A 144,179-nucleotide genomic window follows, 5' to 3' on the forward strand; every position below is an offset into this window, starting at 1 on the left:
ATGAAGAGATTTCTAAACTCAAAATTTGTTTAGAAGAGAAAAATATGATTATTGTACTCTGCAATTCCAACTGGCTGAAAAAGAAAAACTTCATGAAAAGTTAGAATGTGAAATTGTTGGTCTAAGAAAAGAGATTGAGAAAACAAAAGCTCTTAATCTTAAATTTGTTAAAGGATCTGAAACTCTGGATGAGATTATCAATGTGCAGTGTTCTCCACTAATCAAGACAGGTCTGGGATATAATGAAGAAGCATCTCAAGTATCCACCTCCAAAAGTTATCTTGATGCAGCAAGGAGGAGCCAGAAAAAGCCTAATAGAAATCATCAGGTAAATCAGGGATAGTTTACCTCAAGAATGAACAAAGACTATCAGGTAAATCGGGGACAATCTACTTTAAGGACAAATAGAAGCTACAACTAGCCTTAGGTAAAATATTCTCAATTTGTCTCAAGAATGGATGTCAATAGAAACTACAATCATTTAGCTAGTAGGTTTGATAATCACAGGAGTTTCTTCAATGGCCAATGTTTCTCTTGCCATAACTTTGGCCACAAAGCAGCTCAATGTGTTTCCTATAAGACAATCATGACTAGAGAAGCTCAAAAACAAAGGAGCATGATTGGGATCGTGAAAAGAACCTACAATAGCTTTTCTACTCTTGAAAATGAAATAGAATGCTCTATTTGTAACAACTTCAGTCATGAAGATTCTGAATGCAGGAGCAGGTTTCGATAGACAACTCAGAAGGAGCAAGCCTCAAGTGTCAAAACATGGAGAATGAAGGAACCACAACCAGAGAGATGTGGTATGGCTTTATATGTAGAAGGGCAAGAAAATCAATGGTACATTGACAGTGGCTGTTCGAAACACATGATGGGTGATAAGGAAAAGCTCCAGTCATATAGTGCCTTAGAGAAGGAGAAGAAGGTCCCTTTTGGAAATGACACCCCTGCGCTCATAAAAGGTAAAGGTTCTGTTCAGTTGAAAGAAAAGGTCAAAGCTAGAAATGTTATGTATGTTGATGGGTTAAAGCATAATTTGTTGAGTGTCAGTCAGATGTGTGATCAAGGAATAGAGGTAATATTTCGATCAAATGGATGTAGTGTTCGTGATCTTGATACAGGAAAAACAGTGATCAAAGGCATAAGGACTCCAAATAATTTATACATATTAAAAGAACGAAAACATCAATGCTATCTAAGCTAGAATGAGTAACACTGGTTATGGCACAGAAAATTGGGGCATCTTAGCTTCTCACAGATAAGGAAAGCATGTAAATACCAGGTAGTTCGTGGTCTTCTAGACATCAGAATTCCAGACAATACAATTTGCAAATCATGTCAGTTTGGTAAGCAAACCAGAACTAACTTCCCTGAGAAGGAAGGATCAGCTAGCAGGCCACTTGAACTTGTCCATACTGATGTATGTGGCCCATCTAGGTAGAGGTGGGGAGTTTACCTCGAATGAATTTTTTGATTTTTGTGAAGAACATGGAATAAGAAGGGAATTCTCTACAGCTAAGACTCCTCAGCAAAATGGAGTGGTGGAAAGGATGAACATAATGGTTCAACAAATGGCTCGTGCTATGCTTGATGAGTCTGGAACTCCTGCAACCTTCTGGGGTGAAGTCACATTTGCTGCAGTTGTTGTTCTCAACAACAAAAATATTCGGGTGAACAACAATCAAACTCCTCATGAGCTCTGGTATGGTGAGACCCCTTCGGTAAAACATTTCAAAATTTTTGGAAGCAAATGCTATATTAAAAATAATGATGAAAATCTTGGCAAGTTTGAACCTAGAGCAGATGAAGGCATTTTCCTTGGTTATTCTCCTCATAGCAAAGCATACAAATGTTACAATAAAAGGCTTGGAAGAATTGTCGACGACATTGATGTAGTGGTGGATGAAAAAGAAAACACTCCCAAGCAGGTAAGGTTTGAAGACTTTGAAGATGATGAGGACTATCCATCAACATCAAATCAGATTCATAATGAAGAAGAAACCCATGAGGCACCAGAGGAACAGATAAGGATAGAAGAAAAGATTCCATCCAGGTATGTTCAAAAGAATCATCCAGAATCTCAAATTTTGGGGCAAAAGGAGGCAGGCATACAAACAAGAAGAACAATTACAGAAGCTTCAAGCTATTTGGCATTACTTTCCTCCACTGAACCACAAAATGTAAGAGAGGCATGCAAAGATGAATGCTGAGTCAAGGCAATGGATGAAGAACTTGAACAGATTGAAAGGAATAACACTTGGGAATTGGTTCCTAGACCAAAAGATAAGAATGTCATAGGGACAAAGTGGATTTTCAAAAATAAACTAAATGAAAATGGAGATGTGGTTAGAAACAAGGCAAGACTTGTTTGTAAAGGATATGTGCAACAAGAGGGCATAGACTTTGAAGAAACCTTTGCACCAGTTGCTAGACTTGAGGCTATAAGAATGTTTCTTGCACTCTCTAGCTTTCAAAAGTTCAAAGTATTTCAGATGGACATAAAATCTTCTTTTTTTAATGGAGACTTGAATGAAGAGGTGTACATTGAACAACCAGATGGGTTCATCCTTGGAAATGATCCAAATCTTGTATGCAAGCTCAAAAAGGCTCTCTATGGTCTTAAACAGTCTCCTATGGCATGGTATTATCAGTTGGATAAATATCTTCATCAACAAGGTTTTATAAAAGGATCAACTGCCAGTAATCTATATATAAAGGTTGATAATGAAAAGTTGCTAATACTTGTTGTGTATGTAGATGATATCATCTTTGGTAGCAATGAAGAAGACATGAGTCAAAAGTTTGCCTTGGTGATGCAAAAGGAGTTTGAAATGTCCATGCTTGGTGAGCTCACATATTTCCTTGGTTTGCAAGTCCAACAAAACAAAGACGGTATTTTTCTATCACAAACCAAGTATCTCAAGTAGATCTTGAAGAAATATGGGATGGAGGATTTGAAACCAGTATGTACCCATATGGTGACATGATGTAGCCTCAGCGCAAATGATGAGTCGGTAGTAGTACATCAACCAACCTATAGATCCATGATTGGAAGTCTACTTTATTTGACAGGTACCCGACCAGACATCATGCATGCAGTGGGAATTGTTGGAAGATTTCAGGCAAATCCAAAGGAAACTCATCTTCAAGCAGTTAAGAGAATCTTCAAGTACCTTCAAGGAACTCAAAACTATGGCCTATGGTATGCCAGAGATACAGATCTCACACTTTATGCTTATACAGATGTAGATTGGGCCGGAAGTGTGGACGACAGAAAAAGCACTAGTGGTGGTGCATTCTTCATGGGTTCCAGATTAGTATCTTGGTTCAGCAAGAAACATAGTTCAATAGCATTATCCATAGCTGAAGCAGAGTATGTGGCTGCTGCATCCTGTTACACACAACTTCTTTGGATGATGCAAACATTGCAAGACATGCAAATCACTTGTACTCCACCTATCTCCATCTTCTGTGATAATACAAGTGCAATTAGTATTTCAAAGAACCCAGTCATGCACTCAAAAACCAAGCATTTACCAATCAAATATCATTTTCTTCGGGAAGAAGAGCTTGAACAAAAGATCAAGTTGGAGTATGTTCCATCTAAGGAACAAGTTGCTGATATACTCACCAAACCGCTGCCTAGGGAGACCTTTGAATACCTCAGGCAAAAGCTGGGGGTAGTTGATGTATCATCTTGCTGTTGAATCTTGTCTGTTTTAGAGATTGCTGGTTGTACGCGTGTTTCATATGGGGTATACGCGTACATTCGCTAGTTTATGGATTGGTCAAAGACCAAATGGCACAGGTTCAGGGGGAGCATATATTCTTCTAATAATGCATTGTTGGCATTATTGTAGAAGATCTTGGAGGAGCATGTACAGAAGGAGTACATGGATGCTGATCTGAATATTGCTGCTAATGTTTTGTCTCTATGTCTTATATTTCTTTTGTCAAGGTCATGTAGCAGCCTATGTCCGCGATGAATGATGTAATGTACTTGGTTGTCATATGTAAATTTCTGATGTAACCCCACTTGGTTGGGTGATGAATGTATGTATAGAATCTTTTTGTGATAGGAAGGTCATTTGGTGTATGGTGGTTTATGGTTCTTCTTGAAGAAAATTTCTTTTGTAGATCTGGTCTACAGTCAGGGGGAGCACTATCAGCACAGCAAAATAGAGTTTTTCAGCATGTTCTCAGGGGGAGCATAACCCTTTGCCCTTGATGACAAAGGGGGAGAATGACTTTGATGATCTTGGGGTTGCCATCAAGTCCAAAGCGGGAGATTGTTGGCATTATGACTCAGGTTTGGCGCTATGGCACAGGTGTTGTCCTTGATGGCAACTCGCTCAAGTGGCAAATCTCTGTTCAGGCTCTCAAAATAATAGAAAATGTGATACCCGTAGGTGAGCCTAACAAAAGCTACGGACCCGCAGGTGCCGTGCACAAGAAGTGTGGGCATACCTGCAGGTTCTCCGAACAAAAAGTGTGGACGTCAAATTCACTCACTTTCATGCAGAGAAGCACGCGCACGTGGGAATTTTTATGATTGGTCCATGATATCTAGTCCAACATGTGTGATCCTATGGTTTTGGTCCGTGATATTGCATCTAAAATATTGAACCCCGGTTTTTGGGTCCCTTGTATTGGCTTTCTCTGGTTTTGATCCATGGTTTGAGTAAGGGCTTGCCTATAAAAAGGAAAGGAGATCAATTGACTAAGCACTTTTTATGTGTTGAATATCTTAAGAGGAACAAGATCTGAAATAATTATAATCGGTTGGCGAGTTAGAGTTGAACCTGAGCATGAGAAGACAGATCAATTGAGGGGTCGTGATCTCTTTGGCGCATGATCAGATCTGTGGATCTGACAGTCTGTGGCACATTGGAGGACTGATAATTTGGCTCTATTCAGAGGTCCGCAGGCGATCCAGAGCGCAGGTGTGGTGGTACGCAGCTCAGTGACAAGAGCAGGTGCGAAGGTACGTAGTCCAGTAGAAGGCGTAGGTGCGGAGGTGCGCAGTCCAGCAGAAGCCGCAGGTGTGGAGGAACGCAGACCAGCAGAAGCCACAGGTGTGGAGGTGCGCAGTTCAGCAGAAGCCGCAGCTGCGGAGGTGCGCAGTCCAGTAGACGGATCATGTGCGGAGATCCGCAGTGCAGTAAACGAAGTAGGTGCGGAGGTGCACAGTTCAACAGACAGATTAGGTGGGGAGGTACACTGTCAAGGAGACAGAGCAGGTGCGGAGCTACGCAGGGTAGACAAAGAAGAACTGCGGATATTCGTAGGTTTCTATTGGTGAAGTTGCGGACTTTTCTTGAAATAATTGTTGGCTGCCTTTTGTCTATTACTGCAGAGTTCTGGGTTTAGATTACTGGTTTTGCTTATCTGGTTACTGCATTCTGAGAGGTTATCGGTTGATTCATTAGTTGATTGTAAAAGGAGATTGGTTGATTCACATGTAATTAATGATTATTTGATGTTCATGGATCCAGTCTGAAAATTAATGAAATGTGGTTGTTGGAAGAAAAGAAGTAGGTCAGCACCTACGTACTAGTATCTCAGCTAGTACAAGAGCTAAGGGGGTTGTAGCTCCCTTCCAGGAGACACTGGAAAATGAGAGAGGGTTGTAGCTCTCTGCAGGTTGCATCCTGAATACTGGTAAAGGACTGCACCAGTACAGAATCATTGTAAAAATATGTTTCTAATTGAAAGAAGATAGAGACATATTGCAGCAGGTGGTTTTCACCCACATTTGGTTTCCACCTTATATCTGGTGTTCTTTGGTGTGACTATCTGTTTTTCTTGTTCTTGTTCATTATTATATAGTACTGACATACAAATTAATGATCAACATCTGAAGAATAAATTAAAGTATAAATCTGGAAGGTATAGTGAAAAGAATTTGATAATACTGATTCACCCCCCCCTCTCAGTATTATTTCCAACAGATGCTTCAGGAAATGGAATTGGTGTTGTTTTAATGCAAGATGAAAGACCCATTACTTTTGAAAGTTGTCCAATCAAGGGAAAGTATTTACACAAAGTTATTTATAAGAAGGAAATGTTGGCAATACTACATGCACTTAAGAAATGGCGACCCTACCTAATGGGAAGACACTTCAAGGTAAAAACGGATCATGATAGCCTTAAATACTTTTTAGAACAAAGATTATCCTTTGAAGAGAAACAAAAATGGGTCACAAAGATGTTGGGTTATGACTTTGAAATCATCTACAAAAAAGGGAAGCAAAACGTTGTGGTAGATGCACTCTCAAGAAAGGATGAGGATGTGGAAGCATTGTTGTGTGCCATTTCTATTATCCAACCAAATTGGATTAACGAAGCAAGGTAGGAATGGAAGAATGACGAAGAAGTGTGGGCACGTATTTGAAAGTCACAACAAGATTCCAGTACATCTGATACATTTAGCTGGAAAAATGATTCGTTATGGTACAAAGATCGCTTATACCTATGTAAAAATTCCCAACTCAAACAAAAGATTCTTATGGAATTGCACACTTCTCCCTTAGGAGGGCACTCAGGATTTTTAAAAACTTACCATAGGGTTAAGAAGGAATTTTTTTGGGATGGCCTTAAATCAGATATTCAAAAGTTTGTGGCGGAATGTTTGGTTTGCCAACAAAATAAAGTTGAAACAATTAAGACCCCAAGCCTATTACAACCTTTATGCATTCCAAGCCAACGTTGTGAGGAGGTTTCAATGGATTTTATCACAAGTTTACCCAAGTTTGAAGGAAAGAGTGTCATCATGGTGGTAGTTGATAGACTTACCAAGTATGCACACTTTTGTGCATTATCACTTCCATTTAAAGCCAGTACAGTTTCTACTGCATTTATGGAAACAATTCAAAAGCTACATGGAAACCCAAAGATTATTATAAGTGACATAGATCCCATTTTCACTGGAAATTTTTGGACAGAATTATTTGCTTCTCTTGGTACCTAGTTAGCTCATAGCTCATCTTATCATCCTCAATCTGATGGGCAAACTGAGATAGTAAACAAATGTTTGGAAGGATATCTTCATTGCTTTGTATATGATAAATAGACACAATGGGTCAAATGGTTGCCTCTGGCTGAATGGTGGTATAATACTTCCTTCCATACTACAACAAAACTAACCCCATTTATGGCACTTTATGGATATTAGCCACCATCCATCACATCATATTTAAGAGAAAATTCTAAGGTTCAAGCAGTGGAACATCACATCGAGCATCAACAACAAGTTCTCCAACTCTTAAAGGATAACCTCGTGTTGGCGCAGAATAGAATGAAACAACAGGCAGATCAACATTGCAATGAAAGAAGTTTTGATGTAGGTGATTGGGTATTCCTACAGCTACAACCATATAAACAAATGTCCCTCAAGAAAGTTAAGAAGGATAATAAATTATCACCAAAGTATTATGGTCCGTACAAGGTGTTGCAAAAGATTGGTACTATGGCATACAAATTGGAGCTTCCTGCAGCTTCTTGAGTGCACCCAGTTTTCCATGTTTCATGTTTAAAGAAGGTTATAGGTGACAAGCTCCCAGTTCAAACAATATTGCCAGAAATTGACAAGGAAGGAAAAATTATATTGGAACCAGAAGCAGTCACAGAAACAAGAACTCGACAGCTACGAAATCGATCAATTTCAGAGTATCTCATCAAGTGGAAGAACTTATCTGCTGAAGATTCCACATGGGAGGATGAGAATTTTGTACAGAAGCATCCAGAACCACTCAAGCATTGAGGACAACACTTTTTTGAAGGACAGGGGCATGTTAGGTCCCTATAATACTAGTGATTGCCCCATTACTATTGTAGTTGTATCCCTTATTAATATTGTTGTGCCCCTATTTTCCCCATATTGTTATTATTGTGCCCCATAGAATCCCTCTATTGTTATTTTTGTGCCTTTATATTATTATTGTTAGGTCGGCTTGGTTATATTGTGACCCCTTAGACTCCTATACATAGAAAGGATGTTTTTTCATTTGAATCATCGAAGAATTGTTCATTTGTGTAATGTAAAGGAGGTTGCCCCATCGAAGAGGATTATTTCTAAGGCGTTGATCTATCTTTTCTATCTTTTGTGAGCTGGTTTCCTAACAGAAGCTCTAGCTAAACTAGAGGAAGTATGTCGAGACAATATTGCATAGGTTTAACATGTAGGATAGTAAACCGGTGAAGGTTCCTATTCCTGTAGGTGTAAAGTTATTTGTTGAACAGTGTCCCAAGACACAAGAAGAGGAAGAGGACATGTCCCATGTTCCATATGCAAGTGCAGTCGGTAGCTTGATGTATGTGATGGTCTGTACTAGACCAGACATTGCACATGCAGTGCTAGTATTGAGCAGGTTTATGTCAAAACCAGGGAAGGAGCACTGGATAGCAGTGAAGCGGGTTTTCAGGTATTTGCATGGCACTAGTGATTATGGTTTGTGCTACCAAGGAAGACCAGGTTTGGATAGAGTGTTGGATATTCATGGCTTTGTTGATGCAAACTGGGCAAGAGATCTGGATCAAAGAAGATCTAAAAGTGGGTATGTGTTTAACCTATTTGGAGGTGCAATCAGTTGGATGAGTAAGAAACAATCTGTAGTGGCACTATCAACTACAAAGGCAGAATACAAGGTAGCCACTCATGCAAGCAAGGAAGCAGTTTGGTTTCAGAGATTGTGTTCAAGTATGGGGTTAGTACAGGGAGCTATAAGGATAGACTATGACAGCCAAAGTGCAATTTTCTTGGCAAAGAACCCTGTATATCATTCAAAGACAAAGAACATTGATGTTCAGTATCACTTTGTGAGGGATATGATAGAAGACAAAAAGGGGTTGCTAGTAAAGGTGGACACTTTGAAGAATACTGCAGATGCATTGACAAACTCTGTGTACTCTGAGAAGTTCTCTTGGTGTAGAGAAACAATGGGCATTGCAGGGCTGGATAAATGACTAAGCTCTCTTGTGGCCCCATGTGGAAAGAAAACAACAAGTGGGAGAATGTTGGGTTGTGTTATATTCTTTCCATGACTAGCCCACGTAATTAATCGAGGGGTTAGAGGGGGGCGGAGCACCCCCTTTGTTGCGCCGATTGTGTGGCGGGGGGGGGGGGGGGGGGGTCACAAGGGGTTTGAGGGGTGCAAGTAACCCCACTCTATGGGGTCCAGGGAAGGGCCCTAAATTTTTTTGTTTTTGGACCCTATATTATGTTGGGTGGACCTACTTATGGTTTTGTGCATGATTTTTCACACATGGTTTTGGACGCGATGGTTTTCGGTCCGTGGTTTTGGATGTGATGGTTTTTAGTCCATGGTATTGGATGCTTCGGCATGTATAAATATGTATTGTAACATTGAAAGGAACATAATGAAAAATCAAGCTGGTAGTCCTGGTTTTGGGATCCAGGGGAAAATCTTTGTGTATATGTGTTTTCTGTGTTATGCTCTAGCATTGTTTATTTTTTGTGTTTTAGAATTCGTATGCAGGTAATTTCTGTACAAGGTTAAAACCTACAATGCCAAGGAAGTAATGCATGAGACCCATGTATTTCATCTCGAATTCTCTTGCAAGGTCCTCCTTACAAAACAAGATCAACTGATCATCACTAGTTAATATGAAATCATCAACATAAAGTGCAATGATCTACAGCTTACCTTTCACCACGATGTGGTACAGGTTCACATCCACCTCACTCTTTGTGAAGCCCAACCCGGTGAAGTAGTTGTCTATCTTGGTGTACCAAGCATGAGGTTCTTGATTCAGACCGTATAACACTCTCTTGAGTCGACACACATGAGACTCACGATTGAAGGTCTCAAAAGCTTTCGACTACTCTATGTACACCTCTTCCTCAATCTGGCCATTGAGGAATGCAATCTACACATCCATCTAATGGATCTTCCAACCCATCTGTGCTGATAGTGCCAACATAGATCTGATAGATGAGTACCTTGTGACAAGAGCAAAAGTCTCATCATAGTCAATCCCCTCGACCTGTGAAAATCCACGGGCAACAAATCTTGCCTTATGCTTCTCCACACTACCATCAAAAGCTTGCTTTACCTTGCAAAGCCAACGGGAACTCACAACTGACTTGTTCTCCAGTCTCAGAACCACGTCCCAAATGCTGTTACGAACTATGGAGTCATACTCCTCCACCATAGCATCAAGCCAAATTGGCTGCTACACTGCTTTCTCAAAGGAAGATGGCTCGGTCTCAACACATTCCCCAGCAAGGGCCATGTATCCAGTGTACCTCTCAGGTGACCTCCTCTATCTGCACTGAGAATATGGTGCTCCCACATTCTCTCTCGCATCCTCCAACAATTTGTCAGCTTCTCTTATGTGCTTTTATCCATCTCTGGAAGACTCTACTTGCGTGGATGTCTCCAATCTTGGAACCTCTACATGTGGCTGCTCTACATCAGTTTGAGGCTCCTCCTCCTTAGGAACCAAAAGTTCCTCCACAAATTGTAGTTGGAGCTCCCTCTCAAGGGAAGCTCGCATGGCCTTCTGTTCATCAAACTTGAGATCTCTGCGAACCACTGTCCTCTGATTGGTAGGCAAGTACACCCGATAGTTGTGAGGTGTATCAGTGTACCCCACAAGTATCCCCAACTCTGCTGTTAGCTCAAGCTTCTTCTGTGCATCCTTTATCACATGGAAATATACCGATGAGCCAAAGATCCTGAAGTGACCCACGTTTGGTCTCTTACCGGAAAAATCTTCCTCTGTGTCTTTATCCCAAGTATGCGATGCGGGCTTCTATTATACAAATAGACTATTGTGTTGCATGCCTTAGCCCACAAGTGAAGTGGTAGGCCTTGGTCATGGAGCATTGCCCGTGCTGCCCCTACAATAGTTTTGTTCTTCCTCTCAGCCACCCCATTTTGCTGTGGGTTATGAGGTGCCGTCAACTCTCGTTTAATTCCTTCCGCTACATAGAAGTCCTTAAAATCTTGAGAGACATATTCTCCACCGTTTTCACTTCTCAAGGCCTTGATCTTCTTCCCTGACTCTTTCTCGACCAAAGCTTTGAACTCACCAAACTTTGTGAAGGTTTGGTCCTTCTTCTACATGAAATAAATCCAACATTTACAAGAATAGTCATCAATGAAAATCACATAATACCTTTTCTTCATTGTGGATGCCATCGAGAATGGTCCACACAAATCAATATGAACTTGCTCTAAGATAGCCTCTGCTCGATTGTCTCATTCATGAAAGGAATACTTGGTGTACTTTCCCAAGGTACAACCTTTGCATGTGTCAACTTGCTCAAATTTAACTTTGGAAAGTCCTGTAGATATTTATTGCATTATCTTCAAAGCCCCATGATGCAAATGGCCCAACCGCCTGTGCCACAACTCGCAAATGTCTTGGCTTTGCACCAATTCTGCTTTCGTACTCAATGTTGCACAATCATCTACCTCTAGTTTATAGAGATTCTTCACCCAAATCCCTATCCTATTGTTCTGACCCTTGTCTATGTGTAGAAGGAATGCCTTTCCTTTACCGAAGACAACATCGTAGCCTTTGTCCTCCAACATCGTGACCGATACCAAGTTCTTCTTCAGTCCAGGCACATACATCACATTTTTCAAGGTGAGAGGAGCTCCATGCTCCCTCTAAAAAGCAACTGTGCCCACTCCTGAAACACTATACCTTCCATTGTCACCCATATCTATGTGCATCTTGAGGTCTTTCTCCTCCAAGGCACTGAATACATTTTTATCACCGATCATGTTGAATGAGGTTCCACTGTCAAGATACCAGACACAACCCATCATCAATGACACCATGCATGTGATGATGGTAAAGTCCATTTCGAACTAAGAGACTAATGCCTCACCTTCCAATCCTTCCAAGGATCCCTTCTTGGACTTCTTCGATGGGCAATTAGTCGCATAATGTCCCATCTTGTGATAATTAAAGCATCTTACTTTAGACATGTCACCCTTCTTCCCTACATGAGAAGAATTCGATTTGAAATGGGAATCCTTCCCCTTCCCTTTCCTTGCCTTACATTCTAAGGCCAAATTTTCTTCATCATCATTCTTGGATGAAGAACCATCTCGTGTGCTCCTCCTGATCTCCTCCTGCATAAGATCCAACCATAGTCGTTCCCAATATGGTAGTTTCTCCCTTCCATTCACAGAGTCCTGGTAGCTATTCCAACTCTTTGGAAGGCCAAGGAGAGCAAGGCTCACCATATCATCATCGAAAATATTTATTCCCACACTGCCAAACTCATCTCTGCAGGTGTTGAGCTTGTTCAGATATGTGGAAATGGTATCGCCCTTCTCCATCTTGATTCTTCAAAGCTTATCCTTGAGCGCCAATTTCCTCTGGTCGTTACTATTCTGGTAGAGGTCCTTCAATGTCTTCCACATTGAAAATGGAGTATCCTCCCCATGGAGACTTGAGACAATATGGTCTCAAACTCCCTCAAGGATGATCTGTCTCGCCTTCACCACACACTTCTTCCACTTAGCCAACTCTTGTGCTTTAGTTGAAGCTGGCTTTGGGATTTCTTGATCAATGAATTCCTTCAAGCCATTGTCTTCTAATACAACCTCCATTCTATCTTTCCATGCTATGTAATTTGAGCTACCTTCCAAGGCATACTCGAGTCTCAAGCCATAGAATGCCATTGTCCAACCTTGAATTATGATATGAATTCAATTTACTGCAACCCCGAACTTCAAGCTTTGAATTCTCTTCTCAGTATATTGTTCACAGCTCCGATACCATGTAGAAAATCTGACATAGGTTAACCCAATAATGCAATATAAATCAAAGAAGAATACTATAACCCACTTCTACTATCAATTTGTGGAAGCTTAAAGATCGAGCTGAACAATATAACCAGAAGAAGAAGAATCAATGGCACAATACACATGAAAATAATTTGGGGAAAGCCTTAGCTAAAAACTCCACACTATTCTATTATCATACATGGTGGAAATACATAGGAATTATGCAAAGCCTTAGCTCTCACAGTTAGCCATCTCTCAGTACCATCCTCAAAGATGCTCACAGGAAATCTTGGCTTCTCTCCAACCTTCCTCTCTGGCCTCCAAGCTCCTATTTCCTTGCGTTGTTACTTGTGGATGATATTCCTTTTACCAAGTGGATGATCAAGCCTTCAAAAATGCGGAATCCTCAAGGATGAATCCTTGACTGCATGCATGAGTTTTCTCCATGAGAAAATATATGCAACTAATAGTACATTGTCCTTGAACATTAATCTCAACTGAGTCTTTCTCAAAATAGACATGCATGAGTTTCTGATGAGGGAATCTTCAGTTAACTAGAGTAGCACTAGTTGAGTGCATTAACACAACAACTGACTGTTAACTCACTATTAGTTCCTCAAACAGTTTGGAACTAATTTAATTAGACTTAACTCAGTAAATTGAGTTAACTAATTACAACTCAAATATAACTCAATCTTATCTCCTTAATTTAAGGGATAACTCTTGTATGACTTCAGAAAGACTTCTAACTTGAATTTCTCCAACTAATTAATTTAAAATAAATTAATTAATTATTTCCATGTAGCTGTTAAGACAAAATTCGATTTTAATTCATAACTTAATTCAAGGACAAATTAAATTGGAATATTCTTGTTGCCATATTTCAACATCCCTCTCAACCAGGGATGAGTTACAAGTTTCTCTTTACTCAAAAACTTGCTCAAGTTCCTTTATTCATAGAAACCTCTCAGAGCTCCCTTTTACCCAAGAACTCTATCATCGGTACATTATAGGGTCTTCTAGTTGACTAATGATCTGAGACTTTGATGTCATCAATTTATTCACATGTAGGGTTCAGCCATCCATCACTTTCCTACGTCATTCCTTCTTTCTTGGAAAGTATCCCCCTTGGCTTTACATATGGGGCTTCCTTCATAGGGCCATTTATCTTCACCTTTCCTTCAATGGTGATTTCTCTAGATCACGAGGTACATAGTTGTGACATCCTTCACAACTCTTCTTACCATGGCCCTGCACACATACCCATATTTTTTCCAAGAGGTCAGATACCAAAAACAAATCACATATTACATTTTGGTGATGGCCTTTTCCAGTGAAATCCTTTTGTAGATATCAACATCCTGTATACATGTTGACATATCTCCCAAGGATATTTTTTGTCAAGAGTCTTCATCTTTTCAGAATTCCATCAAAGTCTTCACATCTTTCAGTGAGATTTCCTGGTCAAATATTCCTAATCTTTTGGATGTTGATTGCCTTCATCATGGTTGCATACTTCACGATCTATTCCATCCTCGCATCTTCCATCCTTAGGAGCTTTCAATCAAAGTTCTTCAATTGTAGTCAACCACCTCATACTTCATATGAGGACATATTATGTTGATTTCATCTAGTGTGACTTGTGGCTTTCTACATCTTTTCAGAGGAGGAGATCATTTTCCTTTTGATCATGCTTGATCCATGTTACCTACAACCATATGACATGACATTACAATATTAAACAAATACAAGAATACATACCTCATTTTGACTTTGCTACATATAGCAACTTCCTTGATTGAAAAGATCTTTAATCCCTTGAACTGCTTCATTTCTCACATCATTAGATCATCATCTCATGAATCCCAACAGTTGGATTTCCTGATGAGATACTTTCTGCCTTTCCAAACTAGAAGATCCTCTGTTGAGGTTCCTATCAGAGGATCTTCAGTATCTTGTATATCCCATCTGGCAGTTGTTTCCTTTGACCTGGATGCGTTCTTCTTTTTCCTTTAATGTCCAATGAGATTCTCAAGAGCTATCTCATGGTGATATCAAGAGCTCTTGATTCTAATGTTTTCATGATGCCACAATGCATCTTCTTACCATGGTCATATCTACAAGGACTTATGATATGATCCTTATTGAGAGGGATACCATCTCATTCATAATGGAGATTTATTATTCCCTCTTTCCCTGGTCCTTTTTCTTCTATCCCTCAGGCGATATGAATTCCTCTCCATAATCTTTCCATAGTGATGTTCTGTCTTGTCAACCTTTCCTTTGCACATAGTTGAGTCTTTTTAACTTACCTTTCTCTATCTAGCATAGAGACCACAAATTGTTGACTGAGGTAACCTTCTTATTCATGTAAATTTGTTACTTTGCTTATCAATATCAATATCAATGATGATTATTTTCTCATCATTTTTCCCAGATCTCATAATTGAGATCTCATGAATATATTTCTTCATTCTTTGATAACTTCTTTACTACATTTCAGATAGTGTATCCTCTAGCATTTCATGTATCCTTCTTATGTCTCCTTTCTTACTTTATAGGAAAGAGAGAACCTTAAGAGTTCTCATGAATCCAAAGGATACCTTGATCTACTGACTTCTTTAAGGATTATGGTAATCCTTATTATTCCTTGCAAGACCCTTGATGACCCATCCAATATATAGGTCTTCTTGCAATCATGAAGTCATAAAACCAAACTTGAGTATAAAATGAAAAAGGTACTTGATTGAGAAGATGAAATATTCACCTTGATCAAGTTGGCAGAGTTGGAGTAGACATATTGGTGCTTCCTTTAACTAAGATCCTTGATATGTAGATTGCCTTCTTTGCCTTCGAGCTATCTTGATTTATGTAATTGGGCTACATAAGGAACCTTGTAGCATGTAACATTGACTTGAGTACAGTTTATACAAATTATGACTGAAGTGTAGTGAGGCCCATTCTTGAACATTATGTTGTAGATGATCTGCTTCTTTGAGTAGCAATCTAAGTTGTCAAAACGGTTCTCTTTATTGAAAGAATCCAATGACTAGTATGTTGAGATCATGCCATTGTGAGATGATTGAGATCACTATGGATAAAAACTGTGGGAGTCACCAAAGTTGTTGCTATGCATCTTGAGATCTGACTACTTCATCCTCTAATTGTTGTCTTTCAAACCCCTTGTTGTTGTAGACTTGATGATGTAGGCTGCCTCTTAGATCTTGGTCTTGTTCTTTGAGTGTAGATCCTGATTCCTTTAGCTAGTTTGATGTCTTGTAGAAAACTTGACTTTTGACTGTCTCTTTTCAGCCCTTCCTTTGACTTCTAAACCTTCCCTCTAATACCATGTTGAAGAATCTAGGGAAAACATAAATTAGGGAGATTCTTCTTAACATGATAACAATTTGTGAAGTTCTTTTGCCATTTTATATTAGCTTGATCTTCATTTTATTATTAGTGTGTGTTTTCTTCATCAAACTGCTATAAAAAAAAAAGAGACAAGAACACAAAATATTTGGCTTTTTGCTAGGGCCAGAACCTCTCCCTCTTGGAGAGGAAAATTTGCACAAAATTATTCTTATAGAGATTTCAATTGATGAATACCAATACCATGACCCTTGATAGACTATACAACTCCAAGACCAAGACATCAATCCTCTTCCTCGAACACCGTTGAGATCATCATGATTGATGCTGCTATACTTATGTTACCGCTGCACCTTCACTTGCTACTCCTTCACTTGAGATAATCATTGATGTGCCTCTATTAAGATCACCATTGATGTAGCATTAAGACCTTTACATAAGATCCAACGATATCATTTACTTTATTACTGAGACAACTGAGATATGAGAGTTATATCGAGATCAAAATCATGATCCTATAACTATCATATTCATGCTAGGATCAAGAACATATCACAAAGATCCTTCCTTCTCACAAATTGATTATGACTGAGATTACAATGATCACCAAGTATACGACTGAGACATAAGTCATTATATGTTGCGTCTATCTGGAATGTTAATATCATCACAATTGTGACTGTGAGTATGTCGAGAGGATATATTATCTTATTGTGGGATCATCACGATCCTCTATACTGAAATTGAGATCATAATAATTATGCCGAGGTTACTTCTCCATCTTATTATTTTGAGACTCTGATAGCTATTACCATCACCAAAATTTTCTTCAACAAGGTTAGGCTGAAACATGATTGCGATGGTACATATATACATGTAGAGACTATATCACTTCTTCCACAAGTATGCCGAGTTTGTAGTAAAACCGAGATACATATATATGGATTGATTGAGATAGGTCACTGAGATAATTACCTATCATCGAGACCACAAAGAGGGCTTCATAGTCATCAAGACTATGACTTACTATCCATCTGAAACTTTGTCTTCTTGCACCTAATATCCAATTGAGGTGCGGTCAAACCCTTCACTGAAAATGCCTACGGACTTTCTCCTCCATAAATGCGAAATTTCAGAGGAAAAGTGAAATGTTCTTGTCCTTTTTGTGCTGACCCTAGATGGGTATTTATAGTGGTTTGTGCCATGTATTAGAGCCGATGTGAATTCATGAACTGACACGTCATTTTAACCAAGCCAACATGACTTCCATTTATAAATTTAATTTGATATTGAAGCCGGCATGCTGAGTGTTGTATTGATTTGCTTGCAGACTTCTTGAGCATGCCAATGTAGGATTGTTCTTGGTCTTGGAGGGCTGCTTCAACTTAAATACATTTTACATAGGTTCTTAAAGAGATTATTTACACATGACATGACTCTTTGAAATAATAATAAAATCCTAAAGACTTCAAGAAGAAGTCTTTTGACCTATGACACTTCTTTCTCATGAAACCCATGTAGCAAGATATACAAAAATAATGTATTCTCTTTATTACATCATTTACAAAGATCATGTAATTATGAAGACCAAACCTAGTTACACTTTCTTCAACACTCAGTCATAGTAGAGATCCTTTACTTCTTCATTCTTAAGTTTCTTTGACTTAGGCTCTTTCACTTCGTCAGTAATGCGGGCTTCTTCCCTATTGCTCTTGTCCTTACTACATTTAGGAAAATCTCTTCTACAGTTCCCAAGTTCTTGACATCCATAGCATATTACTTTATGCATGTTCTTCTTTTTCTTTTGAGGACTGAACTTTCCAAATTTTCCTTTTCTTCTTGTCATAGCAACATATGCTTGATTCTCCTCATTTGGTCCAACATCAATCTTTGCCTTTAGTCTGGTTTTTTCGATCTTACAGGGTGACCGTTGATATTGAAATGGAGTAATCTCTTTCTTCCCATATAAACTTGAAGTGAAATTACCCCATTCTTCTGGTAGTGAATTTAGTACCACCGTGGTCATCCCTCTATCAAACATAACTTCTCCTAGTTCTTGTAGTTGATCTCGAATTTCTGATATCCTCATGAAGTATGAGGCTATTCCATCTCCCTTGGATATCTTCAATTTGTAGAGTTATTTACTTAATGAGATTACCCCTCCTGTAGTACTTACAGAAAAAAAAACTCTATGAATTTGTCATATATATCTTTTACAGTCTCCAACTTTGATACATATGGGATTAGAGAGTCTTCTATAGATTCTATAAGAATAGTTTTGGATCTCACTTCTCCTTTCATGTATCTAACCTGTGCTTCAATATCTTCCTTTTGAGGCTAGGTTACTGATCCCTTGATATGATCCATGACCTCATTCTCAATAAGATTCAAGTCTTTCCTTTTCTTCCATGCAAGGTAATTTACAACCCCAACCAATTTATTGCTTTCCTTGCAAAAAGACATTTTGATATTATCAGATATAGTCGTAGACTTACTTGAGTGATTGTTGCTTTCTTCCTCCTTAATCTCGATGTTAACAAAGGATCTTATTCTTCAGTGATTGATGAGAAAGAGCTTGATTCATGATCCTTCTTGAATTTTCTAGTCTTCTTTCTTTCTTGAAGAGATTCCACTCCTTTCATGATGTGATGATTTATTATGAAGTGATTCTAGGGTTTCAGTCTTTCTTTCCTACTTCCTTCTTGAAGATAATTTCAAGACTCTTTCTTGGAGTATTATTTGATCTAGGGTTTCAGATTGATGAAGATCTTGCTTAATATTCTTTGAATTGCTTTGATAATTCTATAAAGTTTGACTCTTGTGTGTCTACTTTCTTTGACTTCCCTTTCTTGTCTTCAACACCTAAGCTCCGATACCATGTTGAGAAATATAGGGCATTCAAAGTTAACAATTTCTCTACTTGATAATTGCTTGTGATATAATTTTACTTCTTCGCTTATGATCTTTTCTTCGTTAGCTTATTAATGTGTTCTCTTCATCAATACAATTACTAGTATGCATAGTAAAGAGAAGTTACATAGTATATAGGCTTCTCATCCAGGGCCAAAACCTCTCACCTCTTGAGAGGAAAACCCAATCAAAATTCTTCTTCTAGATCTTCAATTGATAAGTACCAAGACCATGACACAGACCCTTGACTCTAGTGTCCTCTCAAGAACCTTGTCACTAACCTTGATGCTCTTGCCTCTTCCTTTCCTCGCCTTTCTTCTTGATCTTGAACTTCTCACCTTGACTTCTACTAGAGAAACTCAGTCTCTATCCTTCTTACTACTCCTCCATGTCTTCCGCTAGAGAATATTGGTCTATAGGTCTATGCTTCAGCTTCCCATCCTTCTCTTGCTACCCCAGAAGAAACCTCTCCTTTGCTTGCCCAAAAGAAACTTCGTTGTCCTAGGAGAAGCTTTGTTACCCTAACTTCACATTGTCTAGGAAAACATCTATTGTCCCAGAAGAAACCCTAACTTCACATTACCCAGAAGTTTATTCGTACTTTTGTTTTCCTCCTCCATCGCACTTCTACTTCTTCCCTTTCTTCACACTTCTTGCAACTCGTGTTACTTGTCATAGGTGTGTCTTTAAATGTAGCCGAGTTGGGTTATTTATACACTTATTCATATGACCTTTAGGCTGACATGATTGCTGGAGTTAGGCTGACTTCATCTAGAGAGTTCTTCCATATTTGTAGGCCGACTTGAAGAGGATAGATGATAAGTTCTTGGAGGATACTTTACATAGAAAAGATAGATATTTTATAAAGTGTAACATGACTTCATTTACATGACAATGACTCTAGTATTTTATGACTAGATGACAAATAAATCCTAAAGACTCTCAATGGGAGTCTTGACTCAAAAACAAAATCCCTTGCTCATAAAACCCATGAAGCAAGTCAATATAATAATTCTATTTTTCTTATTTACAACTCATTACATAAAATCATAATTACATGTAATTATGAAGACTAAACCTAGTTACATTTTTCAACACAACACACTAGTGCAAAGATCCTAGAAACCACTAAAACATTTATATCCATACATAGGAGAAGTGTTGGAAGTTGCATCTAGAGCTAAATCCAAATTACAAGAAGAAAGATAATAAGAATAAGAATCTCATGGCCACTAATTCGAGCAACCAAGTTGAAAGCAGCTCGGACATGTATGAGAAGATCGTTTGTACATCAGTGCAAAAGAAGGTGAATTTGAGTAGCCTTCAGGAGCAGGAAGAGAAAGAAATTACCAAACTCTTCCATATAAAGATATAGGTCAAGAAGACAAAGATTGATGCTTTGTTTGACTCAGGATCGCAAACAAATGTATGTGTAGTCGTGTTTGGGAGTCCATACATGTACATACATGATGGAATATTCATGAGGAGAGCCAAACCGTATCGACTCATCAAGGATGGAAAATCATTCATCATCAACATGCACAAAGGCAAGTCGAAAATCTCATTGGTAAGTGCCAACCAAGCTAAGAAATTGATCAGTTCCAACAAGAATTATGTTTTATTATTTTTTAGAGAAAGTCAGTCCAAAGAGGAGTCAATAAGAGGTAATGCAACCCTGGAGGGGTGTACTAAGAAACATAAACAATAATTAGAGGATTTTTTATAGGCATACAAGTATGTGTTCTAAGATCCTAAAGGGTTACCACCTAAGATAAAAGTGGAGCATGTGATCTAGTTATTACCAGACTCCCCATTTCCAAATATTGGGTTGTACAGGCAGTTTGTTATAGAAGCGAGGTGAAGAAACAGTTGCAACAACTATTGGAATACGGTTTCATTCGACCAAGTACATCACCATCTAGGTCACCCATCATCATTGTGATAAATAAGGATGGGACTTGGTAGATGTGTACAGATTACAGGGCATTCAACAAAATCTTGCTCAAGAACAGATACCCCCTACCCAGTATAGATGATTTGTTGGATTAGTTGCAGCAAGAAAAATACTTCACCAAGTTGGACTTGAAGTCTAGATATCATCAGGTTTGAGTCAAAGAAGAAGATATCGGGTAGATCACCTTCAAAACCAGGCAAGGTTTGTATGTGTTATGAAACCAGCTCACAAAAGGATAGAAAAGATAGATCAATGCCTTAGAATTCAGCCTCTTCGAGGGGGTAACCTCCTTTACATTACATAAATGAACAATTCTTGGATGATTCAAATGACAAAACCTTCTTTCTATATATAGGACTCTAAGGAGCCACAATATAACCCAACCGACCTAACAATAATAATATAAAGCCACAAAAATAACAATAGAGGGATTCTATGGGGCATAGTAATAATAATATGGGGACAATAGGGGCACAACAATATTAATAAGGGATACAACTACAATAGTAATGGAGTAATCACAAGTATTATAGGGACCTAACATGCCTCTCTCCTTCAAAAAAATTGTTGTCTTCAACGCTTGAGTAGTTCTGGATGGTTCTGTATAAAATTCTCATCCTCCCATGTGGAATCTTCAGTGGATAAGTTCTTCCACTTGATGAGATACTCCGAAATTGATCAATTTCGTAGCTGTCAAGTTCTTGTTTCTGTGACTACTTCCAGTTCCAATATAATTTTTCCTTCCTCGTCAAGTTTTGGCAATATTGTTTGAACTGGGAGCTTGTCGCCTATAACCTTCTTTAAACATGAAACATGGAAAATTGGGTGCACTCGAGAAACTGCAGGAAGCTCCAATTTGTGCCATAATACCAATATTTTGCAACACCTTGTATGGACCATAATACTTTGGTGATAATTTATTATCCTTCCTAGCTTGCTTAAGGGACATTTGTTTATATGGTTGTAGTCGTAGGAATACCCAATCACCTACATCAAAACTTCTTTCACTTCGATGTTGATCTGCATGTTGTTTCATTCTATTCTGTGCCAACACGAGGTTATCCTTTAAGAGTTGGAGGAATTGTTGTTGATGTTCGATGTGATGTTCCACTGCTTGAATCTTAGAATTTTCTCTTAAATATGATGCAATGGATGGTGGCTGATATCCATAAAGTGCCATAAATGGGGTCATTTTTGTTACTGTATGGAAGAAAGTGTTATACCACCATTTAGCCATAGGCAACCATTTGATCTATTGTGTCTGTTTATCAGATACAAAGCAACGAAGATATCCTTCCAAACATTTGTTTACTATCTCAGTTTTCCCATCAAATTGAGGATGATAAGATGAGCTATGAGCTAACTGAGTACCAAGACAAGAAAATAATTCTGTCCAAAAACTTCCAGTGAAAATGGGATCTCTGTCACTCACAATACTCCTTGGGTTTCCATGTAGCTTTTGAATTGTTTTCGTAAATGCAGTAGAAACTGTACTGGTTTTAAATGGATGTGATAATGCACAAAAGTGTGCATACTTGGTAAGTCTATCAACTACCACCATGATGACACTCTTTCCCTCAGACTTAGGTGAACCTGTGATAAAATCCATTGAAACCTCCTCCCAACGTTGGCTTGGAATGGATAAAGGTTGTAATAGACCTCGGGTCTTAATTGTTTCAACTTTATTTTGTTGGCAAACCAAACATTCCACCACAAACTTTTGAATATCCGATTTAAGGCCATCCCAAAAAAATTCCTTCTTGACCCTGTGGTAAGTTTTTAAAAATCCTGAGTGCCCTCCTAAGGGAGAAGTGTGCAATTCCATTAAGAATCTTTTGTTTGAGTTGGGAATTCTTACAGAGGTATAAGCGATCTTTGTACCATAACGAATCATTTTTCCAGCTAAATGTATCAAATAAACTGGAATCTTGTTGTAACTTTCGAATAAGTGCCCACACTTCTTCATCATTCTTCTATTCCTCCCTTGCTTCGTTTATCCAATCTGGTTGGATAATAGAAATGGTGCACAACAATGCTTCCACATCCTCATCCTTTCTTGAGAGTGCATCTGCCACCACATTTTGCTTCCCTTTTTTGTAGATGATTTCAAAGTCATAACCCAACATTTTTGTGACCCACTTTTGCTGCTCTTCAGAGGATAATCTTTGTTCTAAAAAGTATTTAAGGCTATCATGATCCATTTTTACCTTGAAGTGTCTTCCCATTAGGTAGGGTCACCATTTCTTAAGTGCATGTAGTGTTGCCAACATTTCCTTCTCATAAATAGCTTTGTGTAAAAACTTTCCCTTGATTGGATGACTTTCAAAAGCAATGGGTCTTTCATCTTGCATTAAAATAGCACCAATTCCATTTCCTGAAGCATCACATTCCACAATAAAGGTTTTTGTGAAGTCAGGTGTAGCTAAGACCGATGCTTGGCACATTGCCTCTTTAAGATGTTTGAAGGCCTTTGTTGCTTCTAGAGTCCATGAAAATGCATCTTTCTTCAATAATGTTGTTAGAGGTGCTGCTATTCTCCCATAATTCTTAACAAACTTGCGATAATACCCTGTCAACCCGAGAAATACTCACAGATGCTTTATGGATGTGGGGATTTTCCATTCCTTAATGGCTTTAATTTTGCTAGGGCCTACCTTAACTCCTTCATGAGATACAATATGACCCAGATATTCCACCTCCTATACTCCAAAGAAACATTTGGATCTTTTTGCATATAATTGTTTCTCCTCCAATAGTTGTAGCACCCTGTCAACATGTTCAACATGATCCTTCCAAGACTTGCTGTAGATTAGTATATCATCACAAAATACTAACACAAATTTTCTAAGGAAGGGTTTGAAAATGGAATTCATCAAACCTTGAAATGTAGAAGGTGCATTGGTAAGGCCAGAAGGCATGACCAAAAATTCATAATGACCCTCATGAGTTCTAAATGTTGTTTTTGGAATGTCTTTAGTCTTCATTCTGATTTAATGATATCCTGAATGAAGATCCAACTTGGTGAAGTAAATTGATCCACACAATTCATCCAGTAATTCATCAATGACAGGAATGGGAAACTTATCTTTAATAGTGAGCTTGTTGAGCTCCCTATAATTTGGACACATGCGCCATGATCCATCCTTCTTGTGCACCAATACTACTGGAGCAGAGAAAGAACTTTGACTAGGTTGAATTATACCAGCCTCTAGCATTTCTGCAACCATACGTTCAATTTCACTCTTTTGGGCATAGGGATATCTGTACGACCTAATGTTTGGAGGAACACTTCCTGGAATCAAATGAATAGCATGATCATGATCATGAATAGGTGGGAGACCTTTGGGAGTCTTAAATACCTTGGAATGATTGTCGAGGACTTTTTGGAGATCTGGAGAAATAGATGATTCTGGTGTGGAAACATCTAGCGAACATAATTGTGCAATTACACCTCTTTGTTCCTTTTTTATAAGCTTTGTCATACCGTTAGAGCTGATTATCTTTCCCGATTTCCCTTTAATACCCATTAATTCAACTTCCTTTCCTTCCGCAGAAAATTTCATGAAAAATTCTTGAAAATTAAAAGCTATTGTACCCAAGGATTGTAGCCATTGGACTCCTAGTACAACATCAGCACCTCCCATTGGAATGGAAAACATTGGGCTAATCAATACATATTCTCCCATGGATAGCTTGATATTATGGCACTTTCCAGAGCAATTTATCGTTCCTCCATTTGCAACCATCACTTGACACTTTGGTGCTGGATATAGGAAGCAATTCAATTCTTTTGCTATCTTACAATGAATAAAATTGTGGGTACTTCCTGAATCAATCAACACTATTACCTTTTTCTTCTTGATTTGTCATTCTATCTTGATGGTTTGAGGAATGGTAATTCTAGCCAATGCATTACAAGATATGGTCGGATTCATTTCTTCTTTATCTACGCTTTGTTCCTGGAGTATATCCTCTTCTTTTGACCTTTCTTGCTCCTTTTCTTCTTCCTCTTCAAAATCTATGTAGAATAATTTCTTCTCAGCACACTTATGACCTTTAGTGTATTTGCTATCACAACTGTAACAAAGCCCTTTTACTCTTTTTTCTTCCAATTGTTGTGGTGTCAACCTTATAGGTTGTGGAAGACTGGGGGAAACAACACTTCCATATTTATAGTTGTGAGTGGTATGCTTCCTGGTTGACATAATTTTGCTTTCCATTTTTCTTGCTAACCTGAATTCCTTCTCTAATGAATTAGGTTCCCAAAGGCAAACATCATGTTGGATATTATCCTTTAAAGTCCCTATAAACACATCAATCCTATGCTCCTCTGGAATATTTTTTACTGTTATGTTCAATTTTTGGAACTCCTCATTGTGCTCCATTATTGAACCCTTTTGTTTGAGACTTATCAATTGGCTAAAAAAAGTGTTGCTTTTTTTATCCTCATAATGTGCTGTCAATTCTTCCGTAAAAATTGCCCAAGTGATAATTTGTTTACAAGAGCAAAGCCATTGATACCATACAAATTGATTTGGTTCCAAATATAAAGTTGCAATACGTACCTTTTGTGTGTTTTGCACATTATTGAGATCGAAAAATTGCTCCATCTATAATATCCATGTTGCGGGATCCTTGCCATCAAACTTCCTCATATCGATTTTTGGAGTATGGTGGGTCTTCGATCCAACATTAGAGTCTATGAAATCATGATTAACATTTCTTTTGTTCTCATCATGAGTTTCCTTTACTACCCTTTCACCAGTAGTAAGCATTTCTTGTAGAAACTTTGTCAAATCTATCTTCAAATCTTCCATGCCTGTCCTCAAATCTTCCATGCCTGTCTTCAAATCTGTCCTCAAATCTATCTTCAAATCGTCCATCTTAGCTTCCACATCATTCATCTTAGCCTCTATGACTTTCTTTAAACAATCCATCTTAGCTTCTATGCCTTTATTTAAACCATCCATCTTAGCTTCTATATCTTTCTTTAAACCATCCATCTTACATTCTGTTACTTTTTGTGCAAGTGACACTTGTTGCACTTGGTCTCGTAATTTTGATATATCATGTTGCATTTCTTCCTCTTCTTCATGAGTCATGCTAGAGCTTTCAAGTTTCTTACAAGGTGTTGAATTTTCTTTCCTCATGGCATCAATTACCGATAATAATGCTTTACTATGCCCTTTGAATTCCTTCAAACTAATTTTTCAAACCAAGCTTATGCAAAAATTTAAAAAAAACTACACACCTTTTTTCACTTTGTAGGAGCTTGATATTGAATCTGATGTATCTCTGTAATTTCGGATCATCTAGTTCTGAAATTGTGACTTGAGGTAGCCCTCTGTGTCCTCTTTCCAATGCCACCAATCTGATCCAAATTGAATTCTCCAGGGAAGAGTTATGCCAAATCTCCCACATTGACCTGATTATAGACTAGTTCAGTAGAGCGAGCTTGTATGACGTGCCACGAGTCACTGTTTCGACCTTTGGCTCTGAAAAATATATACAAGAAACTACATTCCATCCTCTTTCTGTACCTTCTTACGAAATTTCAATCTGATGCTCAGAGAGAAAGTTATGACTAGTTTCCCTAGATCACCTGTTTGGAATGTAATTTAGGAGTCTGCAAAAAGACCAAATTCCTAGATCATATCTCTGCAAATATAGTGCGAAAATATCTGAAATTTGGAACCGAGGTTCAGTGCGATTTTTTCTCAAATGGGTTTTTTTTAGCTTCTAAAATGTTGTAGAAAAAAAGTTATAGCGAAAATTCCACGATGACCTATTTGGAGTAGCGAAACCCTAGAATCCAAAGCTCTAATCCCAAATGTTATGAAACCAGCTCACAAAAAGATAGAAAAGATAGGTCAACGCCTTAGAATTTAGCCTCTTTGAGTGGGCAACCTCCTTTACATTACATAAATGAACAATTCTTGGATGATTCAAATGACAAAACCTCCTTTCTATATATAGGAGTCTAAGGAGTCACAATATAACCCAACCGACCTAACAATAATAATATAAAGCCACAAAAATAACAATAGAGGGATTCTATGGGGCACAATAATAACAATATGGGGAAAATAGGGGCACAACAATATTAATAAGGGATACAACTACAATAGTGATGGGGTAATCACTACTATTATAGGGACCTAACAGTATGAGTGGTTAGTCATGCCATTTGGCCTATGTAATGCACCAGCGATATTTATGAGATTAATGAATGATGTATTGTGCACTTTTATATATTCATGTGTTATTGTCTATTTGGATGATGTATTGGTATATAGTGCTACCTGGGAGGAGCATATTTCACATTTGACGTAGGTGTTGGAAACATTGAAGAATCACCAGCTACTAGCAAATCTCAAGAAGTGTGAGTTTGCGTAGCAACCTTTGGTGTATATGGGGTGTGTGATTGGTGGAAGAGGGCTGAAGATAGATCCTTCCAAGATGGAAGCCATCATGAAATTACTAATGCTTACTAATGTTTATGAGGTCAGGAGTTTCATTGGGGCAACATCGTACCTGAAGAAATTCATAGCATCATTTTCAGTGGTAGAAACACCTTTCCACTCCATAATAGCAAGTGGTAAGAGTTTCCAATGGGTAAAAGGCTAGCACATGGCTTTCGAGGAGTTAAATAAGAATATCAGTCAAGCACCAGTTCTGACATTACCAAACTTGCAGTGGCCCTTTGAAGTGGAGATAGATGTGTGTGCGTATGCTATGGGAGTTGTCTTAATGCAGGGGGGAAGGTTTGTATGCTACCATTATGAAGTATTTCATGGGGCAGTCCTTAACTACCCTACCTATGATAAGGAGCTCTATGCCACGGTGCAAGATGTGAAGAAGTGGAAGCACTATTTGATGGGAAATGAGACAACAATATGCACAAATCACTGGCCCTTACAGTACTTGTAGGCCCAGAGTAAGCTACAACAAACCAACCATTACAAGTGGATGGGTTTCTTACAACAGTTTCATTTGTTGATCAAGTATAAGAAGGGAAACACAAACACGTTGGTTGACATGCTTTCAAGGCCACCAACATCGAAGATTATAACTTTGGGGACTCTTATGCACATGGAGGCATTCACCCATGATGCATACAAAGAGGCATATTCAGAGGATGAGGACTTCAAGGAGGTGTATCAATAGTTGTAGAGTCAGAGTCATGTGCACGATGGCGATAACACCATTAACTACCATCTCCAGGATTGGTTACTCTACAGGATGGATAAGATATGTGCTCCTAAAGGTGGGTGATTGTAGTTAATTAGAGAGGCTCACACCTCCAAGGTTGCAGGGAAATTTGGTGTAGGGAAGACCATGGCTAACTTGTAGATGTGTGTGTATTGGCCCAAGATGCAAGAGCAGGTAGCGAGGTTCATAAGAGGATGCATGTTTTATTGTACCAACAAGCCTAGTAACATGAAACATGGTCTATATCATCCCTTACATGTACCTACTCATCCTTGGGAAAGCATTTCCATGGACTTTGTGGGAGGTTTACCGACAATAAGGAAGGGATATGACTACCCATTCATGGTAGTTGACAGGTTCAACAAGATGTGTGTTCTGATGCCCTGTAAAAAGACCATCAATGGGCAAGAAGTGACAAACTTGTTCTTTGGATAGGTCTGGGTGCAATTTGGGATGCTAAGGAGCATCATTTCAAACAAGGATACAATATTTCTCAGTGCATTTTGGACTACATTATGGTAGAAGATGGACACAAAGTTGAAGATATCTACAAAATTCCATCCATAAACAGATGGGAAAACAGAAATAGTCAACAAGACTTTGGTGCAAATTCTAACGGGATACAACCAGAATCATCTGAAGACCTGGGATGAAAATATGGTATATATACAACATTCTCACAATAGAGTAATCCACACTTCTACATGAAAGCCCCCATTTAAAACTTTTTTTGGATATTTTTCACCTTCACCATTGGACATTTCCTATGGTCAACAAGGAGGAATGAGGGAAGATCTTACAAGAAATGCTTTGAGGGTTGAAAAATTTATAGAGAAAATTAGACAGATCCATCTATAGGTACAGGAAACACTGCAAAAGTCACAGGAGAGGTATAAGGCTAGGCATGATCAACATAGAACAAAGAAATCGTTCAAGGTGGGAGACAAAATATGGCTACAGTTGAACAAGGAGAGGTTGCAGGGGCTTGGTAAGAAAATAAAGGCTCTAAGGTATGGACCCTTCGAGATATTGAAAAAGGTAGGTGATAATGCTTATCGACTCAGTTTACTACCATATATACACATTCACCCAGTTGTGAATGTATAGAATTTGAAACTCTATGAGCCTTCCATGCTAGACCAGGAAGAGGAACAAGTCCTACCTTTTGTGGAGGATTTGGCACCAGATGCTCAAGCAAATTTGACTAAAGATATAGTTTCACAGAAGAGGTCTAGAACTACAATTTCGCAGAAGAGGTCTAGAACTACAAGACAAGGGCAACATGACCTTTGGTAGATTGGGTTGAAGGGACAACTTCCAAGAAAAGCTAAATGGTACACTAGAGAGAAGGTGGAGGAAAACTTTCCTCACCTCATTCAATAGAAGCTTTTTGGGACCAAAATCATCCCAAATTGGGGAGGTGTGATCTAGACTGGATCATTATATTGTTTGTCATCCATCTCAATGCATTCATAGTGGAAAAAGAAGAGGAATCAACTCATGGGACCATTTTTTCTGGTGGGACCAAGTTTGGAAAAGCAAGCTCTGAAACCTTTTGGGAATGTTTTGAGGCATCAAAGAACATTTTTTTGGGGTAAGACTTTGCCTCTCTAATGTGCAACAATCAGAGTCTGTATGCAAAGGTTATGCCACTCAGAAGTTGACCTTCCTGTTTTCACACCTATAATCTGGGAGTATGTCGCATCAACCCCCATTATTCATGGAAAAGGGGATAGCCATGTGATTGTGATGTAAAAGACTATAGAAGTGTCTATATTGTAACTCTAGCTAAGAGTTGATGTAGTCAAACTTAACCACTAGTAGGATATTAGGTTGTGTTATAATCGGGCCACTGAGAGGAACAGACATTCCATTCTTTCAAAATCATTTATTACATAACTGAGCAAAGATAGCAAGAGGGATATGAGGTAGAGCACACATGGATGATTTGTGCACTGTAGCATCCCAAAGGCCACAGACCTTACTTCTTTGTACTTGTAGGCATATTTCCAGACATAGAAAGAGAACGAAGTGACCTCACCTTCCAATTGGGTTTTCTCCTAAAAGGGTTTTCTAGAGCATATTTTGTATCTCGTGTGTGTGAACTTATTTTGTTGTTCTCTATTTTTCTGCATAATTTCCATTTGCATGCATGCACTAATTACAGTTAAATTTACAGATCTTAAAGTTTAATAAAATTGTAATAGTGTAAAATCTTAGATTTTTAATATAATTATATTGTGATGAACTGTCAAATGGAATATCCACAATAGTTTATGGATCAATAAAAATACTTATCGTTTTTTATTTCGATAAAGTTTACATCACATAAAAATATTTTAACTATGATATCAATTTACACAATTTATATATCTGAAATACTTATTAATTTTCTTTTGGATAAAATTTACCATACACAAAAAGATTTTAAATATAATATCAATTTACATAATTTATATATTTAACATATTAATTTTTAATTGTATGAATTTTACCTCATACAAAAGCATAGTTTTTTGTATTTTTGAATTTTGTCTACACTTTATTTCCTTTTATGATGGATAATATTTTGTATATGTGTATTTTGTTAAAAAGTTTAATTGAGCTAATGTATTCGATATTATTATTTATTTTCAGTAATTAGCTAGTCGACATATATTTTTTCAGGTTTGTTTAATGTAATGTTACGTGACAACATCTCCCTCATATACTGGGATGTAGATCATCTCTCAGTGCAATATTTTATTTTTATATAAATATTACAAGTATATTAATATAAAATAAGTTTGTTTGATGACATGTAAAATTTAAATGTTACTATTTTTGTTTTTATTTTTTCTTTTCATTTTAAACATCTTCTCACTTAACAACTTTTAAATAAAATTACACAATGAATACTCACCATATTTTTTGATAAAAATATAATACATTTAAAATTATTATTTGTTTTCTTTCTTTTTGCATAAACCCAATTTTTTATCTCTCATCAAAGTTTTCTAGTGCAACTACCTATATAACTTTTTTCTGGAAAACTATCTATATAATGTTGTGTTTAATAGTAGTAAAAACTAGCACAACCACATTAATAAATGTGGTTGATAAATGCCGATAGGCCCATATCAAGCACATATATTAATTATCATTAATATTAAGAATTAATGTTATTAATGTTATTATCAATAATATTAATATAAATATAAGAACCATATTAATAATAATTAATATTATATTATTACTATTATATTAAATAATAATAATATATAAATATAATAACAATAATTATATTAATAATCATTTAATAAATAATAATGAAGTAATTATGAAATAAACATTTAATAAAAATCAAACAACAATTTAAATGTGGTTGATATGAAATTCAACTTTAAACACTCCACGAGAACACAGTTATTAAATGCTAGCCTTTTCCAAAACACACCGAGACCAATGAAAAAAGTTGCACCAATTCAAATCAATAGGATAATGATTATGGCCATTCACACTTTTCAACCAATCCCTTCTCGCAATGTCTTGCATTTTTGTATAATGTTGAAAAGAAAAAGGCAGTGAAATTTGCAAACCATCTATTGATTTCACTCTTGATATAGCTGTAAATGTCAAACCCTACCTCTCTCTGTCTTCAATATCCACAATTGCTCATTGCAAGGGAATAATATTAAACTCAAGGGATAAATATTATAAACCCAAGTTATAAAAACCCTAAAATAAACATGGTTGACCATGATTTACCATCATTGATTTTTATATGGCGTAGTCTAACTTATAGATGAAATAGCCTTTTTCACTGGAATTTACCAAAATCTGGCAATACAATTTCAAGATTTTTTGTTGGTTAAAATATAGTTTTGAATGCATAAATGTATTCAACACCCTGGAAAACCCCCAAGGCACTCGAATTATGCAGATTAAACAATTTAAACTCAAGTTTTTAAAAATCAAGCTATCATATTTTGATTAAAATTAACCAGAAAAATGGTCGTGAAAAGAGAGCATTCATCTATAAGTTAGATTATGCCTTTTCATACCGAGACAATGCTTGTCACAATGTGGCATTGGACCATGGTTTACCATGGTTGATTTTCATATTGAGAGAATCTTTGGCACATTGTGACATTGGACCATCGTTGACCATGGATGAGCATGATTGTAAACCCAAGGGATTTATATTAAACCCTATGATTAATATTATAAACCCTATGAATAATATTATATCCTAGGAATATGAACCAAATAAACCCAAGAGATTGATATTATAAATTGAAGGGAATAATAAATCCAAGGGATTAATTCTAAAACCCAAAGGTATTATAAACTCAAGGGAATAATATTGAACCCAAGGGATTAATATTATAAATCCAAGGTATATAAACACTAAAGGGATTGATAATATAAACCAGAGGGAATAATAAACCCAAGGGATCAATACTAAAAATCCAAGGGATTAAAAACCCAACAGATTGATAATATAAACACAAGGGAATAATATTAAACCCAAGGGATAAATATTATAAACCCAAGGAATATAAACCCTAATATAAATATTATAAACCCTCACATAAATGTTTTTCATAATGTGATGTTGGAATATGGTTGAACATGATTGATTTTCATATCGAGACAAATAAAAACTAAAATAAACATGGTTGACCATGATTTACCATCATTGATTTTCATACTAAGACGATGTTTGTCACAATCTGACGTTGAACCATTGTTGACCATGGTTGATTTTCTTATTGCGACAATATTTGGTACATTGTGACATTGGGCCATCGTTGACCATGGATGGTCATAATTATAAACCCAAGGGATTTATAGCAAACCCTAGGATTATAATTATAAACCCTATGAATAATACTATACCCTAGGAGTATGAACCAAATAAACTGAAGGGAATAATAAACCTAACAAATTAATTCTAAAACCCAAAGGTATTATAAACATAGGTAATACTATTAAACCGAATGGATTAATATTATAAATGTAAGGTTTATAAACCCTAAAGAGACTGATATAATAAACCGAAGGCAATAATATATTGAAGGGATTAATACTAAAACCCAAGGGATTAAAAACCCAATGGATTGATAATATACACCCAACAGAATAATATTAAACCCAAAGGATTAATATTATAAATCCAAGGTATATAAACCCTAAGATAAATATTATAAACCAAAGGAATATAAACCCTAAGATAAATATTTGTCACAATGCGACGTTGGAAAATGGTTGACCATGATTGATTTTCATATTGAGACAATGTTTGTCACAATGTGATGATGGAAAATGGTTGACCATCGTTGACCATGGTTGATCTCTATATTGAGTCAATCTTTGTCACAATGCGACATTAGACTAAGGTTGACCATGGATGGCCATGGTCATGACAATGTGGTGTTTGACCAAAAGATAGTCTTTGTCACAATGTGACCATGGTTGACCATGGTTATTAACCATGATTGAACCCAAAGGTATTATAAACCCAAGGGAATAATATTATAAATGCAAAGTATATAAACCCTAAAGGGATTGATATTATAAATCCAATGGAATAACAAAGCCAAGGGATTAATACTAAAAACCCAACAGATTGATAATGTAAACCCAAGAGAATAATATTAAGCCCAAGGGATTAATATTATAAACCCTAAGATAAATATTATAAAACCAAGGGAATAATAAACCCAAGGGATAAATATTATAAACCCAAGGAATATAAACCCTAAGATAAATATTTGTCACAATGCGACATTGGAATATGGTTGACGATGATTGATTTTCATATTGTGACAACGTTTGTCCCAATGAGGCATTGGACAATGGCTAACCATTGTTGACCATGGTTGATCTCCATATTGAGACAATTTGTGTCACAATGCGATGTTGGGCCATGGTTGACCATGGATGACCATGGTTGTGACAATGTGACATTGGACCAAGAGACATTCTTTGTCATAATGTGACCATGGTTGAGACAACATTTGTCACAATGCGACATTGGAACTTGGTTGACCATGGTTGATTTTCATATTGAGAAAATATTTATTGCAATGTGACGTTGGACCATGTTTGACCATGATTATAAACCCAATGGATTTATATTAAACCCAAAGATTAATATTATAAACCCTATGAATAATATTATGCCCTAGAAATATGAAACCTTAGATTAATAAATCTTATAAATTATTATTTTATATTTTTTTTAATGAAAAAAATATTCAAAATATAGTGCAAAATCTTAAAAACAAATGAATAATAGATAATGATTTTTTTTTTTCATATTGAGACAATGCTTGTCACAATGCAACATTGGTTGATTTTCATAATGGGAAAATCTTTATTGCAATGTGACGTTGGACCATGGTTGACCATCATTATAAAACCAAAGATTAATATTATACCCTAGGAATATGAAGCCTTAGATTAATAAACCCTATAAATTATTATTTTATAGTTTTTTTAATGAAAAACAAATTCTGCAAAATCTTAAAAACAAATGAATAATATATAATGTTTTTTTCAAAAATAAATTCATATAAAATAAAATGAAAATAAATAAGAATTTGTAAATTCATAAATTCCTTTACCATAATTTCATTTGAATATATTAAATTTTAAAAATATATATATAACATGTGAAACATTATTGATGGAATTTTAAAGCTATAAATTTACAATTTTCTAATGTATGATATATTTCAAAATTTGATAGTTAAATTAAAAAAAAAAAAACCAATTTTACATTTTTGTTTCATCTATGTTACTTATAATCAATTTACAATATAATGCGTTTTAATTTTTAAAAATAAAATACATTTGAAAACATCAAACATAATTTCTAAATTTCTAAATTTATTAATCATGGAGGAACTTAGCATGGAACTTATTAATATAAAAAATGTACTTCATAAGTAAAATATTTCAATCCCATATTAAGTAAAATATTTCAATGTCAACTAATATGTACAATGAAAAGAAATAAGTTTTCACAGTTAAAACATTTTTATGCATTTCAAAATATGTTATTATTTTATATTTGGGCTATATTTTTCTATCAATTTTATCTTTTTTCAAATTTTTAATTTTATTTTTTTTACAACTTGTAGCCCACATTATTAGATGGTGAGCATAATATTGGAGTAAACAATATGATCTTGGAACATGTTGAGGGAAAACTTAACACCGAAATGGATGAAATTTATTTGCACCATAGTGAAGACATATGAAAATACCTTGTTATATATTTGGTTATATATAAATGAATGTTATAAATAATAAGGAGGAACTTATCATGAAGGAAATGATTAGAATTGGAATAATCTCAAATCCCTAGGAAATTGGTGGGTGGAGAGCCACGTGGCATGAATCTAATTTTTTAAATTTATTAAAAGTATTGGACCATTTTGCTAAATAAAATTTGCTTATGTTTAAATGAATGTTATAAACAATCATGAGGAATTTATTATAATTGGAATAATCTTAACATGGAGGAACTTATTAGAATTGGAATAATCTCAAATTCCCAGGAAATTGGTGGGTATGGAGCCACGTGGCAAGAATCTAATTTTTTTAATTTATTAAATGTAATGGACCATTTTGCTAAATAATTTTTTCTTATATATAAATGAAAGTTATTAATAATAATGAGGAACTTGTTAGAATTGGAATAATCTCAACATGAAGGAACTTATTAGAATTGGAATAATCTCAAATCCCTAGGAAATTGGTAGATGGGGAGCCACATGGCACGAATATTGTAACAACCCTCGTGAAAATTCCATGTAAAAATATATAAATACCACAGATGAAGGGACATATATTCCAAGTTGAATGGTGGGCAGGACATCCTCGAGGTGTTCATTTGGTTGTTTATGGTTAAGGAAATTAGCAAAGGCAATGGATAAGCCATTAAAGAGCAAAAAGGTATTTTGGCGCATCTACTTATGAAAATAATGGAAATTAGGAGAAAAGGAAGATGAAAGGTCACATTTTGCATGTGAGGAGGAAATTGAAGGAAAATAATGGAAAATGAAAAAAATAGAGGCCTCAATAATAAAAATGCTTATGAGGATCAGTGGTCAAGACTTGGTCAGTTTACCTTTAGAGCTCTCTCATTCTTCTCTTTCTCTCTCTCATACTCTTGGAGACTTAGAGTTTTATTGGAGCACTCTTGGTGGGTGTGAAATACTTGGATTCTTGGAACAACAAGGCAAAGGAAGAGTAGGAAAGTGCAAGAAAGCATCAACATCAAAAGCTACATCAGATTTGCTTGCAGCTATTGAGTTGCATGTATGATTTATTCACTAGTTTTGGCATACATGGCACATGCATGTGGTTTCTTGGTTGTGATCTATCATTGGCATGGAGGATTGCCAAGATTGATAGTGGATTGCCTAGCCTTGCCATTTCCTAGATAACCATGGTGATCATGGGTTTACTTTCATTGGTTTGTTTTTGTTGGTTCTCATGTTTTCTTAGCTTAGGTTGAGTTATTAGTCCTGGAAGCCCTGGTTGAACAAATTCTCTAGAAGCCCTATAACAGCCAGGGTTAAGTTACTAGTCCTGGAAGCCATGGTTGAACAAACGCTCTGGAAGCCCTATAACAGCTTGGGTTGAGTTATTAGTTCTGGAAGCCCTGGTTGGATAAAAGATCTGGAAGCCCTTGGTGGGTTGAGTTACTAGTCTTGGAAGCCTTGGTTGGAAAAACGCTCTATAATCCCTGTATAATTTGTGGGTTGAGTTACTAGTTCTGGAAGCCTTGGTTGGACAAATGCTCTGGAAGCCCTGTATAAGTTGTGGGTTGAGTTACTAGTTCTGGAAGCCTTGGTTGGACAAACGCTCTGGAAGCCTTGTATAAGTTATGGGTTGAGTTACTAGTTCTAGAAGCCTTGGTTGGACAAACACCCTGGAAGCCATGGAAGGCTTGGATGGAGACCAATAAGAAGATGGTTTTGGTGATGTTCGACCGTGAGGTGGAATCACTGTTTGATGGGTTGAGGTGGGTGGCCTCTGGAAGCGCTGGATGAGTTTTGATTGATGTGTTCTATGAGATCCAACATTCATGCTTGGAATATGGAATGGGGGTGATTGGATGATATGTTTATTGTATTTATGTTCCTATTATGTTTTTTTATATGCACATTTACCCCGGAGGTTGTTACAAATATAATTTTTTAAATTTATTAAAAGTAATGGACCATTTTGCTAAATAAAATTTGCTTATATATAAATGAATGTTATAAATAATAATGAGGAACTTATTAGAATTGGAATAATCTCAACATGGAGGATATTATTACAATTGGAATAATCTTAAATCCCTAGCAGCCACGTGGCACAAATATAATTTTTAAAATTTATTAAAAGTAATGGACCATTTTGCTAAATAAAATTTGCTTATATATAAATGAATGTTATAAATAATAATGAGGAACTTATTAGAATTGTAATAATGTCAACATGGAGGAACTTATTAGAATTGGAATAATCTCAAATCCCTAGGAAATTGGTGGGTGAGGAGCCACTTGGCAGAAATAAATTTTTTTATTTATTTATGAAAAGTAATGGACCATTTTGCTAAATAAAATTTTCATATATAAATTAATGTTATAAATAATAATGAGGAACTTGTTAGAATTGGAATAATCTCAACATGGAGGAACTTATTAGAATTGGAATAATCTCAAATACCTAGGGAATTGGTGGGTGGGGAGCCACCGTGGTATGAATCTAATTTTTAAAATTTATTAAAAGTAATGGACCATTTTGCTAAATAAAATTTGCTTATATATAAATGAATGTTATAAATAATAATGAGGAACTTATTAGAATTGTAATAATCTCAACATCGAGGAACTTATTAGAATTGGAATATTATCAAATCCCTAGGAAATTGGTGGTTGGGGAGCCATGTGGCACGAATCTAATTTTTTTAAATTTATTAAAAGTAATGGACCATTTTGCTAAATAAAATTTGCTTATATATAAATGAATGTTATAAATAATAATGAAGAACTTGTTAGGATTGGAATGATCTCAACATGGAGGAACTTATTAGAATTGGAATAATCTCAAATCCCTAGGGAATTGGTGGGTGGGGAGCCACATGGCACGAATCTAATTTTTTAAATTTATTAAAAGTAATGGACCATTTTGCTAAATACATTTTTCTTATATATAAATGAATGTTATAAATAATATTTAGGAACTTGTTGGATAGAAACACATTGGCCAAAAATTTCTCTTATGTGATTTCTATAGAAAGGCTTTGCTTAATTCATTATAGATCACAGAAGCTTGAATATAGAAATTGGGAACTTATTATAATTGTAATAATTTGAACATGGAGGAACTTATTAAAATTGGAATAATCTTTATCCCTTGGAAATTGGTGGTGGGCAGCCACATGGCACAATTCTAATTTTTTGAATTTATTAAAAGTAATGGACCATTTTGCTAAATAAATTCTACTTATATATAAATGAATGTTATAAATAATAATGAAGAACTTATTATAATTGGAATAATCTCAACATGGAGGAACTTATTAGAATTGGAATAATCTCAAATCCCTAAGAAATCAGTGACTGAGGAGCCACGTGGCACAAATCTAATTTTTTAAATTTAATAAAAGTAATGGACCATTTTGCTAAATAAACTTTTCTATAAATGAATGTTATAAATAATAATGCGAAACTTATTAGAATTGAAATAATCCCAAATCCCAAAGAAATTGGTGGGTGGGGAGCCATGCTCAAATTTAATTTTTAAATTTATTAAAAGTCAATGCAACCTAACAAACTCTATAATACACTACAACCATTGATAAGCATTAAGAAGAAGCATATGTTGAGCATATTCCCTTGAGAATTAATCTAGGCCCTCGATTAAAAAAAGGTCAACAAACCTCCTTTCATCTAAAGTTCATATATATACGCCTATCGTCTAAATATTCATATAATTTTTTCCTAGTGAAATTATTTTCACTATTTTTTAATTGTGTTGAATATTAGCCCTGAGAGTTAGCTTCTCGTTAATGGGAGGTCACAGGGTCAATTCTCCTTGATTCCCTCCAGGTTAGTCTCTACTAATAAGTTGGGGGTGAGTGATCACTTCAAAGGGATCTGCCCAAATATTTCCTCCAGAAAAAAATAAATTATATTAACTATCAAGCAAAGTCTTTTGGTAGAAATCACATAAGAGAATTTTTTTATTCTTTATCTATATAACTTTGTGTTGAATATATTAATTTTCATTCTTTTATGTCTAGTGTATACAAATTTCTTTTCATTATCAACTATTCCTTTAATTATTAGATATGTAATGATGTGAAAATATTTATAATATTATTTAAAACATATATTATATTATTTTAATTTTTTAATATGTAAAAGAATAAAATTGTAATATTAAAATATTTGGATATAAAAAATATAAAATAATGCCTATTAAAACCAATTTCGAGTTGTTTTAAATGTGATTTTTTGAAAAGTTTTCCTGTTTAATTTCCTATCTAATTTGTCTAGAATTCGATAGGGATTCATTGAAATTACAAGTTTTATGGGTGAAATATGCACAATTGATTTCCTATCTGATTTGTCTAGAATTCTATATGGATTCATTGAAAATACAAGTTTGATGGGTGAAATCTGCACAATTGATTTCCTATCTAATTTGTCTATAATTCGACAGGGATTCATTGAAATTACAAGTTTGATGGGTGAAATCTGCACAATTGAAGTTCCCTTGGGATTCTTTTAGGGTGTTGAATCCATATATGCAATAAAAAAATAGGTTTAAATAACACAAATAAAGATTTCACCACATATGTTTTGGTCTAATTTCGATCATAAATCCACCGGAAACTCCAAAAAGTGCCACTTAAAGACAACTCCAAGTAATTTAAAAAGGGATTTAGCCATCTTCTTACACTGGCACTTAAAAATATTAAAAGTGCAGTTAAACAAATGTTATGGACTATATAAAAAACAAGAGCCAGGTGGTGGCAATGTTATTGCCCTTGTTTTTTTGGACTTTTCCACCACATGGTTTTTGTTTGAAAAATAATATATTTTGTTCCTATTTTTTTTAATTAAAAATAATATATTCTATATATATATATATATATATATATATATATATATATATATATTGTTGTGATAAATATTGAGAGGGTGAACCCCCGATCGGGGTGATATCAACGGCGATCAGTGCAATTAATACGAATCAGGCAAGAGTGGGTGATGAGGCAGAAGACAGTCAGGTAATGATGAAGGAGGACAGAGGGATTATCAGCACAGGTATCATATCGAGAAGGGACAACATTGAGGCAATGAGGGAAGAAACCGATGGAGGTAATGTGGCAGAGCTCGGACGTGGGAATGACCGCACAGGTGAAGTACGAAAGGAGGTGGGAGGTGATGAAATAGGCAGGTGGCAAGGAAAGCGAGTGACGAGAGACGAGGAGAACCGTCAGAGGAGACATCATAAAGGAAGGCGAGATAAACAGAGGAGAACGTTAAACAAAGGTGCCAAGGATCAGCGAAGAGACCGAGCAGTGAAAGCTCTGAGCAGGGTAATAGTAAGGCAGGGAAGGCGGAGAAGACAAGCGGACAACACCGGTAAGAGCTATCGAATGGCGAAAAGGAGGAGAATGAGGAGCGATGAGGGTGAAGACAGTAGAGAATGGAGAAGCCAGGGAAAGAAGGGGAAAGGAATCGAAGAGGGAGAAGCGGCAGAGGAGTATCAGATGATCCAAGATGACACAGAAGAAGAAATAGAAATGTTCGACTCGGACCAGGATAGAAGGGAACAACCGCGCACGAAGATATGGAAGGATGCGGGGTCAGCAAGGGATAAAAGACAAGAGAACAGGGAGCAGGAAAGACAGGAGTAACAAATGGCAAGAGGAGAGAGGGGAATTCGGGAGCACCTCAGGCACGAAGAGTCGGGGAGGAAGGGGAAATTACAGGAGCAGAGGAAGAGCAGGACGGGGACAGGGCATCGAAGCAGAGGAAGAGGAGGACTGACAGGGAGTCAGGCAGAGAATGAACCTACACCAGCAAGAAAATACAGGAAAACATTAAAGAAGAGAATTCAGTTTGCGAAGGAAGCTTACTGTGAGAACACCAATAAAGATATTAGAAGGATAATCCAGCATCTAGAGGGAGAGGCAACCCAGGGGCAATCAAGGTCTGAAATGGAAGACTGGGAATACCTCCTCCCGGATCCAGGGAATACGAGAGGCCGCATGACTCTGTATAAACAGGCCTTGCATGTTTACTGGGTCATGAAAAGGCTGCTGGCAAAGGCGATGGAGCAAGTGGCCATGGAGATGGCAGAACTGTCACAGGGAATCCCAAACTTGAAGAAAGAATTGAAAAACATGCAGGTCACTCTGATAATGCAGGATAAAAAATTGGAGGAGATTCAGCAGCTGATCAAGGAAACCAACTCGGGTATAAATAAGGAAGAGGAGCAGCAGGAAGCCATGGCGGACTAATGCTGGAAGATATGCATACTGTCTGAAGTCTTTTTGTGAAATTGGTTGAATAGTCTAGTTTCTATTCTTAGTTAAGAATGCAAACAAGAGACAGTAGTAATCTTTTCGAATGTATAGTTTACATAGCATGGACAAGAAGAATCAGTATTTTTTGTTTCTGGATGGCTGTAAAAAACTTAAGGTGGCCAACAGACCTGATTTCCCCTCGGGGTGGGTTGAGGCCACCATGAAAATGTAATGGTTTCAATTCTAAGTAATGGAAAAAGAATGGTCCCTCCTTAGTTTACAAAAAAAAAAATTGAGAGGGTGAAGGGGGGTGAATTAGTATTTTAAACAAAGTTCAACTTTTCATTTCTTATTTAGATTTATGTATGCTATTTTCATTTAGTAAACCAGCGTATGTACATGATTGTGATGAATACAAATAATGTATATCTAGTTAACTAATTTTTCATTCATTTCATCATGTGTTCAACTTTAACTGGTGTGTCATTACTTCATTAGCCTTTAATTAAACAGAAACCATAAGCAGTAAGAACAGAATAAATCATCACACATAAGAAACACAAAAACACATGAGGACACTAGGATTTATAGGTGGAAACTCAATGTGGGAGAAAACCATTGTTGTTGTCGTCTCTTCCTTCATCTTTTATTATAAAGGAAAACATCTTACAATCTTGTACTGACGTAGACTCATACCAGTACACAGAAACCCACCTGTAGAAGGCTACAACCTTCTTTCATTCTCTTGCACCCATTGGAATTGAGCTCCAACCCCCTTATCTCATTTATCAGCTCCTACCAGAAGGATGCTCCTACCCCCTATACAAATTCTCCAGCTACTACTTGAAGGAAGCTTCAACTTCCTCAATGAAGGATTCAACCCTCAACACTTCTGTGGACCACGTTTCATAATATTTCATACTGGATCCACCTGACTCAAAACATCAAACTTGTAGGCCACTTTTCATCATTTTTTCAAATTGGACCCACTTCCACCATTTAAGCCTAATATCATATAAAAATTCTGAAACCAATCGTTGTATCAACTCACCAAATCACTGGACTAACTTAATCATCAAATTAATAACTGAATAAAAATAAACCAATGCAACTAGATCAAACCAATCCATATCAGATCATATTACTACACAACCACTCACAGGTATACTAGACTATATATTTTTCATCACATAAATCAGATCCTATCACTACAAACTCTAATTAATCATATGTCAAAAGGTATACACTACTGTTGTGAATCATACCTGCCTATGTTCACGCTTCCCTTGAAGACTACATGCATATAGATCTCAAAACACTGACTAATGAGATTTCTGTCAAGCTGAATCACTAGATCAGACATTGAATATTGAATCACAACAAATACATCAATACTAGCTCAATCACTGATCAATATACCAAGCCTTATTTAACCCAGTCAATACTGTCAAACACAGATTATCATGATAGAGACATCATCGATAAACAACAACAAATGTAACAGAACTGGTCAAACATCATCAACAGTTCATATCGAAAAACCCTAGCATATATATGTGACTTCTACAGAGCACATATGTGTATGTATGCACTTATTATTCTTAACACCTGCGTATAGATTCTACAATTTTGCCGAATGCATACGTAACTACGTAGAGGTAGATCCGCGTATGTACATGATTTCGCAAAGACAAACTAATGTATAGATATGTAATCACTAAGTCATTCCTTCGTTGCAATCACAAAACACACTCCCAAACCTTACTGTCACACATTCATGTCAGAGTATCATTACCTCCACAAATCTATTATTGTTAGTCATAATCATAAAATATCAAGCAAGCATATTCATTAGTCTCTACTATAATTTCAGATCTATCAGATTTGAACCTCCTCCATGCTCCTTGGTGCATACATGTTTCAGATGATATTACACATTAATAACCCATGACTTGCATGCTTAACACTTTGATCTCCATCTCCTTATATAGCCTTAGCCTTAGCCAATACATTAGGCTAATCCCTTAGCAATGTCATTGGTATTCTCTGATGGGATCAATTAACCATTTCCACACTCAATACTATGGGCCAATACCATGGTAAAGACACCTAGCATTCAAAATACCACGGTGTGATTTATGTGTGTGACCTCTCTTCACCATACCTATGTATGTACGTGGTCTTATTTCATAGGACCTGCGTATACTTTCTCAAACTTTATCTTTACCATCCATCTGTCTGAACTGATATTCCTTTGTTCATATCAATTGTAGTATCTGCATGACCTTCATGTTGACATATCTATCAAGTAGGTTTTCATCAAGGACAACACATTAGCCATAATGCCAACAATCTCCCCCTTTGGACTTGATGGAAACCACTTTGTTGTTTGGTCACCATTACCTGTAAAAGAAAGCACACCATGCTTCTCTCCCAAGCCACCAAAATTCTCTCCAAACACCAAACTTTTCTCCCCCTTTGACATGAAGGGAAAAGGGCCGACCAAATATAAATGAAGACTTCTCTCTCCCTTTGTAGAGATGAGCATTGTAGATCTGATCTGTTGAATATGAACATTGTATACTAACCATGTTCCCCCCGAGCATATTCTGAATCTTCTAGAGGATAATGAAGTACATGACTCTATGACTCAACCAAATATGAATTTTCCTATCACCAACGACTCATATTTACATCAATCACCCAACCTAGTGGGAGTTACATGTTTGACCCACAATATTACATAAATGACTTGGTCCCAATATGTCTAAATTTTACAATGATTTACAACATGGGTATTTACATGACCTTTACATCAAGAAAAAAATATGACATTTATAACCAAAACCAAAGACCTCAATAGTGAGGTAGCAAGACCATAATAGTCACCATCAACCATCATACGCCATATAGGATACTGCAATACGAACATATTTATCATCATCATGAAGTGAGATAGGGAAATGTAGCATCAATCTTTATGTCACAAAAACATGCAATGCTTTCAAGCATCACCAAGCTATTGTAGTAGTAGTATATCAATAACCATCCTCTTGACTTCAAGCCTTTTTCTCATATATGAAGTGTTCCACAGTATTTTGTCACACCTCCTGTTCACTTCCTATTCCACATCCTGAAGTGCCAAAATATTGAGAACTGTGTAGTGTACTCAGCATGAAACACATACTGAAACATCCCTAGAGAATGGAAGAAAAACTACCCTGAGTCAATTATGGAGAAAGTTGACTGAAACCCTAAATTTCAGGACCAATGCTCTTTGCTCCACTACTTTCCCGTGCTGATCGAAGATTGCAGTTCTTTGACCTAGCACTGCTAGCACGGGTCTTGATAAGGAATCCCATGTTGAACCTCTTCTGGTAGGTTTTCTCAAAATGGAGGAGAAGCTTCTTATGCTAGAAACTTCGAGAAACAGTGAGCTGGATGTTGTTGGGTACAGATATGGTTGAGCTCTCTCATTTGGAGCCCTTGATCCTAAATTTAAGGGCCTTCCCCTTGATATGTGGACCTTCCTCCCTCTTTTCTAGATCCCTAACTCCCTCTCCCTTCCTATAAATCAAATCCCTTCCATTCCCAAATAGTTGGTCATTGATTGTCTGCATTCCTATGCTGAGATTATGCCTAAATGTTGCCCATCTAACTTGGAGAAGGAGTTCTTGAAGAGTCTTGGATTGGACTTGGACATCCACCAAAAGGATGTCTCCAACATCAAGGCAATGGTTGTATGCTTCCATTTTTTATTCATTAATATATAAATTTTATGTTCACTTTCCATACATGTCTAAACATGTATGCATTTAGCTTGATACTGCTTGACCTATCAAGTAGTTTATGTTTGATAGATACTATGTATGCTCTTGTATCTTGTATTGTCTTTTGATCTCTTTTGCAAGTAGTTAGATGTAAGGAACAAGCAAAGAGTGAGCCTGGAAGCTAAGGGATCAGAACCGTCACTAAAGGATTGAGAAATTAGCATCAGAGCGATGTAGATTTCTCTCTCTCTCTCTCTGCATTTTTAAACATAAGCTAGGAAAGTCTACATTAGTTTGTTCAATTTGTTGCTAGACCCACTCATTGGGCTAGAGAGATTGCCTTTGTCCGCAGAGGGGATTTATCTTCACAACAAAATGGTGACTCTTCTTGGGAAGCTATAACCTCTTCAATCTCTTTTCTTGATTTGGTCTTTTGATCACTTTGATCAACCATTGAATTATTAGTTAGTCTGGGTCTGTATAGGTCTACACATTGAATAATCACTACTTTAGAGTGTTAGGTCTAGACTCTTTGTTGAAATTCCTTTTTTTTTTTCCCAACTTTCTCGCCCAATGTGTTTTTGACCTGAACAGTCGCATTGCCAACGCGTTTTTACTTGAAACAGTTGCACTGAAGCCATTTTCAGCACGTTTTTGGCTACGATAGTTGCGCTGTTCTCATAAATTTGAGAAAAAATAGCTTTTATACCCTAGGATCCAGTGTGTCCTGGCCTCTGGAGGTATTTTATTGTCCTCTGAGTTTGGATTTGCTAGTGTTTTTGTCTGATTGTCTTGTTTAATTAGTAAATTATTCTCTTTGACTTTGAAGTGTTTGAAGTGAGAATTTGATTGAGTTCTAGAGTTCCTAGGTCAATTAGTCACCAATTACTGCTTGTTGTGTCGCTAATATATTGGTTTGTTGATTGATTGAGTCTTCTTTTCTATGGAAATTATTGAAAACATCAGTTTGCATTTGTTTTAGCTTGTCTTTCACAAAGTTGTTTTTCAAGTTTCATTAGATCATTTGCATTTGGAAATCATCTTTGTTTTTAATCAAGCATAGATTTGATTGTTTGATTTTCAAGTTGAAAGGAGTGCATCGTTTATTTGTTCAAAAGGAAAAAGTGAAAGTTATTTTCATTTAGATGCTTTTGAATTAGATTTGGTGTTGCTTTGGTTGATGCATTAGTTGCATTAGAAAAATTGAATCCAAATTTCATTTTTCTTTAGTTGCATTAGATCATTCAAAAATGAAAGAAAAGACATCATTTATATAAGTGCATCTTTGTAAAAGAGAAGATCATTTTGCTTTCAAAAAGTTGCATTTAGGATAGTGAAAAGTGAAGATCATTTTTATTTTTGACCATTACATTTTGGAAAGCGAAAGTGAAAGTTAGTGGAAGGCATGTTGTTTGATGCATTACTGATTAAAATTTCTTCTCTTGATTAGTTTAGCTTTCATCGAAGCGGAAAGTTGTCTTTTTCTCATATAGTTACATCTCCAGGATTCAAATGACATTGTTTTGATCCAAAAATTGAAACATAATTCAAGATAAACATTAAAATTTACTCAATCAACCTAAGGAGAATTTGGAACTTAATGTAAACATTTAGAGGTCTAGGCTAGAGACATGTTCTGACATCTATAAACCTAGTAGCTGTCATTATTTTCCATCATTATATCCCGAGGGTGAAATCTCGTTCCATGTACGGAAGTATATAGGATCGTTCTCCAGTACTATCGGGTATATCAGAGGTGCTCCACATATGGCAAGTATATGGAAATGCTCTCATTGAACGGTTATGCATTAGAAAATGTTAACACAAACTTGTGCTCCCCGTACCATCGAGTATATATTAGGAGACCCCACTAGGTTGTTATCCTATAGCCACAGTAACGAAGTCAGTCGCCTTGTAAACGTGATACGTTGAACACAACATTCAGGGAGATTGGTCACCGTACATTAAGTCCTTGGTTTCGGATAAGGTGTATATTGTGGTTCACGGATACTTGGTAAACCCTCTTGCCTAGATTACCCTTTTTGATTTATTTTTTGTTTTTAAGTTCTAAAATTTATTGCCCATGATAACGTATCTTACCAATGTAGTTCTCCTTGGCCTCATTATTCATTATTAATGGTAAATTTTAATTGAAGCTCAAATTTATTGCCCACGATAACATATCTTACCAATGCAGTTCTCCTTGGCTTCATTATTCCTTATTAATGGACAATTTTAATTGTGGAAAAACTGCCAAGTTCACCTTACATATCCCCTTCACAATCTGACATTGAAGAGGCATCACAAGTAGTCCACCATGAGATTCCAGAGTCACTTGAAGGTCAAGGTTTTGAGCTTGGAATTGTCCCAAGTATTTAACCCCTTGCTTCTCTCTCTCCACCTCAAGAGTCATTGTCATCATCTCAGGAATCTAACCCAGAAAATCCTGAGGTTCCTCAATAGTTTTATTTTTTCCCCCAAATCTGCTTTATGATCCTTTGATAATATCTTTTCAATGCCCGTATAGTCTGTTTGATAATCTCGATATAACTTTATAACTTTCTCCTCATCCATCGCAGATTCCTCCTCGCCAACTATTTCCATCCATGGCATCAGAAGGTGAGATTCCAACTTGTCCTTGAGATCCTCCTCTGGAAGTCTCAACCATTCATACTCTAGGTCTTGGTGATGAATATGAATATCACTTTCCACCTGAAGGATTTCCATATGAGTCTTCTCCTCATATGGGGAGTAGGCCAACTCCACCACCTAGAAGTAGTGAACCATTATTCTCTCCAAGTTATACCTCTCTTGGTCATTTAGTTTCAGGTACTCCAATCACATCTTTGCTTTATCATCATCCGATGTGGTCATTTGGCATTATGTCTACCTCTAGCCCATTCGTTCTGAACATGGCTTCCCAAGTTCCTGTTCAAATTATGGTTTCTTCGGTTCCTGTTTAACCTACAGTCATAGTTGGGATAGTTAATGTCCCTATAGGTTATTCAACTCCTCGTTCGACCTCTACAGTAGTTACATCTCCTCCATTGAGTGGGAAATATGTACCACCCCTTATCCCACCGCATGGATGGCAACCACCTCCTCCATATGTACCACCTATTTCTGGTGGAACCTATGTGAGTGGATCCCAAACTCATGTTATGGAAGCAAGTCAAAGTGTTGGTAGTATTCCTTCTATATTTGGTCAAATTCCTTATTAGTAGCCTCTTTCACCTCAGATACCTTACCAATAGCCATAACCTCCTTATGGTTCATAGTAACCTCCAAATCCACCTTTCAATCAACAAGAAAGATCCCAAAAGCAGTCTAGTCCTAATCCCTCATTTGGGTCATCTGGTCAGTTTCAGTTTGCTTCTAGAACTTATCATTTAGGAGTTGGTAATCCTTTACAACAAGGAACCTATCAATATTAGTAAGGAGCCTATCAAATCCCACAAGGAACCTATCAACAACAGGGACCTTTTGTACAACAAGGACCTTAATGCAACAAGGGTCTTATCAATAACCTTTGCAATAGCAAGGGGAACAATTGTAGCAGCAGGGTCAACCATTGTAGCAACAAGGTCAACCCTTGTATCAAAAGGGTCAACCATTGCAACATCAAGGTCAACCATTGTAGCAGCAAGGTCAACCGTTGTATCAGCAAGTCAACCATTGCATCAACAATCCTATGCTCAATACTCCTCACAGGCTGTCTATCCTCCCCGTGGTTCTCAACGACCTATGTTAGCTCAATATCAAACTTTTTTTGGTTAGAACCCAACTCTATGGAGACAAACTCAACCTTTGTATAGTCAAAATTCCTCCCAGTGGGGGTAGTATCCAAATCCCCATGGTCAAAGTCCACCACTATGGGGGAAAAATTAGTACCAACAAGGTTGGAATCCTCAATCTAGACCTTATTAAAGGCCTTTCATGCCTTTTAACCCTCAATTGTCATTCTTAGTGACTTTGGAGTTATCGGATGTTTCAAAGCTCTGTATTGGCCTTCGGTGCCTACCAAAAGCCTTGGCGATTGTCCAAAATTTGAAGGGAAGTCTGGAGAAGACCCCCAATCTCATGTCATGACCTACCACTTATGGTGTTTGTCTAACTCTTGGATCAACGACTCCATTCGATTGCATCTTTTCTAGCGAACCTTAATGGGTGTTGCCACTAAATGGTACATCGAGTTACCTCGAGGTGCCTTTCAAGATTTCAATAATTTGGCTATGGCATTTCTTACTCACTTCTAGCTACCAGTTCAATATGAAACTGGAACACATATCCTAAATTCTTTGAAACAAAATACTACTACCCACATCTCCGATCACATCTATGAATGGAGACGTTGGCGTCACCTTATTAAGTTCGAAATCCCTGATGAGCTTTTAACCAAATGGTTTACTAAGTCATTCGTTACTAAAATCACCAAAGACATAGCTAAGGGTGGTTGTGTGACCGAAGAATAAGCCATCGCCCATGCTCAGTATCTAGCTTTGGTATATTCACAATCTGGAACACTTTATTATCTCTTACCTGATGCCCCATGAACTTCAACTGATAGGACATGTTTTAAGCCCGCAGAGACACCACCAGTTGATGGTATTATTAGGTTAGTAGATCAAAATTCTAGTAATACTTCTTCTACTTCTACGAAGAATAAATCTACACTAGCTACTGCGCCTTCTCCTCCTTCAAATACTCCCAAAAATCTTGGTAAAAATTCTGAGGTGAATGTTGTCCAATCTACCACAACATACAAAGCCTCGAAAGGAAAAAAGAAGGGTAAAGGTAAGGCTAAATCTGATACCCCAAAACAGGATCCTCCTAAACCATATGCTAATGTTGCATCTAAAAGCAAGCTGAAATATCGTTGTCTTATATGTGATGAAGATCATTATACCAAAGATTTTCCCCACTGTGATGAGGTTATTCGTCTATTAAAAGGAACCCCAGGGGCACCAGCTATGTTGAAAGAACCCTTTCTGTCATAACATACTTCACTGGTAGATCAACCTCAATCCTCTACATCTGCAGGTTCTCAATTTTTTATGAGTGGAATGACACCTATCTCTGTTGCTACTCGACCAAAAGATTATTAAACTCATACCAAACCGGCTGTGGAAAATGATGCCACTAATACACCTTCTACTTCCACTTAGCCCAGTTCTGGTCCTCTTCATATTGAACGACCTAGTAATGATTCCATTATCTGACCACCTCCCAAAGGTGTTCATCGGAAGTCATCATATAATCTGAATGTGTGAGATGCTCAGCATAATAATATTGTAGAAGATTTAGCTCAAGCACCTTTAGCAATGTCATCTTTGGAAGTCCTCCAGACTTGTCCATCACAAAGAAAATAATTACTATCCTCCATAGGAGGGATTGATCCTACAGATTCGAATTTGATTACTTTTGACCTCGAGAACCACATTCCTCGTCTCCTACATCAACTTGCCTTCTTGATACAAGTTATTATCAAGGGGAAGACTATTCATGGGATTGTTATTGATGAAGGTGCTTCTACTTGCATAAAGTCCCTTTCATATTGGAAAGTGATTGTCTCTCCACCTTTCAGCCAGTCCCCTAATACCTTAGAATACTTTGATGGTAGAGGTTCACACCCATATGGTATTCTCAATGACTTCCCACTTTCATTGGAAGGAAAAATCATTAACTTGGAAGTAGAAGTTGTTAATGCCAATCTGAATTACATTCTTCTACTTGGTCATAGCAGGACCCATGCAATGTTTTGCGTGGATTCCACTTTATTTTGTGTGCTATATTTTCCTCATCAAGAGAAAATAGTCACTGTCAATTAACTCTCCTTTTTCCCTTCCAACTCCTCAAATGGTAATGCACCATATGTTGGGAATACCGATATTATTTTTTAGAGTGTTGGGGTGGGTCTTTTCAAAGACTCTTCCCTTATGGGAACTTTTTCCCTTCCACCTCTGAATGTCGCTTCAATTAACATGATCTCGACTTGTCATGATCCTTGGGTCATTCCCCATCCTAATCAGATTGATATTTTTGGTGATGTTATGCCGCTTAGCCCCGTAGAACAAGCATATCAAGCTGTCGTTTCGGCTTCTACGACAAATTTTGAAATTCATGATTGTTTTAGTATGAGTCTAGACGCATATTCGTAATCTACTTGGCTCGGTTCTTGGATTCTCTAGATCCTTTGAATGAAACATTTCCCACTGACAGGAGTGTCACATTAGTTATGTCTATCGAGGAAACTCCATGGAATGATGCCCATCATCATTCTTAATTTCTCCCAAGCCTTAGTGATATTTCTTCTTTTCTAGAAACCCTTGTTCCCAATGTACCATCTCATCCACTTCAGACACCTATTTTGGTTCACGAAGTGTTGTCCGAAAGAAGCATGGGCAACATTTCAACTACAATGCCCATCGACATCTTTGTCAAACCATGGATTGTTGTAAATATCCATATCGGGGTTTCTTGTTCTCCAGATGAGATCAAGATTTTTACTGCCCTCTTCAAATAATTTTGTGATGTCTTCACTTGGTCATACAAAGAGATTCCTAGCATAGATCTAAGTATAGTAGTGCATGATATTCTGACTTATCCGAATGTGAAGCTTGTTCATCAGCACCTTCGTCCCATGCATCGTAAAAAGGCAGCTACCATAAAGGGAGAAGTTGAAAAATTTCTTAAAGTTGGTTTCATTTATCCTATTTTATTGACAGATTGGGTCTCTATAACTAAGAAACAAGGAACTATTCGCATTTGTGTTGACTATCGTGATATCAATGAGGCATGTCCTAAAGATAATTATCTGACTCCCTTTATAGATCAAATCATCAATGAATGTGTCGGGAGCAAGATTTTTTCCTTCATGAACGGTTTTTTTGGATATAACCAGATTAACATTCTTCCCATCGATCAACATAAAACTATTTTCATTTGTCCTTAGGGAACCTTTTGTTACAAAAAACTCCCTTTTGGTCTAAAGAATGTTGCTGCTACCTTCCAACAAGCGATGTTGTATGCCTTTCATAATATTAAGCATATCTTTCAACCTTATCTCAATGACTTACCAACACATTCTGCTAAGCGTCATGACCACCCTAATCACCTTCGAGAGATATTTCTTTATTGTCAACAATACAATATTCGTTTGAATCCGCATAAGTGTGTCTTTTGCGTTGAATCTGGTAGCTTCTTAGGGTTTGTCTTATCTAAGGAAGACATCTAGATCGACCCCCTTAAGGTGGAGGTCATCATGAATTTACCCCCTCCATCTTCTTTACACAAGTTGTAGATTTTACGATGGAAAGCGAATTTCCTTTATCGTTTCATTCCAAATTACACTAAACTTGCTAAGAGATTTACTCACTTGTTAAAGAAAGGGATCCCATTCATTTGGGATGAAGTCGCTAAAAAATCCTCCAATGCATTGAAGAATTCCCTCATTAGTGCTCCTTTACTAAATCCCCCAAATTATCATTGTGATTAATTTTTTTACTTGGCTGCCACTGATAATACTATTGCCATGGTACTCATTCAGAATACTTATGATGGAGGGAAACACGTGATCTAGGTGGATATTTGTGGCCACCCACCAAGTCCACTTGAACCCCCACCATTGTTTCTTTCATCTTTTCAATTTCCTTAATTGTAGCACAATTTACTATTTTTAGTAGTTTTTCGAGTCCTGAACTTCCGAAGCCAATTTGAGGCCCTAAAAGACATTTTTTGGGAAACCTGGGAGCAACATGGGTCCATGGATTGATGTTTCTCTTTCAAAAGTTGTAGTTCTTGGATAGATCTTTCTAAAAAGATATTGTGCACCTCAAACAGAGATCATATGCCAAAGTTACGACCCTGGGAAGTTGATGTATCAATTTACCCAAACGGGGCCCACAGTTTGGCGTTTCATCTTCTAGGGTTAGGTTTTTGGATGTTTAGGGTTTTCCATTATTTCTCAATAATAAATAGGCCTTTGAGCCTCATTGCGACACAGTTCAGAGACATGTAGCCGCCACATCTCTTCTCAGAGATAAGCTACCATTGCCCTAGCTAGTTTATTTCCATTTCTATTTGTAAGCATATTTAAGTATTTTACAATAATGAAATGAAGTATTATTTCCGCTGCAGCTCTATATGTGTGGTTGTATCTATAATTTGTTGCGTTCTTTTTTAAATCTAGATCAATGGTATCAGAGAGATCGGCTCTTTCTCTGTCTTTCTTTGCATGTCCCCAACGAGGTTGGGATATAAGGAGTTAGGGCTTGAACTGGTTGAACCTTTGCAGGACTAGCCTCGCAAATCCCGACGGCCTCCCATGGTGAATGAAAAGAAAGATGAGGGGGTAGGAGATCTTATCAAAATCTTGCTCGAAGAGGCCCTCGAGCGAAAAAGGAACGCGATGATGGACAACTTTGCCCAGATCCTTCAGTGGCTACCCAGGAGTGACACATCTACTTCCAATAGCTACTGTAGAAGTGCCACACCCTTTAAGGTACAAGTTAACTTTGACCTTCCCATATTTGAGGGTCAGATAGATGCAGACGTAGTAGATAAATGGTTAAATATTCTAGAAGGGTATTTTTCTGTTCATGACTTTTCCGGCTGGGAAAAGATTACTTTCGCTCTTCTCAAAGTTGCCCCCCACGTCAAGTACTGGTGGGAAACCTACTGCATGCAGAAGGATGAAAGTATGGCCTCATTGTTTTCAGCTGCACCCACTTGGAATTCATTCCTGACTACCATCAAGGAGCAGTACTACCCTATCGGAAGGTATGAGGATCAATACATAAAGTGGACCATGCTGCGGCGAGGAAGGGACCAAGAAGTGCTGGAGTTTACCAATATTTTCCATACCCTTCGCACAAAGTTGGGTATGAAGGATTCGAAGTAACATTTGGTACTCAAATACCATGACTGCCTACACAAGTACATCCAAGAATAAATAGAATTCCTGAACATCTCATCGCTCGGCATGGCATACCGATATACAGTCAAGGTCAAGCAAAAGTTGAAACAGAAGAAGCGAGAATTTGGATCTGAAAATCCAAAGCAAGGGAAAGGTGCCCCAAACCATAGAACAAAGGACAAAGCCAAGGCAGGGTGGCCCAAGACAACCTGCCAAAGCTGCAAGCAAAGAACAACGTCACGAAGCCAAAAAAGGACACGGGAAAGTGGTGTGAGTTCCATAAGAGCTCCACTCACAACACAATTGAGTGTCGAGCCAAGTAGTCACTTGTGACCAAGATAAGGGTTTCAGAATCAGATGCATGTTCTGACTCTAAGTCAGAACCCGCCAAGGTGAATGACAAAGGGAAACAGATTATTGATAAGGAGCCCAATGCCATCATTGCCACCACGAAGATCCAGAAGGAGGAACCCAAAGATCCATAGGAGAAGGAGCATCTCTTCCACTCCCAGATGTGGGTAAATGGCTCCCCGCTACAGTTCATTGTCGACAGCAGGAGCCAAAAAAACCTCATTTCAGCAAAGGTTGTGAAGCGGCTGGGCTTACCGACCACAGCACAGCCACTACCATGCACCATTAGGTGGCTTCACCAAGGACGGGATCTTTGCATAAGCCAGCAGTGTCGCCTTCCATACAACATCAAGCCCTTCACGAATGAGGTATTGTGTGACATTACTCCCCTTGATGTTTGTGATGTATTATTAGGACAACCATACTTGTGGAAGTGACATGTTGTGTATGAATCAAGGCCCCATGTTGTTATTGTTACTTTGGGAAATAATTTGTACAGGATACCGAAGGTAGCACCGCCTACCGCCATCTCTTTGGTTACTGCAAAACAATGTATTAAGCTCATTTCCAAAACCAGGAAATTTGTTTTCCTGATGATAGGCCCTCAAGGAAAGAAGAAGATGGTGACCACGACCTCCAGACAAGGCCCCTCCGCATGACAAGTACAGATGGAGAAGGTCGTGGAGGAGTACGAGGACATCTTCACCTCCCTCGCTAGGGTTCCTCTGCATTGTCAAGTCAAGCACCCCATCGATCTGACTCTATGTGTGCTGCTGCCCAATGGACCAATCTATTGGCACTCCATTATGGAGAATGATGAAATTAAGAGGTAGATTCAGGAGCTATTGCAGAAAGGTCACATCTGTCTGAGTTCATCACCTTGTAGGAGCCCAATCATGTTGGTACAGAAGAAGGATGGGACTTGGAGACTCTGTATTGACTATCGGGCACTGAAGAAGATCACTGCCCATAATAGGTACCCAATCCCATGGATTGATGACCTCTTGGACCAACTGAAGGGGGAAAATATTTCAGCAAGATCGATTTGAAGTCAGGATATCACCAAGTACCAATCGAACCCTCCAATGTGTTGAAGATTGCCTTCAAAGCCAAGGAGGGCTTGTTCGAATGGTTGGTTATGCCTTTCAAATTGACGAATTCTCCTGCAACCTTCATGAGACTAATGGATGACATCTTGAGGCCATTCACCAACTCATTTGTAGTGGTATACTTGGATGACATCTTGATCTTCAGCCAGAGTTGGGAAGAGCACCTCCACTACATCTGACAGGTTCTCCAAACACTGCTGCAACACAAGTTATGTGCCAATTTGTAGAAATGCACTTTTGGCATGACCCAGGTTCAGTATCTGAGATACATTATTGATGAATGGGGGGTGAATGTGGATCCAGCCAAGATCCAAGTCATTCAGGATTGGCCATCTCCAACCACTCTGACAGAGATCCGTAGTTTTCTAGGTCTTGCCAACTTCTACCATAGGTTCGTGTTGGGATTTTCTCATATCACTTGGCCCTTGAGTCAAGTCACTAAGGGAGGAGTGAAAGCAAATTCTTTTGGTATGAATCTCAATAGAAGGCATTTAGAGAGTTGAAAGATTTCCTCTACTCGGCACTAGTGCTCACATTACCAGACTTGCAACAACCATTTGAGGTCGAGACAAATGCCTCTAACTATGCTATTGGGGCAGTCCTTACTCAACACGGGCATCTAGTGGCATATCATAGTGACACACTTTCAGACACAGTCTGGAAGTATCCCACTTATGATAAAGAGATGTATTCCATTGTGCAGGCCTGCCGACAATGGAAGCATTACATTTTGGGGAAGGAAACGGTCATCCACACAAACCACCGATCCCTGTAGTTCATACAAACCCAAGGGAAATTGCAAAATGAGTGTCATCAGAAGTGGTCCACATACCTGCAACAGTTCCATTTCAATATCAAGTATAAGAAGGGAAACACCAATAATGTTCCATATTGCCTCAGTCGACCATCGATCATGGCGTTAACCACCGTGCTCAACTCTTGTGGGTGCGAGATTTATGATTGGCCACTTCTCTACAAAAGCGACCCAAAATTCGACCACACATACTAGACACTCTTGGAGGGTCAGCATGTTCCAGATTTTCACCTCTAGGATGCCTTGTTATGCCACCTGGGTCAATTTTGTGTTCCTTCAAGCAAGCGTGACAAGATGATTTGGGAAGCACACTACAGTTAGGCTATTGGGCATTTCAGGGTTGAGAAAATGGTGGCAGTACTACAGAAGTATTTCTATTGGTCGAATCTTGGACAGGATGTCGGGAAGTAAATCAGATCATGCACTGCTTGCGCCATTGCCAAACTAACCATCAAGAAGCAAGGCCTCTATACCCCGCTGCCTACCCCTAGTCAACCTTGGGAATCCATATCCATGGATTACATGTCGGGCCTTCCTTCTACTAAGCATGGAAATGATTGTTTTTTTGTGGTCTTCAACAGGTTCTCGAAGATGGCCATTATGGCGGCCTACAAGAAGAATATCACAGCAGAAGCCACTACTAAACTCTTCTTTGAACAAGTGTGGGTACAATTTGGGATCCCACAGTCTATCATCTCAGATTGGGATAGCAGGTTCCTAAGTACATTTTGGTCTAGTCTCTGGTCGATGCTGGACACCAAACTCATTAAGTCTACAACCTTCCATCATCAAACTAATGGCCAGACAGAGGTTGTGAACAGGATGATCGTACACATTCTGTGCATGGACAACTCAAAGAATCCATGCACATGGGATGAGAGCCTCCCTTATGTTCAACACAACTACAACCAGGATATCCATAGCTCGACTGGCCACAACCATTTTCAGGTGGGCTTGGAATTCCAGCCACTATGTCCCATTGATGTGGCCATGCCATTTGCAGCTACTCACACAGACTCAAATCATGTCCAGTCTGAAACAGATAAGGCAAATAGCTTCATTGAGCACATCCAAAATATTCGCCAGCAGGTCCACGACGTTCTGGAGAAATCAAATTCCAAGTACAAGTAGCAACATGATCAACATTGGGTGCCACACAAGTTTTAGGTGGGTGACAAATTCTGGTTCCATTTGCAAAAGGAGCACCTTACTGAAGCCTACCAGAAACGCAGACCACTCTGATATGATCCTTACACCATTACCAAGGTTGTGGGAGACAATGTGTTTGAGCTCAACATTCCCCCATTCCTTGGCCTACACCCAGTGTTCAATGTGGACCGCCTTCGGCCATACTTCCCACCATTACTAGACACATTCGACATTGTAGAACAACTCACACCCACAGAGTTAAATCCAGATTTCATGGAACAAGCTGCAACTAATTGGATCATGGACATACAAATCAAGCACACTCACCAGTAGAATATCCAACTGTATCAAGTTGATAAAGCAGGCCAACTCCTTCACCAGGGCAAGTGGTTCACTCGGGACCAAGTTCAGCAAAAGTTTCCTCATCTCATGGAGGAACTCAACGCAATGGGGACCATTGCTTCCTAAGCAAGGAGGAATGATCTAGGTGGATATTGGTAGCCACCCACCAAATCCACTTAGACCCACACCATTGTTTCTTTCAGCTTTTTAGTTTCCTTAATTGTAGCATAGTTTACTATTTTTAGCAGTTTTTCGAGTCTTGAACTTTCGGAGCCGTTTTGAGGCCCTAAATGACATTTTTTTGGAAAACCGGGAGCAACATAGGTCCATGAACTAATGTTTCTCTTCCCAAATTTTTAGTTCTCGGATAGATATTTCTAGCAAGATATTGTTCACGTCAAATGGAGATCGTATGCCAAAGTTGTGACCTGGAGAAGTTGATGTACCAATTTACACAAACGGGGCCCACAGTTTGGCGTTTCATCTTCTAGGGTTAGGTTTTTGGATGTTTAGGGTTTTCCATTATTTCTCAACAATAAATAGGCCTTCAAGCCTCATTATAACACAGTTCAGAGGCATGTAGCCGCCACATCCCTTCTCAGAGATAAGCTACCATCGCCCTAGCTAATTTATTTCCATTTCTGTTTGTAAGCATATTTCACTATTTTACAGTAATGAAATGAAGTATTATTTCCGCTACAGCTCTATATGTGTGGTTATATCTATAATTTGTTGCATTCCTATTTAAATCCGGATCAACACGTGATTTATTACTTGAGTTGAAACCTGTTCGACGTTGAAACTCGATATTCCCATGTCGAGAAACTGGCTTTAGCAGCCGTTCACATTGTTCAACGCTTTTGGCACTATATTCTCTTATGAAAAACAATTGTGATTTCTGATTGCAAACCTATGACATACATTCTGACCTGTCAGTTGCTCGGGGGAAAGTATTCTAAATGGATTGTTATCTTACAAGAATTTGATTTGGAATTTGTTAAAGATAAATCAAAGAAATCACTGGTTTTTGCTGAATTAATTTGTGACCTTCTTTCTGCAACCACATTTATTGCATATAACGACTTGATCCCTGACGAAACTCTCTTCCTCATCAGTACTGTCAATCTATGGTATGGATATATCATTATCTATCTCTAGAACCAAACATTTTGACCAGAGTTACCCAACTCTGAACGTTGATGCATATGACATAAGTCCCAACATTACCGAATTATTAGAGATACTTTGTACCGTGTTGGTGTTGATTCAATCCTTCATTGATGTTTAACGCTTGAAGAAGCAAAGATAATCTTAAATGACTGTCACTCTGGGGCCCATGGCGGTCACATGTCGGGATATGCTACGACTCAAAAAATCCTTCGTGCTGGTTATTTCTGGCCTTCAATCTTCAAAGATTTCATTTTAGAAGTCCAAAAATGTCATGACTGCCAGATTTATAACCGTAAATAGTGTGCCCCACCCGCACCCTTGCACCCAGTTATTACCATCGGACCCTTTGCCAAATGGGATAATGATTTCATAACCTGTAACCCTCGCTCGACTGGGGGGCATGGTTATATCATCATCGTCATCAATTATTTTACTAAATGGGCTAAGGTGATGGCCACATATTATTCTGAAAGTAAAACTGTGGCTCAATTTCTTTCTAATCATGTCATAGCTCGATTTGGTGTCCCTCAAGCCATCGTCACTGACCACGGCTCTCATTTTCGAAATTATATGATAGCAAAGCTTATTGCTTAGTTGGGTCTGCGTCATAAAGGCTCAACTCCTTACTATCCACAGGCCAATGACCAAGTTGAGGTAGTCAACAAAGTCTTGGTTACAATGCTTCAATGTACTGTTGGGATGCGTAAACGAAATTGACACCTTATGTTATTTTTCAGCTCTATGGGCATACCGAACCACAGCTAAGACAACAACTAGATTTACACCCTTTCAGTTGGTGTATGGTCTAGAGGCAACCCTTTGATTGAGTGTGGGATTCCTTCATTGAAACTAGTTGTTGAATTATTCCCTGACACTTCACCGAAGGAGGAACGATTACTTTACCTCGAAAGACTTGATGAAACTCACCATATTGTTGCATTAGTAATTGAAGCTCAAAAGAAATGAGTTAAAGCACAATACGATAAAACTGTTACTCCCCCTGTTTTTTCTAAAGATGACTTGGTCTTGTTATATGGTCAAGACAATGATAAATTGGGAGATGGGAAATTCAAACCAATGTAGCATGGGTCTTACATTGTTAAACGAGTATTACAGAAAGGTTCCCATGAGTTGGTTGACTATGAAGGAAATCAATTGGCTAAGCCTCGAAATGAGCTTTACCTCAAGAAGTATTATGCATGATTTCGTGTAAATACTTTGTACATTAGTGTGCAGTTTGGTTTTAGTGTGTTTGTTTTCTTTTGCAAACATGTTTTCCTCTACTTACCATTTGTTCTACTTTGTTTGCAGATGTCATTGAACCTTTATGTCAGTTTCGATGATAGAGCTTGTTGTAGTACATAGAATTTATCTTCCGCCGCATGGGAAATCTATGACCCTAATGGTGAGTTAGTGAATTTACAAGGCATATGTTTAGGTCGTACTACTAATAACATTGCCGAATATAGTGCATTTCTCAAGCTTTTTTCAAAATCCATTGCTCTTGGCATTAGAGAGTTAGTCGTTAATCTTGATTCACATCTCATTGTACTACAACTTAACATACAATATTCAGTTAGAAACCCTCAAATTTTGAGAATGTATTTGTGAGTTCATCTTTTGGAATGAGACTTTGATTATATTACTTATCAACATATTTCGAGATGTTTGAACATATTAATAGATACATTGGCTAATTAAGTATTAGATAGACATCTGCGACATATGTGAAACAAAAACCATCACATAGTGAACATAACAAGAAAACATGTATATGTATATATATATATATATATATATATATATATATATATATATATATATATAGAGAGAGAGAGAGAGAGAGAGAGAGAGAGAGAGAGAGAGAGAGAGAGAGAGAGTGTTTGTAAAAACGTTTATTACATCAAAATGTCAAAAAATGTGTTATGAGACACATGGCTTCTCAAGCCTACATAAGTGCGGAAAATAAAGACTAGAGATGGCTATTCGCCCACATGGTGCTCATGATAGCACGACACAATTCTAATTACTCGGTTTAGTAACCAATGCAGTCTGATGGGTACCCCTATAGTATGCCTCTGATATCGCAGTGGAACCTCATCAATCGATGCATATTATGGAATGCCCCTTGTCAGGACTTCCAAATTGTGTTCCACCTCAATGATCAGGTTTGATCCCTCCTCATAGGGAGCATCCTCTATCTAGCGTGCCATTCGCCTGGCTATCGGAGAAACCCCTAGAGGTCTCTATTGTCCAATATCTACAAAAATCACAAGTGTCAAATCTCAGTACACATATAAAAATAAATAAAAACTTCAAAAAATTTAAAAAATAGTTTTTACTTGCATCAATACAATGCATGCCTAGTAGAAGTGGAAGATCAAGATCTCCTCGGAAATCCATGCCAACATATGCGCAATCATCTATCATGATTATCTATTTTCGTAGCCATCCAAAAAATTCTAGGGGAAAAGACATCCGCTGACCACCTCCATGCCGAGGCATCAACTCACCCCACATCATCAACCGTGGATCTTTGGGCGTTGGTGTATCCACTTCTATCCACTGATATCGAAACAATGGCACACGTTCCAAGAAGAACATCACCAAGATGGATCCAAAGCTGAATTGTTTTAGCTTTCCTGACTTGCACTTCATAAGTTGGCTCTTCATATTGACCAACAAACCCTCACACCAATTGAAAACCGTGGGACTTAAACAATCAATAGCATACTAGAACTGAGACTTTGTTGCTTCATGCAACGCTTGAGCCCCAACTATTTGGGCCATAGTGTGAAGGATTATTCGTAGTGGGAGATTAGTGATGGTCTTTATATGTATCTTCCCACTCTGAGTTTTTAGAGTGCCTGGACAATGTCTCACAATCAACATATTTGTGCCCCCCCTCTGGTGTGAGAACTAGACAACTGAATCCGTTGTCTCTTTCTAGACAAACTAGTAATGAAATAAATGTCTAAGACATCTATTTTGAGTTCTTGGTCCCTAATCATGAATAGTTGGTGATCCACTTACCACCAACTAATCAAATGCTGCAGTAACTCTACCTAGCACCTAATTCCAAGAATCCAGAAGAATTTCAGTAACCCACCGTCTCGAAGGGAAGCAATGCAATTTGGGTCCTGGGCTACTTGTCGGTCTTCAGCTTCATGTCCTCTTTATTTCTATTAGATTGCCATTTTTGGTTGATTAACCTGTAAAACATCCATCAAATAAAATTTCATGAGTTTCTATGGAAGCAAATCCAGAAATTAATCATTAAATGTGGAGGATTTTCCAAACAATTCGTAACTTTGCACCAGCGAGACTGTCTATACATTTTTCTGTGCTTCCAATCTGCTACCACCATTGGCCACAGGGTGAACAATGTGGGTTCGATGGGTAAAACTTGCACTGGTTGCCCTCTACATGAATTTTTTCTAAGCCCTCCTTGCAGCCTAGTCTATGGATGAAAATGCATAAAAATACAACCAATTTGAAGGGAGGAGACAAATCTCTTACCTATAGCGAATGACTCGACGAATGGTGCTCAGGATTGATTGCACTCTTCGCCTGAAGATGGAGGTAAAATAGGGTAAAAATTCTCTATGATTTGACAAATGGTAAAATGGTGAAAATGATTTACTTTTTTTAGATTTTATAAGTTTTTAAATGACATGTTTACCAAATTAGGGTATATTTCACTTATATTTTAATATTTTTCCTCGAAATTGGTAATGTGCGTTTCACTTGTGTAGCGATACATCATGGAACATGGTGACAGTGATTAATTATGATTGATTCAATGAGTTTTATTTTATCACTTTTTCAAACTCGTCAAAGCTAAATGAAAAATTGACTCCCTAGAGTCATCTTTAAGCTCTTGTCTAACTCTAGAAACATGAAAAGATCATCGGTTACTTGTCATTTCAAACTCGTTAAAGTACATGAAATGACGTTTACTCAGTATAAGTTTAACCCTTTTTTGGACTAAGATAGACTATTGTATGAAAAAGGAATACCTTAGTCGAACATGGCTAAGAGGTCCTCTTAGATATAATTTTCTACCTTTTCAGATTCAAGAGACGATTTACAAAAATGGACCTTTGGAGTTTTCTTTTTCGCCTCTTTTCCAAACTCTCTAAACATGAAAAAGATATTGATTTTCACCTCCATCAGAGTTGTAAAACATAAACAACACAGGACTTGTCATCGTGACGAGATCGAGTTTCTCCTTCCTAGGACTCGTTAAACTTACTAGGATTGATCATCCGAAGGATGAACTTATAAGGAAAGCATATGCTATCCGCTTCAATATTGTGATAAAAAATAATGGGCTACTCACTAGAAATAGTGGTGAGAAAATGAAAGCGATCATCTCTTGTATTTTGTGTAAAGGAAACATGTCGCTCTTGAACATGACACTTGTGTGTTGCTCATATCAGGTTTGGTATATCCTCAATTCATCACTTTCCTTACTGGGTTTGGGAAATCCATTTTTCCTCTCATCTGATTATACTTCTTCATCATCATGACCTCTGATCCCATGTTGAGTCAAATGCTTCCAAACTCTGATGTCATGTCATCGATATGTTCAAGAGAAGTCCTATGTACAGTTTTTACCACTTATACATTGTCTAACCTTTCTACCACATTCCTGAATCAAACTTACCTACTCTACTATATCCTTTGTTTCATGTCGATGATGCGGGATACATTATGGCCCTCCTAATATGGATTGCTTCCTATCGACTTCAGCTCATTACCCAAGAAGATGATCTAGAAATTCCCTTCTAGTAACTTGGAGCTTGCATGCCTCAATGGCAAGTTATTCCCATTCAATGACAAGTTTACATCATTGGACTTCAATCAAATGATTCTACGGGCGTTAGACTTCAACTTCATTTTTCACACTCGTGGATTGTACTGATTGTATCTTGAGAGCCATTGTCATTATCAGTGGTTTCTCTCGTGCCTATTAAAAATTTACATCATTGATAGTAATCATGTGGTTTTCTATCATGTTTGACTTCGACATATCTATTTTCATGCTAGAATTCGTACATTGATCGGATCGGGACAGAGCTCAAGACCCTAGGTTCCATTTGATAAAACCCAGGTTGCGTGGAGTCGTGAGTAATTCATTATTGTACACATGAGTATATGGATGGTTGTGACCATACCGTAGGTCCATATATATGATCCTTTCTATTCGAATGGTTACATCCATACCGTGGATTCATGCACATGATCCCTTCTATTCTGATAGTTGTGCCCATACCATGCATTCATGTATTATTAGATGCCTATTCATGTATCATTAGGCATGTTTGTATTAGAGATATCAGATATGTATATGTATATGCTTGATTTGCAGGTCTCTTGGCAGTGCTTTTCTGGTCCTTGCCTTGACTTGTAAAGCATTTCACCAATCACTCCCAATTTTCCTTCATGCTTTAGGGGGAATCTATTACACAACATTTTGTCACACCTCCTGTTCAATTCCTGTTCCATATCCCGAAGTGCCAAAATATTGACAATTGTGAAGTGTAATAATCATGAAACACATACTGAAACATACCTGGAGAATGGAAGAAAAACTGCCCTGAGTCAATTCTAGAGAAGGTTGACTGAAACCCTAAATTTCAGGACTAGTGCTCTTTGCTCCACTTCTTGCCCATGATGATGGAAGGTTGTGTTTCTTTGACCTAGCACTGCCAACATGGGTTTTGATAAGGAAACCTGCGCTGAACCTCTTCTGGCAGGTTTTCTCAAAATGGAGGAGAAGCTTCCTATGCTATAAACTTTGAGAAAAAACAAGCTGGATGTTTTTGGGTAGAGATATGTTTGAGCTCTCTCATTTGGAGCTCTTAATCCTACCTTTAAGGGCCTTCCCCTTGAGTTGTGGACCTTCCTCCCTCTTTTGTAGATCCCTAACTCCCTCTTCCTTCCTATAAATCAAATCCCCTCCATTTTCCAAATGGTTGGTCATTGATTGCATGCAATCCTAGGCTGAGATTATGCCTAAATGATGCCCATATAACTTGGAGAAGTAGTGCTTGAAGAGTCTTGGCTTGGACTTGGACATCCACCAAAAGGAGGTCTCCAACATCAAGGCAATAGTTGTATGCTTCCCTTTTTTATTCATTAATATATACATTTGATGTTCACTTTCCATAAATGTCTAAATATTTATGCATTTAACTTGATACTCCTTGATCTATCAAGTAGTTAATGTTTGATATATACTATGTATGCTCTTGTATATTTGATTTTCTTTTGATCTCTTTCGCAGGTACTCAGACGTAAGCAATAAGAAAGGAGCGAGCCTAGAAGCTAAGGGATCAGAGCCATCACCAAAGGATTGATAAATTAGCATCAAAGCGAGGTAGGTTTCTCTCTCTCTATGCATTTTTAAACATAAGCTAGGAAACTCTGCATTAGTTTGTTCAGTTTGTTGCTAGACCCACTCATTGGGCTAGAGAGATTGCCTCTATCCGCAGAGGGGATTTATATTCATAACATGAAGAGCTATAATTAATATGCAGAAATGTCATTCTCTTTGACCATTATCTTCATGTAAGAAGAAACTTCACCAAGATGCAACTTCAAGTAATCATCCATAAGATCCATGTCTGCAATTCACCCATCAATGATATCCCATGACATAGACATGTAGTATGTATATAGCTTCTCATCAATGAGAGATGCCAACAATAGTAAACCATGAACTCACCATCATCAATCAAGCTTTGTTAGTAACCCATCTCCTTGATATTATATCATCAATATCAACATGATCTATATACGAAGAGCCATAATCCTCAAGCAACATATCATATGTAGAATAACATATACATGCATCATCACCAAGTGTGCAAACAAAGAGAATTTTCTAAATTTGATCAATAACATCATTGACCAATGTCATATGCATACATAAGCATCATTCATAACTTCACCATATGTAACTTGTGCATTATGACAACAAATTAGTATGCAACTTAAGCAATATATAGTCATCATCCAAGACTTCATCATTACTAATGACAACAACATATGTGTCTTCAAAAACAACAACAATAATTCACCAATGATATATTTAATTATCATGAACATCATTATGCAACAAGGAATGCTCAAGAAATCATAATACCAACAATGTACTATTAGAAGCATAGAAAGTGTTCCCCCTGAACCTGTGCTAACTAGTCACTGTCAGGTCTGATCATATCCAAATTCATCAATCAACAAATCCATTAAAATAACCAAAGCAACAATGAAATATTGTAGCAACTCACAAACCATCATAAACCAATATAATTTCTAAGTAGCATTTGAGCATCAACAAACTGTAATCAATCAATATCATAACCAAAAATCAAAATAATAACTAATTGAAGCATGTTACAAACTCTCTCTAAGTTTTTCCCACTATTTCTTCATCTCAAAGAAACATATGCAACTATCTAGTTCAAAAATCGTGTATATACGCGACTATCATTCTTAAGATCCATGTACAGAAAGTAAAATGATGAATTTTCATAACCATAGCTCCCCCTGAGCCTGTACTATATGTTCATGTTCATTGTTACTGCATTATATGCACTGTCAATAATATAAGAAAGATGAATATCAAAACAACATGGGAATCATCATAAAGATATACATAGTTATAACTCCCCCTGATATCATACATCACTAACCCTAAGGACCTGATAATCATCTCCTGCTCTTCATGAGGTCATGTACCTCACATCATTTTTGCAGTCACTCTGACAAGTATTCTTTTAAGAACAATGTATTGTAGTAGAGACCATCTTTTTTATTTTGAATCTGAAGAAGAGGAACTATCCCTCTCATTTCTGCTTGAATTCTTCTCTACAAACACATATAATTTGTCTGGATTTCTATATCCTCTTACTATGATCTTTCTAGTTTCTTCATCTATAACTTTGCATTTGGTTGATTTAAACGCAATTATATTTTCTTTCTCCACCATTTGAACTACAATTAAAATACTTTTCTTAAGCCCTTGAACTAATAATGTATCAATGACTCTTCTGTATTTACTAATTTCAGCTCTACCTTTTCCCACAACCTTTGTTGGGGCATTATTTCCAAGAATAACCTTACCATATTTTTTTTCCTGAGAGACTCAAACTTGTTCTTGTCTCTTGTCGTGATGAAAGAATTCGATGTCTATGTACCATTCATCTTCATCTTCAAACGAGCAGAGAGCAAGACCACACCTTATGTGTTCTTCTTCATTTTGCTTATTATGAGAAATGTTTGTGGATCCATCTTTCTTAGGTATTTTGACATCAATATTCTTATCTGATTTCTTTCCATATTGTTTATGGCGATCCATTGATTTGTTCCTCCATTATTTTGCTATATGCCCAAATTTGTTACAGTCATAACATCTTATATGACCAGAACAGGGAGCAGAGGAATCATAATATTTATGTTTCATAGTCCTTTTATTACAATCAATATATCTGTGACCAAATATGTTGCAAGTAAAACAATATCCCTTGAAGAAACCTGAGTACCTGGGAACTATTGATCTTCTTGTGAAGTGATTACTTTCTTGAGATTGAGACAATATTCTTCTATAATTGGCTGCAACTTGTCCATAATTATGACATATAAAGCATTCAATGTTATTGATCAGAAGAGAGAATCAATTAATGTTTCTATTATTTGGAGAAATTTTTTTTTTTTAGAATTCATGTTTCTTGGATATAGATCTGGTTTACTTCTTATCTCTTAAACATGTTTTAGATTTTGTATCCTTCAAGATCCTTGCACAAGCTTGTGAACTAGATTCTCCTTTTACAATTTAATAAAAACCAAGACAAAATTTAATGGAAGGAGACCTTTGACTACTAAAAATGTTATCTAAAATCATAGTACTATCTTGAAATCATAAGTGTTTATATTTTTCTTCTAGTTTACATTTTATAATTTTTACCTCAACCTCCATTCTTTGGTATTGCTCTTCCTTTTCAAGATGTTGTTTTCTCATTCCTTTTCCAAGCTTTCTTCCTTCTTCCATTTTCTCCTTTAATTTGATAATCTCTTCCTTCAACCCATTCTCTTGTTCTTCAAATGCTTGAATTAACTCTTCATTTTACTTGTTTGACTTTTCAAGATTTCCTCTTAGAGAGACAATCTCAACTTTAAGACCTTCACAATATTGTTTAGATTCTACTACAACATTTACTAATTTGATATGATCCTTGTTATCACATGCATGCAACTTATCCTTAACATTGTTAATCCTTTTAAAGACAAAATTAAGTTTTCTTATAAGATTACGGACTTCCTCTAGCCTGTATTCTTCTGAATCAGTGACTCCACCTGACATAACATACTCATTTTCTTTAAAAACCTGATTATCTATTGGTTCTGATGAACAATCTTTCTTGTTTTTCCTTCATGAATGACCTACAATTTATCCCATACTTCTTTTGTAGTTTCATAGTGCATAACTTTTTATAATGCTGAATCAGGTAGGTTCCCAAAGGTTTCATTTAAAGTTGCATTATTCTTTTGTAATTCTTCACTTGATGGATGCATTTCAGTGCAACCATTACATACTAAATTCCAAACATTAGATCCTAGATTCATTAACTTAGAATTCATTTTTTCTTTTCATTCATGTTAGTTATCATCACTTAGCATAGACATACCTTTATTGTCCATTGTTTCTCACTTGCCTTGTTCTTACGCTTCTAGGGTCGTCATTTTTTAATATGTTACCTAATTAGAATGATTAATTTTACTTTCACCCATGAGAGCAAGTTCAGTTGGTTCACTTCCATCTTCACTATCATTACATAGACAAGGAAATGGACCACAATTAGAACAAAAACCCATACCTGATAATTCTTTTTTACTATCTTCCTCATTCTTGATCAATATAAAGTGAGGTGCTCCCAAAGTTGAATATTTTATGACGTCTGTTAGGTTCCTATACCAATAGGAGTCATAATTTTGAATGACTAAGGTTAAGCCTTGTAATATTGTACATACCTTTTCTTTCTGAAAATGTTTTCCATATTAAAAAATTAAAAAATGTAAAGAGGGTATGTCCTAAAAGAAAAATAAAAGGACAAAAAGAATAAGGGAAGGTCAGAAAAAGAAAATATATGAGCCCCAAAAAGAAAAAGAGACCATGAAAGTGTGCAAGTCTAAATGCCACTACTATTTACTTTTATGTATAATAATGATTGTGTGCAGCTTGTTATTCATGCCACAATCCATGGTAATCAAACTGTTTAATCTTGGTTATTTCATGCTTTGAATTTTATGTCTATAGTTAGAGAATAAAATCTAACCAAACAGTTTAATCTTGGCATATCAATAAATAGGTAGAGAAATAAAAGGAGCTCATAAGCTTAATATGAGCCCTTGGATGATATAAGGTTAGAAATAGATAGTGTGTTTTATAAAAGAAAAGATAATAAGGGTTTTCAAGCCTAAATGCACCCGCATAAATGAAGAAAACATGTTAGGGTAAGAAATGGGTAAGTAGAAGAAAGGTTGTTGAAGTTCTAAGTTGATTGGATAAAAACACATGCATCAGGCTTAGAAACACATTTCAATATGTATGATCAACTATGGAAGCATAAACAAAGGTTTGAAAGTTAATGTGATTAACTCCCCCTCATTCACTTTTTCCCTTTACTTACTAATTTCCTATCCACAAGCATGTTCTAGCACTTTTAATCCTTCAAGTCAAAAAGGCTCAGAACATTTCTCTGACTTTTGGTGGGACCAGATCCTCGGCTTAATGACTTATGGACATCAAGTGCTAGAATTCCCTTCATAAAATTCATTACCCCTTCAATTCCCTAATAAAACCCCTTTTCCTAAGGATAAACTTCATTTGCCTAGGAAAAGAGAAAACCCCCATGTAAATCCTATTTCACTCAAAAACCCCACAAAAAAATCTTATCCTAAGTATTGAGTGTATGTAAATAAAGTGCGCAAATATTACATTTGACATTTATACTTAAGGATATACCCACTCCGCTCATCACATTTCATATTGATTTTTAATTTTATTATATAATTCCCATAATACCTTTTCCCTTATATTAATTAAATCCCCTAAATAAATACCCCAACCCTTAGTTTTAATATAAACTATACTATCTACCCCTTATCCCGACAAAACAGACTAATCCCCTCAATAACCTTGAATTAATAAAAAATCACTTGTGATTAAAGCCTCGGGTCCCCTAATTTTTTTTCCCATCCCATCTGTGCTATTTCACCACCCGACTATCGTCCGATCATCTATGCCCAAATCCAACGATGCACAACCATATCGGCCTCACCCTACGCCTGACTTTTACCCAAAGAATTAAACCTCGTCATTAAGCCCCGCCTAATCATTTTAACCTGCCTTTAACCTATTAATAAATCCCAATCCACCGAGGATTAAAGCTCTACCCCCCCCCAAAAGCCCAAGCTTTTATCACCCACACACCTCCGTCACCCAACTACCATCAGATCACCACTCCCTTCATTTGATGGTCCACAGCCATATCGGCCGTGCCCAATGGCTGATCGTTACTCGCTCGATAAAGTAGTTTTCCCCCAAACCCCAAAGGCTACATGTCAATTGCTGGAGTAGATCAGGTGACCCCTCTAAAATACCACCCGATCCTCATAAGCGATGCGATGACCTAGGAAATTGCCTCTTCGCTCAACCCGATAGACCACCTATCATTCATAATATGAATTTCCGCACCAAATTTAAAAAGTTGGCCGTTAAACCCTGAAAACCCTCGCTTTCATTCATTTTGCCCCGTTTCACAGTAAAACCTATCCAACCCTTCCGGCGCCACCCTAAACCTCTGCAACACAATTCGACCTCCGACTACTTTCAAAACATTGCCATGACTCCTTCCCCACACATCCCTGTGCGATAAAGCCATCAATTTCCTTTCCTGCCAACCTATGTTTTATTGACAAATTGTTGTATTTTGCAGAAGACCAAAGCTTGGATAAGCAATTTTGATACTAGTCACAAAACTTGTTTACTCCAAGACTCAAAAGGAAATCCATTTAAGAACCTAAATTAAGAAGAAGAAGACAATTATACACAGAACATAGAAGAAATCATTCACATAGAGACATTGACTGTCAAAACAGGGGAACCAAATAGAGTATGCAATTAGAAGACAAACATATCAAACATACAGAAAGTTGATCAATATCCATTACCATATGTTGATACACATAAAAAACTAAATAATCTACTATTGAAATACACAGTAAAAGGTTAAAATGTGTAGTACAAGTAAAAAAACAGTAAAGGATATTGACAGGTCATCAAAGTGAAAGAGTATCAGTGTTAAAGAGTATCAGATGAAAGCCTAAAAGTAACTATCGCCTCCAGCGTGAAAGTTCAAACAACAAAAAGCATAAAGGGCTAGAAATCAAACCATATAATCCAGCTGTACCAAAATAAATGGGACAGCATGAAATCAGTTCAATAGCTGTCTCTATCTTCTTGCAAGAAGATATTTTCATTTCCTAGAGTAAATCTCAAGTTAGTTTGAGATATTTTGTAATAAAGATTTTATATAAATACTTCGCAATTCGAAGTATGTAGTATGGATTCTTAGACATTTCTATAGACTTCTTGATCAAAAGACTGTAAAGCTATTAGATCATTGACTGAGCTAGCAAGCTAGATTGATGAATAAAGACAAGATATTTCATAGGATTCATGTGTTGAGCGAAGTGCAGACAAGTATTTTCTCATGGTGTTGTTATCTTTCTTAAAGTTTTTCCACAATCTTTAATGTATTTCTGAATCTGAATGCTATAACTGGAATATTATCTCAGAATTTGTTTAATTACACTCTGTTTTAACAGTTAGGCATATAAATGTTTTCTATTGATATCTAAGTTAAGGAATTCTTAATTGCTCCTTAGTTTAGGTTGTTTCTTTATAATCTATAGAAAAGAATTCTTAATTGTCCTTTGTTTCCATTTACCCTCTATTCCTTGTTTAAATCCCGGTTTGAGAATTCTTAATTGCTCTCTCACCTTGGTTAAAGCCATTTCACCCCCTTGCCCCAAAGACCTGCACTTCACTCTGCTAGCTTGCCCTTTGAACATTCCCTTTAGTGAGTTGATCCAGTTCTACTACCCTTCTGTTGACTCCATAGCCCAATGGTCTAAAGACGTCATTCTATCCATTTGTTCCAAGGATCCCACCACCCAATCTTCAATACAAATAAAAAACCCCCTGAACATTCGAACTAGCCTAAAATCCCAGCAAACAAAGCTAAATTGTATAGAGAGAGCCCTCCCTGAGTATAGGTTGGCTAGAGCCTATGCCCAAAATTTGGTTTGTGGTTACCTCGATCATTTTCTTTCTTCTAATAACTTCTAGAGAAAATTCTGAGTGATAACATAGTGGTGACTCTGCTAGGGACCCAACAACTCCTCAATCCTAATAAAGCTTTAAGAAAATTCTAATTCGATATTTTGAGCCTCTTAAAGTCATTTATTAGAAGTTATTTTTGAAAAAATATCACAAAAACAATTAAAAAATTTGAAATTTTGGCTTCCAGGAAGACTCATTTTACTAGGGCTGATCCAGATCCAAACCCTACCCTAGTAGTTGATAATCCCAACCTAATTTCAAGAAAATCTAAAAAAGAAGGAAGTTTAGTTAGTCAAATACCATTAGTTAAAGCTAATTCATTTCCTGATGAGTGGTTATTTTTAGAAGAACTTCCCTTTGATGTCCTATTTGATCTTTCATTATTTAGAACAAAATCTGAAAGTGCAATCAATGAAACTATTCTAGATCTTGATTTCATTGTAGACCTTGAAGTTCAACTGGCCAACAAATCAATTGATGAGTACATTCTGAAATCTCCACAATCATCCATTAATACTACCACTACCCCTGAGCTTTCTGAACAATTTTCCACTACTTTGAGTTCACCATTATTCCCTTCAACTTCAACAATAATACCTTCTGAAGTCCATTCTTCACCACCATTTATACCTTCAATCCCTCACCAACCTATCATTACTCATTCATCACCTACTAGTCCTAGTTCTTCATCCACCACTGCATCATCTCCAAGTACCTCAACCCCACATCTTAGCCCCTCCCAACTTACAGCAATGGCAAACAGATATGCTCCTCTTGTTTTACCTGCCCAACTTCATGCTATGCCCACAGATTATCAGAGTAAGATTCTCCTATTTGATGCTACTGATCATTACACTGCCCAGTAACATGTAAACAAGATGTCTGACTTTTTTGAATTACATGAAATAGATGAAGCAGATGTCCAGATGAGACTCTTTGCCCAAACTTTGACTGGTGATGTCAAGAAGTGGTTTAAAGCCTTTCCTGCCAACCACATTGCAGACCTAGAAAATTTCCAAAGGTTGTTTATTGATAGGTGGGAAAAGAAAAAGAATCCCTTACAAATCCTTTCAGAATATGAGAATATTAGAAGAGGACCTAATGAAATTGTTCAAGATTACTGCACTAGATTCAATAACATATATAATGCAATCCCAGTTAACCTTAGACCCCCACCTGACTTAGCATTAATAAAGTTCCTTGATGGTTTTGACACATATATGGCATGCCAACTTATGGAAAGAAACCCCCCAACATAAGAAGAAATGAAAAGTGTAACAGTTAGTGTAGAAGCTAATTTGTTAGCTAAAAGGGCTAGAGTTAGAAATGAAAGGAGAGGAACTGCAAAGGATGAAACTTCACCATCTGACATTAAAATAGATAATTTAGCCAAAAGTATGGAAAGACTAATGGAGAGAATAGGGAACATGGAAAGGAAACCCCAATGGGATAACCAACAAGCACCTCCAATTAGAAACCCAAATTTCAGAAACAACCAAAACATTGGGAAAAATGGACCAGATCAGAACATTAGGCCTCCTTTTCAAGAAAATTTTGCAGAGACATCCCATCCTGAAGATCTAGAACAAGATACAAAAATTAACCTAATGAGAATAAATGATGAGGACACTGTTTTTCTAACCCAAGATGAGCAGGAATTATATACGCTGCAGCAAATATAGGTATAGTCTGGGGAATCATTTGATTACAAACAAGGATATGAATCTGCCATTTTTGAAGTGCATAAATAGTATAATCTAAGAAGCAAAAAGAATGTTGATGTCCCTGACCAAACTAAGAAAACAGTACAAAATCAACCCAAGAAAACAAAAGAAGCCCCTGCTTCAAAAATCCTCCAAATTCTCCCTAAGCAGAACCCAAAACCTTCTAGCCCCATAATTGTAGACATAACCTCTGATCTACCTTCTGCTGATCAACCATCCACTTCAATTCTAGCTAAGGAACCAGTGGACAAAGCTCAAGACATCAGATTTGAAAATCCACATAAGGATATCCTCAATGAAGGGAAAGAAGACAAGCCTACTCAAATCCCTGCTGGAAAAACTCAAAACCTTCAAACATAAAAAGTCTCTTTGCCATTCAATTTGGGAACAAAGATAGAAAAGCTAAAGATTTCAGTTCCTTTAACAAAACTACTCAATAATGAAACTTATCAATCACACATAAACAAGACCTTAAACATTGCTGAAAAATGATTCAGTTAGTTTGTTTGATGCCCAACCAGAACTCATATTTGGTCCAGATGTTAATGGAAAACCATTAGAAGGAGGAGTTCCACATTTTTACATTAGCCTTAGTATCCATGACAAAATTCTACACAATGCGATGTTGGATTATGGGGCCTCCCACAACTTAATGCTCAAATCAGTAATGGAGAAATTAAACCTAGACATTACAAGGCCTTACAAAGACTTATTCTCATTTGACTCTAGTCAGGTAAAGTTTCTAGGATTGATTAAAGACCTATGTGTCAGTTTAGTCCAATATCCTGCCAAAAGCATCCTTATGGATATTGTAGTTGTTGACATCTCACCAATGTATGGCATGCTATTATCCAGACCATGGGGAGCCAAAATTCAGGGATCCTTACAACTAGATATGTCATATGCAACAATCTTTGTTTTTGGACAACCTAAGAAACTATACCAAGAAACCTTAATGAAATATATGGTAAGTAGCCATTCTCAGCCTCAAAACTTTCCCATCTACTCCATACATTCAAATATTGATTCTTTTATCTTGTATAATGCTGATCAAACACAAGAAAAACTTTTTAGATAGTACTAATACAGAACCAAAAGAAATCGCAGTTTCTACACAAAATGAAACTAACCAAACTACAGAACTGTTCAATGAACAAGATGGTCAAATTGCTGAAAATGATGAAAAGTTTGTTGCACTAGATAGTGTAAATTATTATCATGAGATATTATGGCATTTAGAATTTGATGGATCAATCAATGGGTTAGGACCAGGAGCAGGAGTGTGGATATATAATTTGGAAAATAATTACTCAGAAGGCCATGCATATAGATTGAATTTTAAATGTAATAATAATATAGCCGAATATGAATCATTAATTTTAGGTCTTAAGTTAGTTAGGAATCTAAGAGCTAAAAGAGTTTCTATCATGGGAGACTCTGAACTAATTCTAAAATAGATTGATGTTGTATATATGACAAAGGACCCTAGATTAAGTTGCTATAGGGAAACTATCGTAGAAATACTTAACACTTTCCTAGAAACAAAGCTTGCAGTAATCCCTAGAAAACATAACATGTAAGCCCATAGTTTAGCAATGTTTACCAGCACCTGCAATTTACCCTTTCAACCTAACCATAACTACGCTGCTGAAGTTAGGCATAGACCTGCAATTCTAGATAATTTGAAGAATTGGCAAATATTTTCTAATGATAAACAGATAAATAACTTTTTACTTTCAAAAGAAGAGTTTGTAAATAACAATATAGATACTGATACATCAATAGATCTTGACACTTAGGATAAGATAGAAATAAATGAGATAGAAGGTGATGAACTAGATAGATTCAACCCAACTAAATTTACAAAATTAGATGTAGATAACTTAGAGCAATTGGAGATTGATGAAATAATCAGTGAAGAAATTGAAGTAATTAATCTCAAAGATAACTTCTTACCAAAGGGATTAACCCCTCTGGAAGATTTATTTGATTCAAATGATGTTCCTAGGAAACCTAAAATGGAACCTTTAAGGTATGATATAGAGGAATGTAATATAGGCATCGATGAAAATCCTAAATTGATCAAACTTTCGAAATCATTACCTCCAACTAAAAAAGTGAAATACATTGAGTTGTTGAAAGAATTTTAGGATGTCTTTGCTTGGAGTTATGAGGACCTTAAATCCTATGACACCAACATCATCCAGCACACAATTCCTATTAAATAAAATCAAAATCCTTTCAAACAAAAACTTAGAAGGATTAATCCTGTCTTATTACCTGCAATTGAAAAAGAAATTCAGAGGATGTATGATGCCAAAATAATTGCACCAATCAGATTTTCTTATTGGGTCTCAAACTTGGTGCCAACTAGAAAGAAAACTGGTGAGATTAGACTCTATGTCGATCTCAGAAACCTCAACAAAATGTCACTATAAGACGATTACCCTCTCCCCAAAATGGACCACATTTTACAGAGAGTAGTTGGATCAACCAGAATCTCATTGTTAGATGGGTTTTCTGGTTACAATCAAATCTTGGTTCATCCAAATGACCAACCAAAAACTGCCTTTACTACTCCTTGGGGCACATTTATGTATGTGAAAATGCCTTTTGGGCTAATGAATGCAGGAGCCACTTTCCAGAGGGCTATGGATATAGCCTTTGCAAAAGAAATTCATGATTTCCTTGTGATATATCTAGATGATATTACTGTATTTTCAAAATCCGACAATCAACATTTGGATCATCTAAGGAAAGTTTTTATTAAATGCAAGAAGTTTGGAATCTCCTTGAATCCCAAAAAGTCCTTGTTTAGGTTAGAAGGAAAGTTGTTAGGTCACATAATTTCAAAAGATGGTATAAGAATAGACCCTGCAAGAATAGAAGCCATCTTGCAAATAAGACACCCTAGGAACATTAGAGAGTTACAAGCTTTCTTAGGAAAAATTAATTTTCTTAGAAGATTTATATCTAATCTAGCAGAGTTAATTAGATCACTAAACAACATGCTGAAAAAGGACTGTTGAGGCTAAAAAATCCTTTGAAGACATCAAACTATCCTTAACTAAAACACCTGTATTAATCAGTCCTAAATTTGATAGAGATTTCATCTTGTTTTCCTTTGCTTCTGAGCATACAATTGTTGCAGTTCTATTGTAGAAAAATGACCAGGGCTATGAATAACCCATTGCTTTCTTTAGCAAAGCCCTGAGAGATGCCTCCTTGAAATATAACATAATGGAAAAATAGGCCTTGGCTTTAGTCAAAGCCATTAAGGATTTTAGGGTATACATCTTATATTCTCATATAGTAGCCTACATTCCCAATTCAGTAGTTAAAGACATCCTAACTCAGGATGGTCCTGATGGAAAGAGGGGAAAGTGGATTGCTACTATTTTATAGTATGATATAGAAATCAAACCTATTAAGTTAATCAAGGGCCAAGGTTTAGCCAAGCTCATGGCTGAATCAAATTGTCAAGCCTTGGATATAAACTTTATTGCAGCGATAGATAATGAAGAGGAGATGGCGACTCCACTAATCAGCCAGGCCTTTCTTGAATCACCTTGGTATGCTGATATTATTTACATTTTAATGAATTTACAAGCTCCTCTTGAATTATCTAGGACTAAAAGAAATTTTTTGAAGATAAAATCCTTAAAATTTTGTATATTAAACAATGCTTTGATTTGGAGAGATCATGAAGGTATTCTTCTCAATTTCTTATTAAAATAAGAATCTGACAAAGTTTTGGAAGAATTTCATGCAGGTGACTGTGGAGGATACCTTTACTGGAAGACCACTGCAGATAAAATCTTTAGAGCTAGTTTCTACTGGCCTACCTTGTTTGCTAATGTCAAAAAATATGTGACCTCCTGTCACGAATGCCAAATTTTTGAGGGGAAGAAAAAGCTCTTACCTTTACCCCTTAAGCCAATCTATGCTAAAATACCTTTTCAATAATGGGGTTTAGACTTCATTGGTGAAATTCACCCACCATCCTCTGCCTAGCACAAATGGATCCTCATAGCCACAGACTACTTCACAAAATGGATAGAGGCCATACATTCAAGGCAAGCCACAGATACTATTATCATAACCTTCCTTGAAACCAATATTCTACAATAAATACCATATCACCCTTCACCATTCCATAACATATTACCCTCAAGGTAATGGACTGGTAGAATCCTCAAACAAAAGCCTAGTAAACATCATCAAGAAGTTACTAGAGGAAAATAAGAAAACTTGGAATAAAAAGCTAGTCAGTCCCTTATGGGTAGACATATTGACTACTAAGAAATCAATTGGTACTTCTCCCTATCAACTAGTTTATGGGATGGAAGTTGTCTTTCCATCCTCTTTGGGAGTACCAGTAATAAATATACTTCAAGAATTGCAGGTTGAACCAAATAGTATCCAAAGAAGAATCAACCAAACTATTCATCTACAACAAACTAGAGAAGAGGTCTATGTCAGGTCTCAAGTTGTGCAGGAAAAGATTTTTGATAAGAGAACCAAGGTTAAAGATTTCTACATTGGTGACAAAGTGCTCAAGTGGGATTCAAGGAGGGAAGACAAAGGAAAACATGGGAAATTTGATTTCCTATGGAAAGGTCCCTATGTCATTTATGGTTACAGAGGAAATAATGCCTTCTTCTTGAGAGAAATTGATGGTACAGATGCAGAAGGTGGGCCAGTGAATGGTCGAATGTTAAAACATTACTTTGAACCAAGTTACTAATTTTCATTTCCCATTTGTACATATTTTATTTTCAAAAGTCTAGTTTGGATTGGATAGTGATATTTGAAGTTGAAGCCCGAAGAGAAGGCCATAAGCTTTAAAAGATTCACTGTCATAAGTATTAATAATGCAGATTCATAGAAGGACACTTTGCAAGGCAACATCAGAAACAATTCAAAGGCTACTGATCTTTAGAGTTCTTGACATTTCACAAGGAAATGCCATCCCCATGTGGAGCCACTGTTAGGTTCCTATACCAATAGGAGTCATAATTTTGAATGAATAAGGTTAAGCCTTGTAATATTGTACATACCTTTGCTTTCTGCAAATGTTTTCCATATTAAAAAATTAAAAAAATGTAAAGAGGGTATGTCCTAAAAGAAAAATCAAAGGACAGAAAGAAGAACAGAAGGTCAAAAAATGAAAATATATGAACCCCAAAAACAAAAAGAGACCATGAAAGTGTGCAAGTCTAAATGCCACTACTATTTACTTTTATGCATAATAATGATTGTGTGCAACTTGTTATTCATGGCACAATCTATGGTAATGAAACTATTTAATCTTGGTTATTTCATGCTTTGAATTTTATATTTATAGTTAGAGAATAAAATCTGACCAAACAATTTAATCTTGGAAGATCAATATATAGGTAGAGAAATAAAAGGAGCTCATAAGCTTAATCTAAGCCCTTGGATGATATAAGGTTAGAAATAGATAGTGTGTTTTATAAAAGAAAATATGATAAGGGTTTGCTAACCTAAATGCACCCACATAAATGAAGAAAACATGTTAGGGTAAGAGGAAGAAAGGTTGCTAAAGTTCTAAGTTGATTGGATCAAAACACATGCATCAGGCTTAGACACATATTTCAATATATATAATCAACTATGAAAGCAAAAGAAAAGGTTTGCAAGTTAATGTGATTAACTCCCCCTCATTCACGTTTCCCCTTTACTTACTAATTTCCCATCCACAAGCATGTTCTAGCACTTTTAATCCTTCAAGTAAAAAAGTCTCAAAGCATTTCTCTGACTTTTGGTGGGACCAGACCCTCGGCTTAATGACTTATCGACATCAAGTGCTAGAATCCCCTTCATAAAAATCATTACCCCTTCATTTCCCTAATATAACTCATTTTCCTAAGGATAAACTTCATTTGCCTAGGAAAAGTGAAAACCCCCATGTAAATCCTATTTCACTCAAAAAACCCACAAAAACATCTTATCCTAAGTATTGAGTGTATGTAAATAAAGTGTGCAGATATTACATTTGACATTTATAATTAAGGATATACCTGCTCCGCCCATCACATTTCATATTGATTTTTAATTTTATTATATAATTCCCATAATACCTTTTCCCTTAAATTAATTAATTCCCCTAAATAAATACCCCAATCCTTAGTTTTAATATAAACTATACTATCTACCCCTTCTCCCAAAAAAAAAACTAATCCCCTCATTAACCTTGAATTAATCACAAATCACTTGTGATTAAATCCTCGGGTCCCCTAAACTTTTCCCCATCCCGTCTGTGCTATTTCACCACCTGACTACCATCCGATCATCTACGCCCAAATCCGATGATGCACAGCTATATCGGGCTCACTCGATGCCTGACCTTTACCCGAAGAATTAAACCCTGTCATTAAGCCCTGCCTGATCATTTTAACCCGCCATTAACCTATTAATAAATCCCAATCTGCCGAGGATTGAAGCTCTGGGCCCCCCCGAAGCCCAAGCTTTTATCACCCACGCACCTCCCTCGCCCAACTATTGTCAAATCACCATCCCCCTCATCTGATGGTCCACAACCATATTGGCCGCGCCCAATGGTCGATCGTTACCCACCCGATAAAGCGGTTTTCCCCCAAACCCCAAAGGCTATGTGTCAATCACTGGAGTAGATAAGGTGACCCCTCCCAAATACCTCCCGACCCTCCTAAGCAGTGCGACGACCTGGGAAGCAGCCTCCCGCTCAACTTGATAAACCACCTACTATTCATAATATGAATTTCCGTGCCAAATTTATAAAGTTGCCCGTTAAACCCTAAAAACCCTCGTTTTCATTCCTTTTGCCCTATTTCATAGTATCACCTATCAAACCCTTTTGGCGCCACCCTGAACCTCTGTAACACAATTCGACCTTTGACTACTTTCAAAACATTGCCACGACTCCTTCCCCACACATCTATGTGATAAAGCCATCAATTTCCTTTCCTACCAACCTGCGTTTTATTGACAAATTGTTGTATTTTGTAGAAGACCAGAACTTGGATAAACAATTTTGATACTAGTCACAAAACTTGTTTACTCCAAGACTCAAAAGGAAATCCATTTAAGAACCTATATTAAGAAGAAGAAGACAATTATACACAGAATAGAGAAGAAATTGTTCACACAGAGACATTGACTGTCAAAATAGAGGAACCAAACAGAGTATGCAGTTAGAAGACAAAAAAATCAAACATACAGAAATTTGATCAATATCCATTACCATATGTTGATACACATAAAAAACTAAATAATTTATTGTTGAAATACACAGTAAAAGGTTAAAATTTACAGTACAAGTAAAAACACAGTAAAGAATATTGACAAGTCATCAAAGTGAAAGAGTATCAGTGTTAAAGAGTATCAGATGAAAGCCTAAAAGTGACTATTGCCTCCAGCATGAAAGTTCAAACAGAAAAGAGTATAAAGGGCTAGAAATCAAACCATAAAATCCAGCAGTACCAAAATAAATGTGACAACATGAAAGCAGTTCAATAGTTGTCTCTATCTTCTTGCAAGAAGATATTTTCATTTCCTAGATTAAATCTCAAGTTTATTTTGTAATAAAACTTTTGTATAAATACTTCACAATTCGAAGTATGTAGTGTGGATTCTTAGACATTTCTATAGACTACTTGATCAAAAGACTGTAAAGTTATTGGATCATTGACTGAGCCAGCAAGCTGGATTGATGAATAAAGACAAGATATTTCACAGGATTCATGTGTTGAGCGAAGTGCAGACATGCATTTTCTCATGTTGTTGTTATCTTTCTTAAAGTTTTTCCACAATCTTTAATGTATTTTTGAATATGAATGCTATAACTAGAATATTATCTCAGAATTTGTTTAATTACACTCTGTTTGAACAGTTAGGCATATAAATATTTTCTACTAATATCTAAGTTAAGGAATTATTAATTGCCCCTTAGTTTAGGTTGTTTCTTTATAATCTATAGCAAAGGATTCTTAATTGCCATTTGTTTCCGATTACCCTCTATTCCTCGTTTAAATCTCGGTCTGAGAATTCTTAACTGCTCTCTCACCCTGGTTAAAACCATTTCAGCCCCTGCCCCAAAGACCTACACTTCACTCTGCTAGCTTTCCCTTTGAACATTCCCTTTCGTGATTTGATCTAGTTCTGTTGCCCTTCTATTGACTCCATAGCCCAATGGTCTAGAGACATCATTCTATCCATATGTTCCAAGGATCCCACCACCCAATCTTCAATACAAATAAAAAACCACCTGAACATTTAGAACTAGCCTAAAATCCCAGTAAACAAATCTAAATCATACAAAGAGAACCCTCTCTGAGTATAAGTTGGCTAGAGCCTATGCCCAAAATTTGGTTTGTGGTTACCTTGGTCATTTTCTTTCTTCTAATAACTTCTAGAGAAAGTTCTAAGTAATAACAATGTCTATGATTGTCACTGCATCTGATATATCACTGTCACTACCACAGTTTTCTGGCTCCCTCCTTTGAGCTATCTTATTCTTTCCCGTCATCCTTGATCCACTCCAAGAAGTTAAGCTTCAAATTAAGTGACCGACTTTGATACCAATTAGTGGGAAAAATACTGAGAGTGAATGGGTGAATCAATATTTAAAACAAACTTCAACTTTTCATTTTTTATTCAGATTTCTATATGCTATTGTCATTCAGTAAACCAACGTATGTACACGACTATAATGAATACAAATAGTGTATTTCTAGTTAACTAATTTTTCATTCATTTCATCATTTGTTTCACTTTAAGCAGTGTATCATTACCTCATTAGCCTTTAATTAAACAAAAACCATGAGTAGTAAGAACATATTAAATCATCACACATAAGAAACACAACAAAACATGAGGACACCAAGATTTTTAGGTGTAAAATTTATGTGGGAGAAAACCACCATTGTCGTCATCTATGTCTTCATTTTTATTATAAAGAAAAAATCTTACAATCTTGTATTGGAGCATACTCATACTAGCACATAGGTACCCACTTGCAGAAGGCTACAACCTTCTCTCGTTCTCCAACATCCACTAGAAGGGAGCTCCAACCCCCTGATCTCGTTTATTGGCTCCTACTGGAAGGGAGCTCCTACCCCCTGTACAAATTCTACAACTATTGCTAGAAGGAAGTTTCAACTTCCTCACTGAAGGCTCAAACCCTCAGCACCTATGTGGACCACATTTCATAATATTTCATACTGGATCCACCTGACTCAAAACATCAAACCTGTATGCCACTTTTCATCATATTTTTATACTTGACCCACTTCAATCATTTAAGCTCAATATCATATAAAAATTCTGAAACCAATCACTATATCAACTCACCCAATCATTGAACTAACAGAATCATCAAATCAATCACTAAATAATAATCAACCAATGCAACTAGATTAAACCAATTCATATGAGATCATATTATTGCACAACCATTCACAGGTAAAACATACCATATATTGTTCATCACAAAAATTAGATCTTATCACTGCAAACCCTCATCAATCATATGTTAGAAGGTATACACTATTGTTTTGAATCATACTCCTGTATGTACTTGCTTCACTTGAAGACTACCTGCATACAAATCTCAAGACACTGACTATTGAGATTTTTGTGAAGTTGAATCACTGGATCAGACACTAAATATTGAATCACAACATATACATCAATACTAGCTCAATCACTGATCAATATACCAAGTCTTATTCTGTTAGGGTCCAACCCTAACCCCCTTATTTATGTAATAGTGTCAAGTCATAGTTATAGTTAGTTAAAGAGTCAATAAAGCCCATATTAATAATTGTAAGTGGTTGACCTACATTTAAATAAGGGACCACAGTTAGTTGCAAATGGGCCATGGTATTAGATAGATGGTATTAATAAGAACCATGGTACTGACCCATGGTATTGCATGTACGAATCCTATATAAAGGATAGAGACTCCTCTCGAGGAGCGTCGTGTCTTATTTTGTAATTGAGCCCAGCTCTATTGAAGGTTGCCCCTTCGAAGAGGCAAGTGAACATTGCTTTCCTTTCTGAATAATAAAATACATGCTGTTATTTCTTATTGTTCTGTGTTCTGGGTATATTTCTTCGCATATTTGGTATTCTGGTATCTTCTCGTAGGTCAAGAGCATAACGAGTGGTGTCAGAGAACCTTCCAGGGCCAGTGGGATGTCCATTTTTAGCAGAATTTTTTTTGGCTAGAGACGTGTCATGGCATCTTTAAACCATGGGATTTGTCGTTGAGCACATAAACTTGTGGATTTGGGGAGGCATGCACGTAGGAAAGACAAGAGGTGGTCATGCTTGTTGGACTCCCTTGTAACCCCTGTGGGTACCCCTTTGAGTAATAGTGCATTAGACAGAACCGCCCATGGACTATCTTCCAAGTACCCTCTGGGTATATCGGAAGCCCCCTAGGATCTCTTGAAACCTTGCCATAGATGAACCATCGGTTGTCTTCCTACTACAGTACACCGAGAATAACACTCGAGGAGATTACTCATGCATACGATAGGGAAGTCGGGTTGTATGGCTAAGGGTACGATTGATCCTCCTTGGTTAGTGCCCTGAAAGATTGGGCCGAGTACAACTATCGGACCCTTATGTATATTGCAATCTGTAGCACCTGACACTCCTTGAGACCATAGTTCCCTTATCTCTCTCTCAATCACGCATCATCTTTGTCAGATCAGATCTAGCAGGTTAGGTTCGGTTGTAGCTGCAACAATCAATTCCACCATTCAGCTCTATCAGATCCGCCATATCTACCATTCAGATCCCGCAGTTTGGGTTCTATAGCAATCGCAACAATTAGATCCGCCATTCAGATCTAGCAGCAAGGGTTCAATCACTGTCACATTTCTACTCATACTCTGTAGTTGATGGTTTCACCTACATCTCTGACTATTTGTGTGGCTCCTATACCTGGGCGTGATTCTCACAGGATATTGGGCAGAATTAACTTTTCTGGGAATAGGCTACTGCAGTATTCCTATGTGAGGAGTAAAACTCCTTTTGGAGTAAAAAAAGAAGAAGAAGAAGAGTCTGAGACACTCCCGGGATGCTTATAGGAGACTTAGCCCATAAGAATCAGGTCGACGGGCTGAGCAAGGTGGTACCATTCACTTGTTAGCATCAAAATTTCGGGTGGTCCCAAATTTTTTTTCTGTAACGAAAAGTGCACTGGATCTGTGCATGGTACAAACCAGAGCTCAAGCTATGGTCAATGAGAATATAGACACCCTTGAACAAAAATTGGAGGCATTAACGAAGCAGATCCAGACCTTACAGGACATAATCACAAAGGGCAAGTCGGGGGAGCAATCAGAGGCATATGATTTTAATGAAAACCTTGAGGGCGAGTCTAGCCATTCTCTTCACTTCTATGGAAACCACCAACAGTCCCAGCCTCGACCACCCAAGCTGGACATGTATAAATTTGATGGCCCTCATCCAACCACATGGCTAGCACAAATGGAGCAATATTTCACATTGAATCACATCAGAGATGATGCAACTAATCTAAGTGTGGGAAGCCTGTACTTGGACCAAGAAAGATGGCAATGGTGGCAGTGGCATCAATGCTGCTATGGAAGGCTAGTGACTTGGTTGATATTCTCAAAAGCCCTTTCTGATCGCTTTGACCATGAATCTAACTTTTTGGGTCATCTTACTAAGCTCGACAGACAGGCACAATGCAAGAATATATTAAAGCCTTTGAATCATTAACCTTCCGCACAAGAGGTCTAGGAGATGAATTCTACTTGGAATGTTTTATCAATGGCCTCAAAGATGCCATACAAGCCCACCTCCGACTACAACACCCAATCTCATGGCTGGCCGTTTGCACGATAGCTCATGAAGTAGAACGCGCGTTAGCGGCCCAGTCGACTCATCCAAATTTCATAACCAAGGGTCACCCCACCTAGGCTCCGAGCACTACCCAAACACTTAAGGTTCAAAAGGTGTCACCAGCGAAACTGGCAGAAAGAAGAAAGCAAGGATTGTGTTACTACTGTGATGAGAAATACTCCCTGGGGCATAAATGCAAGGAACCCAAATTCTTTCAAATTGATGCTACTAATCACAGTTCATCTGAGGAAGCCCCACCATTTGAGGGAACAGAGGAGGAAGATGAGGACAAACAGCCGGACAATGAGCTTCCAGCTACCCCTGAAGAACCAGTTATCTCGCTTCATGCTTTGGCAGGGATTTCTTCTCCCAAAACTCTCAAAATTAGAGGTTTTATTAAGCATCGCCCTGTAATAATCTTGATTGATAGTGGCAGTACACATAACTTTATCCTTAAAAGAGTCACTGAAGAAGTGCATTGTTTTGTCAGAGTAGTCTCTAATTTCCAGGTCCAGATTGCTGATGGGGGGACAATGAAATGTGAAGGCCGCTGTGAAAATGTCAAACTTCAAATGGGAGATTATCACCTAAATACCCACATGTTTGCCATCAACATGGGTGGGTGTGACATTATCTTGGGTGCTGAATGGCTCCGCACACTCGACCCAATCACAATGGATTTCTAGGAGTTCTATATGAGCTTTAAGCAGAATAACCACACACATACCCTTCGCAGACTCCAGGCAGGTGCTCCCTCTATCATCAGCTCACATAGGATGGAAAAATTGTTAAAAAAGGGCCACCATGGAGTTATAGCCCAATTTAATGCCATCCAGGCCTTCGAACCCACTTCTATTCATATTCATCCTGAGATGCAACAAGTCTTAAACAACCATCTGCCGGTCTTTAACAAGCCTCATGAGCTTCCACCCTCGAAAGGGGAACATGATCATAGCACTACTTTGGTCCCAGGGGCACAACCACGAAATGTGCACCCATCTAGATATCCTTTCACCCAAAAGAATGAAATTGAAAAAATCATCAAGGAACTCCTGGAAGCAGGTGTCATTCATCCTAGCAATAGTCCTTATTCATCGCCTGTGGTCATGGTGCTCAAGAAAGATGGGGAATGGCATATGTGTCTAGACTTTAGTGCCCTCAACAAGTTGACAGTCAAAGATAAATTTCCCATCTCGGTTGTTGATGATTTACTGGATGAACTAAATGGGGCTCAATTCTTTACTAAGCTCGACCTTCGCTCAGGCTATCACCAAATTCGAATGAAAGAAGTAGACATTCCAAAGACTGCTTTCCGAACTCATGAAGGCCATTATGAATTCTTGGTCATGCCATTTGGTCTCTGTAATGCCCCATCCACTTTTCAGAGCCTCATGAATCACCTACTCAAACCATATCTCAGAAAATTTGTCCTTGTTTTCTTTGACAATGTCCTCATCTACAGCCTCACCTAGGAAAAAAATCTTCAACATGTAGATCTACTCTTGCAACTGCTTCGGAAGAATAAATTATTTGTCAAGATTTCCAAGTGCTCTTTTGGCATGGAAGAAGTTGAGTATTTGGGCCACATTGTGGGGCGTGAAGATGTCAGGGTGGACCCCAAAAAGATCCAAGCAATGCAGGATTGGCCTCAACCAAAGACCTTGAAGAACTTGAGAGGATTTTTGGGTCTCACCAACTACTATCACAAATTTGTCCACAATTATGGTCGCATTGCTAGACCCCTCATTCACCTTCTCAAGAAAAATTCATTCCTCTAGAATGATGAAGCGCAACAGCCATTTATAGCTCTCAAACATGCCATGTGTTCCACTCCCATATTGGCACTACCCGACTTCACCAAATCTTTTGTGATTGAATGTGATGCTTCAGGTACGGGTATTGGGGTTGTCTTAATGCAGGAAGGTCGACCCTTGGCCTTCACTAGCCAACAACTAAGTGGGACAAATTTGGGACAATCTACCTATGAGAAGGAGATGATGGCCATCTTACATGCAGTGGATACCTGGTGACCATACTTATTAGGGCAGCGTTTCCAAATCCGCATAGACCATCAAAGCCTTAAATATTTTTTGGAGCAACGCTTATCCTCGCCACAACAAAATAAATGGCTAGTCAAAATGTTGGGATATGATTATGAGATAATTTACAAGAAAGGGCGCGAAAATGTCGTAGCGGATGCTTTATCACGCCAATTTGAGGAGGAAAACACCCTGCTAGCAATCTCTCTTCCCATTCCAGAGTGGATTGAAGAGGCTCGCAAGGAATGGTTTTCACATCCTTTTCTCTCCCAACTCATTAATAAATTGTAGGCAGATCCAAATTCCACAGCGGGCTACTCTTGGCAGGATAAGATTCCTCGCTACAAGGACAAAGTAGTGATATCACCAACATCCACCCTCAAAAGTCTCATTTTGGCGGAGTTGAACTCATCTCCCACTATAGGCCATTCCGGCTTTCAAAAGACTTATGCTCGCACTCGACGTTCATTCTTTTGGACAGGCATGAAAAAGGACATTCTTACTTTTGTAGCTGAGTGTGATGTGTGTCAGTGCCACAAAGGAGAAACAGTCAAATCCCCAGGCACATTACAACCATTTCCCATCCCGGCCTCAATCTGGACTGAGGTTTCTATGGATTTCATTACGGGTCCTCCGAAGTCAGGCAACAAGTCAGTCATCATGGTGGTTATGGACAAACTTTCTAAGTATGCTCATTTTTGCACCCTACCCCACCCTTTTACACCAGCTTTGGTGGCTCAATCTTTCATGGACCAGATCTTCAAATTGCATAGCATGCCCACTTCCATTGTGTCTGATTGTGACCCGATCTTCACTAGTAACTTTTGGCAAGAAATCTTCAGACTACAAGGTACCCAACTACAACTCAGTACTTCCTATCATCCCCAAACTGATGGTCAAACTGAAGCAGTCAACAAATATGTGGAGACCTACCTCAGGTGTTTCACTTTAGAAAAGCAACATCTATGGGTACAGTGGTTACCTCTAGCCGAATGGTGGTATAATACTAACTATCATGCCACCACCAAAATGACTCCATATGAAGCAGTTTATGATCAACTCCCTCCTTCACCTACTTCTTATATCCAGGGATGATCGAAGGTACAAGTAGTGGATCAACTCCTACAGAACCATGCAACCATGCTAGCCCACCTCAAAGAGAATCTCCATCAAGCTCAAAATTGCATGAAGCAACAAGCAGACCAACATCGTTTACAGCGCAAATTTCAAGAAGGGGATCAAGTATTCTTGAGGATGCAACCATATAAGCAAACATCACTCAAAGACAAGGGTTGTCAGAAATTATCTCCAAAACTCTATGGACTGTATCAAATACTTCAGCGCATCGGAGAAGTAGCCTACAAGCTAGCCTTGCCACCCACTGCAAAAATCCATCCCGTCTTACATGTCTCATGTCTCAAGAAAGTGGTTGGTAACCATTGCAGAATTCAAACCAATCTACTGGAATTAGATGAATAAGGCTCACTTTGCCTCCAACCGGAACTGGTTTTTAACACACAAGAAAGGCACCTGCGCAGCCACACAATCAAGGAAGTTCCCGTCAAGTGGAAAGACACCTCTCCAGAAGATGTGACCTGGGAACCAGCCACTGTTCTTTAGTAGTTTCAACAGCTTCAGCCTTGAGGACAAGGCTATTTTTATGGGGGAGGGCATGCTAGGGTCCAACCCTAACCCCTTTATTTATGTAATAGGGTCGAGTCATAGTTATAGTTAGTTAAAGAGTCAATAAAGCCCATATTAATAATTGTAAGTGGTTGACCTGCATTTAAAGAAGGGACCACAGTTAGTTGCAAATGGGCCATGGTATTAGATAGATGGTATTAATAAGAACCATGGTACTGACCCATGGTATTTCATGTACGACTCCTATATAAAGGATAGAGACTCCCCTCGAGGAGCATCGTGTCTTATTTTGTAATTGAGCCCAGCTCTATTGGAGGTTGCCCCCTCGAAGAGGCAAGTGAACATTGCTTTCCTTTTTGAATAATAAAATACATGCTGTTATTTCTTATTGTTCTATGTTCTGGGTATATTTCTTTGCATATTTGGTATTTTGGTATCTTCTCGCGGGTCAAGAGCATAACATATTCAACCTAGTCAATACTGTCAAACACAAATTATCATGATAGAGACATCATCGACAAACAACAACAAACGTAACATAACCGATCAAACATCATCAAGAGTTCATACTAAAAAACCATATCATATATACACTATTTCTATAGAGCACATCTGCATATGTATGTGCTTCTTATTCTTAACACCTGCGTACAAATTCTGAACTTTCGCAGAATGTATCTAGAGGTAGATCCACATATGTACGCGATTTTGCAAAGACAAACCAATGTATATATTTGTAATCACTGACTCATTCCTTCGCTGGAATCACAACACACAGTCCACAAACCTTACTGTCACACATTCATGTTAGAGTATCATTACCACCACAAATCTCTCATTGTTAGTCATAATCATAAAAGATGAAGCAAGCATATTCATTAGTCTCTACTATACTTTCAGATCTATTAGATCTGAACCTCTTCCATGTTCCTTGGTGCATACATGTTTCAGTTCAGATTACACATTAATAACCCATGACTTGCACACTTAACACTTTGATCTTCATCTCCTTATATAGCCTTAGCCTTAGCCTTAGCCAATACCTTAGGCCAATCCCTTAGCAATGACGTTGGTATTTTTTAACAGGATCTATTAGTCATTGTCACACTCATTACTATGAGCCAATACCATGGTAAAGACCCATGGTATTCAAAATACCATGGTGCGGATTATGTACATGACTTCTCTTCACCATACCTGCATATGTACATGGTCTTTCTTCACAAGACCCACATATACTTTCTCAAACTTTATCTTTACCATCCATTGGTTGCTGAAGAAAGCTTTATCTTTACCATCCATCTGTTGCTCAACTGATATTCCTTTGTTCATATCACCTGTAGTATCTGCATAACCTTCATGTTGACATGTCTATCAAGAAATTTTCCATGAAAGACAACACATTAATCATAATGCCAACAATAATACTGTGTACAATTATAATATAATCCATAAGATTTTATATTCATATATTTTATAGTTATAATAGAATTCATAAGATTTTATGAATATAATCATATATTTTATGTGGAAGGTGTTTCATTCACTATTTTATTAAACAATATTAATTTTTGCACCTCCAACCCAATATGGTAGCAATGTTGTAATGTAAAACTCAAGAGACCGCAGTTCAAATCTCATTGAGTATAGTGTCCTGCTATGGTGTGCGGCTGAAGGAGTAGACTCCTCTTATCTGTGAGTCTCGGCTCTTGCCAAAATCACAAGAAATTTAGTATATCTGGCTTGTAGGTTGTTGGATGTACTCTTGGTGTTATAGTGGCAGCTATGTGAGTCTCAGCTCTTGCCAAAATCATAAGAAATTTAGTATATTTGGCTTGCAGGTTGTTGGATGTACTCTTGGTGTTATAGTGGCAGCTACAAGGATTGATCCTGAGTCTCCTTTAGATTAGGCCTAAAAAAAAAAGGGTCTCCCTTAGATTAGGCCTCAAAAAATAAAAAAAAATTGGCCCATGGTATTGAAAACCCATGGTACAGTATTCTTGTGGAATGTAGGCTATGTAAAGGGAGAAATTAAACCAGCCTAGATCCATTTTAACTCTGGATCTACCAAGCGCTAAGAAAGATCAAATCTCTTTGATATGCAAAATTCTTTTTAGAGTAAAAATAATTGATCCATTTTGACACTTAACAGATCCAAAATTAAAATAAATCGAAACTAGTCTATAGTAAAAACGATTCCTCGTTAAGAATGAAGGTTTCTATATGGTAAAACTCCCCTAATTTTATGTGGGTCAATGACAAAAATCCAAAACTTGAGGAGATGCTGGAATATAGAGTCACAACTTATTTATACCAATTTATGTCAAACAAATAAATAGATCCAATGCAGCAAAAAAAATTAGAAATAGAATCTTATAATAATTGTAATAATTATTTTGTAAATTGCTGTTTTTAAAAGGATTATTTTAGATGTTATTTTTTACTAATTTGCATTTTTAAATATAATGTTAGACAATTAAGCAATAGTAAGCTGTCAATGAATAGTTAATAATAATTTCAGGTTAATAATAAGTTAATAGTTATTAATAATTACTTCTTATTGATGGCAGCCAGGTTTAAGTAAAAAAAAATTTGTTTATATTTGGTGGGATATGTACTCACGTTTCCGTTTTTACTTTGTGAATGTCAATATGGTAAAACACCCCTAATTTGATGTGGGTCAATGACAAAAATCCAAAACTTGAGGAGATGCTGGAATATAGAATCACAACTTATTTATACCAATTTATATCAAACAAATAAATAGATCCAATGCAGAGAAAAAATTAGAAATAGAATCTTATAATTATTTTGTAAAGTGTGGTTTTTTAAAGGATTCTTTTAGATGTTATTTTGTACTCATTTGCATTTTTAAATTTAATGTTAGACAATTAAGCAATAGTAAGATGTCAGTGAATAGTTAATAATAATTTCTGGTTAATAATAAGTTAATAGTTAATAATAATTACTTTCTTCTCGATCGCAGCCATGTTAAGTCAAAAAAATTTGTTTATATTTGGTGGGATATGTACTCACGTTTCCATTTTTACTGTCAATGTGACTTTGTCTCGACCTTGTTTTAACAAATAAATTTTTAAATTCTTCTACTAACTAAATTAGTAGATTCTTGTTATCTTATGGCATAGTTCAAGAGACAAAACATGTAATTTTTTTGAAATGCATTGAACCTCATATTTTTGTTTTTATTTTATTTGTTTTTCGAAGACTAATTTTTTTTTATGGTTGAGAAGACCATTGTTAACTGTAAACCTTAAATTTTAATTTCTTTAGAAAATTTTAATCACCCCAAATGATTTTCATCATTAATAAATTAACATCATAATTTACAATAATCCATTTATTTTATATTTTTTAATATAAAAATAAATTTCAAAACTTTGTTTTATAAATATTAAATAACTTAAAAAATTGGTTTCTCGAATTTCATAAATTTTAACAAAATCAGAAGAAAAAATTCAACGCATTGAAAAAAACCTCACCTCGTTACTATTTATGAAATCGCCTCAATGGAGCACCAATACCAATCAAAGGAAGTGAACGATACACTTCCTACGGTTTGGGTACGTAGATTAAAAAAAATTAAATAACAGAGAACTACTTACGACGGTTTGGGTATGTAGATTAAAAAAATTAAATAAAAGAAAACTACTTTCTTTGAAGCGTGAAATATTGGTATTTCAATAAATGTTAAAAATAATAAAATAATATTTATATTAATAAATTAAAATAATATTTATATTAATAAATTAGAATATGTTATTAACAAAAATATCAATGTCCCTCATAAATAAAAGAAATTAATTTTTTTATTAAATTTATATAAAATTTTATGAAGTAAAATAATTGAAGTTAAAAAGAGATTAATTTACTTTTGTTAGCATGAGGGAGATATTTAATTTGTTTTTTGTTGGAGGTTACAATTGTCATGTAAAAAAAATATTATCCATAATGTGTAATCTATTTCATGTTCAATCTATTCTATAGTGAGTTGAGATGTAATATTTAATACAAAAATATATTAATTACAAAAGAATATTTTACTATAAGCTATAAATAACATTATTTTATATCAACTTGATATAAAGAAAAATAAAATAATTTAAATTAACTATATCTATATCTATATATATATATATATATATATATTTCACTTTCTTAACATGGAGTTCATATTAAGTTTATTATGAATTATAAACCAACATAGGTCCATTTTAAGCAAGGATCTAACATGAGCCCAGAGGGATCAAAATGGTTCACGTGCAAACTTCTTTAGAGTTTAAAATACAATGTGTTATTTTTCATTGTTTAAATTGTATTTTTGAATGCCAAATAGAGTATATATATAACCAAATAAACATTTTAACCATAAAATTTAATTTTTCATATATATATATATATACACAATTGACATTAAAATAATTTTTTATTATTAACATATTTTTAAGTATATGTCAATATTAATTGTTATTAAAATATTTTATCAATAATCAAATTATAAGATTTAACCATCTTACTCGTACATTTTTTTTTACTTCTAATTACTTTACAATATATTTATTTTTTTATTTATTATAGCAGACATTATTTTTCTATTTAGAACATAGCTTTTAACTTTTATTTTTATTTTAAAGGGGAACCACAGACAAACATACTTACAGATCCCCCTCATACTGGGTTGTAGAGTGAGCCTCTTGGCTCAATCAAATATTTCAATATGCATCTTGACAAAAATATTTGGATATCATATATTCTTTCTAATTCAAAGTATTATAGAGAATTGTATTTCCTTCAATGTTCAATATAAAATTTACATGTAAAAGAATTAATAACAAAAATAATTCTATATATTATATAAAACAAGTGAAAATAAAAAAAAAATATTATTATTAGTGTGTTGTTCAAAACTAACATAGATTAATTTTATATTTAGATCTGCCAAGAGCCAAGATGAATCAAATCTAATACAATCAAATCTCTCATGTGCAAACCTTTCTTTATTAGCTCCCTCTTTGTAGCTAACCTCTAACCTTTCCTCACGTTTGTACTCAAAAACAGGTGTGCAAACCTTTCTTCATTATCTCCCTCTTTGTAGCTAACCTCTAATATTTCCTCAAGTTTGTTCTCAAAAAGAGGTTTGCATCTTGACACATTAGATCCCTCTCAACACTTGGTAGATCTAGAGGTAATATGGTTATAGATTTAAGATGGAAATACACTAGTTAAAAACAAGGTCAATCATGTTATTATTGAATAATAATATTATCCCTATAATTTAAAATAATTAATGTTAACTAATCACTAATAAAATTAATTAAGAAAATAATTAATAAATTAAGTAATAATTATTAATGTTAAAATTAATAATAATTAAGAAAATTAACTATTACTAATTTATAATAATTAAGTATTAATTATGTTGTAAGGTGTTCCTATGTGAAGAACTCCCTTAGGCTGCCACTTTGCATCGTCGGGTACCGTTCGATCAATTGTTAGACAGTTAAAAGCTTTTTGGTCATTAGATCCCACCACCTGCCAATTGTCTTCAATCGCCTAAACTATGAGTGGATTCCTTTATTTCCATTGCCTACCTTTTCCATTGCACCAGAAAAGTGTGGAGCTTTTTGCTTTTAGTGGAAGAGGTTTTCGGGTTCTATGGTTTTCAATTTGAGTTCTGTGGTCTTGTTTCCCCATCAATGGAGGTGGGGTGTTGTCGAGAATCAAGCTAATGGGTCTGGCCATGATGGGCCATAACCTAGCCCTCAATGTCGTAGAGGAAGGATTCTCGATCTTTGTCTACAATCGTACAACAAGTCGAATTAATGAAACCCTGGAGAGATGGGAAAGGTAGGTCCTTGAGAAGGGTTTGTTGCTTTTGGGAACGGGGTCTTTGGTGGTGAGGAGGGGCGCTCCATGGCCCGTTGCTCATGCTCAATGACACCATCTAGGCTCACAAGTGAGTGAAAACATCTCTCCACAACTCATTCTGTAACCTGGTTTCTATTCGCATGCCCATGAAGTCGTCGTCGTCCTCCTCCTCTTGGTGGAGGTGGAAGCCTTAATCTACTATTCCACATTTCTTGTGTTGAGATCCCTCTGGTGATTTCTTAGGCCTTTCTTGTTATAGGAGCAACACACTCAACTTATTTTCCCAGATGGTGAAATACATGGAAATGGTGGATGTGGTTATAAGGATTGTTACCAAGAGCTCTAGGTGCCATTTTTTTAAGGGTTGAAATGATGTGATTTGTATTATTTCATAAAATGGTCCATCTAGTGAAACATTTAACCTACTTTACCTTATAAATATTTGGATCAGGAAGGTCATGAAGAAAATTGATAGCCTTGGTCAATTTTGTTGGTGTATGCTATATTCTTAAGTTTTTGGTTTAGTAAATTGCATATTGTAAATAGTTTTTGATGTGTGAGGTTGTTGTTTATGGATGTTACTATAATTTGAGTAAGAAAAAAATTATGTCAAGGGGCTACAAAGTGTATGTTTCTCAAAACATGTGCAAAGGAGTCTAATATCAAAGAAAAAATGCGTAGTTCTAAATTGTTCCTTAAATACCCCTTTAGCCCTTATGTAGGTTAGGTTTTTATAAATCAATGAAATTATATTTGCCACAAATCGCAATGTAATGCTTTTGCCTTCAGAGAAACTACCATAGTGTGATCTTTATATTCATTCAATCCCTAGGCTTATTAATGGATTGTCATTGATGTTATTTTTCTATAATTTGTCTTCAGAGATTCGGGGTGAGATTGCTTTTTGTTGCATTGTAGATGAGATTGGAGGTGCGAGGTCAAAAGGTTAAAAATGCACATTAAGTGGGAAGAAAGTGAATGACATTGTTTGGGAAATGCAAATGGCGGACAAAAAGTGTGTTGTGAAGAGGAGCTCTTGCATCCATTTCATGGTAGCTCACTTTGTCTTACTTCCTTTTTCATTATGAAGAGTACCAATTGCAATGAGAGGAGATCTCACAGCCATTGCATGGTGTCTCACTTTGTCTTACTGCCTTTTCCTTGAAATTGTTTAATTGTTGAAATTGCCTAATTGTTTGACTTCTTAAATATTCTAAATATATGTAATTATTTGCTATATTGTACTATAAAAACGATCCTAGATATATTTTAGAATTTCAGGTCTACAAAACATAATATCTGTAATGAGTTTTTCTTGTGCATTGGGATCCATGCTTGGGTTGTGCTACAATTTTTGCATATTTGATATTGATATTTTACATTTTTGTAAGCAGTGTATCTTAAGTTTTGTTTTGATTGCATAATCATATATATTCATCCATGGTGTGTTTGGATATTCTCGTTTGTTTTTTAGTGACAAAGGCCAACATCCATGCTAATGGCATTTAAATTCTAGATTATAGTAGATGTGCCATCAGTTGGAGGGACGTTGGTGTTGGTGGAAATGGTTGTTTCAGAAAACACCAGACATGTTGGGATAGGGGTAGACGAAAATATGCAGGTTATTATTTCTCACTCTTTCTCTCTCACTTCTAAACACACATACACAGATTCATCCATCTCATGTAATAACTATATGGCTATAAAAAGTAGTGTGTAGTTCCATCTTGTTGATCAGACAGGTAAAATAAATAAAGGGAATGGGGCATTGAAAAGGGTTATAGAGGCTACAACAAATGGGGATGCTTACATTCTCTACAGGGACATTACAATTACCATGCTTCTCCAAGTATTGTTGTCTTCTAGACTTGTGCATTTATTCATTTACAATGGGAGGATTTTTGTAAATTTATCTTCTTTTTTCAAGATTCTTTCGAAGTGGTTCAGTCAATTCAACATGGGTGCAAAAACATAGAACAAATAATTCTCTTGATGAGGATTGGACAGGCGAGATGTCATTGAAAGGGTGCTTTCTTGTCATACCTGAAACTTGTTTTCAAGGTGAGAGGATTGTGAAACCTACATTGAGGGCTCTAAAGTAGATGAAGAATGCAATGGGAAAAAGGGAAATGTTGAGAAAGAGGATCGTGTGGTTGAAAATATGTCTGAAATTTTTTAAAGTGAAGCCAATGATTTGAAGTTTATAGTGGACAAATTTGATAAAGATCCTAGAAATATAGGTTGTTGCCTACCAAATGAGCAGGATTATTTTACCTTCATCCTATACTCAGAAATAGACAATGTCTCCAACTCATATTTCTCTTATATAAGAGATCCAAGAAAAGAAGATACATATCATCAATCTCAATATCTGCAAATGGAAGATGGTGATAATTATATCTTCATTTGCATAGAAAACTACATTAGTACAACGTATGCCTTTAATGTGTCTTTGCATTGTCATGGAATTGGTGTTTTCATATATATGTGATTGTCACCTTCAAACTGCATAGAAAACTACATTAGTATAGGGGTTTCCTTTAATATATCTTTACATTACCATGGAATTGGTGTTTTCACGTAAATGTGTTTGTCACCTTGAAAGACTTTGGTTAATGATATCATCTTAAGGAGTGAGGCCACCAAGTTTTGAACCAATGTCATTATCACTGAAACATTCTAGGATGCCTCAAGATCACAACCTGCCAAAAAACTCATGTGCATAAATCATGTCTTAATGCTAAGGTGGTTAAAATCCACAACACATAACTCAATTTAATTTGGCATGTGTTTTATTGACAAGTTGGATGTGGTCTACCCCAGTCTGCATTTTTTTGGGTATATTTGGCTTATTATTGTAGGGGTAAAATATGTTGCTTGTCAAGAATTTGTTTCAAGTTCAATTTGTGTAGAGTATCTTTGTAAATTCTCTATTTTGAATTTCATACCTATTTAATGTTAATCTCATCCAATTCCCTTGAAAAAAAAATTTGAAAGTTAGATTTAAGATTTAGATTTTATCCATATATTAATAGTTACATAGGAAAATTTTATTTTGATATGACGATGAGATGGTGTGTACTTTTTGAAGGGACAACCAATACCACTGGAGGATTCATACACCAAGTCAACTCTTAAGTTTGAATCTACGTTTTGTGGAAATCAAGTCAAAGCAGCTCCTTAGAGTTTGATTCAGACTCAAACCATACCTGCAATTTTAACTTACGAGTCAAATGCAAGTCAAATTCATTCAATGAAACTGTTATTGTGATCTCCATTTATTCACAAATTTGATTTTTTGTTGGTTTTTTCTCATGTCCATACTTGTAGAAGTTTTTAGGATTGAAACTCTCTAAACCCAATCTTAAGTACTGATAGTTGAAACAAAGAAAAAGTTCCAAGCATTTTTATGGCTTTAACAGTGGTTACAACATGGGGTATCCAGGAGTATGGTTGATGGTTTAAATGCAAGAACTTGAAAAAGTTTAACTCTCTGTCATGAAGGGTTTATGTAGCCAGAAAAAAAGAAGGAAGAAACAATCCTATCTTATAGGGATTAAGTAGCTTGTCACTATGCCTCCCTTGTATCCATGAATTTTAGGTCTCACAAGGGTCTTAGCATCTTGGAATTCAACATCACGGTCAAAACTAAGTTGTATTTGCTATAGTAACCTGAGACCCAATAAAATTGGAGAAATTTTTTTCACAGATACTATTTGTTTGCACTACATCCCTGTTGAGCGAATGACATAGTTTAGGACCCATATTATTGGTAACATGGAATAGACAAGCTTATTTGGAAACAGAGAATATATTGTTTTAAGAAGATAATACAAGGAAGTGCATCTTACATTACCATGACTCTACAAATTGAATGATCTCAAAATAAGTGCTAACTCTCAATATCTGCATACGGAAGATGGTGATAATTATAGACAAAATCAAACTAAAGAATCTAGACAAAATAGAAAGATGCTTAAATATGGGAGCAAGGCACATACTCAAAACACAAACTATTTCTTTAAAGTCAAGAAATAGTCTAAACCTATTCTCCATGTACAATTTTCTTCTAGAGCTATGCATTTATTCATTTCTAATAGCAGGCTTTTTGTAAAATTCTCTTCTTTTTCAATATTCTTTCGAAGTGGTTCAGTCAATTCAACATTGGTGCAAAACCCTAGAACAAATAAAGCTCTTGATGTGGATTGGACAAGTGAGATGTCATTAAAAGGGTGGTTTCTTATCATACCCAAAACTTCTTTAGAAGATGAAGAGGATTATGAAACCTACATTTAGGAATCTAAAGTAGATGAAGAAGGTAATGGGAAAAAGGGAAATTGTGAGAAAGAGGATCCTATCATGGAAAATATGTCTGAAATTTTGAAAAGTGAAGCCAATGATTTGAACTCTATAGTGGAAAATTTTGATAAGGACCCAAAAAATACAAGTTGTCACCTACTAAATGAGGGGGATTCTTGTACCTTCATCCTATACTCAGAAATAGACAATACCTCCAACTCAAACTGCTCTTATATAAGAGACCCAAGAAAAGAAGATAAATATTAGTAATCTCAATATCTGCAAATGGAAGATGGTGATAATTATAACTTCATCTACACAAAAAACTGCAATGTTATAAGGGATGCCTTTAATGTGTCTTTGCATTATCATGGAACTAGTGTATTCATATAAATGTGATTGTCACCTTGAAATCGCATAGAAAATTGCATTAGTACAAGGTTGGCCTTTAATATATCTTTGCATTATCATGGAATTGGTGTTTTCATATAAATTTTATTGTCACCTTGAAAGAATTTGGTTAATGATATCATCTTAAGGAGCGAGGCCACCAGGTTTTGAACCAATGTCATTATCATTGAAACATTCTAGGTTTCCTTGAGACCACTACCCGTCAGACAAGTAGTGTGCATAAATCACGTCTTAATGCTAAGGTGGATAAAAACCACAACGTGAAACTCAGTTTACTTTGGCATGTATTTTATGCACAAGTTTTATGTGGTTTACCTTGGTCTTTATTTTGGTTGGGGAGATTTGGCTTATTATTGTAGGAGTGAAATATGGTGCTTGTCAAGAATTTGTTTCAAGTTAAAATTTGGCAAAGTAGCTTTGTAAATTCTCTATTTTGAATTTTATAGATATTCAATGTTAAGCTCATTTAGCTCCCTTGAAAAAAGATTGAAAGTTGGATTTAAGATTTATATTTTATGCATACATAAAAAGTAGACATGTGTATATTGCCACAAATAATATGGACACTAGGTTCTTCGAACCCCTTACAAGTACCTACAAGCTTCACTTTATGGATGAATTTAGGGACCTTTGGGGTGAGAATAATGAATGGTATAATAAGAATAAGACATTGGCTCTGAGAAATGGATTCACAAAGCCTTTTTGCAAGGTTTTGTCCATTCATTTTGCATTAAATTATTTTTGCAAGGGAAGAATTTAAGTCAAAAGTGCATTTTCTGTTATGAGTAGGATATGTAGCATTGTGCCTAATTTCGCTTTTATTTGTGTTATTAACCTCTAATAAGTGTTTCATTCAACATATATTACTTCCAAATTGATTCACAAATTATGCTATTCTTGGAATAGTATTTGGTAGAACAACTCTAGAAATTTGAATAAGTTTTAGTTCACAATAATAATACAAATAAATGGTGAAGTTAAATTTATTTATTACTTTTTGTTAGAGGAAGTAATTTATGTTGCAAGGTAAAGAGTTATTGAGTAGCCAACATCTAGATCACATAACATATCACATCTTCTTCATCTACATTATTTTCCGATATGCTATGCCTTAAGGTGTTTCCTTTGCAACATGTGGTGCAATTGCTATTCGTATATCAAATGTTATCCATGCTAACCATGGATATGATCAGTGTTTTTCACATAAGTATATTCATTTATATTATTTTATATTAAACCATTCTAGAATCTATCTTAACTCCGGATCTACCAAGCATTAGGAGGGATCTAAATTTTTTTTACATCACAACGCTTGGTAGATCTAGAGTTAAGATGGATCTACGCTAGTTTGATTCCCCCCTTTAAATAAGTTACATTCCACATGAATACCATGAGGCAATGCCATGGGTTCTCAATAACATGGGTCATTTTTATTTTTAGGGTTATTTTTATTTTTACTTTTATTTTTTGTTTTATTTGACTTGAGTTAAAATAATTATATTACATTTATAATTATATTTATTTTTATTTTTATTTTTATTTTTATATAATTTGACTTAGTCAAAATATTAAACATTACATTACAACATTTGTACTACACTGGAGCACTAGACTAGAGAGCACATCTCAACGCAATAAATAAATTAAAGAAAAAAAATTAATAAAAAAACTTTGTAAAATTGATTTCCACGTTAGCAATGCCTATGACTAGTAAGACTAGCAATTGCACTATGACTAGCAAGACTAGCAATTGCACCTGATGTTGCAAAGGAAACACCATAAGGAATAAATTTCAGAAGAATCGTGACAAATAGAAGATCATTGAATATAAAGAATAGTAAACAAAATGTCATTCAAAGCTAGAATATAAAGAGAAATCGCTTAGATTATCCCAAATTTACAGGTAAAAATAAGAAGAGGTTTGGTTGCAGACTTTTGGCCTTGGAGACAATGGAAAAAATAGATGATGCTGCTAAAAGTATGAGCTTCTTAATAGAAAGAGTAAATCCTTGCAAGGTTGGTATACAATATATGTTGGTGTACAGTTTATGGATACATTATCCTCCACATTTTTATAAAATCTAAATGTGAAACAATATCAAGGAACATATATTTATTGAATGAAACAAAAAGGAGGACATTGTAATATTACTAAAAAAAATAGGATGTTTTTTATTACACCAAGTTCATTCTATATTAAAAATGAAACATTACAATGTAATGAAACTCATATCATTCAAATTTAATCTAAACAAACAAACAAAAATCATCTTATTAGAATAACACCAAAATTATTAATATGTAAAATTATAAAATGTTAGCATATGAAAAAAAAATTCACAGTTGAGATGCAAATATTAATCCAATGAAATTGGAAGATTTAAGCAGTTAGGTGACTCATAAAATGTTTATACATGTCTTGTCTTTAAATCATGGTCTGGAACTAATCATTGTCTAGAACCGATGAATGGGATCAAGCCAACTCTTCATTCTTCTTGCATTCCAAAACCATAATATAATTGTAAAATTAACTCTTAAGAAAAAAGTAAGCAAAAATACCATTAGGAAAGATTCCAAAGACAACCATCATAACATGAAGTACACAATTTTAAGTACTGAGAGATAGAATCCAAAAGTTCATTAATTTGTCAAGGACTAGTTCTTTTTTCTTGTGAATGGAATTTTGATCTATCCATGTTTAAGTTACTGAATTTCATTATGCTTGAATGCAATAAAAAAAAAAATAATAAAGGCTACCCACTTAAGCATGATGCCCCAAAATGTATGAGGAGCTTAATGAGACTCTATCACTATGGAACCCTGTCCTCCACCTTTGTATCTATAATTCATACAATTGTAATGCATCGATTCATTCATTCCATGAGGGATGGAGTTTTATTGAAAATATAACTTTAAAGCCTAGTGCTGGTCTGTGGGGGTCATTATTTAGTGCTTGCAAACTACACGACAACATTGAGTTGGGAAAGTATGTAACGGACCACCTATTAAACATAGACCCAAAAAATGTTGGCTGCTATGTGTTGCTTTCAAATATCTAGTTGACAGGTGGGATGATGTAGCAAAGTTCAAAATTCTAATTAAAAAATGAAGATTGAAAAAGGTAGCCTAATGCAGTTCTATTGAGCTAAATAATAATATTGTTGCATTTCACATTGGAGACAAATCTGAATGATCTGTTTTATATAACGATTCAGATTTTTGTTTAGCGTCATACATTTAATATCTCCACATACTAGTAATTTCAAATGTGTGTCCTTGAGATAAAGCATGATCAATTTTGTTGCTCTGTTTCAACGAGTCATTGAAAAGTTACTTAGAGTGTGAGCTTGAGATAATCTTGAGATAAACTTTGGTGCAGGGAATTTCGAAAATTTAAAACTTGGTGTTATATATAAAAATAAATTGTGGTGTTGGGAATTTTGAAATTTTAAAACTTAGTCTTATATATATGCAATGAAATCTAGAAAATTCACACAAATAGATAGAAAACAAAAATGAAGATTTATTCACATTAAGCATCATGATGGTTAAGATGGTGAAGTGTTAGGATGAGAAGCCTATAGTAATATTTCAAAAAAAATTATGGTATTAGGATTAAATGAAAAAACCTGGTCTCCCTTATATTATTTGATAATAGTTAAGAGCAAGATTTCATTGTAGTATTGCAAAACCTCCACCATCTATGTGTTTGTGCCATACTATTACTTTTAAATTATGTCAAATGTGGCAGTGTGTCGTGCCATTCTAAATTCATACAATACCAATCATTCAAAAGATGTGCTAGTGTGTCGTGCCATTCTAAATTCTTACAATATCAATCATTCAAAAGTTCCTTATCACGTCTTGTCAAGAGCTTCAAAAATGTGTGGGAGAGTGCCCAATTTGTGAAAGGAAAAAGTTTGGTCTCTTGGATTGAGCACTTAGTAAGGAAGTTACATATGCCCTTGTTTTGAGTAGATTGTTTGATTGTATTACATTTAACATTAATATTTTTTTTAGTTCAAATTAGGCTATAGTTAGATCACATCCTTTTTCCCCTATACTATTCCTCCATATGCACTACCCACTTATGGTGTGTTTCCTTTGCAACATCTGGTGCGAATTAATAGTTATTTATTGATAAATAATTTCTTTTCTATCCTTAAAATTATGAAATTCCTTTACAACATCTGGTTCAAATTAATAGTTATTTATTGATAAATAATTTCTTTTCTATCCTTAAAATTATGAAATTCTTACTATTTACTGATTCTATCCTGAGAACTTTGACAATGGGGTTATTAAATTTTTCTTAATGGAAATTCAAAGATTAGGTTCACAGTTAAGTAAGAGTGGGTTGTTAAGTAAGAGTGGGTTATTGCTAAAAAAGTTAACAGTAGGTAGTCGTTGGTAGAGAGTTAGTTGACAGTTAGGTAGCCATTGGTAGAGAGATTTTATTGCTAAAAATAGATTTTACTGCTAAAAATCTTTCAACTGTCTAACATTCAATCTAATAATTTCAATTTAATAATTGTTAACAATGCCCAGCATTGTAGAGTGGCAGTCTGGAAGTTAGTCCCTGAAGTTATTCAACTTAACAATGCCCAACATTGTAGAGTGAGAGTGTAAGGAAGTTATTCCCTAAAGTTATTTCAAGAAGAACGCCTTACCCTAGGGAAGTTAGTCCCGGAGTTATTCAATTTAACAATGCTCAACATTGTAGAGTGAGAGTGTAAGGAAGTTATTCCCTAAAGTTATTCCAAGAAGAAAGCCTTACCCTTTAAAAATTAGTTTATTTGTTCATTCCATTGAAAATTCATAAGGTACAGGGATGTTGAAAACATTATGAAAAACTCGTCAAATTTTGGAATTTGTCTCTTCAAATACTTCATAAAAAATATTCAAAAATTACAGAGTTTTAGAATAAAATATCTCTAAAGCTTATCAATTTTCTCAAAATGTGTCTAACTCACAACTCTTCATACTAAAAGCTTTCAATGAAATCATAGCAAACTCAAAAACCTAATAAAAACTTTAAAACCCAAATCTCCCATTAAAAAATAAGATCTTTAAAACAAAGTAATAATAATAACAGTAAATGTAAAAGATATTTTTATAGCCAATGTGTTTAAAACAAAGTAATAATAATAGCGGTAAATGTAAAAGATTTTTTTATAAGATATTTTTATAGCCAATGTGTTTAAAACAAAGTAATAATAATAACAATAAATGTAAAAGATTTTTTTTAAACAATTATAAAATATGTTTATAGCCAATTTTTAAAACAAAATAATAATAATAATAAATGTAAAATATTTTTTTATAACCAATCTAAACGTAATTTCTTTGTAGAGGAAAAATTGCTTAAAACAAATGCAACCATTGTGAAGTAAAATTTATATATTAATTGTCACATTGTGAAGTAAAAGTTATATATTAATAATACATAATATAATAGCCAAATTCTGCTACGGCCAACATTTAGTAGGCCTTTATTTTCTCTATCAATCTAGCCGCTTAATAATCTCGAACTTTCGCTGACGATCGACGCCCATTATTCATCATCAGGCGTTTGGGTTACCCTGTGTTTTTTCTGGAGTTCGATTATCACATTTCTGTATCGGCCCCTGATCCAATTTGCAACGGGTTTTTGCATACATGGGAACGATGGCTTCATGCTCCCGGAGGACGGACGCGGTGAGTTCCGACGCTGTCAGGATCGTCCACATTAACGGCTAGTTGGACGAGTTTCCCGCTAGCGCCAAACGAGTGCTGCAAAACCACCCTGCCCAATTCATCGCCTTCAATTACCGCCCGCTGCAGTCCGAGGAGGATCTATGACTGAGCATCTGCTTGCTGCAAAGATGGCACATAGTACATGTCCTTAAGTTACCCGTCGCTGACGCCATGCTTTGGTAGTTGCTGCAGGATAAGGTCACTTTAGAAAACCACATAACCTAAAGTTTAACCATGTAGAAAATAAAAAACTTATAATTGTTTTTATCGAGATTAAAATTTTAATATGAAAATTATATAAATGAAATGATATTTTAACATTTATGAAATTAAAAATAGTTTTTCTGATCATTAGTTTCCTGTTTTTAGCTTTTTGCAATTCAATCATTTTCTTATTTAAATTGATAATGAGCTAACTCAACTTTCCAACAATTTCCTCGCTAAAAAGATAATGCCAAGAAATTGATGCTAACATATTCCCATAACTTTCTCTAATGTATTTGACCACATCACATTCCAAAATGAAATGATTTTCCGATTCCTACCCCATACTTGCAAAATGTACACGCTCGTTCTTCCCAAGTTTCTTTAGGCATTTTCCACCATCTTGTTTCACACCTATGCGAATTGGTTCTTAATTGAGAAATAAGAACTTTTTCCCTCCACACAATGCTTGCCCCATACTTGCAAAATGTACATGCTTGTTCTTCCCAAGTTTCTTTAGGCATTTTCCACCATCTTGTTTCACACCTATGCAAATTGGTTCTTAATTGAGAAATAATAACTTTTTCCCTCCACACAATGCTAGCTCCAATGAACTCTTTTTGTTATAGATGATACATAAGGTTGAGTTCTTCAATGTAATACTTATTTCCATCTAACTCTTTTCCTCATACCCAATTATTAAATTTTTCCATAACAAAATTCTTTATTTCCTTATTATTTTTGAAACAAACATTAACATAAATTAAAACCCTAGCAAAACCCATTGAGATTAAAACCCAACCTGAAAAGTATACATCAGTGCTATAACAATGACATAACAAACAAGCCCTAAAATATTGCTCATTGTTAACTTCCACCGTCATAAAGGTCATGGGTTAATAATTTGAATTTTCACACACAAGTAACCATCTTCCTCTTATCTATCTACATATATACATACGTAAATAATGGGTATGTATATGAGTTGATCATTTATTAAGTTCCAAGAATACAAATACAAGAGTAAATTTCGTGAGTAAACACAACTAACCAAAAATTTAGTCTTGACAATTATGTCCAAGTGAAAATGCCTTCTATAAAAGAGATTCAGCCACCTAGATAACTTTACATATATAAATATGAAAAGTGCACTAAAATAAATGCGAGGGATCCCATTATAAACAAATAAGGCGTGAAGTATTTGGGCATGGTTAAGTTCCACCTCATAAGAGTCATGGGTTAATATTTAGAATTTTCATGCACCAAGTAGCTACCTTGCTCTTGGCCCATCCACCTAAATTAATGGGTATGTTTATGAGCTTATCATTTATTCTAAGTTTCGAAAGCACAAATACACAAATGTAAGGGTAAAAGAAATCTTTCGCAAGTAAAAAAAAGAAACCAAAAATTTAATGAGTCACTTCTATGTGAAAAGTTAACATACCTTCTACAAATAAGACTAATACTTGTTTGAGTTCCTTTTCAACCAGGGTCCTTAAATAAAAGAGTCAATGATTCAAACCAGAATTTATATATCATCTCCACATGAAGTAGAAATTTGCTCACAACAATAGTTATTGGAAGAGGAGAAAATATAGACAAAACTTCATAAATTATTTGGTAAATGACTTCATAAAAAGAAAGTAAGCTTATTTCTACAGTTAGATGGAAGAACAAAGTATACTATTTGAGAATTTTTTTGGTATATTGAGTACCAAAGCTCTCTGGCTAGTCTATGAACCAAATAGTAGAAAGTTGTCAGTATACAATAGCAAAAGCAATTTCTTGTCAATTGTCAACATAAAATAAGAGATATAGACAACTAGTTTCTAATAGCATGGGCTCTACGCATTCCTAATATAAACAAGGATGAGTACATGAGGCACATACTTTAGATTCTGTAATCTCTCCATAGGAAGAAAGCTCATTTTTGACACTGGTCATTTGAGCATATATTTGGCCTTTCAAATATGGTAGCAACAATCTAATGTGCTTCTCTAAAACCTGAATACAAAACCAATTCTCACATAGGTCTATCAAGGATGATCCAATCAAAATCCCATAAAAGACATTCAGAAGACCAAACTATAATAAATTGAATGTAATGTATTCTCAAAATTAGCACTGAGTCATTGATTACATGATTCAAATTCTTTGCTAATTGGGGATACCACAATGTTTAGATAGACTGTATTATACCAAACAGAAAAAGAAAAATGCAAAAGCTCTTAGCACAAACAAGCATAAATGAATGCATTTGGATCATCAACTAGCAATGATGCATGTATCTATTTGGAGATGGCATGAAACTTATGTGACAACTGCGATAAAACTTCTCCTCTGATGCAAGTGCATCTCGTATGCTTTTGTTTGCAATAATATCATGTTTTTAAAAATACCATTCATATGCCAATATCCCATAGTTCTCGGAACTATCATATGGTTGCTTTGAAATTCAATACAAAATTAAATTAGAAACATGAATAAACAATAGCTTAATATTTGGCATAAAACATCACCATATATTGGGCTTTAGTACAATTTAACAAGCAATTCCAAGCCATGAATTCATGATATTTAGATGTTATAGGTACAAGATATGAGAATATTTAATATGAGATCTATACTAAGACATGCAATGTTGCAAGCATGCAGATGAATTGAACACATTATTACGTCTTGACTTCGATTAACAACCCCAACATACCCAAAGCGAAGTGGGATCACATTTCCAAGAAGTAAATTAGAAGCATAAGTTCCTTTATCCATAATATTTATTTGTAATATTAATATATATCCCAACATTTATCCATTAGTTTTCCATTTGTCTAACTAAGAAACTCAAACCATTCTGAAAATTTTCATCAAATATTATGGATTTCTCTTATAAAATTTATTTTTCGTGAACATTACCCTTGTGATCACACTTATTGTACGAGATCCTCTTGCAAGAGTTCCAATCAGGGTTCAAAATTGAACACTTCACGACCCTTCAAAGGGGGTCAAAGTGCGAAGCGAAAATTAGATGTCAAAAAGATGTTAATTTTTCTTAAACTACTTGCTTTAAAAAAAAAAAAATCATATAACAAAATTCTCGGTGAAGGGCTGCTAGATAAATTTTTATCGAATAAGTTATGAGTTACAAAATGCTATGGCGATTGATGATTCAGTGAAGGGATTTAATTATCTTACTCACACCATTTACAATAATAAAATCAAATTAGGTACAATGGCGAAAGTGGCACTAGAATCCAAACCATGTTATGTATTAATACCCTTCACAGAGTCTACAAAGATTCATATATATATATATATATATATATATATTGTTTGTTGACAAATTGAATTTGGTAGGTTACAAGCAATAAATACTGAACTCTAAGCCATAATTAACTTATTTATGTCTTCGCAATTTGAATAAATTCTATGAGTTTCACACAAACACAACTCAATGAGTCAATACATTCTTTGCCAATGCTTTTAAAATTCATATTTTGTTGATCAGGAGAAAGATAGAAAAATACAATTGGAATTAAGTAGTTTCCTCCGATTCAACATTTGTTTGTGCCCTGCAAAGAAACTATAGGTAATTTTAATCTCATGTAGATATATAGATGGGAAAGAAAGGAGGTATTAGCTTTGCGAGTGTGGTTGGTTGGAGTAGAAGTTTTCTCAGTTTATTTTCCTTCTTGATATGAGCCTTTAACGATGGCTCTTATTCATGGCTTCAGAATCCATTACCCAACATAGGTGACATGCAATTTGTAGGTCATTCTGGGTTCCTTAGGGATATTTCCATAACCTGAGATCGTTCATTCATTCGATGGCATATTGTATGTGTGGAAGTAATAGTAAGAGGGTGTGTATGTGGTAGGAGCCAAGGAAATTTATTGCACCTTAAGACATCTAATCAGTGGGGAAAACTATGTACCATGGCAACAAATAGAACAAGTGGAAGAATTTAGGATAGGGACCATCAATGAAGAGGAGGAGCTGGAAAGTTAGAGGACCAGTGTGTTGCTTGATGCTAAATAATGTTGTTCTTGGAGACAACTCCCCTTATTTATTAGAATTTATTTTCATTAAGCATGTTCAAATGAATTAGAGGGTTGGGATATCTTAAAATAAGTGCTTTTGTTGTATTTGTTGTTGAAAAATGCAACAAGAAATTCTCAATTTGATTTTGCCTTGATTAAATTGAGAAAATTCGAATTTCCACATCACCAGCCAACTTGGATGCAGTTAAATGAGGTGACATAGCTCTTGTCACATAGTTAGCCTAGTAAATTCGAGTTGGAGGAGTTAGAGTTCAGTTAAGCATGTGTGATTGCTAATTTTTAGCAATCAAGGTCAGTTATTTCAAGTTGTTTACAATTAAACTAGTTCTAGTTGTTGGAGGAACTAGTGGAAGGTCAATTGTGTAGTGGGGCTTCAATTAAACTCAGTGATCATCCAGTTAACTGATCAAGCAACCCAAAATAGCTAGTGCATGTAGAGAATTCAAGTTCGCCAATTGTGGTGGAGATTCCAAGGTAGTGTAAAATTAGTTGTAGACTAGTCTTGAGTGTACAAGTGTTGCATGTAGTCAGATGATCAACCTTGGGAATTACACAAGCATTTTGGAGGAATTTCCTAAATAATAGGGGCCTAATTTCTCAAGGAATTGTGCAAGGAAATATGGGCTTAAGAAAAGGCATAAATTGACTAAGTCTAGGTCATAGCTTCTCAGTGAGAGGAGAGATAGGTTATTCACCTGCAGGTTGTGCTCAGTTGAGCAAAGAAATTTTAATACATCTCTATTCATTAGATTAATGCAAGCATGCAAAGTGTTTTTTAGCAGATTTCTTTCCCCTAGAAAAATATTGTGTGCATGTGTGTTATTTTTCATTGCATGTTTGTGATTGGTGTTCTAAATTGTGAATTGATTTCCGTATAGTAGTAGAGTAGGTTTATGTCTTGTGATTTTGATTAAAATTTCATGAGAAGTTGAAAATATACACAATAATTATAGGTATCAGAGTAGGATTCACATGATCCAGGTGGATATTGGTGGCCACCTGCTAATTCCACTTAGACCCCCACTATTGTTTCTTTTAGTTTTTTAGTTTCCTTAATTGTAGCACAATTTACTATTTTTAGTAGTTTTTCGGGTCCTAAACTTTTAAAGCCGTTTTGAGGCCCTAAACGATATTTTTTTGGCAATCTACTGCCATATTTTTTTTATTATCTAAAATCATATTTTTCTGTCATAGTCCTCGGAGAGATATTTCCAACAGGTTATCATGCGCATCAAACGGAGATAATATGACCAATTCGCGACCTCAAGAAGTTGGCTGTCCAACTCACCGCAACGGGGCCCATAAACTGTTGGTGTTACATCTCCTCGGGTTAGGGTTTTAGTTGTTTAGGGTTTTCTCTTATTGTTCAATAATAAAAAGGCACTTGAGCCTCATTGTAATGTAGTTCAGAGGCATGTAGCCGCCACATCTTTTCTCAAAGATAAGCTACCATCGCCCTAGCTAGTCTTATTTCCATTCTGTTTGTAAGCATATTTCAATATTTGATATTAAAGAAATGAAGTGATATTTCTACTGCATCCTTGTATTTATGGTTATATCTATGATTTGTTGCATTCCTATTTAAATCTAGATTAGTGGTATCAGAGCAGTCTGCTGTTTCTCTGTTTTTCTTTGCATTTCCCCAATGAGGTCGGGATATAAGGAATTAGGGCTTGAACTGGTCGAACATTTGCAAGAGCAGCCTTGCAAATCCCGATGACCTCCCATGGTGAATGAAAAGAAAAAAAAGGGGGCAGGAGATCCTATCAAAATCTTGCTCGAGGAATCCCTCGAGCAAAAAAGGAACACGATGATGGACAACTTTACCCAAATCCTTTAGCGGCTACCCAGGGGCGACGCATCTACTTTCGACAGCTACTCTAGAAGCACCACACCCTCTAAGGTACAAGTTAACTTTGACATTCCCATATTTGAGGGTCAGATAGATGTAGACGTTGTAGATAAATGGTTAAATCTGCTAGAAGGATATTTTTCCATTCATGATTTTTTCAACCGAGAGAAGATCACCTTTTCACTTCTCAAAGCAGCCCCCCACATCAAGGACTAGTGGGAAACCTACTGTGAGCAGAAGGATGACAATACGTACTCACTTTTTTTAGCTGCACCCACTTGGAACTCATTCTAAGATGCCATCAAGGAGTAGTACTACCCTGTCAGGAGCTATGAGGATAAATACATAAGGTGGACAATGTTGCGATAGGGAAGGGACCAAGATGTGCTAGAGTTTACCAATGTTTTTCATACCCTTCGCACGAAGTTGGGTATCAAGGATTTTGAGAAGCATTTGGTTCTCAAGTACATCGGCTGCCTGCACAAGTACATCTAGGACAAGATGGAATTCTTGGACATCTTCTCGCTCAGAACAACATACCCATATGCGGTTATGATCAAGCAAAAGTTTAAACAGAAGAAGCGAGACTTTGGATCTGTGAATTCAAAGCAAGGGAAAGGTTCCCCTAAACCATAGAACAAACGACAAAGCCAAGGCATGGTGGCCCATGACAACTTGCCAAAACCACAAGCAAAGAAAAATGCCACGAAGCTGAAGAAGGACATGAGAAAGTGATGTGAGTTCCATAAGAGATCCACTCACAACACAAGTGAGTGTTAGGCCAAGCAATCACTGGTGGCCAAGCTAAAGACTTCAGAATTAGATGCATGTTACGACTCAGAGTTAGAACTTGAGAAGGGGAATGAGAAAGGGAAGCAGATTATTGATGTGGAGCCCAACGCCACCATTGCCACCATGAAGATCCAGAAGGAGGAACCTAAAGATATAGAGGAGGAGGAGCACCTCTTCCACTCCTAGATGTGGGTAAAGGGTTCCCCGCTACAGTTCATTATCAATAGTGGGAGCCAAAAGAACCTCATTTCAGCAAAGGTTGTGAAGTGGTTGGGCTTACCGACCACAACACATCCACAACTGTACACCATTGGGTGGCTTCACCAAGGACGAGATCTTCGCGTGAGCCAACAGTGTCGCCTTCCATACAACATCAAGCCCTTCACGGATGATGTATTATGTGACATTGCTCCCCTTGATGTTTGTGATGTATTATTAGGCCAACCATACTTATCGAAGTGACATGTTGGGTATGAGTCAAGGTCTCGTGCTGTTATTGTTACTTTGGGAAATAAGTTGTATAGGATACCAGAGGTAGAACCACCTACCACCATCTCTTCGGTTACTGTAAAACAATGCGGTAAGCTCATTTCCAAAACCAGGAAATTTGTTTTCCTGATGATATGCCCTCAGAGAAAGAAGAATACGGTGGCCACGAACTCCAGATAAGGCCCCTCTGCACGGCAACAACATATGGACAAGGTCGTGGAGGAGTACAAGGAAATCTTCACCTCCCCCACAAGGGTGCCTCTGCACTATCAGGTCAAGCAGTCCATCTATTTAACCCCAGGTGTGTCGCTGCCCAATGGACCAATCTATTAGCGCTCCATTCTAAAGAATGACAAAATCAAGAGGTAGATTCAATATGTGCAGCAAAAAGGTCACCTCTGTCCGATTTCATCATCCTGTGGGAGCCCAATCGTGTTGGTACAAAAGAAGGATGGGACTTGGAGACTCTGTATTGACTACCAGATGCTGAACAAGATCACTGTCCGGAATAGGTACCCAATCCCACGAATTAATGACCTTCTGGACCAACTGAAGGGGGGAAAATATTTCATCAAGATCGACTTGAAGTCCAGCTATCACCAGGTACTAATCAAACTCTCCAATCTGTGGAAAACTGCCTCCAAAGCCAAGGAGGGCCTTTTCAAATGGTTGTTTATGCCTTTTGGGTTGATGAATGCTCCTACAACCTTCATGAGGCTGATGGATGACATCTTACTGCCATTCAACAACTCATTTGTAGTGGTATACTTGGATGAAATCCTGATCTTCAGCCAGAGTTGGGAAGAGCACCTCCACCACATCCGAAAAGTTCTCTAAACACTGCGGCAACACAAGCTATGTGCCAATTTGGAGAAATGCACTTTTGGCATGACCCAGGTTTAGTATCTGGGATACATTATTGATGAACGAGGGGTGCATGTGGATCCATCCAAGATCCAAGTCATTCTAGATTGGCCAGCCCCAACCACTCTGACAGAGCTCCATAGCTTTCTGGGTCTTGCCAATTTCTACCACAGGGTCATGTTGGGATTATCTCATATCACTTTGCCCTTGAGTCAAGTCACCAAGGGAGGAGCGAAAGCAAAATTATTTTGGTCTGAATCTCAATAGGAGGCATTCATAGAGTTGAAACATCACCTCTGCTCTGCACCAATGCTCAATTTACCAGACTTGCAACAGTCATTTGAGATCGAGATAAATGCCTCTGACTATGCTATTAGGGCAGTCCTTACTCAACAGTGGCATTGAGTGGCATATCACAGTGAGAAACTTTCAAACAAAGTCCAAAAGTATCCCAGTTATGACAAAGAGATGTATTCCATTGTGCAGGCTTGCTGACAATGGAAGCATTACATTTTGGGGAAGGAAACGGTCATCCACACGGACCACCAACCCCTGCAGTTCATATAGATACAAGGGAAGTTGCAGAATGATCACCATCAAAAGTGGTACACATACCTGCAACATTTTCATTTGAATATCAAGTATAAGAAGGGTAGCACCAATAATGTTGTAGACTGCCCAAGCCGACCATCGATCATGGCATTAACCATCATGCTCAACTCTTGTGGGCACAAGACTTCTAATTGGCCACTTCTCTACAAAAGTGACTTAGGGTTTGGCCACACATACTATATTTTCTTGGAGGGTCAGCAAGTTCCAAATTTTCACCTCTAGGATGCCCTGTTATGCCACCTAGGACACCTTTGTGTTCCTTCAAGCAAGTGAGCCAAGATGGATTTGGGAAGCACACTACAGTCAGGCCATTGGGCATTTTGGGGTCAAGAAAATAGTGGTGGTACTGCAGAAGTATTTCTACTGGCCAAATCTTTGACAGGATGTCAGGAAGTACATCAAATCCGGCACTGCCTGCGCCATTACCAAATGGACCATCAAGAAGCAAGGCCTCTATACTCCACTTCCTACCCCTATTCGACCTTGGGAATCCATCTCCATGGATTACATGTTGGGCATTCCTTCTACTAAGCATGAAAACGACTATATTTTGGTGGTCGTCGACAGATTCTCGAAAATGGCCATTCTAGAGGCCTGCAAGAAGAATATCACAACAAAAGCCACTGCTAAACTCTTTTTTGAATGAGTGTGGGTACACTTTGGGATCCCACAGTCTATCATCTCATATCGGGACAGCAGGTTGCTCGATACATTTTGGTCCAATCTCTAGTCGATGCTAGACACCAAGCTCACTAAGTCCATAGCTTTCCATTCCCAAACTGATGGCTAGATAGAGGTCGTCAATAGGATGATCGTACACATTCTGCACATGTACAACTCTAAGCATCCATGCACATGGGATGAGAGCCTTCCCTATTTCCAGCACAACTATAACCAGGCTTTCCACAACTCGACTGGCCACAGCCCCTTTCAAGTGGCCTTGGGATTCCAACCACTATGTCCCATTAATGTGTCCATACCATTTGTAGCTACTCAGGCAGATTCGGCTCATGTCCAGTCAGAAGCCAATAAGACAAACAACTTCATTGAGCACATCCAACGTATCCACCAGTAGGTCCATGACATTTTGAAGAAATCAAATTCCAAGTACAAGTAGCGACATGATCAACATCAAGTGCCACACAATTTTCAGGTGGGTGACAAATTTTGGTTGCATTTGCAGAAGGAATGCCTTATCAGAGCCTATCGTAAACTCAGACCACTCTAATATGGTCCTTACACTATTACCAGGGCTGTGGGTGATAATGCATTTGAGCTCAACATTCTCCCATTCCTTGGCCTACACCTAGTGTTCAATGTGGACCACCTTCGACCATACTTCCCACCATTGTTGGGCACATCAGACATTGCAGAACAACTCACACCTACAGAGTTAAATCCAGATTGCATGGAGCAAGCCACAACTGATCGAATCATGGACACGTAGATCAAGAACACTTGCCAGTAGAAGATCCAACTTTATCGAGTTGTAAAAGCAGGCCAACTCCTTCACCAGGGCAAGTGGCTCACCAGGGACGAAGTTCAGCAGAAGTTTCCTCATGTCATGGAGGAACTCAACGTAGTGGGGACCATTGCTTCTTAATGGGGGAGGAATTATCTAGGTGGATATTGGTGGCCACCTACCGATTCCACTTGGAACCCCACCCATGTTTCTTTCAGTTTCCTTAATTGTAGCACAATTTACTATTTTTAGCAAATTTTCAGGTCCTAAACTTCTAGATCCGTTTTGAGGCCCTAAACGACGTTTTTTTGGCAATCTACTAGCCAACAATTTTCTACTTAAAATTGTATTTTTCGTTGTAGTCCTCGAAGAGATATTTACAACAGGTTATCATGCACGTCAAACAGAGATAATATGACCAAGTCGCAACCCCAGAAAGTTGGTTGTCCAACTCACCCCAATGGGGCCCATAAACTCTTAGTGTTACATCTCCTTGGGTTAGGGTTTTGGTTGTTTAGGGTTTTCTCTTATTGTTCAATAATAAAAATGCACTTGAGTCTCATTGTAATACAATTCAGGGGCATCTAGCTGCCACATCTCTTCTCAGAGATAAGCTACCATTGCCCGAGCTAGTCTTATTTCCATTATGTTTGTAAGCATATTTTAGTATTTGGTATTAATAAAATGAAGCATTATTTCTATTGAATCCTTGTATTTATGGTTATATTTGTAATTTTTTGCATTTTCCTATTTAAATCCAGATCATCACATTACAGGAATTTCAAAGTTGTTTCTCAGGAGGATCGAATTTGTAGTTAAGTGTAGCAGGATCTCTTTAGAGCTAAGAAGATGACCTTCAATGGATTAATGCTAGAGTATGATTTGGAAGGAAACTGTAATTTCATTGCATGGAAGGATCACATGGAGGTTGTATTGGATGACAATGGATTGCTAGAATACACCAAGAGATATGTTGCAAAACCAAAGGCATCTAATGCCCAGAACCTTGCTTAGTGGAAGAAAGCCAAGGCAAGGAGAATAATCTTGGAGGGAATACGAGATCAAATTGTCTCAAATCTCCATGGGAAATAAACTTTGTTTGCAATATGGAAAGAACTGATAGAATTGTTCGAGAATAGTAGTGACCACATGAAGTTGGCGCTCAAGGATAAACTTTGAAATATCAAGATGCAGAAGAATGACACTATTTTGCAGTATCTGAGAAGGTTCACACAAGTTCATGATGAACTTGGTGGGGTTGTTGTTAGTGTTGCAAAATATGACTTGGTAAGCCTAACCCTTTTAGGCCTTCCCAAGAATTGGCATAGCTACCAAGATTCAGTGAATGGGAGGGAGAAACTACTGAATTGGGAACACTTATGGTCCGATTTGGTATAGGAGGGAATAAGGTAGAATACCAGAGATGGGAATTCATCCAAGGGTGAGAATGAAGACAAAATTTCATTCGTTGGAAAAGGAAATAAGGGAAAAGGTAAGAAATGTCAATCCAAACCAGAGTCCAGCTCAGGGGGCAAGAAGAAATATTTGTCCAAAATTAAATGCTTCCATTGTCATGAATTTGGGCACTATTCCATGAAGTGTCCACACAAAAAGGAAAGTAAGAAGACCTCAAGAGGAGTAGCAGGTGAAGCCTTGGCTTCACAATTTGAGCTTGACTTTATCCTTCTCGCATGCATGTCCAAAACAATGATGGGGAGTGTGTGGTACTTGGACTCAAGTGCATCGTTCCACATGACAGGGTGTAGAGAGTTTTTGTGTGACCTGGAGGAGAAAGACATATATATGCACATTGAGATGAGAGATGATGGAAGGTGCAACGTGGCCAGGATTGGTACAATCACCTTTCAAAGAGAGACAGAATCCCATCTAAGACTCAAGGATTCCATGTTTGTTCCATGCCTAAAGAAAAATCTCATCTCTGTTGTCATTTTGGAAGACTGTGGTTATGATGTGACCTTCAGTAAAGGAAAATAATTCCTTAGACACATAGCCACAAGACAGGTGAAGCAAATCGAGGTATGTGTGAAGAACCTGTATAAGTTATATGTGGAAGACTGTGATGCATTAATAACTAAGGTGGAGAAAGTGTATGGCCACGATGTTCGTGAAATTTGGCACAAAAGACTTAGCCATTTACATCATGGTGCCTTGAAGATTATGCAACAAATAACCACTGGCCTCTCCAAAGGAGCACTTGAGTAGCAATATGTACCTTGGGGAAGTACACAAAATCCACATTCCATGATAGGGACAACAAAGGATATGTAGTCTTAGAAAGGATCAACTTTGATGTTGGTGGACCTTTCTCGACATCCTCCACTGCCAAACACAAATATTTTGTCATTTTTATTGATGACTTCTCATGGAAGTGTTGGATCTTATTCATGTGGAAGAAAGATGAGACATTATCCAAGTTTGTAGAATTCAAGGCACTAGTTGAGAAATAAATTGACAAGAAGGTGAAGGATCTTAGGAGAAATAATGGAGGTGAGTACTTGTCGAATTAATTTAAAAATGTATGTGTGAAAGTGTAACACCCTCCTCCCACATTTACCCAAGCTAACTGGTCCACCGAGGTAAACATGTGACGAAGAGTTACTATGATGTGATTCAACTCACAAATTATAGTTAAGGAAGTGGAATCAATAAAAGAAAACCAAACTAACATTTCTTAGGAGCTACAAGACCTTCAGGAGCCAACCAACCCCTCCAGGTGTCCAACCCCTGAGACAACTTGCTTCTTGACTAAAATAAACCCCCAAACACTCCCATGACAAGGCATCAATGTGAGTGAGACCCTCTTGTCACTCCCACAACAAGGCCTCCATGTGATTGTGGCCTTTTTCAGGCAGTTATCTGCCAACGACCGTAGATTCTAAGCCACTTTTTCAGGGCCAGGAATCAGGACTCTACCCAAAACTTCATGAAACTTCTAGAAATGATAAATAACATGATGACAAGGCCTATAATGCAAAACTTGAACAAGGATCCGACCTTACAAAGCCTAACCATGACATGCATTCCGTCAAACACATCATAAACATGTAATCTATAGGTCATAACAACATATTTGAACATAGGAGTCTCATATTTATTTGAGATTCACCAACAAGGACTAATGCACTATCAAAATAGTTGCATTATCATCTATTAGGTCATACATTCATTGTTCATTCATTTATTAATCAAAACATGATGAGAGCCATAACTCAAATATGTCATAAACCATGCTTATAACCAACATATAACAATGATAGAACAACCATTAAAACCACATATTAACAAGTATATTTACACATGGAACACAAGAGGAAAATAACTCTTATGAACATATGTAAAATCCAACCAAGATAGGGACTTCCACGTACCAGCTGACCATAGATTAGGCTGAACCAAATATTTCTTTCATCCAATTACTCTCGTTCCACAAGCATGAATGTGGGACTTACAAAAAAACAGCCAGGGCTTCCTCAGGCTTTACCGTAACCCACCAAAGGATTCCTAGGCCCAAGCCCGAGTCATTTATACAACCAGATTTTAATGCAATCCCACCAAGGGATTACCAGGCCCAAGCCCTCATTTATACAACCAGAATTTAGTGCAATGCCACCAAGGAATTCTTAGGCCTAAAAAAGAAACATACACTACCAAGCTTTACCGAAATCCCACCATATACCGGTCTATGGACCAATAGCCCTATACAAGCATGGATTCCTCTGGATCTCTCCACCTAAACTGTGAGGAATTTGTCTGTCTCCACCTCTAGGATTTACCGTATATATTGCCATTCATGGGTTGAGGATTCCTAGGCCCAACAAGGGTTCACCCTCTAGGATTTACCATATATCCCACCATTCACTGGTTGAGGATTCCTTGGCCTATCGAGGGTGCACACAATTAGATTTACCGCAATCCCACCTTCACTGGTCCAGGGATTCCTAGTCCTTGTGTCTCCTCCTGAGTCCACCCCACTCGGTTTTGAAACCATATGGCAATCCAACTCAACCAAGTAGGAGAAACCCCATCACAGCATGGTTATCTAGAAATGGAAAGCTAAGGCTGAAAACCACTATCACACCTAGCAAGGCCCATGCCATTAACAACAAGAGAAGCAAAAACACACATGCATGTACCATGCTTTCCAAAACTAACAAGGAAATCATACATGCAACTCAATACCTGTAAGTAATCCTGATGTTGCCACTTGATCCTTCTCTTTCTTGATTGATCCTTGCTTCCCTTTGATTTATTGTCCTTCCTTTGCCTTCTTTCCTCCAATGCTAGAGTGCTCCAAGAATACTCTAAGTGCCCAAGATTATGAGAGAGAGAGAATAGAGAGAGAGCTCCAAAACTGAACTGAAAAAAGTCTGTGAAGTGATCCTCATAAGCCTTTTTAATAATGAGGCTTCTATTTTATTCAATTTTCATTATTTTCCTTCATTTTACTCCTCACATGCAACCTATGACCTTTCACCTTCATTTTCTCCTAATTTCATTTATTTTCATAAGTAAAGTGCCAATTATTGCCTCTTTTCCTTTCCAAAGCCTTTTTCAATTTCCTTATCCATAATAAATGAAATGAACACCCACACTAGGATATCTTGCCCAACATTCAACTTGGAATATGTGTCCCATGACCTTGGTATTATTTTTCCTTTGTTAACTTTATTACATGGATCTTTAACCACGGTTGTTACATAACCTCCCCCTTGGGGAAACACCATCATCAGTGTTTTTCCTTTATTAACTTTATTACATGGATCTTTAACCAGGGTTGTTACATAACCCTCCCCCTTGGGGAAACACCATCATCAGTGTTCAATGACACCTATAAACCAAAAACCGTTGAAAACAAAACATATTTCCCATGGAGCTTTATAACATAGCTCGTTGCAGTATTTACAATGACAATTGTTGAAGATATGACAATCATATTGTTTACTGGAGATTTATAACGCAACTCATTACGATATTTACAATAATACACACATGTACACATATGCACATTTTCTCAACTAACAAATAAAAGGATACGATTCCTATATTACCAACAAGGGAATCCAAAGGCTCACACATCGACCCTCAAATTAATACTAGGATTCACCTCCTTCCCAGGAAGTCCAAAATCCACTACCAAAGTCAAAGTTCATCCAATGTCCAACGCTACAATCTTGCACCACTTCTCCTCTTAGTGAACAATTACTGACTCATTTTTCCAAGGCACACTCCCAATGTGCATCCGATTCTATCTAGCAATGCTAATGACAAAAAAAAATCCATCCCATGATCTTTCCTTCTATGCTACACAATCTGTCAAGCAATCTGGTAATCCCCTTTCATGTAGTCACTCACCTTCCAAGTTCCCTGACATCCCCTCTCCTAGGCAATCTATCCCTTGGCAAGGTTTCCTCGCATCGGAAGATACAAAAACCAAGGCATATACCTGCCTCAAAACCATCATACTCTTCATATCATGCTCATGGAAATCAATGGGCACAATTGGATACTAGTGTCCCATAATGACCCTACTCCTAAAGTGCTTTACCAACATATTGTTGCATGTTCCAATTCCTTTCACTGACGTTGCTAATTCTTACAGTCAGTTTCAACCACCCAGTCCAAGCATTTCCATGCTTTCATATACCAAGGACATAATTCCCATTAGATTCAAAATGAATTGAAATAAACCCAAATCAAACCTCATTGGTAGCCCGTCAATAAGGTACACTTGCACTTAAGTTCACTTCCTATCACAACAAGCCAAACTAGATCTTTACCAAATTGTCATGTATAAACATATCACATCTAGTTAACTCAAAACTCAACCATCATAAATAAAGAATGATGAATTGCACACAATCATCATAAACCAAAATTAAAGATCACATGTAACCATCATAAGTCAAAATCATAAATCACGTACATAGTTAAAAACTAAAATAAAATATTGATACTTATCCTTTAATCTGTCCTCGCTTTTTCCTTTGTTATTCACATACATACACTGGATCAGTTGCCACACCCAGAAAGCACCTAGTGCCTTTGCTTCTCTTTAATCACGTACATTACACACAATGTGCACCACAACACATACAACCACACACGACATACACACCAAGCAATACATGCACCTACACCCAACATACAACACAACACATACACCTACACCAGGTGTACACCACAACATATATGCCTACACACGATGTACAACACAACACATACACCCACACCTGGTCTACACCACAACACAATACATATACATACATAGAGTACAACACAACGAATACACGTCACGATACCACGACTACATAATACACATAACATGGTACCATGTGTACACAACACAATATGTACGACATGAACAAAATGCCACATGTACACAACACAACATGTACGAGATGCACATAGTACCACATGTACAACATGTACACACTACCACCTATACACAACACCACATGCACAACATGTACATAACACCACTTGCACACAACACCACCTGCAAAATGTGCACACAACATCACGTGTATAAAGCACCACCTACACAATGTGTACACAATACCACATGCACGACATGTACATGACACCACATGTACAATCATATACACAAGACCACATGTACATAGAATCATATCTACAACATGTGCACCATGCCATATGTACACAACACCACATGCACAACATGTACACAACACCACCTGCACACAACACCCCATGTACAACATGTGCATGGTACCACATGCACACAACACCACATGCACAATCATACACACAACACCACATGTACATAACACCATATGTAAAACTTGCCCACCACATCATATGTACACAACACCACATATGCAACATGCACAAAGCACTTTATGTACACAACACCATTTGTACACAACATTACATAGACAACATGTACACAACACCATATATACATTTGCATAAACAATATGTACCACGTATACACAACAATAGTACCACACATCTAGAGACCACATTGTCTCTACTAGAAAACCTTGCTTCGAATGTCTTTCTACCATCCATGCTTGTCCTAGCATGTCTCAGATCACACTGCTTTCATTCCATTGATGTATCCCTTAGCATTACTTGCCATAACATAACATAGACATAGTATAATCACATAATATCAATTCATATCCACATGATACTAACATCAGATGCATTGAATGTTGATTTTTCATTAGAAATAACATGATATGATATTTATCATGGTAGATTAGATGCATCTAAATTAAAATTTGAATATTTTATTTTTCTGTTGATTTTATGGCATAACATTAAGCATGTGCAATCATGAGACATTGTGAAAGCATGTTGCCCCATGTTATTCATCTATTATGTGTGTAGGTAACAACTCTATGATAACCAAGAGATTGTTGGAGTTCTCGTGACCTCCTGTTCGAGTAGCTTCGTCCACTTCTTCGAGAGATCACGTCCCAGTTGGAGCCAGATGTTATCACCATTTTGTCTGTGATATCCTAGTAGAACTTTTTTTCTCCAAGATGGCCCTCAGTCAGTAGCTAGTAGCCCCTTGCAACCACCAGCTAGCTCGTTGTGCCACTTCTCTACCACGTGAGCTAGCCATGTGGTCCCTCACCCATCTGTCATGATTGTATATTTAAAGGTGGGCCTCCCGAACCTAAAGGTATGCCTTATCATTTGGTAATTGAGTATTGTAGTTTGCTTATCATGGACACTTCTCGGCATGGATTAATGGGTGATTCAATGGAAAGAATGGGCTCGGTTTGTGCTCTTGTCCCCTAGACCCCCTTTTGGATATTAACCTTAGATTCTAATCCTGAGGGATCTCTTTTATTGACTATTTGGCTTTAGGGATGGTATTTCATAGGAAACCCTAATTTTGGTTGTGTGGTCCTGCTCCCTGATCCGCATATATTACCCCCTTTCCATTGATTATTACCCTATTAATCATTTCTCCCACCTGGGTCCACATTCCTCCACTGTGTCCACATAGGGCTAGCTCTCCCCTTCCTCTTGCCCACACCTTGGGTCAAACCTAGAATGATGCCCCAGAGGTTGATGCAGCTAAAAAGAAGAGTAAAAGCACAATTGACCACATTTAATAGGAAAACGTACCAAGAAATGCAAAATATGTCAAAGACAAACACATTTAGCACGTGGGAAAAGGACAATACATGAGCTCTACCCCATCATAATAGCCATCACCCTGGTTCCTACAGGCTATATGAGCCCCCTTAGTCATATAGGAACCCATTATTTTCCCAACCATTGATGGGAAATGAACCACCCTACCTTAAAAGGGGGTATCCACTGCTATATATCACACATCACGCTCTTACCCCTTAAGCCCGGAGCAGTAAATTAAAGAAAAATCATAAAAAGGAAAAAGACATATAAATAAGGGTGGAGAAAATTAAGGTTGAGGCACTTCATGTACCATGATTTCTCCCTCCTATATTTTATATACCCAAGTGTGAGCTTCCATTTTATTAACTACCCTTTTACCCCAACATGTGGCCTAGGGCTTCCCCTTATCATTCCCTATTCCATTCATCTCTTTATCACATGCCACCACATTTTAAAGGATGTACCTTGGACACATTATCCCTTTTAAAAATAGAAACCACCTAATAGGATAATTGGTTAACCCCATTTCGAGTTTGGAGACATTAGCACATGACAAAACCCATTATGGAAGGGTAGGCCATTATGATGTCCCCACCTGTGTTCCATGTTTGTAAGCTCTTTTAATCAATTTCCTTGATGACTTGTTGTACTAGAAGGCTAGGGGACACATTAAATCTTATGCAATATTTCAAGTGGTCTCCATCTTATGTTTAGTCCCCCTATCAGGGTCATAACCCTCCATAGGGCAACATTGGCATATGTAGGGTGTGTGTTGAGAGCCACGGGCCTCCACAACATTAGAAAACACTCCATGGATCCCTAGAGATGTTTAGATATTGCTTGAGATCTATCTATTGGACGAGGAAGATACACCTGGTTCACTTTTTTCCATCCAGACCTACCGATGTACCATGCACTTGGTAGATGACCTAAGACTTGTAGGATGATGTGGCATAACTACACCATCATCTAAGCCATTACATATGGTCTACAAGCATCTTCAACTTACTTGGAGACCTATGAGGTCACTTGTTTGCCCTCACAACCATTGGGATCACCACAGGTTTGTTATGTGGAGAATAAGGGGCCAAACCCTTGTCCATTACTTTTGGAAGTCCAAATCATCATTGTGTCACTTGTGGACTTCATCAGGCATCTGAGAGAGCCCAACGACATGCATTATTGATCATTCAACCTTTTGGGAGGCTTATTATTTTATTTATGAGCTAGTTTGGTGGGCTTGTCACTAATAGATAGTCATTTGCAAATTAGTTTAGCTGATGGGCTAATGTAGGCTCAAATTACGTGATTCGAAGTCCTAATGAGTGTATAAATAGGAGAGATGTGACTTCATTTGTATCATCACTTTGGATTGGATCATTCTTCTCATTAGAGAATTTCACACTTTTTCTACGATGATGAATTGGAGCATGGATGAATATTGATGTTTGGATTAGAGTATTTTATCTTGGAGATTCTTTGTTGATGGTTGGATATGTTATATTACATGTAAGTACACACATTTAATGATATTTGTGTTTTACTTTTGTCATATGCATTGAATGGTATTTTTGATATACTAGGGCTAATTGTTGCATTGCATGATTGCAAAATTGTGGAATTATTATTTCTACATAGAATCTCTCAATGTTTGGGCCATGCATATGAATGAAATCTCCTAGGGATAATTCCATCAATGAATTTATCTTGATAAGCCATCTCCTTTTTCTAAGTGAGGTATAAAATATTTGAGGTATCTTCTCTTTTCCCTAAAGGCCAAGTGAAGTAGTCCTTAAGGCCTCCTTAACCAAAATACGAGTTCCTTTCTCATCATTCTCTTAGACTCCATTCTCCCCAAGAGATTAGGCACTGCTTCACCAATAGGTGATCACTCAAAAGCATTTTTCTCCACCTGTCCCTTTCTCTTCTAGGTCTAGCCAAGTTGGATCATGTTGTAGCAACTACAACCACCCTCCAAATTGTTTGCCTTAGCTTCGTTTTGGAGCCTCCCTATCAACCATCCTTAGCAACATGTATTGCATTGTCCAAGTACATATGCTTCAGTTGAGTTTCAGTGGCTTATCAACTTGTGTGTCAACTTGTTTGCCTCCCACCTGTAGGCTGACTTCCCAAAACTTGGTCAGTTTCTGGTTTTTTTGTTCACCTAGAAAATTGCGCAATTCTGGAGGGGAACTAGCCTTCCCTCTAGAAATTGCACAATCCATCTGAGCTACCTGTTGCTCTCTAGAAATACGCAGAATAGTCAGGAAGCCTTCCCTCTGGAAACTGCGTAATGCAGCCCATCACTGGGTTTCCTCACAAAAAATGTGCAATTCTGACTGAAAGCTAGGGCTTCAGTCCAGAAACTATAGAATTCCTTAGAGACAACTAGAGTTGCTTAACCCAGAAACTGTGCAAAAGTCACTCCAAGGCTTACGGACTGTTGCATGTGCTCCCAATTTGACCAGTTCCCTCTAGGACTGGGAAATCTTTATTTGCATGCATGGGTTTCTTTTCCTGTAAAGGAAAAAAGAAAAATGTATCCCTATATTTTAGGGATCCATTTTTAGCAGTTGGAGGTTACATGCAAAAGTCATTTTAGAAACCCCCCGCCAAGTGTCGTTTTTTCCTAGATTTGTGGCATGCATGTCATAAGCCTCGATCTTATCAAAACTTGTTTATTCAAAAATGCAGAGCTCATTCCTCACATCAACCTTGGATCTTTGACATCCCACATAACATCTAGGAGCATTCGACACACTCAACTCAACTTTTTCTGGGTAAGTCTTCTTTTCATGTATTTTACTACTTTTCTGTCACTTTTTGTATTTCGGTTTGTGTGAGTGTTTTCTTCTTGGTTTTGTTGAATGCTTGCTGTCATTTCGACACATGTTAGCTTGTAGAAGCGATATTTTAGTTTTCCATTTCATCTCACTATTTTTGCATGCATGACATTATTTTTGCACTAATGGTCATCGTTGCAGTGACTTGCTTCACAAAATTACTTGTTGTCCCGTTTTTTGAATCCTGGACTCATTGTTTGCATGCATGATCATTCACTCTTTTTTGCACTCACCTTCGCCATGCATTCAGCCTTTGCATGTTTTCAGTTGCCTATCGACGGATCTGGGCTGCCTTGCCCCAGACCTTGCCTTGCCTGGCTTGCAATGCGCATTTCTGAGAGTGAAGGCTCTGCATTTATCCCAGAAATTATGCAAAGTTGGCCAAATGATGGCCTCCAGGCTTTCTCTGTGCAATTCTAAGAGGTAGTGCCTTGCTAGCCCCAGGAATTTCTCAAATGCAATTTTCTCGTTTGTAGTCCTTATTCATTGAAACTGTGCATTGCGTAGTTCTAGTCCTTAGTAGGCTAAGATAGACTATGCATTATGCATTTTCAGTAGTCAATCAGCCTCTTGACATCCTAGTGTTAGTGTCAGTCTTTGCAGCCTTCCTCCAGTGATCAAATATGCTCTTACAAAGTGATTTTAAGGTGTCAAGGTCAAATTTTGTCATTTCAATGAGTCTTCAAGAAAAATTTGGTCACTAGGTACTAGGTCTAGGGTTTGATTTTACTCCTGTCAAAGTCGTCCAAATGTCAGTCCATGTCACCATTCAGCTGAGTATACCATCATTCAGAGGGTTTTAATTATCATGTCACATTCCACTGGGTCATTTTACACCTTGTTCATGCTTCAGTTGCGTCTAGGTAAGGTCATTTCCCTCTCCTAGGGTTTTGAAGGCAATTTCTCTTGGACGGTCAAATCATCAGAAAAACTTGTATCCTGATGTTCATACACCTTCCCCTATCCTTAAAGTACCTTATCAAACACTTCCCATCACTGAGATCTCCCAAATTCCTCATTTTCGCACAAACCCTAGTTTCTTGCTACAACCTGGCAATTTTCTAGGTTGGACCTGTGTTTTGCCTTTTTGGACCCCTTCTCCTCACTCAATCTTTGAAAGTCCACTTTCCCCTACTTCTTAACATCCCTCCCTACTTCCAAGAATTTTCCCAAGAATTTAGAAGCCACTTATCCCCTTTATTTCGCTTCATTTCGACAAATCTCTTGTTCCACACATCGGGATAGGTTTTACTCCAATGATGTTTTTGAGCAAGAAAAGATGAATTTGGGAAACCAGAGTGAGGTTTTTGTCCAAAAAATGCCAAGGAAGAAAAACCTCCTTCACGTTTTACACCGGTGTCATGGCTCTAGAGAAATGTCAAAAATACAATTGCCTCGGGAGAATTGATGCACCTCTGAAGTGACATTTGGAAAATCAATTTTTCTCCTAGCTTGGTTGGCCACATGACTTGATTGATGAGTCAAATGATAACTAGACATAAAGCGCTTTCAAAAGAGCTATCATGAGCTCAATTTGGAGTTGAGGAAGGCATTCAAAAGTTGATTGCAACAGCACCCTGCCTTTAGGCAGCCTCATTTGGCACATTTTGACCAGTCTTGGGAGATTTGATTTTTTATAGGGAAAATGAACTCCAAATTGAAAAATTCTGGTTGGGTTGGAAAGTAGACTCAAAGACCTTTCCAACACGCTATCCTGAGCCCAATTGGGACACTAGGAAGGCCTCCAAAAGTCACCTAGAAAAAGGCGCGATGCACACAGAGAGCACAGCCCACTGGGAGAAAATTTCCAGTGTAAATTTACACTAGCGCGCGCACTGGGAAGGCGCGGTACGTTGGGCTAAAAGGCCCGAAATTCATTGAAATTTCTCCAAATTGCCATTTATTTGTGTGGATTTTCCAAGTAGGGTCAACATCCTAATGTTTCATCCATTTTTTTGCTGAGTGATGGTGGTTTATTGATGATAATGATTGAAACAAAAACTTGAAACCCTACCTCTAAAGTTCCTCAAAGGAAGATTGCGGTGGGTTCCAAAATCTTTGTTTTGCTACCAAGGTCACTCCTCCTTCCCCATTTCTCCCTTGTTTCATCATTTCCTACCCCCCCCCACAAAGTTGATCAATCCTACATTACATTCAACATCCCAAAACCCTAGCCCTTATTAAAATCTCCTCAACCCTATATAACTAATCCCAAACCATAAACCTTATTCCCATATATAAAATCCCCCTCCTCTCCCTAATTAAAATTATGCCAATAATTCTCATTCCTCAATATTGTTTCTCCTTCCTAACAATCCCTAACAGTCCCTGTTGCATTGGTTTTTTCCCTTTGTGGCAGAAATTGAAATACAACACCAAAAAGAGCAGTTCAAGCACAGTTCATACACAACAGTCATCTTCTCTTCAAGGTATTTGGCATAGCAGTCATCGCATCTAAGCATTCATCGGACTATGAGGTAGAAACCCAAAGTGACTCTCCCTTGGAAGAACAGGCACCCCGGAGGCCTCATAAGAGTGGCAGACATGTTAGAGAAGAACTGACCACCCTTACAGAATTGTAGGCCTGCCCTCTTGCTATGTCCTGTTTTCAGTTTCAGTCATGCTATGAGTTTTGTGAAAAGGTTGTAAATGTTCAATTTCACCATGAGTTGGCTCGCCTATTTGTTCTACATTTGCATGGTGCTCAAGTTACTTTGGCTGGCGTTACTTTCACACTTACATCGGACTCTATTTCGTTAGCTACCGACATGCCTAATATTGGAGAACCAAATGGAATATGACATACCTGGAGCAGATAAAAAAACAACTTGAGGATAGGCAAGTTGAGATAGAGTTGCAACTGATCAAGGAAAACCGGCAACACATCATGGCAGCACAAGGTAGACCTATGGAGCAAGGAGATGAGGACTGGGAGTATGTTTTAGAGAAAGTGAACGTTCACTTGGAGCAGCTGGTGGAGAAGGCTAATAGGGAGAAATCAATGTTGAGACACATGGCTTTCCACTACATGGCGCGAAACAAAGTGTGCAAGGCCCGAATCAGGAATTTGAAGGCGAAATTGAGGAAGGCAATCAAGAAGAAAAATAGGCAAAGGGAGCTCGATCGAATTCAGATATTGGCCGAAGCCTCTTTGGCCCAACATAACACTTGATAAGGAAGCTCCAGCCCAAATTTCAAGAAATTTAGGGCATTTTTGGTGTTTTTGGAAATTTTTGTGCAAAAAACAGGGTTTTTCTCCCTGTGTGCCGGGCCACTGGCATGACACTTAGGATTGGGAGCTCCAAATCACAAATGGTTTGCATTTTTGGATTCAGCATGAAAAATCATGCCTACTGGTGCATGGACAAGAAATTTGGGCATGATTTGAGTCCCCAGGAGGTCAAAAACACTCAAAAAATGACCTCTGTGCCCCTATTTTGACACACAGGAAGCAGTCTTGGGAGAATGAAGTTTTGGAGGGGCAAATGAGCACCAAATTCAGAAATTCCACTTGGGTTGGAAAGTAGACAGGCTAGGCTTTCCAACAAGCACTTGGTCACAATTTGGACTCCTGCAGGTACCTCAAAGTTTCCTCCAAAGTGGCGTGATGCATATAGATTTGGGTGCGGTGCATATAGACCCAAAGGCCAAAATCACTTCCGCTCCGCGACATTTAGATTCGCGACTTTCTCCAGGTGGGCCCTCTCATTTACACTACACTTTTTTTGGCATCTAAGGCAAAGTTTAAAGAATATTTTCACTAAAGTTTGGCTTCTATCCAAGTGGCAAAGGAAGGCGAGCAGTCACCTAAGACATTTGTCATTTTTGTAATGCTGCACCTGTAACTAATGGTTGGCTTTCCATTTCCAATTTGTAATCATTTGGAAAACTCCCCAACTCTAGGGCGTTCTATTTCCCAATGGCATAGTCTATTTATTGTATGCAAACCATTTGCAAAGGGTTGGTTGGAATTTCTGGGAACTGTGGGAGAAAAACCCAGTCACCCACTGTACATTTTGACAGAGAATTAATGAAAGATTGCAGCTCTGGTTCATGAGATTCCTGTGGCATGAGTTTAGCAAATGTATCTTCTTTATGTTTCATATATATTTCGTTATGTTTCATATTTTCATTCACATTCATTTCTAGTGAAAGCTTTCTAAGTAAAAAAGGTAGAATTCAGTGCACTGCTCTGCCTTGGGATAGTTTTCACGTTCTATGTTTTCTTCTATTGAAAAGGATTCATGTATTTATGCCCTTTTCACACTCTCAAACAATCTCTCCACCTCACATTTTTTCAACTCTAATTGCTAGACTTTCCGCCTGTCTTGCCTCACGAAATAACCTACGTCTTTGAGTTAAATTCTCTGCTCATGTTGTTCCTTGGCCCCACACATCCCAGAAAACTCAGTTATTCTTCAAACATCTCCATCATATTTATTTACCTAGCCTAAAATCAGTATCCATTTTTGAGTCATCTCAGACCCTATTGTTTATTTTCCTGAGTGTGACCCGGAGAGAGCCCTCTCCTATTCTGGTAGGGCTAGCTACTAGAATGAGCGTGGTTTGTGGTTACATTGAATTTTGCCTTCCTTCAGCCTAAGGTAGATTTAGGTGCTAACATAGTGGCGACTCCACTGGGGACGAAAATGGTTTGCTTGAAGATTGTTTTGCCCCAGTACATATCTCAAGTTCAAAGCTGATTGTTGATGGTGAACAACGATCAGACATAAGAAGGCTAAAATCATTCACCTGGCGACTCCATTCACTGAAGAATCCATGCAATCAATCCTTCATGGTGACCCCACTGCAGAGAGATCAGTAGCTTTGAGATTTTCAAAATGGAGCGGGTTGCAAGAAGATACGCTCCCATGAGCTGAGATCACATCCCAAGTTTTCCGGATAAAATGCCCAAGGTGGATTGGCTTCAGAATTTGCCTACGTTCAGAAATGTGGAAGGTAATGACGGTGCTCTTCATCTGGTGAAATTTCACATTCATGTGCATAAACTAAAGATCAATTTTCCTGAAGACTGTTTGATGAAAATGTTTATGGCTACTCTGGAAGACGACGCCCGATATTGGTATGAAAGTTTGCCACCTGCTTCTATTTATTGTTTAAAGGATTTTCATGCAATATTCTTTGAAAGGTATAAAGAATCATATCCATCCTTGGCTTTAGTTCAGGACTGTTGTAGCCATGTTCATAGTTTTATTGAAGATCTTGAGAATTTTTATGGGCATGATGACTTGGTGGATGAAGAAATCGTGGAAGCATTGTATGAAAATTCATTTCAGCAGCATAAAGATGATCATGAAAATTTGCAGCAGGATCAAGATCTTAGTACGGTGGAAGATGAAGGAATTTTGCATCTTGACAGTCAACAAGAATTACATGAAATGGATCAGCTATATGAGGAAAATTTGTACACTCCTCCACTTGAAAATATTGAAGAAAATCACTGTTCGTGCAAGAGAAAACGAAAAGCATTATCTCCTTTGTCTGAAAATGAAATAGATCAACTCTTAAATAGTCATGTTCCAGCTCAAGTTAACACAGATCTGTAGTGTGCACATGGTCAAGAAGGTGATGGTGGAAATTTTTCCTCTTCTTAAAAGGATGATAGTCCTGTGGGAAACTTTATAGATCAGCAGGTTGAAGATTTCCATATGGCTGGAAATGATGAAATAAGAAGTTTTGTTTCAGATCTGGTGGAAATAAAAGATGATATGCAAGAAAATGATGTTCCAATCTCAAATAATGGGGATGATAAATCAGATCAAGAGATAGATGGTGAGGAGGAAAAAGAGAGTTGCATGGTTGAGGCTGCCTCAAATGGAGAAAACGGAGGTACATACCCAACTGACCTTATCTCACCAGAACTAGATCTTCATGAGGAGGTAGCTCATTCCCTCTATGAATAGCAAGATGAGATCTTTGTTCAAGTAAGTGAAAAAGTTCTGGGTGAATTTATGGTAGATGATATAAATGATTGTGTTGGGTTTCAAGAATCATTTGAGGTTTCTTTTCTCATGATTGATGAATGCAAAGACAATCTGGCTATCATATCATATGAAGATGACCTACAATATATTCAGACTTCAGCAGACCAGACCATTCAGGATTCCCTTTCAGACTCTTCCTCATATGTCTCATGTTTTGAAATGTTCTTTGAAGAGGAAATCTGCTCACCTATTTGTTCAGAATTTTTTGAAGACCAGGAGCATACTCTTATTTATGAAGAAAGACCAGAATCAAGAGAAAAAGATACCTTGTTTTTTCAGCAGGAGGAAATACTTCATGTTTTTCAGGATCCAATGGCAGATTTGTTGCAGTCAGCAGTGAAGGTGATTATTGCAGTATTCAGTGATGAAGGGGATCATGGCCAATTATGTTTTTGGAGGCCTAGTTACCAGTATCTGTTGTTGACCAGAAGATCTGATCCGGAGAATCAATCAAGGAGGCATCTACTTGATTGGTTACATTGGAAGACACATTACACATGATTCTACATATTGCATTAGTACACAAGTGGCTGTCATCATGATTTGAAACCCTTGAATCTTGATGGACTGCTACCATTGAATAAGTTTTGTCAGTTCTTGTTTTAGTTAAGTCAGTCATAAGTCATTTCCTTTTGCATTGAGTCGGTTTTTTTAGTCATGTTGGTTTCATAATTAAGTCGTTTTAAGTCAAGTTTAAGTCAATAAACGAGTCGAAGTCTTGTGTTGTTTGTCGAAATAATGACTCCATAGCCCAATGGATGAAGGAACTATCTAGCTCTTCCAGAGATCTACCGTTCTTGGCACCTCCAAGGAGCTACCATCCCCATTGGAGCCAATGTTAGTGTCATTCTTTGTAGCCTTCCTCTAGTGATCAAATATGCTCTTACAAAGTTATTTGAAGGTGTCAAGGTCAAATTTTGTCATTTCAATGAGTCTTCAAGCAAAATTTGGTCACTAGGTACTAGGTCTATGGTTTTCTTTTACTCCTGTCAAAGTTGTCCAAATGTCAGTCCATGTCACCGTTTAGTTGAGTGTACCATCATTCAGAGGGTTTTCATTATCATGTCAAATTCCACTGGGTCATGTTACACCTTGTTCATGCTTCAGTTGCGTCTAGGTAAGGTCATTTCCCTCTCCTAGGGTTTTGAAGGCAATTTCTCTTGGACGGTCAAATCATCGGCAAAACTTTTATCCTGATGTTCATACACCTTCCCCTATCCTTAAAGTACCTTATCAAACACTTCCCATCACTGAGATCTCCCAAATTCCTCATTTTCGCACAAACCCTAGTTTCTTGCTACAACCTGGCAATTTTTTAGGTTGGACCTGTGTTTTGCCTTTTTGGACCCCTTCCCCTCACTCAATATTTGAAATTCCACTTTCCCCTACTTCTTAACATCCCTCCCTACTTCCAAGAATTTTCCCAAGAATTTAGAAGCCACTTATCCCCTTTATTTCGCTTCATTTAGACAAATCTCTTGTTCCATACATTGGGATAGGTTTTACTCCAATGATGTTTCTGAGCAAGAAAAGATGAATTTGGAAAAACTGAGAGAGGTTTTTGTCGAAAACATGCCAAGGAAGAAACACCTAATTCAATTTTTACACAGGTGCCATGGCTCTAGAGAAACGTCAAAAATACAATCGCCTCGGGAGAATTGATGCACCTATAAAGTGACCTTGGGAAAATCAATTTTTCTCCTAGATTGGTTGGCAAAATGACTTTATTGATGAGTTAAATGATAACTAGACACAAAGAGATTTCCAAAGAGCTATCATGAGCTCAATTTGGAGTTGAGGAAGGCATTCAAAAGTTGAATGATAACTAAACACAAAGAGATTTCCAAAGAGCTATCATGAGCTCAATTTGGAGTTGAGGAAGGCATTCAAAAGTTGACTGCAACAGCACCCTGCCTTTAGGCAGCCTCATTTGGCACATTTTGACCAGTCTTGGGAGATTTGACTTTTGATAGGGAAAATGAACTCCAAATTGCAAAATTCTAGTTGGGTTGGAAAGTAGACTCAAGGAACTTTCCAACGAGCTATCCTGCGCCTAATTTAAACACCCAGAAGGCCTCCAAAAGTCACCTGGAAAAAGGCGTGACGCACAGAGAGAGCGCATCACACTAGGAGAAAATTTCCAGTGTAAATTTACACTGGCGCAGCGCACTGGGAAGGCGCGACGCATTGGGCTAAAAGGCCTGAAATTCATTGAAATTTCTCCAAATTTCCATTTATTTGCATGGATTTTCCAAATAGGGTCAACATCTTAATGTTTCATCCATTTTTGTGCTGAGTGATGGTGGTTTATTGATGATAATGATTGAAACAAAAACTTGAAACCCTACCTCTAAAGTGCCTCAAAGGAAGATTGCAGTGGGTTCCAAAATGTTTGTTTTGCTACCAAGGTCACTCCTCCTTCCCCATTTCTCCCTTGTTTCATCATTTCCTACCCCCCCACCAAGTTGATCAATCCTACATTACATTCAACATCCCAAAACCCTAGCCCTTATTAAAATCACCTCAACCCTATATAACTAATCCCAAACCATAAACCTTATTCCCATATATAAAATCCCCCTCCTCTCCCTAATTAAAATTATCCCAATAATTCTCATTCCTCAATATTGTTTCTGCTTCCTAACAATCCCTGTTGCATTGGTTTTTTGCCTTGATGGCAGAAATTGAAATACAACACCAAAAAGAGCAGTTGAAGCATAGTTCATACAAAACAACCATCTTGTCTTCAAGGTATTTGGCATAGCAATCATGGAATCTGAGCATTCATCGGACTACGAGGTAGAAACCCAAAGTGACTCTCCCTTGGAAGAACAGGCACCCCGGAGGCCTCATAAGAGTGGCAGACATGTTAGAGAAGAATCGACCACCCTTACAGAATTGCAGGCCTGCCCTCTTTCTATGTCCTGTTTTCAGTTTCATTCATGCTATGAGTTTTGTGAAAAGGTTGCAAATGTTCAATTTCACCATGAGTTGGCTCGCCTATTTGTTCTACATTTGCATGGTGCTCAAGTTACTTTGGCTGGTGTTACTTTCACACTTACACCAGACTCTATTTCGTTAGCTATCGGCATGCCTAATATTGGAGAACCAAATGGAATATGACATACCTAGAGTAGATGAACAAACAACTTGAGGACCAGCAAGCTGAGATAGAGTTGCAACTGATCAAGGAAAACCAGCAACACATCATGGCAGCACAAGGTAGACCTATGGAGCAAAGAGATGAGGACCGGGAGTATGTTTTAGAGAAAGTGAACGTTCACTTGGAGCAGCTGGTGGAGAAGGATAATAGGGAAAAAGCAATGCTGAGACACATGGCTTTCCACTACATGGCGCGAAACAAAGTGTGCAAGGCCCGAATCAGGAATTTGAAGGCGAAATTGAGGAAGGCAATCAAGAAGAAAAAGAGGAAAAGGGAGCTCAATCGACTTCAGATATTGGCCGAAGCCTCTTTGGCCCAGCATAACACTTGATAAGGAAGCTCCAACCCAAATTTCAAGAAATTTAGGGGCATTTTTGGTGTTTTTGGAAATTTTTGTGCAAAAAACAGGGTTTTTCTCCCTGTGCGCCGCGCCACTGGCGCAACGCTTAGGATTGGAAGCTCCAAATTACAAATGGTTTGCATTTTTGGATTCAGAATGAAACATAATTCTTGCTGGTCCATGTACAAGAAATTAGGGCATGATTTGAGTCCCCAGGAGGTCAAAAACACTCAAAAAATGACCTCTCTGCCCCTATTTTGACACACAGGAAGCAGTCTTGGGAGAATGAATTTTTGAAGGGCAAATGAGCACCAAATTCAGAAATTCGACTTGGGTTGGAAAGTAGATAGGCCAGGATTTCCAAAAAGCACACTTCGGCATAATTTGGACTCCTGCAGGTACCTCAAAATCACCTCCAAAGTGGCGCGACGCATATAGATTTGGGCACGATGCATATAGACCCAAAGGCCAAAATCACTTCCGCTCCGCAACATTTCGATTCACGACTTTCTCCAAGTGGGCCCACTCATTTACACTACACTTTTTTTGGCACCTAAGGCAAAGTTTAAAGAATATTTTCACTAAAGGTTGGCTTCTATCCAAGTGGCAAAGGAAGGCGAGCAGTCACCCAAGACATTTGTCATTTTTGTAACGTTGCACCTGTAACTAATGGTTGGATTTCCATTTCCAGTTTGTAATCATTTGGAAAACTCCCCAACTCAAGGTCGTTCTATTTCCCAATGGCATAGTCTATTTATTGTATGCAAACCATTTGCAAAGGGTTGGTTGGCATTTCTAGGAACTGTGGGAGAAAAACCCAGTCACCCACTGTACATTTTGACAGAGAATTAATGAAAGATTGCAGCTCTGGTTCATGAGATTCCTGTGGCGTGAGTTTAGAAAATGTATCTTCTTTATGTTTCATATGTATTTCGTTATGTTTCATATTTTCATTCACATTCATTTCCAATGAAAGCTTTCTAAGTAAAAAAGGTAGAATTCAGTGCACTGCTCTGCCTTGGGATAGTTTTCGCGTTCTATGTTTTCTTCTGTTGAAAAGGATTCATGTATTTATGCCCTTTTCACACTCTCAAACAATCTCTCCACCTCACATTTTTTCAACTCTAATTGCTAGACTTTACGCCTGTCTTGCCTCACAAAATAACCTGCGTCTTTGAGTTAAATTCTCTGCTCATGCTGTTCCTTGGCCCCACACATCCCAGAAAACTCAGTTATTCTTCAAACATCTCCATCATATTTATTTACCTAGCCTAAAGTCAGTATCCATTTTTGAGTCATCTCAGACCTTATTGTTTATTTTCCTGAGTGTGACCCGGAGAGAGCCCTCTCCTGTTCTGGTAGAGCTAGCTACCAGACTGAGCATGGTTTGTGGTTACCCTGAATTTTGCCTTCCTTCAGCCTAAGGCAGATTTAGGTGCTAACACCTAGATTGTGTCTCATGCAGTTTTGGCAATCAGTCTCCCAGCCTCTCAATGAAAATTGCACAATCCTTCTATTCAGTCAGCCAGGTGTGTTGCATGTCAGTCCTCAAAGTTTTTTTTGTTTTCAACTAACATTGTGCTTTACATGTGTGTTTCTCTATCTCCAGGTATCACAGGTGTTCGTCCATCTCTCAACAACATAGGTACAATGGCTTCCAAAAGAGTAGGGTCAAAATACACGATCAAAAGAGAAACTGGAGATGTAGTTGAGAAAGTGTCTATGAGCTTGCCCATCTATGAGGACACTAAGTTTTTCATAGCTAAGGAAATCAAGATGAAATGGTAGGACATCAATGACACCTTTTCAGGCACATTTTAGGAGAATCTGGAAGACCGTAGGGTCTATGTCCACATACACAAGTCTGGTTTGTACCAAATTGCATGCAAGTATCTCACGTTCCCATGCACGGACATGATCCACTAGATTGTATCACATACTGGTCCGAAGACAATGGTGTTGAGAAGTGACAGTGGAATAGAGATTGCTAACTTTAGGGTGAAGGACTTTCAGGAGATGTATCACTTGCCATAACTGGTGATCATGATGGATACACCCTTCACCAGACCCAACAGTAGTGCAAACTCTAGAGACATCTTGAAAAGCTGGGTGAAAGATCCATCCAAGTTCAGGACAACACCCAACCAAGTTTACAATACAAGGATACTACAGAAGGCATATCAACTCTTGGTCATCTTTACATGTCGCTTACATGGCCAAGAGAGCACAAAGACCTTCCCGCAGAGTTGGGTGATTGCATTGGATCAACTGGAAAGCGAAGGAATACCTTTTAACTGGTCCGACATGTTAGCTCTCAGGTTGAAGGAATAGGTAACAGAAGCCTAACATCAGCCCAAGGGTCATCAAGCGAAGTTATACATGTCCACTTACATACTTGATGCGATGTTTTCCCATGAGCAGTTCCCAAGCTTGGGTTGGGCATGGACACCTTCAGAAACCTTTGTGCACACTTATTACAAGTTGTTCTTAGAATGAAACTTTCGTGGAGTTATCATACAATTATCAAACCACTTTTTCACCCTAGTGTATAAAATGATATTTGAGCAGGATCAACCTTCCATGTTGCAGGAAGCGATGGAGGCATTGATCGACATAGTAGATTGGTATGCTTCACCCCTTGGCACCTTCATAGGGATATATAGTGCGGAGAAGGCTTTGGATGTTTTACCAAAGTTTTCCATGGACAAACTCATCATGCAAGAAGTGCCATATCACATCTCGGCAGGTTTTCAACGAGACTGCACAAGAAGAAGAAGGCACCTTGGTCTACTCTTCCTTTGTGGATCAGGTTGTATGAGATCTGGAATCTCAAGCATGTTGAGGACGAGACAGACGAATTCAAGAGATTCACCTTTGGAACTAGAAGCTTCAATCCGTATGACCCACATTTATTAGTGGAGAACCATTGTATGAGAGTGAAACATCTTTGGATCCATGGGGCATGTCATTGGCCTAAGGAAGACCCATGGAGATACTACTATCACTTCTCAAGGCTCAATGAACTGGTCAGCATAGTTGTAGAATGGTTATCAAAGCAGAGGGCATCAATATCTCAGAGAGCAGCAACATCTCAAAGAGCAACACCATCAACAACAACAGAGGGTAGCAAACCTACGTGTGATAAAGGAAAGAGGAAGGTTGTTGACAGCGCAGAGGTCGAGAAGATCTGCAAGTTCAAATCAGATCCACTTGTGCAGAAAGTAACTTTAGATATTGAGGGTAAAAGGTGACAACATGATAGGAGGATCACATAAAGGTTGAGGGAGAAGAAGAAGCTGGAGAAAATAGTGAAGGAGTTGTAGGAGTTGAAGCAGCAACTCCGAGAAGAACAAGAACTACGCAGAAGAGAGAAGGAAGTGCAATAGGAACAAGAAAAACATGAGGTGCAACATGCACATGTTGATGAAATTGCATCCATATAGGTTGTTGACTCAGTCGAATAGCTGGCACAAAGAAGACATGGTGAGCATTCGCAGGAGCGGGATTTCACTCAATAGATTAAACATATGCTAGAGAAGATGGACATGGATATGGTTTAGCCCGAGTTAGATTAGGATATTGATGTCATGCCTCAATACCAAGAGGTCACCCACCGACTTCACCAGATCCAGAAGCAAAGAAAGTCCCAAGCGATCAAGGAGACACTGAAATCCTTGAAGACAATCTAGAGGCAGAGATGTATAACATATCTTTCAACAATTCACAACACAGATTTTTCCAGTCACGCAGAGTGCCCACTCCGAATGTCCATGTATCCCTTGTGTAGTTTGAAGAATGAGTGATCGTGTCTAATGTGCGCAAGCATCCAGCTACATTGGCCGATGCTAAAAAAGAAAATTCCAAAGCCACCAGTTCGAGTGTTAGATTCTTGATAACTGAGAACGAGCGCATGGCTAAGGAGTTACAAGCAGCAAACTAGGAAGGAGAGTAGGTTACATCATCGACCATAGCAAAGTTGAGGAGAGCGATACTTGATGAAGTATTGTCTCTCGAGATAGTTGTGCATAAGTTGTAATCCAAATTTTTCACCGTGCATAAGTCAGTTGTCCATCTCTCAATGGTTGGTAGTAGTGCTATGCTAGGAGAGCACACATCTTGTTAGACTTTCACACTGTTGTCGATCACAGGAAGATATGGATGATGAGGTACAAGGGAGCCCGATTGCATTGGACATGATGATGAAGCCAAAGGCGGTAGAGCTGAAGGCACGCATTTGGAGTCAAATCCGAAACCATGAGGAACTCCCGTAGTTCATCACCAATTTATAGGCTTCACATGCATGGGTGTTCAGGAGCATGGATGTTATGGTGTGCACACATGCGATCCCATCCATTGGCACACTCACTGAAGTGAAGACAAAGAACCAAGCCCAACTGGAGCTGGACATGTACTTTGATTAGTTGATGCACATAGCTACCAGCACAAACTTGCAGATGAGCGCAGACACTATGCATCAGTATGTGGATGGTCTGAATGCAGTCAAGACTATGATGTTCATTTTATTTGACGATTTGGACAGAGGTGCCAAATCAATATACCTCGATGCAAAAAAGGAAAGAATTCATTTTCAGAAGGTTTTCACCACAAAGTACGCGGACACCATAATGGACTACCAAGCTTGGCATCAATTTTCCACCGTCGATCATCACAAGGTTGTCAAAGAGTTAGTATTCCCACAACTTTTTGAGTCTTAGTGATGTCTTGCATGGCTTACTCAAGCCCATTTTTGTCTTAGATGGGTACATGTGCAGATTGTAAGGTAACATGTTGTAAAAGTGAAAGACCAAGTGTCAATAGTAGAATGTAACAGTCATGTAGTAGTTGAAGAGTCATGAGGGTAGGTGAAGAGTCATAAAAGGGGAATGTCAAGGATCACCCTGCCCTTTGTTATTTATAGAACCTCATAACTCTTTGTATAGGCTTTTGGGATCCAAGCTTCCTATAGGTATAACTTAGAGAAAGCTTGGAGTGTATTGTAATGAGCCTTGTCTTCTCCACAGCGCAGAGCTAGTACATATATTTGGAGGAGTGGGCGGTAGTGACTACAACGTTCCACTATTGGGACTAGTGGTTGTCATGGTTGTATGTATGATTGGATATTTAATTATTTTAATACAAGAGAGCCAACATGTTTCATGCATATATTGTTATTATAATTTGGCTATCCTCGTTACTATAATGATATATGTAGCTATTATTTACACATGTATGTATGGACTATTCTGTATGTCTTTGTATGAATCTTATCAAAATGTGTTTTTGATATAATCCATCACTTTGGATCATCAACTATCTTACTTTCCATCTTGTGGTGTCTTTTAGCTCGTGTGTTCCCTTTCAAGTTGTGTGCTATCACATGTTTCTAGGGGGCGCACTCACGCCCCATTCCATGTGTTAGAGCCTTTCATGCACCTTCCTTGACTCACTGCAGAGGTCACACACTTGCTACCAACAAGGACATCTTACTTACCTCTGTGTGCAACCGCAGTCATGGTGATATGGTACTGCCCACTACTGGGGCTCGTAATCCAAATGGTCCTAGGCCTAGTTGGGACTTCTTACTGGGGAGATCCCCTGACATGTTGGCGAGTCCAACACCGTCAATAGGTCACCTAAGGCATCACTTTCTCGACAAAATAGCCAAAGAAAAATTTTGATCTCCTAGCCTCTACTGTGCTGCTGTGTCCTTAAGGCCTCCACCATATTTGAATCCATTCTGATGGTGGAGTTGTGAGATTTCCCAAGCCCTAGCTCTAAGATCAAATTTTCCCTAATATTTCCTAGGCTAGCACCTCATAGGATCAATTTGACACCTTTAAGTGGAAATTATTACTTTGATCATTTCCCCTTCCTTGTTTGGGTTAAGAACATCATTGGTTTCTAGATACTCTCTCCTTAACCTAGGTTGGGTCCACTTGGTCCTGTGTGGTCCCATACCTTTGAAAAGCCAATTATTCAAGAACCATTCGGAAAGTCAAGTTCAATAAGGATTTTAGGATTGGGAAACTCCTTTACAAGGCATATTCCTCTTACCTAACCCTTAAATCCTCACCCCCATCCTAGAAATCAGTGTACCTTTCTTGAAGAGCAAGTAAGCTCCATTATTAATCTCCTTCTAGGAAAAGGATTATTAATATCAGTTCATATCCATTGGTTGATTCATCCTTCAAAAGTGACTTACTATATACTGGGTCTCCTCCCATCGGTGAAATTCTGTAAAGAGTAGGGAGTCTTAACTAAGTTGACAATGGGTTAAGCCTCCATTGTTGCCCTTGACCTAGTAGTTGTCCCTTTAGGAGTAACTTTTATGCCGCCTTCTAGTTTGAGTGGTAACAATGTCCACATAACTTGCAAGTCAAATTTGATCTGTCAAACCCTCCATCAGATTCACCAAATTCCCACAGGGGGTCCAATTTCCTTGGCATGTTTGTAACTTTGTTGAACCTTGTGTTTTAATGTAAGATTGAAGTTTGAAGTTTGAATTTTGAACCTAGGGCACAAGAAGAATTGGAAGTTAAACAAATGAAATTAAAATTTACATAGAAGTTAACATTTTGATTCTTGAATTTTTGACAAAAAATAAACCCTCAACTCAATGCAACAAAAATGGAAAAAAACACACATGCAAACCCAAACAAAAATCATGGAAAAAAGCTAGGGCACAAGAAGAAATTAAACAAAAAAAATTACAAAAAAAAAAGCACACTCAAATCTAAGAAAAAATCATGGAAACAAGAAAAAAAATAGGGCCAAATTTGATGCCCATACCTGAAAACAATGCTATGCTGAAGAAATTGGTTCCAAACTTGATTTTCTTTTTTTCTTGGGGTGTTAAATTCCTTCACTTTTCTCCTCTCTTGCCCTTGTGGATGAGTTATAATCCTCTTTATCTCTCACCTCTACCCTTTGTCTGCAAAATGAGAGAAAAGGA

This window comes from Pinus tabuliformis, chromosome 6, assembly GCF_031772625.1.
Source record: "Pinus tabuliformis cultivar Carrire ecotype Pingquan chromosome 6, CPIR1, whole genome shotgun sequence".
NCBI lineage: Eukaryota > Viridiplantae > Streptophyta > Pinopsida > Pinales > Pinaceae > Pinus > Pinus tabuliformis.